The sequence below is a fragment of the Ammospiza caudacuta genome, chromosome 30 (genome assembly GCF_027887145.1).
Source record: "Ammospiza caudacuta isolate bAmmCau1 chromosome 30, bAmmCau1.pri, whole genome shotgun sequence".
Classification (NCBI taxonomy): Eukaryota; Metazoa; Chordata; class Aves; order Passeriformes; family Passerellidae; genus Ammospiza; species Ammospiza caudacuta.
Genome location: NC_080622.1, coordinates 3,106,400 through 3,228,295, shown reverse-complemented (window position 1 = coordinate 3,228,295; position 121,896 = coordinate 3,106,400). Strand labels below are relative to the sequence as shown.

Sequence of the window (121,896 nt, the reverse complement as noted above, 5' to 3'; positions counted from 1 at the left end):
CTTCAAGGAGAGAAGGGCGGAGCTAGACACAAGGGGCGTGGTCACTGTCTGGTAGCCCCGCCCATCACAGGCAGCAGGACGACGAGGGGGCGTGGCTTAGTGAGACGGTGGGCGGATACGGGGCGGGGCTCCTGGAGGCGAGGGGCGGGATTATCACTATAGGCCACGCCCATATCTTGACCCCGCCCCTCGGCAGGGCCCCGCCGCCGTCAGGAGGGAGAGGCGTGGCTTCGGGGAGGAGGTGGGCGGGGCAATCTACCCCGGCCCCGCCCCTCGGCCTCGCCCAGCCCGCGCCGCCGGGTCCGAAAAGGGGGCGTGGCTTAAAGAGCGATCCGTGCGGAACCGGCCCCGCCCCTCGCCTCTAACCCCACCTGCTGTGACGCAGCTCCGCGCGCCTACGTGCGTGCGTACGTGATCGCGTCCGTGCGTGCGCGGCCCCGCGGGCTGGCAGGACCCGGATCGGCGGCGGCGGCAGGAGCTGGAGCGGGGCCCGGGGCCCACGGCCGCCATCACGGATTTCCTGTGGGACAAGCGCACCGGGCTGGCTGCGAGGACGGTACGTGGCGGCGCGGCGCGGTGCGGGGCCCCACGGGCCGGGGCGGGGTGGGTAGGCCGCGGCCGGTGAGGGCGGCGCGGGGCGGGCCCGGTTTGTCGTTCCCGGCGGGGCCGCGGTGGGAATCGGCGGCCTGGGTGTCCCCGTGAGGGCGGCGTGGCCGGATGGCCCGGAGGGACCGGCTCGGGGCCTCCCCGCCGAGGCCGCCCCGCCCTCCGCCCATCTCTCCCGGTGTCCCGGTGCTTCCGGGCCTGCACGGCGGAGGCCCCGCCCGGCGCGGCCGCCATCACCGTCCCCAAAGCGGTTCCAGCCCCGCTGCGGAACGCAGCCCCGGTGCTCGTTCCATGGAACCGGGGCTTGGCGGGCCGCCAGCGCCGCCTTCGCGCTCCCTTCAGTCCGCGGCTGGAAACCGGGGGGAGCCCCGGGCAAAGCCCCCCGTGCAGGCGGTACCGAGCCCGTACCCCCGATCACCCCGCGCCGCCGGGGCCGGTTCGGCCTGTGCGAGCCCTGGCGGTGATGTCAGCGCTGGGCGGGGACGGGGACGCAGCCGGGGGCATTTTGGATGGGGGAATTTGGCACAGATTGCCCAGAGGAGCTGTGGCTGCCCCATCCCTGCGGTGTCTAATGCCGGCTTGGAGCAGCCTGGGCCGGTGGAAGGTGGCCCTGCACATGGCAGGGGGGTGGGACTGAGTGAGCTTGAAGGTCCCACCCGGTTAACGTTCCATGATTCCACGAATTGTGCTTGGAACCGAAATGCGTGCGGGGAATGGTTGAGAGCTGTGGGGCACGGTCTGGCAGGGTCTGAGGGGCTGCACCCACTGTGCCGTCTCACCTCGGGATCCCCTTGGCTTCCACCTCTCCAGAGGGGCAGAGCTGAGACCCCCTGAGGGTCTTCAGGGCTCTGTTGATGTCCTTTGGATGCCCTTGGCTCCAGCCTCTCCAGAAGGGCAGAACTGAGGGTCTGCAGGGCTCTCTTGGTGTCCTTTGGTTCCCCTTGGTTCCAGCCCCTCCAGAGGGGCAGAGCAAAGGGTTTTCAGGGCTCTCTTGGTGTAGCTGAGACCCCCTGAGGGTTTTCAGGGCTCTCTTGGTGTCCTTTGGTTCCCCTTGGTTCCAGCCTCTCCAGAGGGGCAGAACTGAGGGTTTTCAGGGCTCTCTTGGTGCCCTTTGGTTCCCCTTGGTTCCAGCCTGTCCAGAAGGGCAGAACTGAGGGTTTTCAGGGCTCTCTTGGTGCCCTTTTGATCCCCTTGGCTCCAGCCTCTCATGTTCCCCCAGAGGGACAGAACTGAGCGTCTGCAGGGCTCTGTGGGTGTCCTTTGGTTCCAGCCCCTCCAGAAGGGCAGAGCTGGGGGTTTTCAGGGCTCTCTTGGTGTAGCTGAGACCCCCTGAGGGTTTTCAGGGCTCTCTCGGTGCCCTTTGGGAAGGGAGGGTTTGCTCCTGGTGGTTCTCCATGGACAGAGGGATGTGTGTCACCAATCTCCTGAGCTGGGAGGGATCCACAGGCATCAGCACGTCCTGATGTCCTTCCCCAGGACACCCCAACAATCCCAGTCTGTGCATCCCTGGGAGCATTGTCCAAGCTCTCCTGGAGCTCTGGCAGCCCTGGGGAGCCTGAGCAGTGCCCAGGGGGAACAACCTTTTCCTGTATTCATCCTAAACCTTGCTGACAGAGCCCCAGCCATTCCCTGGGGTGCTGTCACTGTCACACAGAGCACAGACCAGAGCTGTCCCTCCTGGGGAAGCTGCAGCCCCCTGAGATCTCCCTTCAGTCCCAGCTGAACAGCCCCAACACCCCCAGACCCTTCCCCACCCTTGTCCCAGTGCAGGTGTCACTTGGCAGGAAACCTGAGCATCTCTTGAGGAGCTGCTCTCTGGGCATCCATTGCTGGATTTTGCCTTTTTCTGACCCAGAGATGGGGCAGCCGAGAGGCATTTTAACAACTTTTATTCTATTCCGAGCTTCATGTGAAGGATGACACAATACAGATGTTATAATTCGTGCCATCACAATCAGAAATGAACTATTTCTTAATTACAATACAGTAGAATATTTTTTGGGCTTATTTAGCCACACCATGCTGTAAATACAATAAAACAAATAATTTTAAATTGCCCCTCATGGGTCCCACTCCAAGGCATCTTTCATAGTTCTGTTTCTCCAAAGCATCCAGTCTTGTTTGCAAGGCCACCTTTTGAAACTTTTGTCAGGCTTTGAGGATTTTCTGTAAATCCATTTCTCACATTGCTCAGGGGCTCTGGTGACATCCAGAGCTTCATTTCACCTTCCTTGGTGCTGCTTCCCTCCTTCCTGAGCAGCTTAAAGAGAAATGGTCCAAAAGCTGTTCCTGGAGCTGTGGGCAGTAGAGGTGGGTGTGAGGAAGGGATACAAACCTGGGAAGGAGAACCAGGGTTCTTTTTTTGGGAAAGAAAACGGGGCAAGATGACCATGGGTGGTCTCACCCTGTCCTGTGGGGCTCTGGGGTCTCTCAGAGTTTGCTCTCCTCTCTCAGATCCCCTGGCACACTCACACACGTTGGATTCCTGTCCCATGCAGCTGTTAATGCTGCCCTGCTGTCCCCATGGGTGTCACAGGGTCCCTGCTGTCCCTGCAGATCCCTGCAGTCCCCATGGGGGCCTCACAGCAGAGAGGGGGTCCCCACTGTCCCCACGAGTGCCTCACGGGGTCCCTGCTGTCCCCACAGGTGTCACAGGGTCCCTGCTGTCCCCAGAGATTCCTGCTGTCCCCACGGGGGCCTCACAGCAGAGAGGGGGTCCCCACTGTCCCCACGAGTGCCTCACGGGGTCCCTGCTGTCCCCACGGGTGTCACAGGGTCCCTGCTGTCCCCACAGATCCCTGCTGTCCCCACGGGAGTCTCACAGGGTCCTTGCTGTCCCCATGGGTTCCTCACTGTCTCTGCTGTCCCCATGGGGGCCTCACAGTGTCCCTGCCGTCCTCACAGGGTCCCTGCTGTCCCCACGGGTGCCTCACAGGGTGCCCCACTGTCCCTGCTGTCCCCATGGTGTCCCTGCTGTCCCCACAGATGCCTCACAGGGTCTCTGCTGACCTCACAGGGTCCCTGCTGTCCTCACAGTGTCTGTGCCATGCCCACACGTCCCTGCTGTCCCCATGGGGGCCTCACTGTCCCTGCTGTCCCCACAGGTGCCTCATGGGGTCCCTGCCATCTTTGTGGGGTCATTGCTGTCCCCACAGGTGCCTCACTGTCCCTGCTGTCCCCATGAGTGTCTCACAGGGTCCCTGCTGTCCCCATGTGTGCCTCGCAGTCCTTACTGTCCCCACGGGTGCTTGACAGTCCCCGCAGTCCCCACGGGGTCCCTGCTGTCCCCACGGGTCCTGAGTGTCCCCACTGTCCCCACAGATGCCGCACTCCCGAAGGTACCGCTCGTCGGAGCGCAGCAGCCGCAGTTACCACGGGGTCCCTGCTGTCCCCATGGGGTGCCTGCTGTCCCCCCACTGTCCCCACGGGTCCCTGAGTGTCCCTGCTGTCCCCCCACTGTCCCCACGGGTCCCTGAGTGTCCCTGCTGTCCCCACAGATGCCGCACTCCCGAAGGTACCGCTGATTGGAGCGCAGCAGCCGTGGCAGTTACCACAGGGTCCCTGCTGTCCCCTCGCTGTCCCCACGGGTCCCTCATTGTCCCCACTGTCCCCACAGATGCCACACTCCCGAAGGTACTGCTCGTCGGAGCGCAGCAGCCGCGGCAGTTACCACAGGGTCCCTGCTGTCCCCACGGGTCCCTGACTGTACCTGCTGTCCCCACGGGTCCCTGACTGTACCTGCTGCGCCCCTGCTGTCCCCATGGGGTCCCTGAGTGTCCCCACTGTCCTCTCAGATGCCGCACTCCCGAAGGTACCGCTCGTCGGAGCGCAGCAGCCGCGGCAGTTACCACGGGGTCCCTGCTGTCCCCAGGGTGTCTCTGCTGTCCCCCCACTGTCCCCACGGGTCCCTGAGTGTCCCTGCTGTCCCCACAGATGCCGCACTCCCGGAGGTACCGCTCGTCGGAGCGCAGCAGCCGCGGCAGTTACCACGAGCGCTACCGGAGCCGCAAGCACAAGCGGCGGCGGACGCGGTCCCGGTCCAGCAGCAGCGAGCGGGACCGGCGGCACCGGCGGGAGGACAGCTACCACGTCCGATCCCGGAGGTGAGAGGGGCTCTCAGCTGCCCTCCTGCACGGGGTGCCACGGGGGCTGGCCTGGGAGGGACCTCTGGGGTCACCCAGGGCTCAGGGACGCGGCCAGGTGGGTTTGGGATGGCTCCAGAGAGGGAGGTGCCGTGCTCGGCCTGGGCTGCTGTGCCAACAACTTCCTGTCACTGGGCACCACTGGAAAAATGTCTGGCATCTGCCTTGGAGATATTGATGTGGGATGTCCTTAAAGAGGGAGGTGCCGTGCTCGGCCTGGGCAGCTGTGCCAGTGCTCTGCAACCCTCTGTGCCAACAAATTCCCATCACTGGGCACCACTGAAAAGTGTCTGGCACCGTCCTGGCACCTGCATTGGAGATCCTGATGTGGGATTCTTCAGAAAGGGAGGTGCCATGCTCACCCTGGGCAGCAGTGCCAGTGCTCTGCCACTCTCCATGGGAAGAAATTCTTCCTTGTATTGAGGTAGAATGTGGTGTGTTTTAGTTTATGGTTTTGCTGCCCATCCTGTCACTGGGCACCACTGAAAAGTGTCTGGCACCTGCCTTGGAGTTACTGATGTGGCATGTCCTCAGAGAGAGAAATCCCATGCTCACCCTGGGCAGCTGTGCCAGTGCTCTGCCACCCTCCATGGGAAGAAATTCTTCCTTGTGTTGAAGTAGAACGTGGTGTGTTTTAGTTTATGGCCATTGCTGCCCATCCTGTCACTGGGCACTAAAAAAGTGTCTGGCACCATCCTGGTATCTGCCTTGGGGATGCTGATGTGGGATTCTTCAGAGAAGGAGACCCCATGCTCAGCCTGGGCAGCGGTGCCAGTGCTCTGCCACCCTCTGTGGGACTAAATTCTTCCTTTTGTTGAAGTAGAACGTGCTTTAGTTTATGGTTTTGCTCCCCATCCTGTCACTGGGCACCACTGAAAAGTGTCTGGCACCGTCCTGGCCCCTGCCTTGGAGATACTGATGTGGGATGTCCTTAAAGAGGGAGGTGCCATGCTTGGCCTGGGCAGCTGTGCCAGTGCTCTGCAGCCCTGTATGGGAACAACTTCCTGTCACTGGGCACCACTGAAAAGTGGCACCGTCCTGGCACCTGCCTTTGATATATTGATGTGAGGTGTCCTCTGAGAGGGAAATCCCATGTTTGCCCTGGGCAGCAGTGCCAGTGCTCTGCCACCCTCTGGGAACAACTTCCTTGTGTTGAGGTAGAGCATGGTGTGTTTTAGTTCGTGGTTTTGCTGCCCATCCTGTCCCTGGGCACCGCTGCAAAGAGTCTGGCACCATCCTGGCACCTGCCTTGGAGATACTGATGTGCAATAATGAGATTTCCTCTCGGTGATCTCCAGACTAACGAGGCCCATCTCCCTCAGTCTCTGCTCATTAAGGGAGATGCTGCAGTCCCTTAATCATGGCCGAGTCATCCGTTCTCAGCCGGGTTCCACGTGACCTGGGCTGCTCTGAGCTGTCACAGCCTGGGCAGTGCTTGTCACCAAAGCCCCTCACTCCCCTCTTATGGGAACTTCCCTGTCTGGCACCCAGAGCCCCTCTGGCAGTGCCACTGCACCCCCTGGGCTGGGACTGAGCCCCTTCACAGCAGAGCCTTCAGTAACCCAATGTTTGCCCTGTTTGACTCCCTACACACCCCACACTCCCAGTCAGACCAGTTTCCTTACTGGCTCAGCCCTGGTTTCTCACAGCAGGTTCTCAGACATGTCAATCCTTAAAAATCTTGGTGCAATAACAAAGAAACAGCTCTAGCTGGTGCCTTCAAGGAGGGGTCCTGAACAAAGGACCCTCTGAGCTTTTATCCCTTCACAGTTTCAGTACAGGAAGATCTGGGGTCCCTCAGTGTCCCTCACCTGGCTGGGACACAGATCTCTGTCCCCTTTGTTATGCCAAGGGTTGGCAGCTCGTGGCTTCTTGCCTTGGGCTCCCTCAAAGCACTGCAAAAGTTTTGGTGTTCCAAACATAACAAGGATGTGGAACTGTTGGAACAGGTCCAGAGGAGGCTGGGAAGTTGTTAAGAGGATTGGAACACCTTCCTCATGGAGAAGGGCTGGGATAGTTTTCCAGGCTGCAGAAGAGAAGGTTTTGGGAGAATTGGGACTGGAAGAGTTTCTAGCCTGGGGAGAAGAAGGTTGTGAGAGAATTTGGGCTGGGAGAGTTTTCCAGCCTGGAGGAGAGAAGGCTGTGAGAGAATTGGGGCTGGGAGAATTTTCCAGCCTGGAGAAGAGAAGGCTGTGAGAGAATTGGGACTGGAAGAGTTTCTAGCCTGGGGAGAAGAAGGTTGTGAGAGAATTTGGGCTGGGAGAATTTTCCAGCTTGGAGGAGAGAAAGTTGTGGAGAATTTGGGCTGGGAGAGTTTCTAGCCTGCAGAAGAGAAGGTTGTGAGAGAATTGGGACTGGGAGAGTTTTCCAGCCTGGAGAAGAGAAGGTTGTGGAGAATTTGGGCTGGAAGAGTGTTCCAGGCTGGAGAAGAGAAGGTTGTGAGAGAATTTGGGCTGGGAGAGTTTCTAGCCTGCAGAAGAGAAGGCTGTGGAGAATTTGGGCTGGGAGAGTTTTCCAGCTGGAGAAGAGAAGTTTGTGAGAGAATAGGGGCTGGAGAAGAGAAGTTTGTGAGAAAATTTGGGCTGGGAGAGTTTCTAGCCTGAAGAAGAGAAGGTTTTGTGAAGACCTCTCAGCACCTTCCAGTGTTAAAAGGGGCCTACAAGGAAGGTGGAGAGGGACCCTCCATGAGGAACTGTAGTGACAGGATGAGGAGTAATGGGTACAAATTGAAAGAGAGAGAATTTAGGCTAGACAATGAGGAAGATCTTCCCTGTGAGGGTGGTGAGACACTGGCACACAGGTTGGATGGGGCTGCCCCAACCCTGTCAGTGTTCTAGGCCAGACTTGGACAAGGCAATGATGGTCTTCAAGTCCACTCCAGCCCCTCAACATTCCCCAGTGTAGGAATGTGCTCCATGCTGATGGAATGACCAAATTATTCTTTGTCTGCTTAAAAAAGCAAAAAGCCCAGAAGTTCCTCTCCCAATTTGGTACAAAGACACCTCACAGGACCTTTGGGACTTCACCTCAGACCTGGGGCTGCCCAATTGGACAGAGGCCAAGAGGTCCAGCCTAGGTAATTTGTTGGACAGTAATTCACTAGAAAAAGAAGAGAACAAAGGAGATAATCCCTTTTGTGGGACGTTTCAGCAGGAGCAAGGACCTCTTTCCCCCAGCTCAGTTCTTCTCTGTAAGAGCTTTGTTATTTTGCCTTTTATTAAACCTTTTTCCAACACTACCTCAGAAGCCATCCTGTTAGTTTTTTGCCATTTGGGGTAGTTGGGCTATCTCAGGTGGGATGGGTTCCTCTGAGAGGAAAAATCGAGTCAGGGACAGTTTTTCTCTCGGAGAGCTTTGTTATTTTGCCTTTTATTAACCCTTTTTCCATTTCCAACATTACCTCAGAACCCATCCTGTTCGTTTTTTGCCATTTGGGGTAGTTGGGCTATCTCAGGTGCGCTGGGTTCCTCTGAGAGCAAGAACCTCATTCCCCTGGCTCAGTTTTTCTCTGTAAGAGGTTTTTTACTTTGCTTTTTATTAAACCTTTTTCCAACATTACCACATCCTGCTACTTTTATACCATTTGGGATAGCTGGGCTGTTTCAGGTGTGCTTGGTTCCTCTGAGAGCAAAAATCGAGCCAGGGACAAGCGTTTTTTCTCTCTAAGAGCTTCTTTATTCGCCTTTCATTAAACCTTTTTCCAACACTACCACAGAACCCATCCTGCTAATTTTCTACCATTTGGGGTAGCTGGGCTATCTCAGGTGTGTGGGTTCCTCTGAGAGCAAAAACAGAACCAGGGACAAGAGGTTTTTCTCAGTAAGAGCTTCTTCATTTTGCCTTTCATTAAACCCTTTCCCAACACTACCTTGGAAGCCATCCTGCTACTTTTTTGCCATTTGGGGTAGCTGGACTATCTCAGGTGGGATGGGTTCCTCTGAGAGCAAAAATGGAGCCAGGGACAGTTTTTCTCTGTGAGAGCTTTGTTATTTTGCCTTTTATTAACCCTTTTTCCATTTCCAACACTACCTCATAAACCATCCTGCTACTTTTATATCATTTGGGGTGGCTGGTCTATCTCAGGTGGGATGGGTTCCTCTGAGAGCAAAAATCGAGCCAGGGGCAAGCATTTTTTCTCTCTAAGAGCTTCTTTATTTCGCCTTTCATTAAACCTTTTTCCAGCACTCCCACAGAACCCATCCTGCTACTTTTCTACCATTTGGGGTAGCTGGACTATCTCAGGTGTGCTGGGTTCCTCTGAGAGCAAAAATCAAGCCAGGGGCACGAGATTTTTCTCTGTAAGAGTTTTGTAATTTCGCCTTTCATTAAACCTTTTCCACCACTCCCACAGAACCCACCCTGCTACTTTTATACCATTTGGGCTATCTCAGAGCTATCTCAGCTGTTCTGGATCCCTCTTAGAAGGACTAACCCCTCCCCTGTCCCCATCCCCGTGCCCAGCTACGACGACCACTCGGCAGACCGCAGGGCCTACGACCGCCGTTACTGTGACAGCTACCGGCGCAACGACTACAGCCGCGAGCGGGGCGACGCCTACTACGAGCCCGAGTACCGGCAGCATTCCTACGAGTACCGGCGCTCCCGGGACCGCGAGGGCAGCTACCGCAGCTGCAAAAGCAGCCGGCGTAAGCACAGGCGGAGGCGGCGCCGCAGCCGGTCCTTTAGCCGCTCCTCATCGGTGAGTATCCTGCTGTGCCGTGCCTGCCCTGTAACCTTGCTCTCTCTCTCCCAGGTGCTGAGCTGGGTAAGTAGAAAAATTCACTTTCTAAATGCTCTGTCGGAGTCGGATTGAGCTCGGTGTGTGCGTGTGTGTTATTTGGAGGAGTTTTGGCGCAGAGCGTTGTTGTTGCTCGCGTCCCTGCGCGCCGTGGTTGGCGCTGCCCGGTGCCAGCTGGGCACGGGTGGCTCAGGTCCTCTCTCAGTGGGAGGACAGGAGTGCCCAGCGAGGCTGGCGGGTCCCCAGGGTGGTGCTGCATCTCCTCCCATTCCGTGATGCTCATGGAGGAGCCCCAGCCAGGCAGGGTTTGTGCAAGGCTCGAAGAGCCAGCGCTCAGCTGGTCCCAGCCCCAGAGAGCCTGGGACAGGTGACTGCCCCTGTGGTCCCTGTTTCGGGCCCTGGCTCTGAGCAGGATCCTCCTGGCTGGGCCCAGCTGATGTGGGCTTTGTGGAGGAGCAGAGCTTTTGGAGCACTCAGCTCAGGTGGAGGCAGAACCATCCCAGGCTCTTCCCGGAAGCATCCCTGGCTTTCTCTTCTTGTCTGTTCTGCTGTTCACCTTCCACTTCTGTTAGACCCCAGACACATTCTCTGCTCTGTGTGTGGAGCTCTCGGTGTTGTCTGGTCTGTTCTGGCTCTGTGTCCAGGGAGGGGATTGGGGGCTGGATTTGGGTCCCAAGTCTGCTGGCTGGTTGCTCCCAAGTATGGGGATGCTTAGCTGAGGAACCGAAGGCAGGAATTTTCTCTTCTCCAGCATAAACCTCTTATCTGCCTCATCCCAGGGCTGTCCCAGTTCCCTGTTGGGTTCTGCTTCTCTTCTGGAAGTTAGTCCTTCCAGGATCAGCTTCTTTGGGGGAGGGTCTAGGAAGAAGTGTCCATCTTTCCCCAGGCAGTCACTGGGAACTTTCCATTTTGGATGGATCATTGTATCTAAAGCTGCTTTTCTGAAATCTCGGAGTTCATCTTCCCCTGAGTGTCGGGGCTGGGGGAAGCTGTGTGGGAGGTTATTGGAGTGGGATAGGGGTGCCTGTGGGGGCAGCCTGGGCTTGTGCAGGACCTGCCAGCCAGCACGTGCCTCCTGCTGCCCCTGCTCTGCAGCGTGCTCAGGCAGTCCCCAGGACCCGAAGGCCGGTGCTGTTCCTCTCTGAGCCCCTGTGGGAGCAAGAACAGCCAGCCCTTTCCATGCCCCTCAGCTCCCTCACTCTGACAGCTCTGCTGTCACACTGGTTTGGGTTGGGGCTGTTTGTAGGTTCTTTTTTTTCTTATTTTTTTTCTTTTTTTTTTTTCCTTTTTCTTTTTTTTTTTCCTTTTTTTTTTTTTTTTTTTGCTACAACGAAAAGCAAACTGTTTTTTTCTTTTCTGAGCTAGTGTGTTGTATCTTGACATGTTCCCTTGCAATATCCCTATCGTTATATATTCCTCTGTGCCGTATGAATTGGCTGGGAATCTCCTCCTGCAACCCCTCCTCAAACAACCATGTGAATTTCCAAACCAACCAATGCGTGACGCTGGCTGCTGCTGCGCTGGTTTGAAAATCTGATTGGTGAATGATGAATTCCCTGTCTGCCTGGGCCAGCAGCGGAGTCGACAGAGCAGCAGAAGGGCCAAGAGTGTGGAGGACGACGACGAGGGGCATCTGATCTATCGCGTCGGCGACTGGCTACAAGAAAGATGTACAGCCAAATCGTAACATAATTTAGCTCTCTAGTTAAGCTCCCATCGCAGTCGCAGATCTGTCTTATCTTTCTGTTTCATTTTATTTTCATTGTTTATTAAAGAGAAACCCTCTCCTTTTCCTTCCCCTTTTGTTAAAGCTACGTTTATATTGTGTATTGTTACTGAAGTGCCAGGGAAATTAGGGCAGCTGCCTTGTGCAGCCGGTGTCAGCCTTCCGCTGCTCCGGTCTCTCCAGCTGTGTGCAGGTTAGGTGTTGCAATGCATTCTCCTCTGCCCTGTGTATCGCTGCAGCCAGGTCCTGCTCCCTCTCTCAGCTCCTTCCCTCTCCTTCTCTCCCTCCCAGATGAGATTATCAGCACCCTGGGGGAAGGGACCTTCGGCAGAGTGGTGCAGTGCATGGATCACCGGAGGTATGTGGGGAAAGGGGAGACCACAGCTGGGGGTGAAAATCACTCTCTTGGTTTTCAATATTCTCTGCTGCTCCAGGCTCTCACCCTCCTTGTGTTGCCCATGTGCTGGGGGAAGCTTCAGGGCTGTTTTGTAGGGAGGGAAAGGGACACCTTTGGTGGACACACCTGCTTGGGCAAGGGAGGCTGGTCAGAAGGTCCCTTCCACAGGGCACAGCCTCTTTTACCTGCTCAGGGCTCACCTGGTGCTTTCTTCCTGTTTCTCCCACAGGGTTGTTTTGTAGGGAGGGAAAGGGACACCTTTGGTGGACACCCCTTAATATTAACCTGCTTGAGCAAGGGAGGCTGGTCAGAAGGTCCCTTCCACAGGGCACAGTCCCTCTTACCTGCTCAGGGCTCACCTGGTGCTTTCTTCCTGTTTCTCCCACAGGGGTGGTGCGCGCGTTGCTCTGAAAATCATTAAAAACGTGGAGAAATACAAAGAGGCTGCTCGACTGGAAATCAACGTGCTGGAGAAAATCAACGAGAAGGATCCTGAGAACACAAAGTGAGTGTGCTCTTGGTGTTCAGCAGGAAGGACTGGTTTCAGGGCTGGGGTGGAACGGGTGCTGGGTGTTGTGTGGTTGAAGGTGATCCTGGATAGTTTTGGAAGCATCTTGGCTTGCTGTGAGGTACAGACTGAGCAGGGAAAGGAGGAGCCTGCAGAGCTGTTCCCAACTGGAATGTTTCTGTCAGTCTCTGTGTCAGGATGTTTGACTGGTTTGACTACCACGGCCACATGTGCATCTCCTTCGAGCTGCTGGGGCTCAGCACCTTTGATTTCCTGAAGGATAACAACTACCTGCCTTACCCCATCCACCAAGTACGGCACATGGCCTTCCAGGTGTGCCAGGCTGTGAAGTGTAAGTGTTCCTGCTGCTCTCCTGTGCTTTGGGCTCACCTGGGGAGCTGAGTAGGTTGCACTTCTGCAACTGGTGGCCCAGAGCAACAAGTTTTTGCTGTGGTTCTGAGCCTGAGCCTTCCTGCCCCTCTGGGAATGAATCCTCTTCATTTTCTGGTGCTTGTGGGCTGGCAGTAGCTCAGAGCACTCCAGCATCCACCCCCCTGCACCTTCTGGCGATCAATACAATAAATCTTTGTGCTTCTGGTAAAGCATCATGGCCTGGGCTTTGCCTGGCTGTTCACTCCCAGGTTGAAATGTGGCTTAAACTGGTGCCAGTGATGGCTTTTGGGGGGGTGCAGCCTTGTTCTGCTTCTCTCCCCTCACCCAAACTCTCTTTTCTCCCTCAGTTCTGCATGACAATAAACTCACCCACACTGACCTCAAGCCAGAGAACATCCTCTTTGTGAACTCTGACTACGAGCTCTCCTACAACCTGGAAAAGGTAACACATAACACACTGCCTCACTTGGCTCTCCTCTTGGTGTCCCTGAGGGGTCAGACACAGCCCCAGGGGATGTGGGCTCCCTGCAGTCCTTGAGGGCTTTGCATGACCTGCCAGGCAGTGCTGAGTGAGCCATGGCTGTGCTGGGAGCTGCTTTGGGGCTGCCAAAGCTTTCCCCTCCCGTGGTGCCCTCAGCTGGGTAAAGCAGGGTTTGGAGGGGCTGCCAGGTGATGGATCCCATTGTCCCCCCTGCAGAAACGGGATGAGAGGAGCGTGAAGAGCACGGCCATCAGGGTGGTGGACTTTGGCAGTGCCACCTTTGACCACGAGCATCACAGCACCATCGTGTCCACCAGGCACTACAGAGCCCCTGAAGTCATCCTGGGTAAGGTGCCCCTGGGTCTCTGCCCCTTGTACCCCGCTGGGATGGGGAGTGTTGGGCATCCACATCATTCAGGAACATTCTGGGTTTGCCCTGGGAGATGGGACATTGATTTAACAGCTCTGCAGTGCTGTTTCCTGGAACCTCCATGGTTACAGCCCTGTCATTGTTCTGGGTTTGTTCCCCCTGGAGAAAAGGAGGTTCGGGGGGGGGATCCTCTCACTCTCCACAGCTTCCTCATGAGGGTTTGGGCTCTGCTCCCAGGAAGCAAGGAGAAATGGCCTCAAGTTGTGCCAGGGTTGGACATCAGGAGGAATTTCTTCCTGGAAAGGATTGTCAGGCATTGGAAGGGGCTGCCCAAGGAGGTTTGGAGTCCCCATTCCTGGAGTGTCCAAGGAGTGGCTCGATGTGGCACTGAGTGTCCTGGACTGGGATTGGTCACAGGTTGGAGTTGGTGATTCCATGATCCACCATCAGCTGGGCAGTGTATTGAAAGCAGAGCACCAGCAGCCTGGCTGGAATAGGATGTTATTTATTTTTTTATTAGTTACTTATTTTTAAAAGAAAGAGGGATTTGGACTCTTGGGTTGTAACTGGATCATTTATTTAAACAACATTGTTTTTCAGAGCTTGGCTGGAGCCAGCCCTGTGATGTGTGGAGTATTGGCTGCATCATCTTTGAGTATTATGTGGGTTTCACCCTTTTCCAGGTGAGAACTGTGTGGTGTGGGTACTTCCCACCTGGTGAGAGGATGCTGGCTGCTTCCCTGAGACTGATGGGGGTCCCTCCATCCCTGCAGTCCTGTGGAGACACCCAAGGTGTTGGCCAGGATGGGGGTTCTGGGTGGGGGAACACCCAGGGCTGGAGGCAGAACCACTGGAATCTATTCCATGCCTTCCCTTTCCATTTCTCCCTCCCAGACACACGACAACCGGGAGCACCTGGCCATGATGGAGAGGATTTTGGGGCCAATTCCTTCTCGAATGGTCCGCAAGACAAGGTGAGCAAAGCCAGGCCTCCTGCTCCGCGGGCAGTGCTTCACCCTGGGGGAAATGCCACTTTGGAGCCACCCAGCTGTGTCCCACTGGGGCTGGCACCTTGCTGCTGTGTAACCTGCTGTCCCTTTATTCTGACAGGAAACAGAAATATTTCTACCACGGCCGCCTGGACTGGGACGAGAACACCTCAGCTGGACGCTACGTTCGGGAGAACTGCAAACCACTGCGGGTGAGGCAGCTTGGCCCCTCCTCAGCTTCTCCCTCTGGGCAAGCCTGGAGTTTGACATTGCTTTTTGACTGTTTGGGTTAATCTATCTAAAAAAGAACTGTAGAATTTTCACCTTGTCTGATAGTAGTATAAGCATTTATATGGGTGTACTAGCTGGCTCAATGAAAACAAAGTTTTTCTAGCAGCATCTTTAATATCTGTTAATACAGGCTGAGGCAATTTTGCTGCTTGATTTTCTGGTCTCGCTAATTGGGTAACATCTATATCCTCATAAGCAGTATTTGCATATCTTTCAACCAATTTATTAAGAAGCTTTTTTCATTTTAACTCCCATAAAAGATATTGTGAATTGGTTAAAATCAGGGAAGCCACATTTCGACAATCAGCAGGGATTAAGTCATAAGAATTAAAAATACTTTTCAACACATTATTAAGATAAGGAGAACTCAGTCTGGCCAGCAGAAGAGTGGTTGAGGGGAGCCTTGGCTGTCCCAGCAATAGGAAACTGCAGCTGTGTGAGTTTAATGTCAAGTGGAGGACAAGGAGAGCATGGAAAGTTCAGGAAGTTCCCAGGGAAGGGAGGGTGTGTGACAACCTGTCAGTTGTGGATAGAGAGGAGTTCAGAGCTCAGCTCCAGGCTGAGAGATGGTGTGAACAAACCAGAGAACATCAGGATGGGGTGTAGCCTTCCTGAGCCTCACCTTCCCCTCCACCTGCAGCGATACCTGACCTCGGAGGCTGAGGACCATCACCGCCTGTTCGACCTCATCGAGAGCATGCTGGAGTACGAGCCCTCCAAGCGTGTCACCCTGGCTGAGGCCCTCAAGCACCCCTTCTTTGACATGCTGGGCATGGAGCCCAGCACAAAAATGTGGGACTCGAGCCGGGACATCAGCCGGTGACGCCACAAGTGCCAGCCAGCCCTCGGATTCTAGCCCCCGTGGAGGCCTGTGTGATTTCTATTGACACTTGGTGCTTTTTTTTTTATATATATATATATATATATATATATAAACATGAGATGAACTTCCTGGACACGTTTGTAAAGCTGTTAATATGTGAGATACTGTAAATAGCCCAGATTCTCTGTCGGCCTAGGAGCACCACGGGCCTGACCTGCTGTTGCTGCTGCTGTTCTTGTGAGGTGAGGGGGGTCTGTGTGTCCGTGCTGTAAATACCTCTTGTCTTGTGTTGCTTTGTCTCCTGTTCCTGCCCCTCCTCGGTGTAAATACTCCAGGACTCGCAGCTCTCTGTAGCTTATCTGTTTCCTTGTAAGTTATGGAACTGGTGGGACTGCATGGGAATTATTTTTTGGATCAATGTCATAGCCCATCCCCACACCAGAGTTTTATAAGAATTTTGTACAGTCTTTGTGAAAAATAAATATGAAGTGAATAAAGCACCTGGTCTGGGTTTGGCCTGACAGCTGCTGATCCTGGGGTTGTTCTGCTGTGCCCTGTGGGGGGAAGGAGAGGGGTGAAAGGAACTTTGTGGTCCAGCTGTATCCACCTACACTGAGTAGGAGCTGCTTTTGGCCCTCAGGGCTGCAGCTGGACCTGAGTAGATGCTGTTTTGTGGGGTAGAAAACCAGGGATTGGCTTTTTCTTCATGCTCAGGGTCCAGTGTTGGGGTGGGAGGCAGTGAAGGGACAGGGGGGGTTCTCTTACCTGAAGGAACCTCTCAGCCTTAGCTGGGGTTGTCAGGAGCCCACATCCAGCTGTCTTACACCCACCCCAGGGCTGGCTGTGTCTTTTGGACTCTTCCCAGCTCTGCAGGGAGGCTGGGCCTTGGTTTGGGCTGTTCCCTGGGTGTTTTTTGGGCTGTGTCACAGCTGATGGCAGGGCCAGAGCCTCGCTGGGGTGTGGGTGACAGATGTGCTCTGCTGTGGCACCATCAGGCTGTGCCCATGCAGAGGGGAAAGGAAATGTCTGGTTTCACTTGGAGTGAGTGTGGGGAGCCTCAGGGTGGCACTGAGCCATCTGCATGGGCCTCAGGAAGGTGACAGCCATCTCCATGGGCCTGTGAGAGCCTCAGGGAAGGTGACACTGAGCCATCTCCATGGACCTCAGGAAGGGTGACACTGAGCCATCTCCATGGGCCTGTGAGAGCCTCAGGGAAGGTGACACTGAGCCATCTCCATGGACCTCAGGAAGGGTGACACTGAGCCATCTCCATGGGCTTGTGACCCTCCCTGCCTCCTGTCCCACTGCCCCTGCGCCCAGCCCCCACACTGAGGCTGGAGGAGAATTAAATTATCTGATTCATACCTTAACTTCAAGAAAAGAACAAACTCATGCTGGTGTCCAAACCCCAAATCCACAGCTTCCACGTCTGCCAGGAGCCCCTCCAGCTTTGGGAGAGGTGGGAGCTCACCTGTGGCGTTCAGATGTCACTCTCAGTCTGTGCAGAGTGTTTTTAGCAGTTCGCTGAGCACGGGGAGGGGACAGGGCGGGGACAGTGCGTGTCCTGCTCCCGGGATGCTGACAGGACCTGGGATGGGCTCAGTGTGCAGTCCATGGGCAGCTGGAGGGGAAGGATTGGGAGATTCCTATAAATAACAGCTCCAGGAGACGCAGGAGGAATTCCCCGAGTGCTCGTCGTGCCTGAGTCCCTGGCTGGGCTCGGGGTGGGTCCGGCTCGGTGACAGCTGCTGGAGCGACCCCTGGGGGGACGGGGGGGCCGTGTGGGCAGCAGGTGAACGGTACCGGTACCGGGGCTGCCCGGTAAGAGCAGGGAGCAGGACCGGGGGTGGGGACACGCAGGAGGAGCCGCTGTCCCGGCAGGTCCGGCTGGGTGGGGACCCGGAACCGTGAGGGAACCGGGGGGTGATGGGTACTGGATACCGGGACACCGGGGGGTGATGGGTAATGGATACAGAGACACCGGGGGGTGATGGGCACCGGGACACCGAGAGGTGATGGGTAATGGATACAGGGACACCGGGGGGTGATGGGCACCGGGACACCGGGAGGTGATGGGTAATGGATACAGGGACACCGGGGGGTGATGGGTAATGGATATCGGGACATTGGGGGCTGATGGGCGATGGATACCGGGACACCGGAGGGTGATGGGCGGTGGATACCGGGACAACGGGGGCGATGGGCACCGGGACACCGGGGAGTGATGGGCAGTGGATACCGGGACACCGGTGGGGTGATGGGTGATGGATACCGGGATACTGGGACACCGGGAGGCGATGGAGGACGGATAATGGGACACCACGGGGTGATGGGTACTGGATACCGGGACACTGAGGGGTGGTGGGCCGTGGATACCGGGACACCGGTGGGGCGATGGGTAATGGATACCGGGACACGGGGAGGTGATGGGTAATGGACACCGGGACACGGAGGGGTGATGGATGCCGGGACACCGGGGTGCGATGGGTAATGGACACCGGGACACCGGGGTGCGATGGGTACTGGATGCCGGGACACCGGGGTGCGATGGGTACTGGATGCGGGGACACCGGGGTGCGATGGGTACTGGATGCCGGGACACCGGGGTGCGATGGGTACTGGATGCCGGGACACCGGGGTGCGATGGGTACTGGATGCGGGGACACTGGGGGGTGACGCGGTCCCGGGCCCGGGGCTGGGGTGGGGACGGGCGCGCCGCACGTGACCCCGGGACACGTGGCCGCCTCACGCGCGCGCCCCGCCCGGCGCGGCTCCGGCGCGTGCGCAGCGGCCCCCTGCGGCGGGGGTCTCCCCGATGACGTCACGGCTTAGCGGGACCAATCAGCGGCGGGCAGGGGCGGGGCCTGGCGGCGGCGGCGGCGCCGGTCCCGCGGGTCCAGCGCGCTCCCGGTCCCGGTCCGGCCATGGCCCAGCGCGGCGGCCCCGCGGTGCTCCCGGACAACCCCTTCCAGGACCCCGCGGCGCTGCAGGCCCGGCCCGGCGCTGTGCTGGATGGCTACAACCCCTTCGAGAGCGACGCGGTGAGCGCCGGGGCCTGCCCGGGCACCGGGGCCTGCCTCGGTACCGGATCTTCTTCCCGGCACCGGAGCCCTCCCCGCTACCGGCGCGGTCTCACCCCTCTCCTCTTCCCCTGCAGCCACCGCCGCCCTTCCAGACCCCTTCGGTAGCGCCGCCGCCCCCGGTACCGGCGGCCGCGCAGCCCCCGCGGAAGGCGAGTCCCACCGAGCCCCGCAACTACGGCTCCTACGGCTCGCAGGTACGGGGGGAGGCGCCGCCGGGCCGGGACGCGGGCACCGGCCGGAGCCCAAGGTTCGTGTCCCCCCTCTCCGCAGGCCTCGGCCGCCGCCGCCACGGCGGAGCTGCTGAAGCGGCAGGAGGAGCTCAACCGGAAAGCGGAGGAGCTGGACCGGCGGGAGCGGGAGCTGCAGAACGCGGCCCTCGGCGGTGCCCAGAGTGAGTGGCGGGGCTGGGCAGGGCTGGGACCCCCCCGGAGCCCTCCTGGCTCCTCCTCATCCTCTTCCCTCCGCAGCGAGGCTCAACAACTGGCCCCCGCTGCCGTCCTTCTGCCCGGTGAAGCCGTGCTTCTACCAGGACATCCCCGTGGAGATCCCGGCTGACTTCCAGAAGACAGTGACAACCATGTACTACCTCTGGATGGGTGAGTCTCCAGCAGAGCCTGGCAGCAGCTGGAAGGATGAATTTGGGTGCTGCTGCTCTGGGAAATTGGGATGAACAGGTGGTTGTGGAGTTGGGGGAGCCTGGATGGGCTCCTGAGCTCTGTCCTGTCCCTCAGCCAGCACCATTGCTCTGTTCCTGAACTTCCTGTCCTCGCTCGCCTGGTTCTGCGTGGATCCCACGTCCGGCTCTGGGTTTGGCCTCTCCATCCTCTGGGCTCTGCTCTACACGCCCTGTTCCTTTGTCTGCTGGTACCGGCCCATGTACAAAGCCTTCAGGTGTGTCCCGAGCCCCGGGCACCTGCAGGATGGGCTCTTCCACCCCCAGCTCCCCGTTCTCCTGCTTTAAGGAAGGTTTGGGAGCTTCCTAACCTTACTCATTTCTTCCTCCCAGGAGCGACAGTTCCTTCAACTTCTTTGTCTTCTTCTTCGTCTTCTTTGCCCAGAACGTGATGTATGTGCTGCAGGCCATCGGCATCCCAAACTGGGGATTCAGGTGGGCCGTGTGCTGACCCTGCAAGGGTGAGAGGTGGGTGGGGAAGAGGGAACCTGGGGGCCACAGCCTCTTGTTTTGCAGTGGCTGGATCCTGAGCCTGATAGCACTGCGGACTAACAAGGCCGTGGCAGTGATGATGATCCTGGTGTCTTTGTCCTTCACGGCCGTGGCTGTGCTGGGCATCATCATGCTGAAAAAGGTGGGTTGGGATCGAAGCCTGCAGCCTGAGCCATCCCTCATCCCTTTTTGGGGGATGTTTGGACCATCACAGCTCTGTGTAGTTAGGAGCTGCAGCCTGAGCCATCCCTTTGGGGAGGTTTGGTCCATCACAGCTTTGTTTACTGGGAGCCTGCAGTTCGAGGCATCCTTTTGGGGAGCTTTGGGCCATTTCAAGTCTGTTTACCAGAGGCGTGCAGCCTGAGGCATCCCTCATCCCTTTTGGGGAGGTTTGGGCCATCACAGCTCTGTTTAACTGGGGCCTGTAGCGAGCCATCCCTTTTGAGGGAGGTTTGGGTCATCACCACTCTATTTACCAGGACCTGCAGCCAGAGCCATCCCTCATCCATTTTTGGGGGAAGTTTGGGCCATCACAACTCTGTGTACTTAGAACCTGCAGCCAGAGCCATCCCTCATCCCTTTTTGGGGGAAGTTTGGGCCATCACAACTCTGTGTACTTAGGACCTGCAGCCTGAGCCATCCCTTTGGGGAGCTTTGGGCCATCACAGCTCTGTTAAACTGGTGCCTGCAGCCAGAGCCATCCCTCATCCCTTTTGGGGAGCTTTGGGCCATCACACCTCTGTTTTCTGGGGGTCTGCAGCCAGCGGCATCCCTCATCCCTTTTTGGAGAGGTTTGGGTCTTCACAACTCTGTTTACTCAGGACCTGCAGCCAGAGCCATCCCTCATCCCTTTTGGGCGAGGTTTGGGCTGTCACCACTCTATTTAACTGGGGCCTGCAGCCAGAGCCATCCCTTTGGGGAGCTTTGGGCCATCACAGCTCTGTTTTCTGGGGACCTGCAGCTAGAGGCATCCCTCATTCCTTTTTGGAGAAGTTCGGGCCATCGCAGCTCTGTTTACCCAGGACTTGCGGCCAGAGACATCCCTTTTGGGGGAGGTTTAGGCCATCAAAGCTCTGTTTCCTGTGGGACCTGCAGCCTGAGCCATCCCTCATCCTTTTTGGGGGAAGTTTAGGCCATCACAGCTCTGTTTACCTGGAGCCTGCAGCCTGAGCCATCCCTTTGGGGGAGGTTTGGGCCGTCACAGCTCTGTTAAACTGGGACCTGCAGCCTGAGCCATCTTTTTGGGGAGGTTTGGGCCATCACAGCTCTGTCTCCCTGGGCCTCCAGCCCTGACCCCGTTCCCTGCTGCCCCCAGATCCACTCCCTGTACCGCCGCACGGGTGCCAGCTTCCAGAAGGCGCAGGAGGAGTTTGCCGCCGGCGTTTTCTCCAACCAGGCCGTGCGCACGGCCGCGGCCAATGCCGCCGCGGGCGCGGCCACCAACGCCTTCCGTGCCCCGTAGCCTGCGGGCCCTGCCCCTCCCGGTGCCCCGGGGCTCCTCCCGAGGAAGAGGAAGGCCGAGGAAGAGGAAACCCGAGTCGCACTTTCACTGGATCCCCATCGGCTCTCAGAGGCTGCCTCATCCCAGCTTGGAAGTGCTGGTGCCTGAATCGTCTGCTGCTCTTAACCCCCTTTTTCCTCACGGACAGAGGCTGTTGTGGTTTGTGCTGGTCCCCTCCTCTCAGCAGATTGGGGGGAGCAGGGTGGGGAGCCCTGAGCCGTCGTCCTCCCTCCCAGCACCAGCTGCTGGGGGCAGGAGCCTCCCCAGATGGCTGCGATGCTGCTTCCAGGGACTGGAACGGTCACTTGCCTTCCTTGTGCTCTCCTGTTTCCCCACCTGGTGATGACGCTTGTGCTCCTTTAGGGTGTGGGAGGGTCCCCTGCCCCCCCCCCCGTGTGCCCAGGGGACCCCCATGCTCTGCCAAGAACGTCATCCCCCTCTTCCTCCTGGGGCTTGCTCCAGTGGGATGAGGATGGGGCTGGTGCTTTCCCCAGGCTGTCTCGTCCTTTTGTCCTGTCCCTTTCCCCATCCTCTCCCTCTCTTCAGGCCCAGGGATGAGGAGAGCAGGGCAGGGACAGGCAGAGCTCGGGCAGCTGCTGCTTGTGGGGATCCTGCCTTTCGCCCGTGTGGAGCCCAAAGCCAGGCTGGGTGCCGAGGAGCAGCCCTGGCGTTTACATGGCACCCCTTTGCCTCCAGGGAGGGCTGAACAGCTCCTGCAGCCCCCTCCCCACCCGCTTCGAGGACTGTGACCCCCTTGCTGCCCCCAGCACCCTCCAGCCAAGGCCTTCGGGGGCTGAGCCAGCCCCGGTGTGCAGCCCCTCGCCCCCCTTACCTGCCCTCTGTCCCCTGCCCTGGTGTCCCTGGGGGTCCCCAGGACAGGTCTCACGCATTCTGCTTCAGTCCATCTCCTCTCGGATGCTCCGGGGCTGGCGAGAGGCTTTGTGCCTTCAGCCGTGGGGGCCGGTGCCCTCCCGGTCCCGCTGGAACCGGGGCTCCTCCGGGCGTCCCCGCCTCCTCCGCTGCTCCCCGTGTGCTGTTCCCGCCCGCTCCCGGTTTATTTAAGGAATAAATGAAGGTTCACTCTCTTCCTTCGCCATCTCCGTGCGCCTCCCGGGGGGCTGGAGGGGAGCAGCGGGGCCGCTGCCGGTGGCCGCTGTGGGCGGACTACAGCTCCCGTCGTGCCGCGCGGCCGCTGTGGGCGGACTACAGCTCCCGTCGTGCCTCACGGGGGCTTCCCCGGCGCGGGCGCGGCCCAGCCCCGCCGGCCTGTGTGGGACCGGCCCCGGCGCTCCCGGCGCTCCAGCTGCGGCCCCGGGCGCTCCCCGGCCATGCTCGGCCGCAGCCTCCCGCCGCTCCGGCGTCCCCGCCCGCCGCTCCGTGCGGCGCCACGGCTGCGGGGCGCGGGGCGGACGGACCGCCGGTAGCCGCCCGCCGCCCTTAGCGGTACCGGGACTCGGCTCTGCGCCCGCCGCTGCCAGCGGAGGATGCTCCGGTCCGGAGCGCGGCTCCCGCCTGCAGGCGCTGCCCCGGGGGCCGCGTCCCGGGCGGCGGCTCTCGGTCCCCGCGGGGCGGGATGATCTCCCGGCGGGGGCCCGGCGCTGCACCGACGGCCAGGGAGGCGGCGGCGGTCCCGGGGCCGCGCTCCGTGCCCGGCCGGCGGTTCTAGGCCGGTTCCGTTCCTCGTGGCCGTGGGCGCTGCCCGAGCCCCCCCGCCCGGGGCAGGGAAGAGCCGCCGTCAGCATCCTCCGGCAAGGCCGAAAGGTGGAGCCCGGCCCGTTCCCGCAGAGCGGCTGCTCCCGCTGCCCGCGGTCCTGGCGCGGTGCCGCCGGCTGCCCCGGGGCTCCGGGGCCGGCCCCGAGCCGCCGCCCGCCGCGGCCATGCCCTCCCCCAGCGACTCGAGCCGCTCGCTGACCGGCCGCAGCTCCCGCAACCTCACCCACCTCCGCCTCCAGCGCGCCTGGCTGCAGGTCCTGCTCGTCCTGGGGCTCGTGCAAGCCGTGCTGGGCGTCCTCATCGTCACCTTCAGCCTGGTGGCGGCCACCATCACTCCCTCCACCAAAATCCGGCACTCCTGCCCGTCCTGGGCCGGCTTCTCGGTGAGTACGGGGCCGAGGGGCTGCGCTGCTCCCCGGGGGCCGAACCGGCCGCCGGTCCCAGGGGAGGGCAGCCCCGGTGCTCCCCCAGCCTCTGCCCGTGCCTGCCGCGGTGCATTGTGGGAGAATCCCAAGGGCTCTCCCAGGGTGACTCTGAGGGATGGGGACCCCCGAGGGGTGTGGGGGAATGTCTGGGGTCCGCAGGGAGGGGTGTGGGGGCACCACAGTGACCACAGGGCAGGGACAGGGTGGCGATGGGGGCTCTGCTCTGGCTGCCGGGTATTGGGGTGGGGGCAGCACCCGGGGTCCCCCGAGGTGACCCTGCAGCACGGATGCTGGCCTGGGTTTGCTTGCTGCCCAGCCAGAGCAGCCCGCAGTCCCCAGGCCCTGAATCAGCAGTTTCTCCCATCTCGTGGCGCCAGGGCTGTTCCTACAGCCCCACTGCTCCCGGGCTGGCTCCAGGCCTGCGGGGACCAGGGGGCTCTGCCCGTGGGCAGGGGCTGCTCTGGCCCCTGTGCTTGACAGAGCCTTCTCCCTGTGCTCACCCCGGGCCTTGTGCACCTGCAGCTGGCACTCTCCGGGCTGGTCGGCATCGTCTCCTGGAAGCGGCCGCTCACCCTGGTGGTAGGTGTTGGGGGGACACCCTTCCGCAGGCGGGGCAGCCCAGGGTGGGGAGACCGAGCATCCCCCGGGTGCTCCGCCGGCAGCCCCTCTCCTCCCGCTGCAGATCGCCTTCTTCACGCTGCTCTCGGTGCTGGGCGTCATGCTGAGCCTCGCCGGCTCCATCCTGTCGTGCCAGAACGCGCAGCTGGTGAAGACCCTGGAGGCCTGCGAGAGGGTGAGGCTGAGCAGGGACCCCCGGGCTCATGCCTGGCTTGTGGGGGGCTCTGCGGAGCTGGTGGGGATGTACTGGTGGCTCTCAGGGGGATTGCACGGCATCCGGAGCTTCCTCGCAGTGTTTCTTGTCGCCAGGAGAGGGACACGTGTGTCTGCTGCCAGGCCCGCTCGGAGCCCCCGCCCGCCCCCTGCAGCCAGCAGAGCGAGCAGCTCACCATGTTCCCCAACGCCAACTGCCGGAGCATCCGTGTGGCGCTCAAGGTGGAGGAGCTGGGGAATGCAAGGGCTCCCTGGGAAGCGGCCGCAGCCCCGGCCATGGCTCTGCGGGCTCTGCAGCTCACCCCACTGCTCCCCAGGATCTCCTCTTCAGTGTCTGTGGCTTGACCATCTTCTCCACCATCATCTGCATGCTCTCTGCTGTCGTGTGCTGCATCCAGATCTTCTCCCTTGACATCGTCCATGTGGTGAGTCCCAGGCTGGGGTGGTCCCTGGGGTGTCAGGGCAGGACCTGGCCCCAGCCAGGTACAGATTAAAGCCCAGGATGCCCATCCCTTGCTGGATCTCAGCTCAGGAGGTCCCAGCTCTCCCCTGTTCCCTCTCCCTGCAGCTGGTCCCACAGCGCTCGAGCTCTGTGACATTGGAATGCACGTCCCCACCTGACACCTTCCTGCAGAGCATGATGGACTTCGAGGAGTTTGTGCCCCCAGTGCCACCACCCCCCTACTACCCACCTGAGTACACCTGCAGCTCCGAGACGGATGCACAGAGGTACCACTGGGAGCAAGGCTGCTAGGACAGGGGGGTCTGTGCGTCCCCAGGCTGGGCTTGTCCCACCCAGAGTGGCTTTTCTGCTTTGTTTCCACAGCATCACCTACAACGGCTCCATGGACAGCCCCGTGCCCCTCTACCCAACCGATTTCCCCCCATCCTATGAGACAGTGATGGGGCTGCGGGGAGACAGCCAGGTGGGGGCTGTGGGGCTGTGAGCAGAGCAGGCTGGGCACGATGGGCTCCAGCTCAGCTGAGCCCTGTGCCTGCTGCCCCACAGGCCACCCTGTTCGACTCGCAGCTGACAGAGGGCTCCCACGCCTGCACCTGTGACCGCGTCCCCTCCATCGTGCTCAGCGGGGAAGGTGAGTGCCGCCCCCAGGATGACGGCAGGGCCGGCTCTGGCAGCTCCTCAGCCGTGCCCATCCTCTCCCCTCGCAGTCTCCATGGACAGCGGCTCCCTGATCATGTCGGAGATCATGGACATCCCCGGGGACAGCAGCCCCTCGGAGGACTCGTGCCTGCTGGAGCTGCAGGGCTCCATGCGCTCCGTGGATTACGTCCTGTTCCGCTCCATCCAGCGCAGCCGCGCCGATTACTGCCTGAGCGTGGACTGCGTGCAGTGCAGCCACCACGCCCGCAGCCCCACGCTGGCCCTGCAGGGCCCCTTCGAGGAGATGCCCCAGCCCCGAGTGCGGGGCGAGCGCTCCTATTCGTGCTCCACCGCCGAGCCCGGCCCCGACGGCGGCGGCGTCCTGGTGGGGGGAGCCGTGACCCACAGCTGCAACCGGCTGGTGGGCCCCGTGCGCTGTGCCGGGCCCTGCTTCCCCGAGGTGCGCCTCAAGGACAAGGGCTCCTCGCTGCAGGGACGCGGGGGTGGCCGCCACACGGACACCGCCACCGCCCGCCGCCCCCGGCGCAACAGCGAGACCTCGTGCCCTTCGTCCCCGGCCCCGGGGATGGCCCCGCGCCCGCTGCTGAGGTCGCACAGTGACCCCGGTGTCCCCATGGCCGGCCGTGCTGGTAGGTGACGATGACCTCCGGGATGGGATGGGAGCGTGGCAGCGTCTGTGCGGTGCGGCCGGGATGTGCCGCAGGGTTTGGCTGCGGTTTTGTGTGGCCGGGTGGGATTAGAGCCAGTCTGGGATGGAACGGGGGGAGCAGGGGAGGTCTGCTGGGCTGGGACCAGGGGTGCTGGAGGGTTCTGCTGCTTGGGCTGTGCACACCTGCCCAGGCCTGAGGGCTCTCTCTGCTCCCAGCAGATTTCAGGGAAGTACTTTATACCAAAGCACTGGAGGACACCGTGTCTGACTCCTCCGCTGATACAGGTCAGAGCACTGGGGTGTACTGGGAGAGAAATGGGGCACAGAGGGGTGTCTGAAGCCCTCTGGGGATTGAACTCAGCCTGTTGGGGCTGGGACAGTGGGGACCAGAGGTGGGACTGCTCCTGTTGACTGGGGATGGGACACAGCAGGACCCCAGGGCTCTGAGGATAGGTCTGCTGGGAGCAGCATCCTGGGGTATGACAGTGGGGACGGGTCCATCAGAGCAGTGTCCTGTGCCTGTCAGAGCAATGTCCTGAGTCTGACAAAGGGGACAGGTCCATCAGAGCAGTGTCCCAGGTCTGATGATGAGGACAGGACTGTCAGAGGAGTGCCCCAGGTCTGATGGTGGGGATGGATCCATCAGGGCAGTGTCCTGGGTCTGATGATGAGGACAGGACTGCCAGAGCAGTGTCCCTGGTCCAATGACAAGGACAGGACTGCCAGAGCAGTGTTCTGGGGACACCAATGGGGACAGGTTCATCAGGGCAGTGTCCCTGGTCCGATGACAAGGACAGGACTACCACAGCAGTGTCCTGGGTCTGACAGTGAGGACAGGACTGTCAGAGCAGTGTCCCTGGTCTGATGACAAGGACAGGACTGCCAGAGCAGTGTCCTGGGGACACCAATGGGGACAGGTTCATCAGGGCAGTGTCCCTGGTCCGATGACAAGGACAGGACTGCCAGAGCAGTGTCCTGAGTGTGACAGCACCCTCCCCACAGGGCTGTGCTCCGAGGCCTGCCTGCTCCACCGTTCCCACTGTGATTCCCCGCCGCTGCTCCGGGCTGGCTCCGTGGGGAAGAACAAGCTGCCACCCTCCAAGAAGGTGCCACAGCAGCTGTCCAAGACGGCCACCCGCTCCCTGGGGGACCTCAAGGGCTACCGGGGCACCCGTGGGCTGGTGGCCAGGTTCCTGCAGAGACCCAAGCGCAGCGTGGAGGTGTCTGGGCACAGCTTCCACGGGCACAAACAGGTGGGTTCTAGAAGCCACAAGGGATGGGCAACTCCCCCTTCCCATCCACGCTCTCCCTCCCTTCTCTTCCCATCAACACCTCCACCCTGGCCCTTCCATTGTTTCATTCCCCTGCTGCACCCCCGTTGTGTGGGCACCCTGGCTGCAGGCAGAGCGTTCTTCCTGCAGCACCATCCTTGCCCAGCCCTTCCTGGGGGGCAGCTCCTTTTCCTTGATCCCCACTGGAGCCACAGGTGGGAAAATCATCCCTGTTGCAATGGCTTTGGCTTTGCCCCTGAGTCACTGCACCCGGAGGCAGCTGCTGGGACATCCCCACAGCTCAGCTTTACGGGAGTCCTTGCGCAGCCCAGGAGGCCTCGACGGGAACCAACCTGTCCCAAATGCCAGCGTGGGCGCGTGATGCACGCCTCTGCCATCCCTGTCACCTCTGTCCTCCTGCCCCGTGTGCTGCCTAGCCGTGCTGGGGTGGGGGGGATTGAGCACAGGGGGGTGGCACAGGCACTGGTGCCATGGGCAGGGGTTCATGGGCAGGGGTACCATGGGCAGAGGTGTCACGTGCAGGGGTACCATCGGCAGGGGTGTCAGGGCTAGGGGTGCCACGGGCAGGGGTGCCACGGGCAGGAGTTCACAGGCAGGGTGTCATTGACAGGAGTGTCATGGACAGGAGTGCCACGGGCAGGGGTACCCCAGGCAGGGGTGTCACAGGCAGGGATGCCACCAGCAGGGGTCCACGGGCAGCGGTGTCATGGACAGGGGTACCATGGGCAGGGGTGTCAGGGCTAGGGGTGTCATGGGCAGGACTGCCACGGGCAGGGGTGTCAGGGCTAGGGGTGTCATGGGCAGGACTGCCACGGGCAGGGGGGCCATGGGCACTGGTGTCATGGGCAGGGGGGCCATGGGCACTGGTGTCGCAGGCAGGGGTGCCATGGGCGGGGTGTTATGGGCAGGGGTGTCAGGGCTAGGGGTGCCATGGGCAAGGGTGGCACAGGCAGAGCTGCCACGGGCAGGGGTGCCACAGGCACACATCACAGGCAGGGGTACCATGAGCAGGGGTCCACGGACAAGGGTGCCATGGGAAAGGGTACCACGGGCCGGGGTACCACGGGCAGGGGTTGACAGGCAGGGGTGCCATGCGCAGCAGTGTTACGGGCAGGGTACCATGGGCAGGGGTGACACAGCCAGGGCTGCCATCCCTGTGGCTGCAGCCCATCCCCATGCCCTGCAGGTTCCCTGGAGTGCCTGGCCGGGTGCAGAGCGGCCCCACGAAGGGATCCACCTGCAGAGCTGCGGGGACCTGAGCTCCACGTCGTCCCTGCGGCGGCTCCTGTCCTCGCGCCGCCTGGAGCGCGGCCGCCCGCGGAGCCTCAGCGGGGCCTGCAAGGAGAGCGCGCTCTGAGGGCACGGCCTGGCACGGACCCTCTGCTCTGGGGAGGGAATCCTGCTCTGGGCTCAGCCCTGGACATTGCTCGGACATTGCTGCTGCTGCCCTGGTGGGGCTGGGCCCTGCCCTGCTGCCCCGGGGGTTCGGCTGAGCCCCTTCCCCGAGCAGGGCTGGGGTTCGGGGCTGGTCCCCTGGGGTGTCTGTGGGGAGCCAGGACAGCTGTGCCTGTCCCCATCTGCCTGTCTGGGATGGTTATGCCTGTTCCTTGTCCTGTTCCTTCTTCTGGGCATGCCTGTCCCTTGCCCTGTCCCTTGTGCCAGCTGTGCCTATTCCCTGGGATGGCCACGCCTGTCCCCTGCCCTGTCCCATGTTGTGGCTGTGCCTGACGCACGCACTGGCCATCCCCTGTCCCCTGTGCCAGCCGTGCCTGTAGCCTGGCATGGCCGTGCCTGTCCCCTGCCCTGGCCATGCTGTCCTTTTGGCTGGCTATGCTGGCTTGATCCCCGGTCCCTTGTGCCAGCCATGCCTGTCCCCTGTCCCCTCCACTGGCCGTGCCTGTCTTCTGCCTTGTTCTTTTGGCTGGCCATATCCTCAGTCCCCTGTGCCAGCCGTGCCTGTCCTCCAGGACGACCTTTCCTGTCCCCTGCCCTGTCCCCAGTGCTGGCCCGGTCCCTGGCCTCCTGTGCCAGCGTACCCCGGAACTGCCACGCCCGTCCCTTGCTCTGTCCCCTGTCTCCAGGCCCTCCGCCCCGTTCGGTGCCGGTGCCGGCCGTGCCCGTTCCTCCCCGCCCGGCTGCGCCCGGGCCGCGCTCCGGGGCCGCTCCCGCGGCCGCTGCCCCTCGCTAGAGACCGAATAAAGGTGGTCGCCGCCGCCCACGGCGCCGGTGTCACGGGGCGGGCGGGGCCCAACGGGGCGGGGCGGGCGGTCAGCTGACCGGTCACGGGGTGCCGGCTCCCGGTTTCCCGGTAGCGGCTCCGCGGGACGGGGCGACCGGTGCCGTCGGGGCCTGGGGAGGCAGCGGGGACTGAAACCGGGACCGCAACCGGCACCGGGACCGGGACCGCAACCGGCACCAGGACCGGGACTGGCTGCTCTTCTCGGGGAGGCACCGGGGGGAAGCGACCCCGTTCCCACGCGGTTCTCCCGGTTGGCGGGGGAAGGGCCGGGGCCAGGCCCGCCCAGAGTCGGTGCCGCTCCTGCACCGGGTGTGGGCGGGACGAGCTGCCCGGGCGCCCTTAAAGGCAAGGCCGGCGGCGGAGCCGGTGCAGCCGGGCCGGCTCCGAGCGCACCGGGAGCGGCGGGGCCATGGGGGCGGTCGGTGCCCTGTGCTGGCGGCTGCTGGCGGTGCTGCTGGCCGTGCACCGGGCCGCAGGTGAGCGAGGGGAACCCGCGGGTACGCGGTGGGTCCGGGGATGGGGGTGCCGCGGCGGCCCGGAATGGGACGGGAGGAGCTGGGAATACCTTTGGAGTCCGTGGCCGGGGATGCCCGGGAGGTGTCCGGGGGTCCTTGGGCAGCTCGGTGCTCGGGAGGTGCCGGGATGTGGAGCACAGGGGCAGTGGTGTCGCCCCTGGGGCAGGGACACGTCCCTGAGGCTGCCCCCACCACCCTCCGTGCCCCCCAGGCGCCCGGCCCTGCAGCCCCAAGTACTTCGGCCGTGATGCCATGGTCTGCGTTTGCAATGCCACCTACTGTGACACGCTGGACCCCCTGGTCCTGCCAGCCCACGGTTACTACGTCAAATACGAGAGCAGCAAGGCTGGCAAGCGGCTGGAGCGGAGCGAGGGGAAATTCCTGCACAAACTCTGCGCCCCAGGTACTGCCGCGGACGGCAGGGATGGGATGGACCCTGCAGCAACCCGCCGTCATGCTGGGCTCCCCTCCCTGCAGATGTCGTCCTCAGGCTGGACATGACGCAGCGCTTCCAGAGGGTGAAGGGTTTTGGTGGCTCCATCACCGACGCGGCCGCCATCAACATCTTATCCCTGCCGGAGAGAGCCCAGGATCACCTGCTGCGCTCCTACTTCTCTGAGGAGGGTAGGACGTGGGGGACACAGGTGGGATGGTGGCAGGGAGCGTGGACATCATGGACACCTCGTGTCCCGCTGTGCTGGCAGGGCTGGAGTACAACCTCATCCGGCTCCCCATGGCCAGCTGTGACTTCTCCCTCCATGCCTACACCTACGATGACGTCCCCTACGACTACGAGCTCACCCATTTTGCCCTGCGGGACGAGGACACCAAGCTGAAGGCGAGCGGTGGGAGGGAGCAGGGAGGGGATGGAGGGTCACAGGGGCTGGGCTGAGCTGGCCCCTCCACCTCCTCCTGCAGATCCCCCTCCTTCACCGAGCCTCGGCCATGAGCAAGCGGCCGCTGTCGCTGTACGCCAGCCCCTGGACCTCCCCCACATGGCTGAAGACCAGCGAGTCCTACGTGGGGAAGGGGACACTGAAGGGGCAGGCAGGGGACAAGTACCACAAGACCTGGGCCAACTACTTTGTACGGTGAGGAGCTGCTGGGAGATACCTGGGGTCTCTCAGTGGTGGTGCTGAGCACTCCTCATGGCTCACCCCTTCCTCCATGCCAGGTTCCTGGATGAATATGCCAAGCACAATGTGACATTCTGGGCAGTGACAGCAGAGAACGAGCCCACGGCCGGGCTGATCAACAACTACCCCTTCCAGTGCCTGGGTTTCACAGCTGAGCAGCAGAGGGACTTCATTGCCCGGGACCTGGGCCCAGCACTGGCCAACAGCTCCCACCGCCACGTCCAGCTCATCATCCTGGACGACAACCGGCTCCACCTCCCGCACTGGGCCAGAGTGGTGAGTGTGGTGACCCTGGGAAGAGCCCCTGTCCTTGTGGGGGACTTGAGTGCTCTGTCTGTGGAGCCTCTGTGCCCCATGGGATTGACTCTTCTCCCTGCCAGGTCCTGGAGGATGAGCAGGCAGCTCGCTATGTCCACGGCATCGGCATCCACTGGTACCTGGACTTCATTGGCCCCATACAGGACACAGTGCTGCCCACTCATGAGCTCTTCCCTGACTACTTTATCCTGGCCACGGAGGCGTGCATCGGGGCCCATTTCTGGGAGCGGGATGTGATTCTGGGCTGCTGGGAGCGGGGGAACCAGTACAGCCACAGCATCCTGACGGTGAGGCCCCTGCGTGCTGTGCCCTGGGAGGGTTGGTGGTGCTGAGCAGGCATCTGAGCTGTGCTGTTGCAGAATCTGAACCACTTTGTGGCTGGCTGGACTGACTGGAATCTGGCCCTGGATCTGGAGGGGGGCCCTAACTGGGTCAAGAACTATGTGGACAGCCCCATCATCGTGGACAGCAGTGAAGGCATCTTCTACAAACAGCCCATGTTCTACCACATGGGGCACTTCAGGTGGGTTGGAGCCCACAACATGTGCTAAGCTGCCTTGTCCTGGGAGAAGCAAGGCGAATTTGGCTCCAGAGGAGCTCTCCTGGGGTCTCCCTGAGGTTGTTTCTCGTTTGTCTGTTCAGTAAATTCATCCCCGAGGGCTCCCAGCGCGTGGGGCTCGTCGCCTCCAGAGAGTCCAAGAAGACAGCGCTGGAGTACACGGCTTTCCTGCGCCCCGACGGGGCTGTGGTTGTGGTGGTTCTGAACCGGTGGGTGATGCAGCCTGGCCCCCCTGTGTGGGACCCTTGTCCTGCCAGCCCTGTGTGGGACTCCTGTCTTGCTACCCCTGTGTGTGACTCCTGTCCCATCAGCCCTGTGGGGGACCCCAGTCCTGCCAGCCCCTGTCCTGTTAGCTGTATGTGGGACCCCTGTCCTGCCAGCCCTGTGTGGGACCCCTGTCCCGTTAGCCCTGTGTGGGACCCCCATTCTGCCTGCTTTATGTGGGACCCCCATCCTGCCACCCCTATGTGAGACCCCCATCCTGGAACCCGTGTGTGGGAGCCCTGTCCTGCCAGCCCTGTGTGTGTGACCCTCATTCTGCCACCCCTATGTGAGACCCCCGTCCTGCCAGCCCCGTGTGTGACCCCTGTCCTGCCACCCCTGTGTGGGAGCCCTGTCCCATCAGCCTTATCTGGGACAGGGGTCCTGCTTCCCCTGTGTGTGACCCCTGTCCTGCCACCCCTGTATGGGACCCCTGTCCTGCCAGCCCCATGTGGGACCCCCGTCCCATCAGCCCTGTGTGGGACCCCCATCTTGCCACCCCTGTATGGGACCCCAGTCCTCCCACCCCTGTGTGTGACCCTTGTCGTGCCACCCCTATGTTGGACCCCTGTCATGCCACCCCTGTGTGTGACTCCTGTCCCATCAGCCTTGTGTGGAACCCTCATCCTGCCAGCCCCATATGTGACCCCTGTCGTGCAACCCCTGTGTGGGACCCCCGTCCTGCCAGCCCTGTGTGTGACCCCTATCCTGCCAGCCCTGTGTGTGACCCCCATCCTGCCACCCCTGTGTGTGACCCCCCATCCTGCCAGCCCTGTGTGTGACCCCCATCCTGCCACCCCTGTGTGTGACCCCCCATCCTGCCACCCCTGTGTGTGACCCCCATCCTGCCACCCCTGTGTGTGACCCCCATCCTGCCACCCCTGTGTGAGACCCCCATCCTGCCAGCCCTGTGTGTGACCCCCCATCCTGCCAGCCCTGTGTGTGACCCCCATCCTGCCACCCCTGTATGGGACCCCAGCCCTCTGGGCCCTGTGCAGGTGCTGCAGGTGTGACCGCCCTGCTGTCACCCCGCAGGTCCCCGCAGGACATCACCTTTGGGCTGGCGGACACCGTGGGCCTCCTGGCGGCCGTGGCTCCGGCCAACTCCATCCAGACCTACGTGTGGCAGCGGCAGTGACGGGGCCGAGGCGCCGGGGGCCGGACGTGCAGCCCCAGCTGCCCGCGGGCTCGGGCCGGGGCAGCGTCCCCAGGGCTGTGACAGAGCCAGAATGGGCCAGGCCGGCGACGCTGAGCGTGTGCAGGAGGGCCGGGGGCACGGTGCCCCCCAGGATGGAGACCCCACAGGCTGTGAGCGCTGTGTTCTGCTGTTCCGACATTAAACACGGATGCTGCCTTGATGTACGCGGCTGGAAGGGAAAGCTCCGGGTCCCTCCCCCGCTCCTGGGCACTGTGGCTGGGTGCCGCCCCGGCGTGGAGCCTGCTGGAGCCTGGCGAGCAGCACAGAGCAGCTGGAGCGTCGTGGGCACCCCCTATCCCTGCCCAGCCCCTCTCCCTGCCCAGCCCCTGCCCTTCTGCCCACCTCAGACCCTGCTGAGATGCTCCAGGCATGCCTCTGTCCCAGCTCTGAGCATGCGCTGCCTGGCTGGGGCTGAGCAAAGCCCAGCTGTGCTCCTGCTGCTGTTGGGGACAGGTTTGAGGAGCTAGCAGGTGGCTCAGGAGTCACCCTGAATGCTCTGGGTGCTGCATCAGGAGCAGGCACAAAGCACTTGGACACCCACCCTCCATGGAAAGGCTGAGCAGGGATTGCAGGCAAGCCTCAGCTTTCTGTGCTTTCCCTGCCACTCTGGAGCCACCTGCAGCCTGAGGTCAGGCCAGGGGCTCTGTGGGTCACATCTCCCCCAGACCAAGGTCCTGAGGCCGGGGCTGGAGGCAGGGCCAGCTCCAGGAACATGGCAGCATGGGGGGCTCAGGGTCCCAGGCAGCTCTGGCTGAGCCCCAGCTGCTCCTGGGGCTTTTCTGGGATAGAGAGGCTGTCCAGGCTGCAGCAGCCCTGCCTGGAGCCTCCCTGTTCCCCATGGGGACTGATCCGAGGGGTCCCCACCATGGTGAGGAAACTGGGGGTGCACCCAGGCCTCAGGGTCCCAGGCAGCTCTGGCTGAGGTCAGGGCAGTCCCAGCTGCCCCTGGTGCTTTTCTGGGATAGAGAGGCTGTCCAGCCCTGCCTGGAGCCTGCTGTTCCCCATGGGGGCTGATACGAGGGGTCCCCACCATGGTGAGGAAACTGGGGGTGCACCCGGGGCTCAGCACCCACCACAGATCTGGGGTGCCTGGAGCAAGCGGGGGCAGGAGCGGGAGTGGGTGCAGAGTGTGGGCGCACCCAGGAAGGAGGGTGGGAGCTGGCAGGGTGTGAGAGCAGGAGATTAGGGCAGGGAGGTCATAATTTCAGGGCGGCGGGGTTCCGTGCAGGTGGGATGTGCCCAGGGGTGCTGTCAGGACTGACAGCCGCGATACTGCGTGGGCTGAGCGCAGCCCAGGCGTGGCCGCTGAGTGACAGTGTCACCCTGGGACACTGGCACGCCACGGAGCCACAGCGATGCTGCTCGTGGGACCTCCGGGAGCTGTCGCCAGAGTCCTGTGAGAGCAGCGTGCTCCTGCCCCGAGGCTGTTTGTGTTCGTCCACAAGAGGGAAATGTTTCTCCAGGATCGCGCAGCGAGCCCCATCCCCATCGCCCCGCTGCCAGCATCCCTCTCCCGGTGCAGGGCCGCTCCCCCACCTGTTCCTCGCTTACCTGCCCCGCTGCTCACGGCTGTGGCCGGATGCTGAATCACCCCGGTCCACGTGTCCCGGTCCCTGCGCTCGGCTCGGTGCTCAAGGACCGACTGGCTCCGGGATAAACGCAGCGGGGGCGAATCCTCCGACGTCGCTGGGCCTGGCTCTGCTCATTAATTCTTGTGCAAAGCCTTGGCTCATGTGGGGTTGGCGGTGGTTGGGGGATGCTGGGGTCTCACAGACCAGTGGTTACCCTGGGGATTGTCCCCACGTGCTCTGGGCTGGGGTCTCGCTGTTGGGAAGGACTTGCTGTGATGCCATACTGAGGCTCTTTGGCATAAATATCAACAAAGTCGTGATCCCCTGAAAGGTGACTCAGCCCAGCTCCGGGTCCCTGTGTCCCCATCCACACTGGCCTGGCTTAGGGACAAAATTCACCCTCTGGCTCTTCTGAGGACAAAATTCACCCTCTGGCTCCTCTGGTGGCTCCTTTGGTCCCACCTCCTTGAACAAGCCCATCTGAGCACTGCAAAGGGTGCTCACACCATGTCACAAGGCCCCTGCGACCCCCAGGAGCTCCCCCTATTTGGAGATGGGCCACAAGAAGCAGCTTTGGGGGCTTGGTGGGGCTGCCTGGCATCTGCTGTGCCAGCAGCTCCATGCGAGGCGTTGCCCGGCCCCTGGGTCTCACTTTTCCTGCTCAGCAGGGCGCTCTTATCAGCTGCTGTTGATAAGGATGAGCCTCAGCAGCCTCCGCAGTGTTTTGCTTCCAGGAGCTGTGGGACCTGAGCCAGCTGGGGGGCTGTGGGTGATGGGGGACAGGAAGAACTGGAGCTTGGAATGGGAAGGGGTGAGCAGGGGCATCCTGGATGGCTGGAAGTGAGCTCCAAGGTGGCTGATTGCCTCAGGAGCTATTAATCCCTCCCCAAAATTGGGGCTCATTAGCCTGGGTGTAGCAGTCTGGTCACACCTTAATCACACTTGGGAGGTGGGAGAGCCACAGTGCAGCGGGACAGGGACAGGAGCTCCCTCCTGGGGTACCTGTTTGCCCCGTGAGATGTCACCAGGGGCTGCCTGGCCCCATCTGCCCCTGTCCCAGAGCCTCCAGGTGTCTCATGGCTCAGCTCCCAGCAGAGGGGTGGAACTGTGGCCCATGGCAGGGCAGTGCTGGTGCTAGGAGGAAATTTGATGAATTGATTTGCCCCAAAGCTGTATCTGATATGCCAGAAATGGAGAAAATTACTCACAAAGTGCTGCTCCACCCATGGAGGGAAAGCTAACGGAGCAGTTTAACCCTGTGCAGGGCAGCCCTGAGCTGATTGATGCTCCAGGCTGGGAGCTGTGCCTGGGAGCTGTGGCCACTCTCCATTCCCACACCAAGCCTGTGTGGGGATGCTGAGGATGTCCCCACAGTGAGGGGGAACATTCTGGGTGGTGGCACCAGGCAGGATCTGTGTGCCCAGGTGAGGTGGCCCAGTTCAGCCTTGGCTTGCTGGGCTGGAGGGTGACTCCTGGAGGAGCAGGGAGTGCTACAGGAGCACCAGAGCTGGGCTCTGCTCCTGGTGTTGGGACAGCAGGGTCCCCTTTGAGGGTCTAACTGCTGTTGACAGCTGGAGTGCAGCCCTGCTTGCCCAGGGGCTGGGGTATTGCCTGCTTGCTGTCACTGTGCCACTGCTGTCAGTGCTGTCACTGCTGTCACCTTCCCCAGCACATGCTGAGTTGGGGAGAGTGATGCCAAGGGCTTGGGCAGGGAATGACAACAGCCCCAGCTCCCATGTGGCCACCCCTGCTGTGCCCTGTGCTGCCCTGAGCTGTGCAGCCACCTTCACTGACCTTACCTGCGTGTCCTGGACCCTCCTGCACGGCCCTGTGGCTCCTGGGGGACGGTGGGGACAGCAGGGTGGCAGGCAGGGATACGTGGATGTCCTGTTGGAGGTGCCCAGCAGGACAGACAGCTGTGTCATCAACCTGCCCTTGGCTCTGCTGGGCTCTCAGGGTGATGATCCAGACCTGCCTGACAAAATAATCAATTCTTCCTTCAGTGGGGTCTCTGTGACCCTTCCCTGTGCTGGCTGGACCTTTCACTGAGGCCCAGCTGCCAGCACCACGTCCCTGTCCCTCCTTGCCGTGGCAGCGGAGGGCGAAGGGGACCCGGCGAGCCGGTGATCGGCGGTCCTCGCCCGAGGGCAGGTACGGGCCGGGAGCGGAGCAAGGAGGAGCTGTGGGGGTGGGAGAGGGTGTGCTGCGGAGGGAGGTCTCCGAGCAGCTCCCTGTAAAGGCCAGGTGGGGAGGCTGCAGCTGCTGAGGAGGAGGAGGAGGGCTGGCGGCAGCGCAGGTCGGGAGCAGCCGGGGTGAAGGCGGGCGGGCTCCGGGCAGGGATGGACGCTCCCCGAGCGACATCAGGGGGTTTGGGGGGAATGCAAGGTGTGACAGGAGCTCCGTGGGGTTGGGGAGATGGGGCTGATCCCTCCATCCCCCTGCCGTGCCTGAGGGTGTCCCCGCCGCAGGTGCTGCTCCCCGGGACCTTCCAGAGCTCGGGGAACGCGGAGGGGCCATGCGGGCTCTCGGCATCCTGGGCTGGCTGTTCCTGCTGCTGCTGCCGGTGTCTCAGGTGGCAGGTGAGAGCGGGGACATCGCGGGGGTGGCAGCGGGGCTTGGGCACCCTGGGGCAGCGCGGGGCTGGGTGCCCAGGAGGTGCCCGGGATGCCAAGCGCGGGGACAGTGACATCTCCCCGGAGCAGACGGGGACACGTCCCTGAGCTGGCAGCCACCCGCACCCTCCCGTGCCTCGCAGGTGCCCGACCCTGCATGCCCAAGGATTTTGGGCACGGCTCGCCGGTCTGTGTCTGCGATGCCACCTACTGCGACACGCTGGACCCCCTGGTCGTGCCAGCCCCCGGCTCCTACGTCAAATACGAGAGCAGCAAGGCCGGGAAGCGGCTGGAGCGGAGCGAGGGGAAATTCCAGAGCAGAATGAGCACCCGAGGTAGCACCGCTGGTGGGTGTTGGTGCCACCGCGGGTCCCCGGGCAGCAGGGACCGAGCCGGGCTCTTCCCGCAGGGCTGCTGCTGACGCTCAACATCTCCACGCTGTACCAGCACGTGAAGGGCTTCGGAGGGTCCCTCTCGGATGCTGCTGCCATGAACATCCTGAAGTTGTCCCAGCCGGCCCAGGACAACCTGCTGCGCTCCTACTTCTCCGAGAGCGGTGAGCAGTGAGGGCACGGCGGTGGGAGCAGATCCTGGGGTCACCAGAGGTGGCTGTGCCTGTCCCCGCTGCAGGGACATCGTCACCCGCTCCGGTGCCTCTTGACGCTTTTCCTGCTCCTCAGGGATCGAGTACAACCTCATCCGGGTGCCCATGGCGTGCAGCGACTTCTCCGTGCGCCCCTACAGCTACGATGATGTCCCCAAGGACTACGAGCTGAAGCACTTCAGGCTGGCGGACGAGGACGTGGAGATGAAGGTGGGAGGCTGAAGCCGCTGCCATCAGCACCTTGTCCCCTCTCGCGCTGGAGCTCCTGCGTGTGCTGGGACCCCCAGGACCAGGTGCTGCTGTCCCTGCACACCGTGGCAGGGTGCATGGGGACAGCCTGTGGGAGCTGGCACCTCCTCCGGGGCACGTCCTGGCTCATCCCAGCTGGCACTGGCAGGGTGAGGAGCCAGGGCGCTGTGCCGGGGGCGTGGTGCTTGCCAGCTGCCAGTCCCTGCTGAGGTCCCTTGAGTTCTCCCATGCTTTGGGCTCTGTGGTTTTGGGGAGCTGCAGCTGGAGCTGACTCCGTCCCTCTGCCCCATCTCACAGATTCCCCTCCTGCGCCGAGCTTTGGCCATGAGCAAGCGGCCGCTGCTGCTGTTTGCCAGCCCCTGGACCGCCCCAGCCTGGATGAAGAGCAACGGGGACGTCCGTGGGAAGGGGACTCTGAAGGGGAAGGCCGGGGACAAGTACCACAAGACCTGGGCCAACTACTTCATCAAGTACCGTCTGTGGAACCAGGCTGGGACGGACAGCGGGAGGATCGGGGAGTGGGGTGCGGTGAGGGGGCAGCACATCTCATTCTGCCCCTTCCTTCTCCAGGTTCCTGGATGAATATGCAAAACGCAACGTGACTTTCTGGGCGGTGACGGCCCAGAACGAGCCGCTGGCGGGGCTCTTCACGCCCCCCCAGGCCCCCACCATCGCCTTCACGGCCGCTCAGCAGCGGGATTTCATCGCGCAGGACCTGGGCCCCGCGCTGGCCCGCAGTTCCCATCGCACACGGCTCCTGATGCTCGACGACCAGCGCATCCACCTGCCGCATTGGGCCAAAGTGGTGAAGAGCAGCTCCCCTTCCTTCCCCCACACCTCGCTGCCCAGCCCCAGGCTCTTTGGGAGATGGAGCCGTGGCCTCTCCCAGCCCTAGAGAGAGTGGGAGCAAACCGGGTCTGCCGGAGCGGCCGCCTCCACCTGTGCCTGGCGGGAGTGAGGACAGGAGGTGGCACCCACACCCTGGATCCCCGGATCTTGCCGGTGCTGCTGGGCACCAGCACCTTTTCTGGGCAGAGTTTTGGCTGGTTTGGTTTCCACCCATGATGCTGTTTGGGGATATTGCTTTAAACAAGGAGGAAAGAAAGTAAAATGTGCTCCTGTCCCAGCCTCAAGCCAGGCAGTGTGTTCCTCCTTTCCCTCCATGGCTGCAGGGCTGGACCACCCCAGGGGGCTGTGGAGGGAGGACAAGGCAGAAGTGGGGGCAAGGGGCCCACTGAGGGGCAAACCTGTGCCCACCCCCTTAGCACTGCACCCAGCAAGGTGCCAAAGCCATGCTGGGGCACCAAATCCATGCTAGGGTGCAGTGCTGCAGGGTGTGGCACCCACAGGAGGGGACAAGAGGTGGCCCTGAGAGACCACATGGAGTCCATGAGTCCATCCCTGTAGGCTTCAGGCATGGGTAGCTTGGGTGTGAGGCATCTCCTTTGCTCCCCAGGTGCTGGGAAATGCCACAGCTGCCCGTTACGTGGCTGGCCTGGCCGTCCACTGGTACCTGGATGCCATCGTCCCACCTGCCTGGAGCCTGGAGGCCACCCACAAGCTCTTCCCTGACCATTTCCTCCTCTACACTGAGGCCTGCACTGGCTTCTTCATGTTCCGCTTCGCTGTGTCCCTGGGCTGCTGGGAGAGAGGAGACCACTACAGCTACAGCATCCTGACGGTACTGCCCTCACAGAGCCCTCACACCGCCCTCACACCGCCCTCACACAGGCCTCACACTGCCCTCACACAGGCCTCACACGGCCCTCACTCTGCCCTCACAGTGCCCTCACTCTGCTCTCACACGGCCCTCACTTAGCCCTCACAATGCCCTCACTCTGCTCTTACACAGCCCTCACAGTGCCCTCACACAGCCCTTACAGAGCCCTCACACAGGCCTCTCTCGGCCCTCACTCTGCCCTCACAGGGCCCTCACAGTGCCCTCACACCACTCTCACAGTGCCCTCACTCTGCCGTCACACAGCCCTCACACAGCCCTTACAGTGCCCTCACACAGCCCTTACAGCGCCCTCACTCTGCCCTTACAGTGCCCTCACACAGCCCTTACGCAGCCCTCACAGTGACCTCACACAGCCCTCACAGTGCCCTCACTCTGCTCTCACACAGCCTTTACAGGGCACTCACAGTGCCCTCACACAGCCCTTACAGGGCCCTCACAGTGCCCTCACTCTGCTCTTACACAGCCCTCACAGTGCCCTCACTCTGCCCTCACAGTGCCCTCACTCTGCTCTCACACGGCCCTCACACTGCCCTCACAGGGCCCTCACAGGGCCCTCACACTGCCCTCACACCACTCTCACAGCCCTCACTTTGCTCTCACACAGGCCTCACACAGCCCTTAAAGTGCCCTCACTCTGCCCTTACAGTGCCCTCACACTGCCTTGACACTGCCCTCTCACAGCCCTCACTCTGCCCTCACACCCCCAGCCCAGGTCTGGGGGGACCCCCACTCAGCCCCTTCCCTGCCCCCCCAGGTCATGAACCACTTTGTGTCCGGTTGGACCGACTGGAACCTGGCCCTGGACCTGGACGGAGGCCCCAACTGGGTCAAGAACTTTGTGGACAGCCCCGTCATTGTGGATGGCAGCAAGGATGTTTTCTACAAGCAGCCTATGTTCTACCACATGGGGCACTTCAGGTGGGTCGGGGGGGCTCAGGTGCGGCCACCAGCCCCAGAGCAGGGGCAGAACCCCTCTGCTGGTTCTCTCCCCACAGCAAGTTCATCCCCGAGGGCTCCCGGCGTGTGGGGCTGCACAGCAGCCGCCGCTGCCTCCTGTGCCAGCTGGAGCACGTGGCCGTCCTGCGCCCTGACGGTGCCCTAGTCCTGGTGGTCCTCAACAGGTCAGCCCAGGCAGGGATGAGGGTGGTGCTCAGCCCCAGCCGTGCCTGCTCAGCCTTTCTCTTTCTCCTCAGGTTTGGCCGGGATGTGCCCTTTGGAATCCGGGATCCTGCCATGGGCTTCATTGAGACTGTGGCTCCAGCTCACTCCATCCAGACCTACCTGTGGCGCCAGCAGTGACAGCCAGAGGACTGCTGGGGGACTCTGGGGGTCAACTCTTCATCCACCCTTTCCAGCATCCCTCAAGGGTGGAAGAAGAAGATGGGAGTGCACGAGGGGTTCTGTGCGCTCCTGGCACCGGGACCTGCTTCTCCCCATCTTCCCGGCACTTCCCATCCCCCTGGAAGTTCCCTCAGTGCCGTCTCCTGGAGCACACTTCCACACGTGGCCCCCTTGAAACCTTCGCGTGTGCGGCGGGCGCCAAGTAAAGCCATGACGCGCTCCCTCCGGAATGCGCCGTTGTTCCCGTCAGTGTTTCCTCTGCGCGCTCGGAAATCGCTCGGTTTTCCTCGCCGGGGCCAGGGCTGCCCCGGGGGCTCCTGCCCCCGTGGCCTGCGGGTGGCTCCTTGTTTATCCCTGCAGCTGGAGCCTCTGCTGCTGCCAGCCCTTGATTTGTTCCATATGTGCTGTTGGTTTTCCCCAGCCTACTTTTTTTTTTTGGGGGGGGGGGGGGGGGATTAAAAAAAAAAAAATCCAAATGTCAGACGCTGTCGGAAAGGCAGAGTAAATGATATCAGTGTGCCCATCCACCAAACCTTATGGACAAATTAGGCTGGTGCCACCTCTCCAGGGTGGCCTGTGGACAGAGTCCCCTCTATTCTGGCTGTGGCCAACCCAGGCCACAGCCCGCAGTGACCTCCCCGTCCTGTTTGCTTTCCCTAAATACCAGTTACAGTATTCCCTGTGCCTTTGGCAACGTTACCAGCACCTTTGAAGTGCAGGAATGAGAAAGCCAGAGCTCTCCTTGGCCAATGCCCCTGTGTGAGAGCCACGGAACTGCTGAGGTTGGGGAAAATGAAAAACCCAGAGGCTTTACAGCTGGTTTATTGGAGTGTGGTGTGAAGGTGGCACTGGGCTCCGTCCCAGCCCTGTTCCTGGAGCACACCAGCCTGTCCTGTGCTTTTATCCATGTTCCTGGGGAGTGCTGGCCCCAACGGCAGCTGGGTCTGGCTGCCTGTGCTTAGAATCATAGAATGGAGTCATGGAATCCTTGAGGTTGGAAAAGACCTCGAAGATCATCAATTCCAACCCAAGTTCCCCCAGCGCTGCCAAGGCCAGCCCTAAATCACGTCCCCAAGTTGCTCCTTACACATTTGTTAAATCCCTCCAGGGATGGCAACTCCACCACTGCCCCAGGTAGCTGATGGCAGGGCTGCACAGTCCTGTCCATGAAGAAATTTTCTTTAATATTCAACCTAAACCTCTCCTGGGAAATGCCACAGCTCTCCTGATGCAACTTGAGGCCTTTTCCTCTTGTCCTCTCCCTGTTCCCTGGCAGCAAAGCCTGACCCCCACCTGGCTGTCCCCCCTGTCAGGGAATTGTGCAGAGCCAGAAGGTCCTACCTGAGCTCCTTTTCTCCAGAATGAACCCCCCCCAGCTCCTCTTGGAGCTCCAGACCCCTCCTCAGCTCCATCTTCTTCCCTGGACATGCTCCAGACCCCTCCTCAGCTCCTTCCCCTTCTCAGGTCATGCTCCAGACCCCTCCTCAGCTCCATCCCCTTCCCTGGACATGCTCATGAGGGGCACAGAACTGACCCCAAGGATTTGAGGTGTGACCTCATCAGTGCCCAGGTCCTGCTGCCACACCATTCCTGACACTTTGGGAATGTCCCCTTTCCAAGATGATGGCCCATACAGGACCCTCACCCCTTGGTGTTCAGCAGTGCCCAGGGGTCAAACCTGCAGGGAAAGGCTTTAGCCTAGCCCCTCTGGGCTGGCTCGCTGCTCCTGCCTGTTTGGAACCACAGCAAGATGGTTGAGAGGGGTGGGGTGAGGCTGAAGAACCACCCCCATCATCCTCACTGCCTGCAGCGTGGGCTGGGGGATCCCTTCTACGGGGGCAGCAGGAGGAGCAGGGTCTTGGGTGGGAGGTGTGTTTTCTTCATGGGATAGGACTACTGGGGTACATTCCTCGAGCTTTATTTGCAGCATCACCCTCATGACATGGTTGAGAAAATAGGAAGGTAAAGCTCATGTACAGCCCGTAGCAGCTGAAGATTTCTTTGTTACAGAGCGCTTGAAAAACTTTCTAGCCAAGAGCACATTGCTAAAGACAATTGTTTTAGCCAATAACTAAAAGTACTAAAAATACTAAAAGTACTAAGAGTACTCGTTAACATTTTCTACTTTCAGACTTTGCAGCTGCTCTGTTCTTTCTGTTTCTAAGGCCTGCATTTCAAGCTTTCAAATCATCTCACCTTTGCTATTTCCCACAGGGGGCTGTGACTCTGGCTGTGACCCTGGTTCCTGGCTGGTGATGTGACACTGAGTGAGGGATGGTGGTCCCTGGGTGGGGGTCTCTTCCTGGCCACCCCCACCAGCTGCCCAAGGGGACCACGAGGAGCTGCCACTCCTCCTCCCCGTGCCTCTGCCCGCCTCCTGTTTCTCCTGCGGAGCAGATGCCTGTAATTAGGAAGGATCCCAAATTAGACGGTGTGGAGCCCAGACTTGTTTTGCCGATGATAAACCGCTGCTGCCGGCTCCACCCAGCCCGCTGCGGCGTGGGGCTCCGGCCTGTGGGGCACGGCGGGGGCGAGGGGACTTGGGGGGCAGACCCCGCTCTGTGCCCACACCAGGAGGGGTCGGGAATCCCTGCCATGAGCGGCTGCTGCCTCTGCCCATGCCAGGAAAGGTCCTGGAGCAGCCACAAATGGGACACAGGTCGTGGTGGTGGGACTGGTGGCACAAAGCCCAAGTGCTGCCAAGAGCAGGGACGCAGGGTGGGCACAGCCTGCCCTGTCTGAGGTGTTCCAAGGACACAGAGCTGCTCTTCCCAAGGACAGCAGGGCAAGCCTGGCTGTGAGGGGTGATGGAGGCACCTGGGGGGCTGGTGAGCATCCTCGCCTCCCCAGCTTCCCTCTGGCCACTGGAACAGGTTTCAGGAGAGCTTTGCAAATGCTGCGGTGTGTGGAAAGCTCATTGGAGCCAGGTTGCAAAATCATCCCCGGGCTCCTCTTCAAACACCGAGTCCCATGAGCTGTCCCATTCCAAACTCACCTTTCCTGCTCCTCCAGAAGCGTCCCCTCCCACCAGGCTCAGCTAGGACACGGGACCTGCCACCGCTGCCACAGAGACGCAGCAGCAAGAGGTGGTTTGGAGGCAGGTGAGTCCCCTGGGCCCGAGGTGGGAATGGGGACAGAGATGGGCATCAGGATGGGCATGGGACAGCCCTGGGCAGCAGGACAGTGCTGAGGCTGTGCCCTGGCCAAGCTGGGCATCACTCCCAGGCAGGAGTGGGAGGCAATGGAGGTGGGACAGCTGCCTGGCCCCGCTCCACATCCCACAGGAGCTACAAGAGGGCACCATCCCACCCTGGCAGAGGTCCCCAGGTGTCCTCAGTCTGGCACCAGGGTCCCAAGGCTTGGAGGTGGCTCCTCCTGTGCTCTCATTGACAGGCTCCTTGCCCAGCACCACGAGAAGGACAGGACAGGGTGTGAGCACCTGAAAGAACAGGGGAATGTGGGACTCTCCATGCCAGGAGCTGGAGCCCCAAACACTCTGGCTGGACAAGGTCCAGCTTCCAGACCTGTGGGATTGGGAGTGTGGAGCTGTTTGCTCCTGGGCATGGCTTGGGGGGCACTGGGGATACATGGGGTGATGCAGCATGGCATGACATGGCATGGCATGGCACAGCTGTGGAACGGGTGAGGAGGAGAAGGAGTGGGAGGGAGTTGACGGGAGTGAACAAAGTTGCTGGGTACAGCCAGCATGGGCAGCTAGGAGCAGCAGGCTCACACCTGGGGGCTGCCCACACCTGGGGGGCGGCACCCCCACCTGGGACATGGCCAGAACTGTTGGTGGGCTCTGGAGGGGTGGGAGGGAAGGTGGGTGCTAGGCTGGAGCAGTGAGCAGAGGGCAGGACAGGCTTAGCCCTGGCAGGGGGTGGTTCTAGGAGTCCCCTGGGCAGGGGAATGATGCTGGGGCTCTTGCTGTGTCCCTGTGTGTGGCTGGGCCAGGCTGAGCAGCTCTGGGTGCTGACACCTTGCCCTGCTCCCAGCGTGTCCATCGGCATTGTCGGAGCCGCTGCAGCAGAGGTGCCATGGGGCCAGGCTGTGCCAGTGTCCTGGGCTGGCTCCTGCTGGCACAGGCAGCCCTGCAGGTCACAGGTATGTGCTGGCACCTGTCCCTGGGCTTTGGAGGGTGGCGGATTTGGAGCCTGTCATGGGTCAAAGGGATGAGCTGGACTTCTGCCACAGCCCTCAGTGCCCACCTGGTCTTTCCTCTGCTGCAGGTGGCCGTCCCTGTGATGCCAAGGATTTTGGGCATGGCTCGCTGGTCTGTGCCTGCAGTGCCACGTACTGTGACACTCTGGACCCCCTGGTCCTGCCAGCCCCTGGCTCCTACATCAAATATGAGAGCAGCAAGGCTGGCAAGAGGCTGGAGCGGAGCGAGGGCAGCTTCCAGCACAACGCCAAGAGCCCAGGTACCACCCTGGCCTGTGGGAGGGTCTGTCCTCTCACAGGTGGCAGGGCTGGTGACACTGTGTGTCCCCACAGATTTCCACCTCACCCTGGACACCACACAGAGGTACCAGAAGGTGAAGGGCTTTGGTGGCTCCATCACTGACGCAGCTGCCATCAACATCCAGTCCCTGTCCAAGGCTGCCCAGAACCACCTGATCCGCTCCTACTTCTCCGAGGAAGGTGAGCCCAGGGCAGCAAAGCTGTTGGGGTCTGGCAGCTGAGATTTGTTCTGGGGAGCCCCCAAATGCAACTCGAGGATACCCATCACCACCTGCCCTGTCCTCAGGCATTGAGTACAACCTGGTGCGTGTGCCCATGGCCAGCACTGACTTCTCCGTCCGCCTGTACACCTACGCCGACGCCGAGGGCGACTTCGAGCTGAGGCACTTCAACCTGACCGAGGAGGACACGCACATGAAGGTGAGTCCTGCAGGAAGGGTCCGAGGGACTGGGGCTGCTGCCTGGGTGGGATGGGATGGGATCCATGGAATGGGATGGGATCCAATCCATGGGATGGGATGGGCTGGGATGGGATGAGATATGGGATGGGATCAGTGGAGGGGATGGGATCAGTGGAAGGGATGGGATGGGATCAGTGGGATGGGATGGGATCAATGGGAGGGGATGGGATGGGACAGAAAGGACAGGGGATGAAAGGCACATCCTGCTGATTAGGAGAGAGAGCACTCATCCTTCCAGCTGTGGGGAAGAAGGGATGGGATGGGATGGGATGGGATGGGATGGGATGGGATGGGATGGGATGGGATGGGATGAAATAGGAAGGGGAAGGGGATCACTTCCAATGGGGAGGGAGAGGACTCATCTGTGCTCTGGGATGGGATGGGATGGGATGGGGAAAGGGAACACCTTCCCATGTCTGGGGAGGGAGGTGACTCCTCCTGCTGTCCAGCACTGGGACAGACCCAGAGATCTCTGTGCCATCCCACTTCTCCCTAGATCCCCATCCTCCAAGCAGCGCAGGCAGTGGCCAAGCGGCCGCTGTCTCTGTACGCCAGCCCTTGGACCTCCCCGGTGTGGATGAAGACAAATGGAGCAATGACAGGGAGAGGAACACTGAAGGGCAGCCCTGGGGACAAGTACCACCGGGCCTGGGCCAAGTACTTTATCCGGTGAGGGGCCACGGGAGTGTGGTGGGTGCCAGGGATGCCATACCTGGAGCTGGCACAGGCGTGACGGGGCCGTTCACCTTCTACCCCACGCCAGGTTCCTGGATGAATACGCCAAGCACAACCTGACCTTCTGGGCAGTGACAGCAGGGAACGAGCCCACGGCTGGTGAGATTGTCTTCTACCCCTTCCAGTGCCTGGGCTTCTCCCCTGAGCACCAGAGGGATTTCATTGCCCAGGACCTGGGCCCGGCGCTGGCCAACAGCTCCCACCACCACGTCCAGCTCATCATCCTGGATGACCAGAGGGTGATGCTGCCCTACTGGGCCGAGGTGGTGAGTGCCCACAGCAGCTGTTCTGGCCCCACAGCAGATTTCCCAGCCCTGGGCACTGGTGTGACCCATTTCTCCTGCCAGGTTCTCAAAGACCCCGTGGCTGCCAGCTACATCAGCGGCATCGGCATCCACTGGTACCTGGATTTTCTGGCACCCATCGACCTGACGCTCTCCATCACCCATCACCTCTTCCCAGACTATTTCCTCCTCTCCACGGAGGCCTCCACAGGCTCCTACTTCTGGGAGCCCAGGGTGGTCCTGGGTGGCTGGGAGCGTGGGAGCAAGTACAGCCACAGCATCCTGTCGGTAGGGCCTGGTGACAGCTGGGGACACATTGGCCACCCTGGCCAGCCCCTGGGCCTGCCCGTGGCTCAGTACCACCCTCTGCCCTGCAGAACCTCAACAACTACGTGACAGGGTGGACCGACTGGAACCTGGCCCTGGACATGGAGGGAGGCCCCAACTGGAGCAAGAACTACGTGGACAGCCCCGTCATCGTGGACAGCAGCAAGGATGTCTTCTACAAGCAGCCCATGTTCTACCACCTGGGCCACTTCAGGTGGGTCGGGGGGGCCACAGGCTGCTGGCTCCAGGTACCACATCCTAAGTACCACACTCTGATCCAGCTTGTCCCCACAGCAAGTTCATCCCCGAGGGCTCCCAGCGGGTGGGACTGGCTGTCTCCAAGAAGTGCCACCGGTGTGACCTGGAGCACTCTGCCTTTCTGCGCCCCGACGGCGCTGTTGTGCTGGTGGTCCTGAACCGGTGAGTGGCTCGGTTCTGATCCCTGCTAAAAGGCCCCACTGAGCCCACTGAGCCCCCATCCCCTCTTGCTTTCCCCACAGCTCCCCCACGGACGTGTCCTTTGGGATCTCTGACCCACACGTTGGCTTCATTGAGGCCGTGGCTCCCAGCGACTCCATCCAGACGTTCCTCTGGAAGCAGCCAGCCTAGCCTGGCATGGGAGGGAGGTGCCAGAGCCAGGAACACGCTGCTGGTGGCAGCTTGGAGAGAAGACTCCAATGGGGTTGGTGGTGCAGCACACTCCCTGCAGCCCCCTGTGCCCCAGAGGACCTGTATGACCCTAGGGCTGCAACGCCTGTGCTTTTCTAGATGTTTCATAAAATCAACAGGTTTTCTACAAACTTGCATGAACCCCTGATCTCCCCTTGGTGCCAGCTCTGTGGGTAGGACTATGCCAGGGGCCAGAGGAGGCAGATTTGAGGTTCCTGGGCCATCCCACAGGTTTGGTGCTGCAGGGGACTGTCCCCATAACGGGTGGCATCTCTCTCCTGTCTTCCACTGCAGCACCCCCCAGGCAGGGAAGGGCCCAAAGCTGCAGTCAGGACACGCAGCCGGGATTTAGAGCAGAGCTCTGGCGTCGGCAGCCCCAGCTTCTCCCCAGCCAGAGCTGTGCTTTCTCCTCCTGCTGGAGCAGCCATCAGCCCCTGCAGCTAATGGGAACCGGGAGCACGGGGCACATAGTTCCTGAGTGACGTTAGAGGGGTTTGCACTGACTCACCCCCTCCCAGTGGGGCCCCTCGAACTGGGCCAGTATGGGGGAGGCTCCGCAGCTGGCCCAGCACCGTGGCTCTGCTCCAGCCCAGCGTGGGGGCCCCTGGCTACTGCACCCGGGTTGGGGGGGCACAGGAGCGCAGCCTGGGGACACTCAGCCGCCGCAGCAGCAGGGCTGGGGTGCCGCTGGTGGTGCCTGGGTGGGGGGCACAGCAGCGCAGTCTGGGGACATTCAGCCGCCGCAGCAGCAGCAGGGCTGGGATGCCGCTGGCGACTGCCAAACAAGCGAGAGCTCTGTGCCGGCCTGGCCCCGCGCCGCCTTTCCATCCGTGCATCGTAAACCGGAGCCGCAGAGCAGCCAACAGCGGCACCAGCCCCACGCCCGGTGGGACCGCGGGGGCAGACGGAGCCCAGGTGGCCGCCCCCGACCCCGCTCCCAGCCCGAGCGATGCGCTCCCAGCTGTGCCAGCTGCGGGAGCTCCCCGGCGCTGGCAGGCGTGCTGGAATGCAAACAGATGTCAGCGCTGGAGGGATCCCGGCTGCTGGAGCGGGGCTCCGGGTGTCCCGCTGGCAGCGGGGAGTGCTCCTGGGCTGGGGACGTGTCCTGACGAGCAGCCTCGGCTGCCCTTGGCTCTGGTTTTGTGTCTCGGCTGTGCTGCCGGGCTGGCAGCAGTGTGGAGGGGAGGTATCAGTGCTGCAGAGCTGCTGTCTGCACTGCCCTGAGCGCTGCCACAGGGGAATGATGCAGGGGAAATGTGGGGCTAAGCCCCAGAGCTGTTGGAGATGGGACAGGGACACTGCTCAGATGCCACAGATGCTTTTAGATCCCCCCTCTGGGACCCCTGCAAGACCCAAAGCTGGAGCAAGGGGCAGAACTACAGCCAGAACACATTGGTGCCTGCTGCAAAACGCCAACCTGGGCAACTGGGGAAACTGGGAAGGGCCTTGGGGGTGCTGGGAATACGAAAGGGTGCAGGTGGAGAGAGGGAGGTTTATTGGTGAGGCTGGGACGCTCCCACGGAGAGGGCTGTGGTTCCTGGTGGCGGCACACAGAGCAGAGGAGCAGCGATGCTGCCAGGCTTCCACAGAGTAAAAACAGTCAGTTCCAGGGGCTGGGAAGGAACAGTCACACAGCTCTTCCTCCTCACTCCTCCTCCTCCTCTTCCTCCTCCTCCATGGCGATGGGCTGCCGGCCGGCTGGCCCCACGCTGCCGCGCTGGATGGAGACGATGCCACTGAGGAAGGCGTAGCCCAGCATGGCCGCCAGCCCCACCAGCACTGACAGCAGCTGCTTGCGCCGTTTGTGGGGGTCCTCCTCTGCCTCAGTGCTGTCCGTGCCTGCAGCCCGAGGGGCAGCGCTCAGGGGGTCACCTGGAGGGGGGCAGAGCAGGGGTGTGGGTGGGAAGGGTCACCCTGGGAGGGTGGGGATGCACCTTGCGGGGACAGGTCACCCCACAGCCGCAGGGTGAGGTGGGGGATGGCTCTCACCTCCGTCCCAGGGGAAGTAAAGGCTGAGGATGGAGGTGCAGTAGTTGCACAGGTTCTGCAGGGACTTCAGGTGCTGCTGCAGTTTCCCGTTGGGCAGCTTCGCCTTCAGGAGCGGCGCCAGGCGGCTGAAGACCAAGGCGTCGAGGGAGGCCGGCCTGGGGCACAGAGAGCAGTGTCTGGGCCACTGTCCCCACCCAAAGCCACCCAGAGCCACCAGGCACCGCCAGCCCCAGCACCCCCAGGGGACAGCACAGTGGCTCTCCCTCCTTGGGACAGTGCCCTGTCCCCTGTTCTGCCCTCAAAGTGGCTGCAGCTCCCCTGCAGACCATGGGGCCTCAGCCCTGCTGGGGTGTGGGGGCTCTCAGGCCCCTTCCCCTCCCCCCTTTGGCCACCTACGAGTCTCCAAAGAAAAACTTCTGGGAGCCGAGGCGCTGGGAGAGGAGTGTCAGGCATTCCCGAGCTTCCCGGTAGAGCTGCAGGAGGAGGAGGACAGAGAGTTGTCACCTGCCCACGTACCACCACAGTGCTCAGGGGAGCAGGAGGGGGGAACCCACACCCCAGTTTGGATTTTTTCAGAGCCAATCTTAAAGGTGCAAAGCTTATTTCTGGGCTAAACATACAAATGGGGATACGAGCATCATGAAGCCACCCCAGGACAGCCTCACAGGGATTTCCCTGTGAGGACCCACTGTGCCCAGACCCCATCCCTCACCTCCTTCTCCAGCTTCTCCTCATCCTCCATGTAGTCATCCCCCCAGATGAGCTGCAGCCGCTGCAGGTGCCGCTTGTGCATGGCGTTGGGCAGGAAGAAGTTGAGGGGGAAGGGGATGGTTTCCGCGTACCACTTCCGCGTGTGCTCCACGTAGTTCTTGGCGTCCACCCAGAAGGTGTGGATCTGTGGTGGAGAACAATCCACAGCCTGGCCACGGCAGAGCTGCTGGCACACCAGAGCCCCTGCCTGGCACAGCCACCCTGGAGAGCACGAGGGGCTGCAGGAGCATTGGGGTTAAGGGCAGACCCCAGCCTGGGATGCACAATCCACGGCTGCCACCCCCAAACTCCTACCCCAGGATGCTGCTGCTGGCAGCTGGGCACACCCAAGCCTGCTTTCACAGCTCCAGGGAGCAAAGCCCATCCCCAGCAAGCCTCCCTTCCCTGCAGCCTCACCAGTACTGGCAGCAGCTTCTCCTCCAGCAGGGACACGAAGGCCAGCGTGTCCGCGCTCTGCATGGCTGACAGGTCGTAGTCAGCGTTGTATTTCTGCAGAGAAAACGCCAATTTAATCCCATGGGATACCCCAAATCCCATCCATGGGGGACACAACCTCCTCCCTGAGGGGCTCCAGCATCCAGCAGCCCAGGGCAGGGCAGCCCCAAGCCCCTCTGTACCTGTTTCCTGAGGTGGGTTATGATCTGCTGAGGTTTGGAGATGGTGCCCTCGTCCCGTGTCCTCAGCGCGGGCAGGTGCCCTGTGGGCAGGGGGAGTGAGCAGGGGCTGCAGTCACCGTGCCCTGGGCAGGGGAGGGGTGCAGAGGGCTGCAATGGGGGGATGGACCCCCATGCCTGAATGAGGGGCACGAGGCAGTGCAGGGGTGTGAGGTGAGGTTGGGACAGAGCAGCACAGGGGAGGGGGTAGAAGCTGTGTGATGGGAAATGGGGAATGTTCCAGGACAAGGGGGTGTGGTGGGGATGGACAGGGGTTGCAATGGGGTGTAAGAGTGCAGTGATGCATGGGGGAACAGAAAAAAGGGGGTGCAATGAAGGTGTTCAATGGGACAGGAGTCACAATGGATGGGGGTTGCAATGGGACAGGGGATGTGGTGGGGCATGAGGGTGCAATAGGGCAAGAGGGGGTGTGATGGGACAGGGATGGGGATGAGAAGATGGGTGTGTGAGGGGACAGAGGGGAGTGCAGTGGTGGGGGGACACACAACGGGGTACAGTAAGATGAGAGGGTGCAGTCAGGGGCATGGGACATGAGGGATGCTGTGGGGTGGGAGGAGGTGATGGGGTAAGGGGTGTGATGAGATGGTAACGGTGGTAACGGGACAGGGGGTGTGATGAGGTACAGGGAATGTAATAGGGTAGGATGGTGCCACGTGGGGAAGGAGAGGCCATAAGGCAAGAGAGATGCAGTGGGATGAGGGGTGCAATAGGGCAGGGGGTCAGTGGTGTGGGGCCACAGGACATGAGGGATGCTATGGGGTGGGAGGGTGTGATAGGACAAGGGGTGCAATGAGATTATAATGGTGGTAATAGGACGGGGTGTGATGAGCTACAGGGGGTGCAATAGGGTAGGATGGTGCCACGTGGGGAGGAGAGGCCATGGGGCAGGAGAGGTGCAGTGGGATAAAGGGTGCAGTAGGGCAGGGGGTCAGCGGTGTGGGGCCACAGGAGGGATAAGACGGACTGGGAGGGTGTAATGGGGTGGGGAGCGTAACACGTGCAGGGTGCAGGGGTGAGGAGTGGGGGATCGGGATCACGGGGCTGCCATGGGGTGGGGGTCCCGGTGGTGGTGCCGGTATCCTCGGCAGGGCCCTTACCGGAGGGGCTCCTCCAGGGGCTGGTGACCCGGTGCACCTTCAGCGGCGCCCCCGTGAACCGCGCGTAGGTCTGCGGGAGGGACGGACGGAGCGATAGAGCGGGGCTCGGCCCGCGGCACCCCGGCCCACCCCCGCGCCGGCCCCGGCGCTCACCAGCACAGCCAGGCAGTCGGGATCCACCGAGGGCAGCCCCCAGCCCCCGGCCCAGCAGAACAGCTCCATGGGCGCCGCCATCTTCCGCCGACCCGGAACCGGACGGGCGGCCCCGCCCGCCCCCGCCGCGGGGCGGCACCGACCGGGGGTCCCGTGATGGAGCGGAGTCGAGCGGGGCCGGGGGTGGGAATGGTGGGGTGGGGTCTGCAGGGTCCTTGGGGAAGAACCCGCGTCCCGTCCCGCACCGCACGGCTCAGCTCAGCTCCGCGCTGCTCGGCCCCGCACCGTGTCACAGCCCCGCACCGTGTCCCGCACCGTGCGCACAGTCCTGCTGCGTCCCGCACTGTGCTCACAGCCCCGCTGGATCCCGCATCTCTCTGCACCGCACCGCTCAGCTCCACACTGCTCCGTCCTGCTCAGCCCCGCATCTCCCCGCATGGCCCCACATTGCCTCGCACGGCTCAGCCCAGCTCCGCACCGCTCACCCTGCTCGCCCCGCACGCTCCCGCAGCTCTCCACGGGCAGCAGCCGGGCCCGGAGCCCGCTGGCAGCGGCGGAGGGAAAACGCCCCGTGTGCGGCTCGGGAGCCCCCCCCTCCATGGCCCGCACCCCCTCGTTACGCGGGGTCGCTGGCGCGGAGCCGGCCCGGGGGCGCGGGGCTGGGGCAGCCCCGGGGCCGGGCTCGGCCGGTTGTTATGGTACCGGGGGAAACAGCTGTAAACACGGCCGGGACGCCGCGGGCCGCCCGCCCGCCTTGGCCGGAGCTCCGCGGGAGCGGCTCCGCGGCCCGAGCATCCCCCGGCGGTACCGAGCGGCCCCGGCGCTCTGCCGGTCCGCGGCGTGGGGCACCCCGGTACAAGCGGCCCCGCGGCCGGTCCCGCTCTCCCGGGCCGGGATGCTCCGGCGCTGCTGGGGCGGCCCCAGCCCCCCCGCCTGACCTCCCGGTGAACCGGCGCTGTCAACGGGGGGACCGGCAGTGCCGGGGGGGTCCCCGAAGCCCCGCGCTCAGTGCGCCGCGCCGGCACGGTGCCCCCCTCCGGGGCCGGAGCCGCGGCCGGTGGCCCGCCGGTGTCCCCGGGATGCGCCCGGTGATTGACGGCTCTTTGTTTCCTCCTCGCCGGCCCCGCCGGCCCCTCCCCCGTGCGCCACCCCGCCCCGCCGCGCTCCGCTCCGCACCGGCGGCACCGGCGGCACCATGGGGGCACCGGGGAGCCCCGCGCTCCTGGCGCTGCTCCTGCTGGGCGCCGCCGCCGCGGCGCGGCAGGAGCTGCAAGGTACCGGAGGGGCTCGGGGCGGCGGCGGGGCGGCCCCGAAGGGGCGGCGGGACGGGCGGCACTCGGGGGTCGGCGGCGGCAGACCCCGTCCCACCGCCGCTGACAGCGGCTCTGCTCGCCCCGGGGGAGCTGCGGGCACCGGGGACGCTGGAACGTTCGCCCCGGGGCGCTGGGTGGCCGCCGGCTCCGCTGCTGGCTCGGGGCCGCGGGGCAGTGCGAGGCGGGGGCTGACCCCGGCGCCGTAGCCCCTCTCGGTCTGCCCGGTGCGACTGCACGGAGCAGGAGGGCACCCGTGCGGCAGCGGCACCGAGCTGCCCGCTCTCCCCCCTCAGCGCCCCGAGCCGGTACCGGAGCCCGGAGCGTCCCTCCAGTGTCTCCCTTACCGGGGCTGGCCCGCGGGGAGCTCCGCGGAGCGGGATGCAGGGAAGCCCCAAGAGCGGGGCGGGCTCCGGGCCGGGACTCAGCCGGTCCCGCCGGTGCGGGGGCTCCGCGGGTCCCGTTAGGAGGCGCGGCCGGTCCTGGAGCGCCACCGCGCGGGGGCGACCCCGGAGCCCCCCGGGCTTCCCTGGTCCCCCCAGAGCCCGGCGGTCCAGGGACACCCCCGCCCACCCCCGCTGTGACCGCAGCGGGCACCGGAGCTGCGGCTGCCGGCGCAGTGGCCACCCCGGTGCTCGTGTCCCGCAGTCATCGACCTGCTGCTGGTGAGCGAGGCTCGGCAGATGGCCAGCGTGGCCCACAAGATCCGCATGGAGCTCCTGACTGTCAACGACGTGTACCTCCTGTCCACTTTCCGCCTGCCCCCCAAGCAGGGCGGGACCCTCTTCGGCCTCTACTCCAAGAAGGACAACACGCGATGGCTGGAGGTGTCCGTGGTGGGGAAGATTAACAAAGGTGGGTGGGGATGGACTGGGACGGATGGGGCTGAGCTCCTGCAGGGAAGAACGACGGGCACACGCCACTGCCAGGGTGCTGCCGGTGCTGGGGGGGTGCTGACGGCCCCTTCCCGCTGCCCTGCAGTCCTGGTGAGGTACCTGCGGGAGGACAACAAGGTGCACTCGGTCAACCTGCAGCACGCGCACGTGGCGGACGGGCAGAGCCACTCTGTCATCGTGCGCCTGAGCGGGCTGCGCAGGGACGCGCTCGGCGTGGAGCTCTACGTGGACTGCAAGCAGATGGACTCCAGCGTGGGGCTGCCCGAGCTCTCCGAGATCCCCCTGGCCGAGGTGGAGTCCATCGAGGTGCGCACAGGGGTCAAGGCTTACCAGAGGATGCAGGTGAGTGCCAGGGGGATTGAGAGCCTGGCTAATGCATGTTTGGGGATGGGCAGAGCTCTCCATGCTGATTGCATCTCCCCACACGCATCAGGGGTTTGTAGAGTCCATGAAGCTGATCCTGGGAGGGTCCATGAGCCGTGTAGGGGCCCTGAGTGAGTGCCCTTTCCAAGGAGATGAGTCCATCCACAGTGCAGGTAATGGCCTGGGGGGCTTTTGGGGTCATGTGTGTGGGTTGTGGCACAAGGAGGTTGGGGGTGACAGCACAGAGGAGTGTTCCTGCCCCTCCTGGCCCAGTGTCCCCACACAGGTGGGAGCTGCAGGGCTGCACATGTGCTGACCGGGAGTGAGGTGACGCTGCTGGGGTGTCACAGCAGCATTTGGTAATGCCTCTTCTCTCTCCTTGCAGTGACGAGTGTGCTGGCCTCCATCCTGGGTAAGTCCCTGCTCTGCTTCCCTCATTGACTGGTGAGGCGTTTGGGGCTTCACAGAGGCAGAAATCCCTGCACAGCCTGTGCCAGTGCCCCATGTGGGATCAGAGGGTGTGGGGTGTGCTACAGGGAAACGTGCCCTGTGTGAGCACAGGCTGTCAGGTGCCTCATTCTCCTAGCTCAGTGCCAATGGGCAGAGCAGTCCTGGCCCACAGCCCTGGGAGATTTTGTGCTGGGATTGACCTTTCCTTTCTGCTGCTGGCAGGTGAGCAGACCAAGGCACTGGTCACGCAGCTGACCCTCTTCAACCGGCTCCTGACCGAGCTGCGGGAAGACATCAGGGACCAGGTGGGACTGAGGGGGTGCTGACACTCCCTGGGCTGGGTTTTCCCAGCACCCTCCTGATGCTCTTTGCTCTGCTGCCTTGCAGGTGAAGGAGATGTCTCTGATCCGCAACACCATCATGGAGTGCCAGGTCTGCGGTGAGTGTTGCCGAGGCCCTGCTGCCACCTCGGGGGGCAAAAGAGCCACTTTGTGTCACCCTTCACCTGCCTCTCCTCTCCTCAGGCTTCCACGAGCACCGCTCCCGCTGCAACCCCAACCCCTGTTTCAGCGGCGTGGACTGCATGGAGACGTACGAGTACCCCGGGTACCGCTGTGGGCCCTGCCCGCCGGGGCTGGAGGGCAACGGCACCCACTGCGCTGACATCGAGGAGGTGGGCATGGGCTGGGGGGCACCAGCAGCCCTGGCACTGCCAGGCTGAGGATGCTTCCTCTGGGAATGCCCTGGGATGCCCTGGGGCAGCAGCCACCCTGCAGGATGCTGTGCCAAGGATGAAGCCTGTCTCTCTGCTGTTGCAGTGTGCCCATGCCAACCCCTGCTTCCCCGGCTCCAAGTGCATCAACACAGCCCCGGGGTTCCGCTGCGAGCCCTGCCCCCGGGGCTATCGGGGCAACACCGTGTCTGGCGTGGGGGTGGACTATGCCAGGGCCAGCAAGCAGGTGAGTGGGATCCTTGTGGGATCCCCTGAGTGCAGGACAGCATGGATGATGTTGGAGCAGGACATCTTCCCGTGGGCAGGAATGGGCAGAGCCACCCACAGGGAAAAGCCCCAGGTGAGCATTTCTCCCACATTACTCACAGGTTTGCACAGATATCGATGAATGCAACGATGGCAACAATGGGGGCTGCGACCCCAACTCCATCTGCACCAACACTCAGGTGAGCAGCGCTGTCCCGCTCCCTCCCTTGCTCCTGGGGCCGCTCAGCTCCCTCATCCCAGCCCTGCCTTCTCTCCCCCAGGGCTCCTACAAGTGTGGGCCCTGCAAATCGGGCTTTGTGGGCAACCAAACATCTGGCTGCGTGCCCCAGAGGTCCTGCAGCACTCCCACCTCCAACCCCTGCGACATCAATGGCTTCTGCCTGTTTGAGAGGAACGGGGAGATCTCCTGTGCTGTGAGCAGGGGATGGGGCAGGAGGAGGGTGTTGGGGGTACAGAATGGCAGCATTGGTCCTGCCAGGGCATTTCCTAGCCCCTGATCTCTTTTTTATTCAGTGCAACGTGGGCTGGGCTGGCAATGGCAACGTGTGTGGGCCAGACACAGACCTGGATGGGTACCCAGATGAGCCCCTGCCCTGCATCGACAACAACAAGCACTGCAAGCAGGTGGGCTCCTGCAGGCGAGGCCCAGGGGGTGCAGGATCCACAGCAGGGCTGTGCTCCACACCTCATCTCCTCCCTGTCCCTAATGCTGGCTGTGCCTGCAGGACAACTGCCGCCTGACGCCCAATTCTGGCCAGGAGGATGCTGACAACGACGGCATTGGGGACCAGTGTGATGACGATGCTGATGGTGATGGTGTCAAGAACGTGGAGGTGGCTGTGCTGGATGGGTGGCCATGCCAGTGGCTCGAGGAGGGCTTCTTGTTTTGGCTCAGTTCTGAGTCCCTCAAGATGCTTCTCCCGGGGAGCAGCAGGCTGGTGGTTTGGGGATGGTCTCAGGGTGCTGGAGATGTCTGTCTGTCCTGACCACTGTTGGACTGTGGCCTCCTCTCTGCCCATTACCACAGTGCCAACATCCCCATCTTCTTCTCCACAGGACAACTGCCGGCTCTTCCCCAACAAGGACCAGCAGAACTCAGACACTGACTCCTTTGGGGATGCCTGTGACAACTGCCCCAACGTGCCCAACAACGACCAGCGGGACACGGACAGCAACGGCGAGGGGGATGCTTGTGACAATGACATTGATGGGGACGGTGAGCTGCTCTTGGCTTGGCCTGGCTGTGCCAGGGGGGCAGGGTATCCTGTAGGGGAGGGTATCCACTCAGCACCATCCTTGCAGGGATACCCAACATGCTGGATAACTGCCCCAAGGTGCCCAACCCTCTGCAGACCGATCGGGACGAGGACGGCGTTGGGGATGCCTGTGACAGTTGCCCTGAAATGAGCAACCCCACTCAGGTATGGCTGGGGCCAGGCTGGGCTTGGGATGATTGGGGCCTGGCTCAGTGGGGCCTCCTCTTCCTCGCCCCAGGATGTGCACTGAACTAGGGCTCCGCTCTCCTCCAGACAGATATGGACAGTGACCTGGTAGGAGACATCTGTGACACCAACGAGGACAGGTGGGGATGGCACTGCTGTGGGGTGACCTCCCAGTTGTGTCCTGGGGGGCAGAACTGGGCTCCTGGTTCAGGGACCTGTCAGGAGGGACAATGGGGTCTTTGGGGAGATCCCCACTTTTGTCATTGCTCTGACCTCGTTCTTGCTCCCAGTGATGGAGATGGACATCAGGACACCAAGGACAACTGCGCTGAGATCCCCAACAGCTCCCAGCTGGACTCGGACAACGATGGGCTGGGGGATGACTGTGACAACGACGATGACAACGATGGCATCCCGGACTATGTGGCACCTGGCCCAGACAACTGCCGCCTCATTCCCAACCCCAACCAGAAGGACTCAGACGGTGAGCATGGGGTGGGCAGGAGGAGATGGACCTGCCTGCGCTCAGCCCAGCCGTGACTGAGCACTGTCCCCAGGGAATGGCGTGGGTGACGTCTGCGAGGAGGACTTTGACAATGACACGGTGGCGGACCAGCTGGACGCGTGCCCCGAGAGCGCCGAGGTGACGCTGACCGACTTCCGCGCCTACCAGACCGTCATCCTCGACCCCGAGGGGGACGCCCAGATCGACCCCAACTGGGTTGTGCTCAACCAGGTGTGGGTGCTGCGCCCCGTGTTTCTGGGGGTTGCGCTGCAGGGTGGGGGCTCAGGGCACTGGGAGGTCACCAGGGGTGTCCCTCACCCAGCTGTCCCCTCACAGGGCATGGAGATCGTGCAGACCATGAACAGCGACCCGGGTTTGGCTGTGGGTAAGATATATTCACTCACCCACAGGTTCTTGGGGCAGCCCTCCATTACTCCCACCATGCAGGGTGAGGGTGGGTTGGGAGTCCCGTGGGGAGAGAGGGCTCCCCACAGCGTTTCCTGCCTGTAGGTTACACAGCCTTCAACGGGGTGGACTTCGAGGGCACCTTCCACGTCAACACCATCACCGACGATGACTACGCCGGCTTCATCTTCAGCTACCAGGACAGCGCCAGCTTCTACGTGGTGATGTGGAAGCAGACGGAGCAGACTTACTGGCAGGCCACCCCCTTCCGGGCTGTGGCCGAGCCGGGGCTGCAGCTCAAGGTGGGTGGTGGTCCCACCCACGGGATGGGTCAGGCCCCCTTTTGAGCCCCCCCTGAAGCCCCCATGCGCCTGCAGGCGGTGAAATCCTCGACGGGCCCCGGGGAGCACCTGCGCAATGCTCTGTGGCACACGGGCCACACGCCCGACCACGTCCGCCTGCTCTGGAAGGACCCGCGGAACGTGGGCTGGAGGGACAAGACGTCCTACCGCTGGCAGCTGGCACACAGGCCCCAGGTGGGCTACATCAGGTAAGCGGGGGGGGCGTGGGGACCGCTGGGGAGGGGGCTGTGACACCACGGTGCACCCCCAGTGCGGGGGGAAGTCACTGGGGAGAAACCAGCCCTAGAGTGAACCAGCCCTGATGATACCCACGAGTAAGGGTCTTGCGGATCCCCCTCAGGGGTAGGAGGATGTCCTCGAGGAGGCATTGTGCTTTCTGGGACCACCCTAGTGAGGAGATGCCGGACATGGGGGGATCCAGCCCTGTGGGACCAACGCAGTGAGGGGATGCCGGACATGGGGGGATCCAGCCCTGTGGGACCACCCTAGTGAGGGGATTTTGGCCATGGGGAGGGATCCAGCTCTGTGGGACCACTGCAGTGAGGGGATGCCAGCCATGGGGGCATCCATCCCTGAGACCACCGCACTGGGGGGATTTTGGCCATGGGGAGGGTTCCTGCCCGGTGGGGCCGCAGCCGCGTTTCTCCTTTAAGGCTCCCGCCGGGGCGGCCGCGGCGGGGGGGCTCCGCCGCCGGGCCCTCCGCCCCCCGGGCCCCCGGGGCCATTGTCCCGTCGCCATGGCGACCCCGCCGGCGCCTTTCACATGCAAAGCGCCCGACAAAGGCGGCGGGGCCGGGCCGGGGGCGGCGCGGGGGGCTTCAGCCCGGCCACGGCGGGGGGCCCCGGCCCGACCCGAGCATCCCGCCGCTCCGGTGCCCCCGGCCCAGTCTCCCGCAGGATGCCCCGGCTCCAGCCCGGTGCCACCGTCCCCGGGTCGGGATGCCCTGGGTCCGGTGCTGCTCGTGGAGGGATCCCAGTGGGATCCGGGTGCTGGCCCCGATGGCGTCCCAGTGGAATCCCGGTGTTTGCCGGTCGGGTACCGGCGGGGTCCCGGTGGAATCCCGGAGCTGGCCCCGGCGGGGTCCCGGTGAGGGCCCGCTGAGCGTTCGGACCCCGTTCCCCGGCAGGGTCCGTCTGTACGAGGGCCCGCAGCTGGTGGCCGACTCCGGTGTGATCATCGACACCACGATGCGCGGGGGCCGGCTGGGGGTCTTCTGCTTCTCCCAGGAGAACATCATCTGGTCCAACCTGCAGTACCGCTGCAACGGTGAGCAGGGCCCCCCGGGACCCCCGCCCCGGCCCGGCGGCCGGCCGAGCATCCCCTCCCGTGCCCCTGCGGCGGGCTCGGCCCTGGCCCGGGGGCTTTACCGGGGCTCGCTGCTCTCGGCGGCTCCTGACGCCCCCCGCGCTGCTCCCACAGACACGATCCCCGCCGACTTCGAGCCCTTCCGCCGGTTCCTGCTGGAGGGACGCGAGTGACCGCGCCCGGCACGGGCCTCCCCCGCCAGCGGCACCGGTGGCGCTCCGGGCTCCCGCCACCGGCGGCACCCGGGCGCGCACCGGGCCCCGCCGCTCCTCCCGGCCGGGCCCCGTTCCCGGCCCCCCGCGGACTTTGCACTGCCAGTACCGGGGCCCCGCAGTGCCGGGGCTCCCGCCACGCCTGCCCCGGGCGCTCCGGTCCTTGCCCCACGCCTGGCCATAAAGTTTTGAGTGTTTTCTACCCTGCGCGCCCGCTCCTTTGGGGGTTCCCACGGGTCCCCCCCGCCCCGTGCTCTCGGTTCCGTCCCGCGCCGTCCTCCCGGTGGTCGCGGGGTTGCGTCAGCGCCCGGCCGGTCCCACCGGCGCAGCCCGCGGCGGCGGGAGGCCGGGACGAGTGCAATATTGGTGGGCGAGAGCACAACACTGCACCGCATCCCGGCCCTCCCGCCGCCCCGGAGGGAGCGGAGCCGCCGCCGCCGCCGCCCGGGCCGCTCCGTGGGAACTGCGCGGCGCGCACCGCGGCTCGGCGGCAGGGACCGGTCGCCACGGCGACGGCTGTCCCGGCAACGCGGCGGAATGTGCCCCCACCCCCCCCATCCCGCCCGCCCCGGCACCGGCCCGGCCCCCCCGCCCCGCGGCGGCGGCGGCGGCGACAATGGGCGCGGCGGCACCGGGCCCCTCTTAAAAGGGCAACGCGGGGTTGCCCTCCGGTGTTGGGGATGGGACCGGGGCCGCGGCGGGAGCGCAGCTGGCTCTCCCCGGGAGTACCGGGACAGGTGAAATCACCGCTGGCTGCTGAGCGCCTCCTCCCGCGCCCCCGAGCTGCGAGGGGCGCCGCGGTTCCCGTTCCTGTTCCGGTCCTTCTTCTGCTCCCTCTCCGATCCCGGTCCGGTACCGTTCCCGGTTCCATTCCCGGTGCGGTAACTCTCCGCTCCTGCTCTATCTCCTGCTCCCTTTCCTAGTTCCGCTCCCGTTTCGCTCCAGTATCGGTCTCACTCCCGTTCTGCATTACTGCACTCGACTCCCGATGCCGCTCCCGGTCTGTTCCCAGCAGCGGTTCCGCTCTCGCTCCAGTCCCAGTCCCTGTCTCGCTCCCGGTTTCACTCTAGTAGAGTAACCTTTCCCCTCCCGGTCCCGGTCCCGGTTCTGGTCCCGGTGCGCGGCGGGAGCGTCATGCGGGGCTGTGTCCGCCAGGGGGCGCCGCAGGTTCGGGGCCACCGGCCCGGGGTGGGGACGGGGAGAGTCGGGACCACCGGACACGGACACACGGACACACCGGGCATGGACACACGGACACACGGACACACCGGGCACGGACACACGGATACACCGGGTACGGACACACGGACACACCGGGCATGGACACACGGACACACGGACATACCGGGCATGGACACACGGACACACCGGGTACGGACACACGGACACACGGACACACCGGGCACGGACACACGGACACACCAGACACGGACACACGGACACACCGGGCACGGACACACGGACACACTGGGTACGGACACACGGACACACCGGGTATGGACACACGGACACACGGACACACCAGACCCAGACACACGGACACACCGGGTATGGACACACGGACACACGGACACACCAGACCCAGACACACGGACACACCGGGCATGGACACACCGGGCATGGACACACGGACACACCGGACCCGGACACACGGGATCCACCGGGCATGGACACACCGGGCACGGACACACGGACACACCGGGTACGGACACACGGACACACGGACACACCAGACCCAGACACACGGACACACCAGGCATGGACACACAGACACACTGGACCCGGACACACGGGATCCACCGGGCACGGACAGGCTGGACACAGGGAATACAGGGCATGGACAGGGTGGATACATAGGGCCCACCAGACTGGGTGGGCGTGGGCACCTGTGACCCACTGGACATGGTGAGGTTGGGCACGCAGAATCCATTGGGCAGGGTGGGGTTGGGCAGATAGAACCCCTAAGACACAGACAGGGTGAACACATGGAGCCCGTGGGGTTGTGGGCACACAGGACCCACCAGACATGGGCAGGGTGGGCGCATGGAACCCACTGGGCATGGATTGGGTGGACACGTGGGACTGACTGGGCAGACAGGGTGGACACATGGAACCCACTGGTCATTGGCAGGGTGGACATACAGACCCACTAGACAAGGTGGACACACAGACCCACTGGGCATGGACAAGGTGGGCACATGGAACCCACTGGGCATGGACAAGGTGGGCACATGAAACCCACTGGGCATGGTCAGGGTGGGCTAATGGCCCCTGCTCCCAGGGCTGGTGGGTGAGAGCAGTTGCTGGGACCCCTTCTTGCCCCTCAGCCCCACACACAGTGTGTCCTCTGTGGGGTCTGCAGGAGGAAAACTGCGCCCCTCACTCTGGGGGGATGGCTGGCTCAGGGGAAAACCCCCAGAGCTGCGTGGGGAGGGGGATTAGGGCTGGAGCAGAGGGCAGCAGGGTCAGCATCACTGCACGGGGAGAGCCTTTCCCGTGGTGAGGCCTTTTGGGAAGGAAATGTTTGCCCAGAGGTGCTGCCTGCATCCTGCCTGCAGCTGCCTGCACGTGGCCTGGCTTGCCCAGGCTGTGGCTGCTGTGGGGGGAGCAGAGTGCTGTGGGGAGAGCAGAGTGGTGCTGTGGGGAGAGCAGAGTGCTGTGGGGGAACAGAGTGTGGGGGGAGCAGAGTGGTGCTGTGGGGGGAGCAGAGTGCTGTGGAGGGAGCAGAGTGGTGCTGTGGGGGGAGCAGAGTGCTGTGGGGGAACAGAGTGTGGGGGGAGCAGAGTGGTGCTGTGGGGGGAGCAGAGTGGTGCTGTGGGGGGAGCAGAGTGGTGTGGGGGGAGCAGAGTGCTGTGGGGAGAGCAGAGTGGTGCTGTGTCCCACTCAACCTGCACATCCATCCCTTGCCCTCAATCACTGCAGCATGCAGGGTCCCCCCTCCCTGCTCCCCTTCTCAGCACCACCTCAGAACCCTTTGGCATGGCTGGGGTGGCACTTTGGCCGCACACGAGGCTGGCCAGGAGCCAAATGTGGGGATCCCAACCACGACCTCCCCAGGAACTGGGACCCTCACAGGAATCAGCACCTTGCTGAGACACTGGGGCTCTCCCAGGGATCAGGAATTTCTGCACAGTGGGACCAGTAGCTTTTGATGCCCATCCGTGCCAGGAGCACATGTCACCTGCGCCCAGGCACGGGCGGTGCCCGTTACCTCTGGGGTGGGGCACTGGCACCTGGCATCCCCCGTGTCCTGGCTGGGGATGGGGGTTTGTGCCTGCTGGGGGGGCCCTGGCACTTGGAGGGAGCTTACAGGGAGGCGCTGGGATGTGGTGGGGCCCTGGGCTGTACCTGCGTAATCGTTTCGGGGGGGTCACCGCTGCTTATTTGAGTGTAGGGCGAGGCGATGACCAGCCGCTAATGATTAACCCTGGGCTGAGCCGGAGGATGAGGCCCCTCCCTGCGCCAGGGGCTGGGGGGCTCCCTGTGCCCCCCGTGCCCCCCACCGGGTCGGTAGCTCAGCGTGGGCAGCCTGGCAGATGCTGCTCCACCCCTGCACCAGGATGCCCGGCTGCTGTCCCGTCCTGTGCCCACCGGGGCTGTGCCCACCCGAGGCACGGGGACGCTGCCAGTGGCGTCTCCAGAGCCAGGGAAGCGTGAAGGACCCAACCTGGGGGGCTGATGCTGTGGGTACCCCCTGGGCGCCGTGGCACCCCTGTGCCAAGCGGGGCAGAACGACCCCCCCTGCCTGGAGCCGGCGGCGGGGCGGGGCCTCCCCACCTGCTCCAGGTGCTCTATAAAGCTCAGGCCGCTGCCGAGCCGCCAGTTCCGGATCCCTGGAGTGAGGAGTGTGCCACCGGCTAACGGGAGAGCAGCCGCTGCCGAGCCCCGAGAGGCGCCGGCACCCCCTGGACGAGCCCCATGGCGTTCCCTGTCCTTCTGCTGCTGCTGCTGCTGGGCACAGGTGAGGGGCTGGGCACACGTGAGGGGCAGGGGGAGCAGAGCGGGATCCCTGTCAAAGTGGGGACTGGGGGATGCTGGAACCAGTGGCATCCTGGCACCCTGTTCTGGCTCTGGGGTGCAGCACCCCGGGGCTGGTTGTGCCCAGGTGTGTTGGTACCTGGGGGCTCAGGGCACGGCCCCTCTGCCGTGTCCACAGCTGGGCCAAGGGCTGGGCTGTGCCGGGACCAGCTGGAGCAGGCTGTGCCCGGGGCTGGCGGGCTGGAATGCAGGTGTGTCCCGCTGAGCACCCAGACCCCGCTGGGAACCTGCCTGAGAGCTGCCTGTGCTGGCCCCCAGCCAGGCCAGGCAGGTCTGGAGGGCACGAGGGCACCCAGCCTGTCACCCACAGCAAGGGGGGCTTTGTTGGGTGGCATGCCAGGGTTTGCAGGGCTGGGCATGGCGCTGGTGTCAGTGCCCAGCCAGCTGCACCTGGACCCTTGGTGGTGCCACAAGTGCCCGATCTTGGGGTGTTGCTGAAGGTCTTGTTTGCCTTGTGGGTGCTGGGGGTTGTGGTGCTGCCCACAGTGCCCAGCTGACGAGGTGTTTTGGGTGAAACCTTCCCTGACTGAGCTGCAGGCGTTGACTCCAGGGGTTTCCTCCAGGTACCCGTGCCATGACCACCGAGACAACCATGGAGATGGAAACCACCGAAACGACCACCGTGGAGATGACCACGGAAAGCACCGCCAGCACCTGGCTGCCAAATATATTCCCCAAAAGCACACGGGCCAGCCGGCCCCAAACCCCTGTCTTCCCCTACGCCACTGCGTCTCCTGGCAAAAACACCACGAACTTCCAGTTTGGCAACCACTCCACCAGCAATGCCACATCCAATGGCACTGTGGTGCCTGTCCCCAGCAGCCCAGCCATCCCCCGTGCCAATGCCACCTCAAACAGCAGCAGCTGGGCACCCCACCTTGGCACCAACGGCAGCTCTGTCGCTCCCACCACCACGCACGGCAGCACCAAAGGCAACGGGAGCACCAGTGCTCAGGTCTTCCCCACCCAGATAACGTCTGAGAGCAGCACAGCTCCCACCCAGGGTGGTCCCAACCCCAGCAAAACCTCAGCCCAGCTGCCTGGTCCTGCCCAGCTGCTCGTCCGTGTCCCACTGTCCTTCCGTATCATCAACAGGAGCTTCAACGAGAGCCTGCGTGACCCAGCATCAGAGGATTACAGGAGCCTGAGCCGCACTGTCCTGACCATGGTGAGTCCCAGCCCCATCAGCAGAGGCTCTGGGCTGTGCTGGGAAGGACTCCCCTCAATTTGGGGCAGAGGCTGTGCTGGGAAGGACCCCCCTCAATTTGGGGCAGAGGTTGTGCTGGGAAGGACCCCCCTCAATTTGGGGCTTTCCATGGAAGCATCCATTCTGCCAGTTCTGCATGGAGACAGGAAAGTGGGGTGTCTGTGTCTGTGTCTTGGGGAGGTGGCCATGACCTCAATGCTTCCTTCCAGTTCCAACACGTCTTTGGCTGCCTGGGCTGCATGGGCACGCAGACCTACACCGGGTGCAGTGAGCTGCAGTACAGGTGAGCAGCAGCGGCGCCACTGAGGTGTCCTGCAGTGTATCCCCCTGGTTTGTACCCCCTCAGGGGGCAGTCCGGGTGCTGATGTCTCCTGCCATGCAGCCAAGGCTCCGTGCAGGTCCAGTCCACCCTCGTGTTTGGAAATGGAAGCGATGCCGTCACTGCCGACGCTGCTGAGCAGCGCCTGAGGAAGAGCCTGGATCAGAATGGCTTCATCATGGGCCTGCAGCTGGACAGCATCCAGAGTGAGAACCTGGGGAGGGACGGGGATGGAGCCTGGGGGAAGCTTGGGGGGCTCCAGAAGCATTGCCCTGTCCTGGTTGAGGCGGGGGCTTGCTTGGTGCTGTGATGGGCTTGGGGCTTGCAGAGGGTGGGGCACATTCCCAGTGCCTGTGTCAGGCAGGATCCCTCTCAGCAGGGCTCAGACCCTGTGTCCTGTCCCAGGGACCTCTCAGGGCTCTATCCCAGCTCTGCCTGTGGTGCACACACAGCTCTGCTCCTTTCAGGTTCTGCAGCAGTGATATCCCCAGCTCCAGCGCCCATGATCCCGGACTGGGCCATCGCTCTGTTGGTCCTGGTCAGCATCCTGCTGCTCTTCACCATCTTTACCTGCCTCCTCCTGATGGTGAGGCCCCATCCTCACCCCTCACCTGCACGCTGTCCCTGTCCCCACACCAGCCAAGCTCTGACCCCTCTCTCTCCCCAAGTCCACCTGCACCTGCCGCCGCAAGAGCCGAGGGAAGCTGGACCTGCTCAGCCAGAAGGATTCCTACCACCCCATGGCTGAGTACCTGCAGTACCAGAGCCACGGGCGCTACGTGTCCCCCAACAGCAAACCCAACCCCTACAGCCAGGTGAGAGCCAGGGGCCCACACCTGGGGGCTCCCAGGGAGCAGGGGTGAATCCCTGGGTGCATGGCTGGGATCCCTGGGTTAGTGGGAGGTGATGGCAGGGCAGGGACGGAGATGGCAGGGATGGGGATGGCAGGGATGGAGATGGTGGGGCAGGGATGGAGATAGTGGGGCAGGGACAGAGATGGCAGGGCAGGGACAGAGATGGCAGGAATGGGGATGGCAGGGCAGGGACGGGAATGGCAGGGACAGAGATGGCAGGAACGGGGATGGCAGGGCAGGGATGAAGATGTCAGGGATGAGGAAGGCAGGGCAGGGGCAGAGATGGCAGGGATGGAGATGGCAGGGATGGAGATGGCAGAGCAGGGACGGAGATGGCAGGGGCAGAGATGGCAGGGGCAGACATGGCAGGGCAAGGACGGGGATGGCAGGGCAGGGATGTAGATGGCAGGGATGGGGATGGCAGGGCAGGGACAGAGATGGCAGGGGCAGAGATGGCAGGGCAGGGACAGGGATGGCAGGGCAGGGAAAGGGATGGCAGGGCAGGGAAAGGGATGGCAGGGCAGGGGCAGAGATGGCAGGGGCAGAGATGGCAGGGCAGGGACAGGGATGGCAGGGACGGGGATGGCAGGGGAGGGACAGAGATGGCAGGGCAGGGGCAGAGATGGCAGGGCAGGGATGGGGATGGCAGGGCAGGGACGGGGATGGCAGGGCAGGGACAGGGATGGCAGGGCAGGGATGGGGATGGCAGGGCAGGGACGGGGATGGCAGGGCAGGGACGGAGATGGCAGGGACGGGGATGGTGGGGCAGGGACGCTGCGCAGGGAGCTCGTCCCTCACCAGCCCTGCCGGGAGGTGAGTGTAACATTCACGCCTGGCTGGAGCAGCAACCAGCGCGGGCAGACCCGGCCCGGCTCCGGGGAGCTCCCCCGACCTTGGGCAGCCTCTCCCCGTGCCCGGCATCGGGGGTCTTGCTGCCTGCCCACCCTGGCCCTTCTCCTGCCCTGCTGCGTCCCTCAGCTCTGCCGTGGGTGGGAGCAGCGCTGGGGCACTGCAGAGCTGATGGAGGCGTTGCTGAGGAGGTGATTCCCGCAGCCAGCATCCCTCATCCCGCACCGGCAGCTCCCAAACTGCAGCCGGAGCTGGTGCTGTGCCTCCGGGAGCCACAGAGGGCTCTGCCAGGCGATGCTGGGCACGGGGGGCCGCCCTGTGTTCCCCCCAGGCGGGGCCGTGTCCAGCTGCTCCGGCTCGCTGAGAGCAGCTCACCCTGAGCAAATACCAGGGGCCTGGGTAAATATTTACCCTCGCACTCGCCGGGCCGGCTTATCGTGCGGGAACACGGCCGGGGCCGCCGCGGCTCCTCCTGCGCACGGGGAGCAGCGGCCCGGGATGTCCCTGGGGGCCCGGGGTGCCCACAGTGCCCATGGTTGGGGGCCCGGGGTGCCCACAGCGCCCATGGATGGGGGCCCGGGGTGCCCACAGTGCCCATGGTTGGGGGCCCAGGGTGCCCGCAGTGCCCATGGATGGGGGCCCAGGGTGCCCGCAGTGCCCATGGATGGGGGCCCGGGGTGCCCACAGTGCCCATGGATGGGGGCCCGGGGTGTCCCTGGGGGCCAGAGTGCCCACAGTGCCCATGGATGGGGGCCCAGAGTGCCCACAGTGCTCATGGATGGGGGCTCAGGGTGCCCACAGTGCTCATGGATAGGGGCAGCAGTCCACCATGGTGGGAGGATGCGATTTTTGCTTGCCCATAGTGGGCATGAAGAGGCTGCAGGTCTTCCTGTGCCCACCACAAAGGGAGGATGTAAATTTTGCTTGTCCATAATGGGCATGGAGAGGGTGCAGATCTTCCTGTGCCCACCATGGTGGAGAATGAGATTTTTAGTGTTCCATAGTGGCCGTGAAGAGGGTGCAGGTCTTCCTGTGCCCACCACAATGGAAGGAAGTGATTTTTGGTTGCCCATAGTGGGCATGGAGAGGGTGCAGATCTTCCTGTGCCCACTTCGATGGGAGGATGTGATTTTTAGTTGCCCACTGGCTGTGGAGAGGGTGCAGATCTTTCTGTGCCCACCACAGTGGGAGGATGCAATTCTTAGTTGCCCATAGTGGGCATGGAGAGGGTGCAGATCTTCCTGTGCCCACCACAATGGGAGGATGCAATTTTTGCTTGTCCATAGTGGCCGTGGAGAGGGTGCAGATGTTCCTGTGCCCACCACAGTGGGAGAATGCGATTTTTGCTTGCCCACAGTTGGCATGGAGAGGGTGCAGATCTTCCTGTGCCCACCACAATGGGAGAATGCGATTTTTGCTTGCCCACAGTTGGCATGGAGAGGGTGCAGGTCTTTCTGTGCTGCCCTAGGATGGGGGCTCCGCCCGGCCCTGACATTCCTCTCACCTTTCCTGCCCCGAAGGTGGCCGGCGGCAGCACCACGAGGTCCGGCACCTTCACCTACACCAACCCCGCCGCCGGCTCCGACAACCTGTGAAGGGCTGGCTGGAAGGAGCGCGGCTGCCGAGGGGAGGGGGCAGCCCCAGAGAGCCGCCCCCCGCTCCCGGGAGGGCAGCACCGGCCCCGGGCGCATCCCCCGGTGCTGCTCGGCCGTGGGCAGCGGGAGCCGGACGGTTCTGGAGCAGCCGGATTCGCGCACATGACAGAACTGCACGAGCGGAGATGGGAGAGGGAGGGAAGATCCCGCACACAGCCCACGGTCCCCGCACTCGCTTGGCTTTGCAACCCTGCTCCGTGCCAGGAGGACGGGGCTCGGGCTCCCGCTGCGATTCAACGGCTCTTTTTGTGGTGTTATTTTATATAAATATCTCTGTTTGCGGGGTGTTGGTGCCGGGCTTGGCTCGGCGGGGTGGCAGCTCCTGGGCTGGGGTGTATTTATCACGGTTCAAATAAAAGGATGGGGGGCAGCCGTGTGCCAGGGGGGCTTCTCTGGGACAGGGCTGGCGCCCGCCGAGGTGTGGCCTGGGCTTGGGTGGTGGCTCTTGTTTGCCGTTCCAGGCAATGCTGGGCTTGCTGCTGGGGATGTCACCGTGTCACCCCCTCTGGATGTCACCCATCCTGCCAGACCCCGTCCCTCTCACCCCTCCTGGCAGTTTCTGCTCACGGTTTACCGTGTCTGGTTTGACATGCCCGCTTTCCCCGTGGCTGCACAGGCGGAATGTTCAGCTGCACGTGTGTCCCTGGCTGCCTGCAGCGTGTCCTGCTCCCCTCCCCTGTGAGCCAGGCTCTTCCAAACCCTCACTGAGCCCCGAAAAGGCTCTGGGGATGCTGCAAGAAGAGACTGCGTGGCAGCAGCAGGGCACAAACCTTGGGAGCAGCCATCCCTGGCGGCCCCCTGGCAGCTCCAGTTTGAGCTGGGCCCCGTTCCTGGGCACTGGGAGTGTTTTGGCAACGGCTGAAAAGGCAGAAAAACAAGGAAAGCAACCCTTGCCCAAAGAAAAGCCCGTGTGGTGGCAGGCACGGGGCCAGAGCTTGGCTGGCTGGGAGCAGCCCCAGGAGCAGCACTGGGCAGCTGATGGAGCCCTCGGCCACAGAATGTGGGCTCTGGGTGGGGCCCGTGGCTGTGCCAGGTGCCCAGGAAGCCTGGCACGTGCTGGCAGCTATCAGAGCTGGGCTGGGGTGCAGCCAAGGGGTCTCTGGAGCACAGGGGGCTCCCCGAGACTGCTGGGGGGTGCATTGATGGGTGTCTGGCACAGTGGAGCACCCCCCACCCCCAGATCCATTCTGCCAGCTGGATATGGGGCTGTGTGCTTAGCACAGAGCCCCAAAGGGGATGGGGTGTGCCTGGCACTGCTGCTTCCCCCCTCAGCCCCCCCAGGCCTGGGCAGGGCCCCAGGGATCAGAACAGGGCCCTGATTTGAAGGGCTGGGCCCTACAAAGAGTTGCCTGTTCACAGAGAGCTCAGCCCTTTGGCCCCGTCCCCTTCGAGCTCCAGGGACAGGCACCCACCCACCCGTGGCCCCTCCACCTGCCATGCAGAGCACCCAGGTGAGGGGGTCCAGCTCCAATACCCATCTGAGAAGGTGCCTCAGCACCCAGCAGCCCCCCAGGCTGTTCTGGCTGCCCATGGGACTCCCCAGCAGTGCTGAAGTTTATTCTGGGCCCAGTGGAGAGCTGTCCTCTCCAGGAGCCCCCTGTGATGGGGTGGCAGTGACCACGTGGCCAGGCAGAGCACGGGCAGGACCTGACACGTCAGCACTGCCCGGGCTGGGCACGGTTGGCACCTGCTGGCCACGGCCCAAAGGACAGCCCGGCCCCATGGCCCTGGTGCCGTGCACGCCTCTGGACACGTGCTGCTGGACAGCCTGCTCTCACGGGCCCAAGGCCAGCCCAGCACCACAGCCCTGCTACCCCATAGCTCTGTGATCCCATAGCCCTCAGACCCCACAGCCCTGCTACCCCATAGCCCTGCAAATACACAGCCCTGAGACCCCATAGCCCTGAGACCCCACAGCCCTGAGATCCCACAGCCCTGAGACCCCACTGCCTGCTTCCCCCACAGCCCTGCCGCCCCACAGCCCTGCTATCCCATAGCTCTGAGACCCCACAGCCCTGAAAACCCACAGCCCTGCCACCCCACAGCCCTGCTACCCTACAACCCTGCAGCACCACAGCCCCATGACCCCACAGCCCTGAGACCCCACAACCCAATGACCCCACAGCCCTAAGACCCCACAGATCTGCAGTCTCACAGCCCCATGACCCCACAGCGCTGAGACCCCACAACTCTGTGGCCTCACAGCCCTGTGACCCCACAGCCCTGCAATCCCAAAGCCCCGTGACCCCATAGCCCTGTGACCCCACAGCCAACCCAGCTCCCCATGTCCCTTGTCACCCTGCCCCCATGCACACTCCAGCCCCACAGATAGCTCAGTCCCATGCTCCCCCTGTGCCAGGGAGGCTCTGGACGAGTCTGGCATTGCAGTTTATTGTAGGAAACCATGAAAATACAGCGTTTGTTGTAACAGAACCCAGGAGAAATGACAGCAGCTCGGACAGAGCCCGGCGTGGGACTGCTGGCACAGCCCCCACGGCTGTGCTGCGGCTCCCTGGCGGGTCAGATCCAGACCCTGCAGGCCCAGCCCACCCCGGCCATGGGTTGGGCACCCAGAGGTGTAACGGGAGCCAAGTGTGGCCCTGAGGCCACGTGCAGGGCTGGCCAGGCACGTTGCTCCCCAAGGACAGGGCAGAGCAGGCGGCAGGCACCGGGGTGCCCGGCAGCCCACGGGAGGGACCCCACGCTGGCTGTGCGCAGGGGCTGTGCCTGGCTGCAGCCAGATGATCCACGTTGAAAATGAGCCATTTTACAAAACATCTTCACACTTTGTTCCAGCCCAGCCTCCCCCTACCTCCCTCTCCCCCACCCCAGCTGCCTCCCCCACCCCAACCAGCACCCGGCCTCTCCCCTGCACTGTCACCCCACTGTCACCTTCCACCCCCCTCCCTGCGCAGCCCCGTCCCCCTCCCTGACCCCTCTCTAGGGCTGACCCTCTGCCAGCCCTGCCCACAGCCCCAGCCCAGAGCAGCCTGGGGCTGAGTTGGAGCCAGGGGCAGGCAGACAGGGTGAGGAGGGGACGGCAAAGCTGTCCCCATCCCCCCCCATCCCACAAAACAAACACCTGGCCTGTCCCCGGTGGCGGCAGGGCCGGGGCCACCCCTGCTCTGCTCTGCTCTGCTCCCTGGCCACTTGTGTCCCCCTGGTGCTCGCAGGGTGCCCGGGGGGCGTGTGGGGACCGCGGGCGTGGCTCAGTCCAGCTTGGCAAAGTTCCCAATGGTCACTTTCCTCTCCTGCTTGTTGGCCACCAGCTCCTGCAGGTGCAGGGCCCCGCCTCCGATGAAGCAGAAGGCGGGGCAGACGGGCCCCGAGCAGTCCACGCCGCACTCCCAGAGCTCGCGGAAGGACACGGCGTCGTAGAAGCTCACCTTGCCCTGCTCGTAGTCCAGGCAGATGCCAATGCGCGGGGGCAGGGGCACGGTGCAGCCGTTGGGGTCGCGGGACGTGAGGGCCGAGCCGTGGGACAGCAGGATCTTGCCCATGCCGATGGTGAGGAAGGCGTAGGGAGGAGGCGCCTCCACCGTTGTGTCCTCTGCCCCGCTGTCGTGGCCACTGTCAGGGTCATACCTGTGGAGGGGGGACAGGTGAGTCCTCCCACGGGAAAGGCAGGAGATCCCTCCACACCTCCAGGGATGGGCACCCACCCAGGAGGGCCCTGCCCTGCCTGTGGCCTCTCCACCTGCCATGCAGAGTACCCAGGTGGGGGGATCCAACTCCAATACCCATCTGAGAAGGTGCCTTAGCACCCAGCAGCACCCCTGGGTGGATTGGCCATTCATGGGACTCCCCAGCAATGCTGAAGGTGTTTATTCTGAGCCCAGTGGAAAGCTGTCCCCTCTCGGAGCCCCCTGACACCCAGCTGGGGAGGTAGGAACAAAACTGCACCCTCCAATCTCACCTGGGGCTCACCACGTCCTGCGGTACCTGGAACCACTCCTGCAGCTTGCTCTCCAGCCCCACGCCCACCTTGACCAGGTAGGAGCTGGGGTCCACGCAGCAGGCCCAGTAGCTCTTGCCCTGGGTGATGGCCACGTCGCCAATGACCAGGTCGATGGACAGGTGGCAGCTGGTCATGAGGCGCTCGGCGGCAAAGAGCATGGGGATGCCGGGCACGCTGCGCACCGCGCGCTGGTCCTTGCTGATGGCCAGCCGGTCCCGGTTGAAGCCCCAGCGGTTGTCCAGGAAGAAGTTGAGGACTGTGGGGAGCAGAGAGGAAAAAGGTGAGCAGCACAGCACAGCGGGGCGCCCTGCGTTGATCCAAGCACCCATGTGTGGTAATCACATATCCTCTGAACAGGGAGAGAAGTAGTTCTCCCAGGATTTTCCTGGGAAGCTGTGAGAAAGCTCAGAGAAAGAATTAAAACAATTATGATCTCAATCTCTGCACCTAGCAGCCAATCTGTTTGTCAAAGATGTTTACAAGAAGCGGCTGTCCCTTCTTGACCAACAGGTGAGAGAAGATTCCTAAAGGCCAACCAGGTCTTAGGTCTACCTTTGTTTCTATAAGAACTGTAGATTTCTAATAATAAAGTGCCTTTCATGTCTTCTGATGATGGAGTCTCACCTTTGTCTGACCCCAAGACCCCCCCCGAGACAAGGTGACCCTGACATGATCCCGTCCCCTCTCACCTGGGGTGGGTGGGTGACACCCCTTTGGTGACAATTGGTGACCCCGACGTGATCCCATCCCCTCTCACCTGGGGTGGGTGGGTGACACCCCTTTGGTGACAATTGGTGACCCCGACGTGACCCCATCCCCTCTCACCTGGGGTGGGCAGGCAATACCCCTTTGGTGACAATTGGTGACCCGGATGTGATCCCATCCCCTCTCACCTGTGGCAGGCAGGTGAACACCCCTTTAGTGACAATTGGTGACCCCAACATGATCCCATCCCCTCTCACCTGGGGTGGGCGGGCGGGCGATATCCCTTTGGTGACAATTGGTGGCCCCAACGTGATCCCATCCCCTCTCACCTGGGGCGGGCGAGCAATACCCCTGAGGTGACAATTGGTGACTCTGACATGATCCCATCCCCTCTCAACTGGGGTGGATGGGCGATACCCCTTTGGTGACAATAGGTGACCCCGACGTGATCCCACCCCCCTCTCACCTGGAGCGGTGACAATTGGTGACCCCGACGTGATCCTCTCCCCTCTGGGCAGGCAATACCCCTTTGGTAACTATTGGTGACCCCGACGTGATCCCATCCCCTCTCACCTGGGGCGGGCGGCGTGTGCAGGTAGATGTCCTCGCTGTAGTCCCCAAAACCTGCCTTGTTGTAGCCCTTCACCCGGAGCACGTAGACGCTGTCGGTGTCCAGGTACTCGACGAGGGCGCAGGTGCCCCTGACCTCCTCCCGCCGCTGCCACAGCTTCAGCCCCTTGGCCTTGGCGTCGGTCTTGCGGAACTCCACGGTGTAGTGCCAGGCGGGCGGCGAGTGCTGCGGCAGCCGCCAGCACAGGAAGATCTGGTCGTAGGTGTAGGTGCGCTGCGTGTCGATGACGGGGGCCTCGGGCGCTGCGGGGAGAGGCGGCAGCGGGCGTCAGGCAGCATCCCCCACCCCGCGGGCAGGGAGGCGGCCGGACGCAGGGAGGGGGCATTCCGGGATTCCGGACGGACGGACGGACGGACGGACGCACAACCAGCGGAGTCTAAAGGGGTCTGACTGCGGAGGACCGTGTGTCGGCACCGGAGGAGAGCGAGAGTCGGGGAGACAGAGGAGCTGCTGCTGTGGGGCTCCAGGGACCAGACAGGCCGAGTGCAAGTCAGGAGGGAGGAGAGAGAGAGAGAAAGAGAGAGAGTGGAGGCAGCAGGAGAGGAAGAGGAAGAGGAGGAGGAGGAGATGGGGATGGAGGGTGGTAGAAGGTACTGGCAGGAACAGAGGCAGGGAGGGGAGGGGAGATGAAGGGTGGCAGGTGGGAGAGGGGTAAGGAAAGGGTGGGAATGGGGCAAGGAAGAGAAAGGAAACAGGATGAGGAGGGAGGTAGAAATGGGGCAAGGAGAGGGATGGAAATGGGAGAGGAAGAGGACAGAAATGGGGTGAGAGTAAGATGGAAATAAAGAGAGAAGGAGAATTGAAATGGGGGTAACAATGGGGCAAGGACAAGGTGGGAATGGGATGCAGAAAGGGAAAGAAATGGGGTGAGCAGGATGGAATTGGGGTGAAGAGGCAGATGGGAATGGGGCGAGGGGGGAAAGAAATGGGATAAGGAGAGGGGTGGAAATAGAACGAGGAAGAGAAGGGAAATGGGGTGAAAGTGGGAGAGAAATAGGGGGCAGATGGGAAAATAAATGGTAGAGGAATCTGGACATAAATGGGGTGAAGGGGAGACAAATATGAGGCAAGAAAGGGAATGGAAATGGGACAAGAGGGGGAAGAAAATTGAAGAAGGAGAGGGGTGGAAATGGGGCAAGGAGAGGATGAAAATGGAGTGTGGAAGAGGATGGAAATGGGGTGAGACTGGGATGGAAATTGAGAGTGGGGGAATGGAAACAGGATGAGAAGAAAGTGGAAACGGCAAGGATGGGGTTGAAATGGGGCAAGGGAGAGTGGAAATGGGATGAGGAGGGAGCAGAAAATTGGATTATGAATGGGACAGAAGTGAGGTGAGCATGTGGACAGAAGTGGGGTGACAGTTGAACAGAAATGGAGCGAGGAAGGGGATGGAAACAGGGCGAGAGGAGACAGAAATGGGGCGAGGAAGAAAATGGAAACAGGACAAAAGGGGATGGAAATGGGGAGAGAGAGTGCAGAAATGGGAAAAGGAATGGAATGGAATGGAAATGGAGCAAGGATTGGGACAGAAATGGGGTGAGAAAGGATGGAAATGGGGTGAGAGAGGGCAGAAATGGGGCAAGGAAGGGGATGGAAATGGGGTGAGAGAGGGCAGAAATGGGGCAAGGAAGGGGATGGAAATGGAGCAAGAAGCGGGACAGAAATGGGGCACGAGGGGGATGGAAATGGGGTGAGGATGGGGATGGAAATGTGGCGAGAGGGGGCGGGAGGGCAGGAGGAGGGCGGCAGATGGAGGAGGCAGAGCCACCGGCTGCCAGCGCCGGCGGGCAGGACGGGGATGGAGGGGATGGAGGATGGCGGCGGAGCGGGGCCAGGGACGGGAGCAGGATGGAGGGATGGAGGGATGGGAAGAGAGAGCGGGGCGGCTCTGGGGCAGGGGTGTGACTTGCCTCAGTTACTTCGGTGACGCCTCGGCAGCGGCCGCAGCCTATAAACAAAGAGAGGTAGAAGCAGGTCTGAAACGTGTCGCCAGCGGGTCTGGCAGGGCCACGCGGCTCCTGCCCTGCGGGAAGCGCCTGCCCGGCAGCGGGGGCAGCTCCGTACTCACCCCGCGGCACTGCTGCTGCCCTCACCTGGCACCACGGCCCTGCCTGCCTGCCCCTGGCCCCGGCGCCCTGGCACAGGGCAGGGCAGGGGTATCTCTGGGGGCTGCTGGGGCGGGGGCTGTCCCTGACGGGGAGGGGGCACCGGCAGATCCGCGAGCAGCCGTGGCTGAGCTGCAGCTCCGAGGCGGGCAGGGACCCGCTCTGCCCGCAGGGGCTGTGCCTGGGCACGGGGCACAGCCGGTGCCCGGGTCCCGGTGCCTTTACCTCGGATGAAGGCCAGGTCAGTGAGCAGCTTCAGCTCCCTGCTGACATCCAGCTGGAAGTGGCTGAAGGAGGCGTTGGCTGCAGGACGGAAGCTCTGCAGCGAATCGGTGGCCCTGAGGATCCTGCAGCACAGGAGAGCGGCGATGTCAGGGTGGCACCGCGGGCACCAGAGAGTCCCAATGCTCCCTGGCAGCTCCATGCCCACAGCCCAGTACCTGTTGTGCAGCTGCTTGGCAGCCTGGACAAAGCAGGGGTGGTCAGTCTCCTTCAGCACCTCCTGGGCATAGCCCACCATGCCCGAGTTCTCCAGCATGGCCTGGTGCTCCCGGATCTGGCCGTGCAGGCTGGCCAGCCGCTCCTGCTGGCACTCCTCGATGGCCTGCAGCAGCGTGGCCCGCTTCTCCTCCAGCATGGCACAGAGCCCCTGGATCAGCTGGGACACCTCTTCCTTGGCCTGTGAGCCGTTCACCTGCCGGGCACAGGCATGGCAGGGTCAGCGTGCGGCACCTCCTGGGATCAGAGGGGACTGGGCTGGCTATGCCACCCCTGCCTAGGGACAACTCAGGGACAGACGGGCACCCTCTGCCCTTACCTCTGTGTGTTTCACTGTCTCCTCCAGCTCAGCAATCTGGGTCTGCACCGTGTCCTGGCTGCTCAGGATGTAGGCGAGGCTCTTTGTCAGCTTCTCCTGCAGGAAGGTGATGAGATGTGGTGCCAGCAGCCCCCGCCCCACACCCCCCCTCTGCACTGGGGCTCTGTGGTGCCCCCAATTCCCCACAGAGCCCCAGCCTGGCCCCAGGAGCCCTTACCCTGAGGGCCTGGTAGGCGCTGAGCACCGGGGTGATCTTGTGGCTGGTGTGGGTGCGGCGCACGCGGCAGAGCTGGCACACCAGCCGCTGGCAGGTCTTGCAGTAGTGAGTCACCTCCTCCTTGTGCTCCGGGCACATCAGGCCCTGCACGAGCACAGCAGGGCTCAGCGGGGCTCTGCACCTCCCTCCACCCCCGAGAGTCCCACCCCTGCACCCCAGATCTCAGCATCACAGAATGGTCGGGGTTGGAAGGGCACCTGGAAGATCATCTTGTTCTAACCTGCCTGACATGAGCAGGGACATCCTCAACCAGACCCCATTGCTCAGAGCCCCACCTTGGCCTTGAACACTTCCAGGGCACCGTGTCCCAGAACCACACCACCCTCACTACAAGAATTTTTTTCTAATTTCTAACCTAAACTTACTCCCTTTCAATCTGAACCCATTGCTCTTTATCCTGTCACTCCAGGCTTTTGTAAACAGTCTTGCTCCATCCTTTCAAAAGCTCCCTTCAAACACCAGAAGGCCACAATTTGGTAACCCCAAACCTTCTCCTCTCCAGGCTGAACAATCCCAACCCCCTCAGCCTTAATCAGGAGGATTAAGGCGGGCAGGATGACCCACCTTGGGGCGGAAGGTGAGGGTGGGGGGCGTGGGCTCGTGCTGGGCTTTCTGCGTGCCCCAGGGGTGGTAGAGCTTGAAGCACTCATTGCAGAAGCTGGACTTGCACTCCGTGCAGCCCTTGGTGGCCTCCAGCTGCGGGGGCTTGCAGAACTGGCACATGATGGCGGCGCTGATGTTGATGGTCTGCCGGTAGCGCTCCACCACGCGCTCCAGGGTCAGGTTGCGGAAGAGGCTGCCCAGGCCCCGCTCGCCCAGGTCCACGTCCCGCTGGCAGGCGGGGCACGGGAAGCTGACGGTCTGCGGGTGCACGGCGCCCCGCTTGCGCCCCGGGTAGGTGCCAAAGCCTGTGGGAGGGAGGCGGGGATGGAGTTAGCAGGGCAAAGAGACCCATCCTCACCTCTGTCCCTTCCTGTTGTCCCTGCTCCCAACCCCTCCAGCCATCCCTGTCCCCGTCCTTTCCAGCCATGCTCACCCCCTCTGCTGTTCCTATTCCTTCTGCCATCCCCTCCAGCCATTCCCTTCCCCTCCATCCATCCCTGTTCCCTCCAGCCATCCCTGTCTCTCCAGCCATCCCTGCCCTCATCCTCTCCAGTCATCCCTGTCCCTTCCAGCCATCCCCTTCTCCTCCAGCCATCCCCCTCTCCTCTAGCTGTCCCAAACCCCTCCAGCCATCCCTGTCCCCATCCCCTCAACCATCCCTGTCCTCTCCAGCCATTTCTGTCTCCTCTGCTGTCCCCATCTCCTCCAACCATCCATCCCTGTCCCCTCCAGCCATCTCTGTCCCCTCCAGATGTCCCCATCACCTCTGGCTATCCCAAACCCCTCCAGCCATCCCTGTCCCTATCCTCTCCAGCCATCTCTGTCCCCTCCAGCCATCCCCCTCTCCTCCAGCCATCCCTGTCCTCAACCTCTCCAGCCACCCCTGTCCTCTCCAACCATCTCTGTCCACTCCAGCTGTCCCCATCCCCTCCAGCTGTCCCAAACCCCTCCAGCCATCCCTGTTCCCATCCTCTCCAGCCTGTCCCCATCCTGTCCCCATCCTCTCCATCCTGTCCCTATCCTCTCCAGCCATCCCTGTCCCCATCCCCTCCAGCTGTCTCAAACCTCTCCAGCCATTCCTGTCCCCATCCCCTCAGCCACCCCCACCGTCTATAGCCATCCCTGTCCCCTCCAGCCATCCCCCTCTCCTCCAGCCATCTCTGTCCCCATTCTCTCTGGCTATCCCAAACCTCTCCAGCCACCCCTTTCCTCTCCAGCCATCCCTGTCCCCTCCAGCTGTCCCCATCCCCTCTTGCTATCCCAAACCTCTCCAGCCACCCCTGTCCTGACCCCTCTGGCCATCCCAAATCCCTCCAGCCATCCCTGTCCTCATGCTCTCCAGCCACCCCTGTCCTCTCCAGCCATCTCTGTTCCCATCCTCTCCAGCCTGTCCCCATCCTGTCCCCATCCTCTCCATCCTGTCCCTATCCTCTCCAGCCATCCCTGTCCCCATCCCCTCTGGCTGTCCCAAACCTCTCCAGCCACCCCTGTCCCCTCCAGCTGCCCCCATCCCCTCAGGCTGTCCCAAACCCCTCCCTGTCCCCATCCCCTCAGCCACCCTTGCTGTCTCCAGCCATCCCCGTCCCCTCGTTGTCCCTCCAGCCCCACCTGACTTGAGCAGGCGGTCCAGCCGGTCGGGTTTGGGGACAGCCCTGCGGCCCAGGCGGGGGCTGCGGGTGGAGGGGGTGGCGGCGGGCGAGGTGGGCTCGGAGGTGGGGTCGCAGTACAGGTGCCCGTGCTGCAGCAGCACCTCGCTGGCACACACGTGGCACACGTTGTGGGTACAGGGCAGGGCCAGCGGCTGCTTGTACATCTCCTTGCACACCGGGCACACCAGCTCCCGCTCCATGTTCTTCATGCTGGTCTGCGGAGAGAGCGGGAGCGTCACCCGCTGGGGACACAGCGGGGCTGGACCAGATGGGACCGGCACCAGGGCCAGGATCTGGGCCAGGACCAGCACCAGGGCCAGGAGCAGGGCCAGCATCAGGTCTGAAATCAGCACCAGGGTCAGGATCTGGGCTAGGACCAGAACCAGGACCAGAATCAGGGCTGAGATCAGTATCAGCACTGGGGCTGAGATCAGCACCAGGGCCAGGACTAGGACCAGGGCTAGGATCAGGGCCAGGACCAGGATCAGGGCCAGGACCAGCACCAAGGCCAGGGTCAGGGTCAGCATCAGGGCTGAGATCATCAAGAGGGCCAGGACCAGCACCAGGACCAGGATCAGCACCAGGACTGAGATTAGCACCATGACTGGGATCAGGACCTGGGAACAGCTCTAGGGCCAGGACCAGCACCAGGGCCAGGATCTGGGCCAGGGCTGAGACCAGCACCAGGGCCAGGAGCAGGGCCAGCATCAAGGCCAGAACCAGGACCAGAATCAGGGCTGAGATCAGCATCAGGGCCAGGATCAGGGCCAGGACCAAGACCAGGATGAGCAGCAGGCCTGAGACCAGCACCAGGACCAGGATCAGCATCAGGACCAGGATCAGCACCAGAACTGAGATTAGCACCATGACTGGGATCAGGACCTGGGAACAGCTCTAAGGCCAGGACCAGAACCAGGGCCAGGATCAGGGTCAGGACCACAGGGACATCAAGGCCATCAGGACATCAGGGCTGATATCAGAATCAGGGCCTGGGACCAGCACTAGGGCCAGGGCCAGGACCAGCACCTGGGCCAGGATCAGCATCAGGAGCAGGATCAGGAGCAGTACTGGGACCCAGGATGGGATGGAGACAAGGACAGGGACCACCATCAGGCCAATGATGGGGCCTGGGACCAGCACCAGGGACGGGATGAGGACAAACACCAGGAGCAGCAGCAGGATGAGGATCAGGGCTGCCACTGAGATGAGGAATGGAGCTGGGATCAGCATCAGGGCCAAGATCAGGGCCAGCACTGGAACCACAGCCAGGAGCAGGGCCAGTGTCAGGAGCAGCACTGGGATAGGAGCAAAGGCTGGGACCAGCATCATGGCCAGGATCAGGCCTGGAAGTCAGGGCCAGCAGCAGGATGAAGCCAAGGGCTGGACTGGGGATGGGAACTGGGGCCACAGCAGGACCAGGACTGGGGCCAGCACTGCCACCAGGAGCAGCATCATGGCCAGGATCAGGCCTGGGGGCAGCAGCATGGCAGAATCAGCACCAGCACTGCGATCAGAGCCTGGATGGGGCCCAGGCCTGGTGTGAGGATGGGACTGGGACTGGGCCCAGGATCAGACCAGTATCAGGACTGGCAGTGCAATGGGGAGGGGGGCCACCACTGTGATCAGCACCAGGATGGGCCCGGGGCTGGAATGGGGATGATGGCTGGGATGGGGATGAGGACCAGCACTGGGATCAGCACCAGGATGGGCCCGGGGCTGGGATGGGGATGGGGACTGGGATGGGTGTGGGATTGGAACTGGGATGGAGAGGGAGATGGGGGCCAGGATGGCGATGGGGGCTGGGATGGGGACTGGAGCTGGACCCACAGCAGAGCCCTGGGACCAGCGCCAGGACCGGGCTGGGCACCAAGATCGGGGCCGCCCTCTCGGCACCCGGTGCCACCGGCTCGACCGCGGCTCGGTGTGGGGGGGTCCCGATGCCGGGGGATACCCGGGGGTCGCTGCGGTGAGTCGGGGTGCGGGTCCGCTGCCCGCCCACCCCTCAAGGGCATCGCCCTCCCCCCCCGGTCCCCGCCGCGTTGCCACGGCGACCCGGTCCCGGAGGACCCCTGTCCGCCCCCCCGCCGCCACCGCGGCCGCTCACGCTGATGCGGACGAGCGCGTCCATGATGGAGGTGAAGGTCTGCAGGTCCTCGCCCTCGGCCATGGCTCCGCTACCCGCGCCCGTGCCTGCGGCGGCGGCGGCAGCAGCGGCGGCCGCGATGGCCCCGGTGTGTTGCAGGGAGCGGCGGAGCCGGGGGGAGCGCGGGGGGCGGCGGCGCGCATGCTCGGCGGCGCCCGCCCCGCCGGCACCGGAGGGCGGTGGAGACACCGGAGGGGCGGCACCGGTGTGGGGCGGGGGCGAGCCGCGCGGGGATGCTCTCGCCGCACCCCCGGGCATCCCTCGAGGAGCGACACTCGGGCAGCGGCGCAGGGGACGGGCTACGGGCAGGATGAGCATGGCACCGGTACCAGCAGTGCTCCAGGGGATGTTCCCGGGGGTGCTCCCGGTGCCGGTACCGGGGCCGGTGCTCGGTGCGGGGGTCCCGTCCCCGCGCTGTTCCCGTCCCCTCCGCCAGAGGGCGCTCCGGGACGGCGCGGACTTGCAGCGCCACTCCCGGCCGCGAGGGAGCGCGCTAGGAGGGGCGGGGCCTCCCGCGCATGCGCAGTGGCGCGGCCCGGCGGTGCTGCCGTGTCCCCGCTGCGCGCGGGCGGAGTGCGCGTGCGCAGAACGGCGGTACCGGGAGCGGCACCGGGACGGGCTGGGGGCACCATGGGTAACGGGGGGGGCACGGGGGGTAACGGGGGGGGGCACGGAGACTGGGGTGATGATGGGAATGCTGGGGGCACGGGGATAACGGGGGTAACGAGGCAAGGGGAAATGGGGACAGGGAATGGAGGTGTGGCAGGGCAGGAGGGTGTTGGGGGCACGGGTATAATGGGGTTAACGGGAACGGGGGGTACCGGGGACAGGGAACGAAGGGGTGATGGCATAGTAGGATGTTGGGGGCATGGGGATAATGGGGTTAACGGGAGCTGGGGTTAATGGGGCAGGGGGCAATGGGGAGAGGGAATGGAGATGTGGTGGGTCAGGAGGGTATTGGGAGCACAGGGATAACGGGGTTAACGGGAACGGGGGGTACCGAGGCAGGGGGAAACGGGAAGAGGGGGATGGAGGTGCGATGACACGGGGGTAACGGGGTGGGGGGGTAATAGGGACAGGAGATGGAGGTGTGGCAGGGCAGGGGGATATTGGGGGCACGGGTATAATGGGGTTAATGGGGCAGGGGGCAATGGGGAGAGGGAATGGAGGTGTGGCAGGGCAGGAGGGTGTTGGGGGCACGGGTATAATGGGGTTAACGGGAACGGGGGGTACCGGGGACAGGGAATGGAGATGTGATGGCACAGGAGGGTATTGGGGGCACAGGGATAACGGGGTTAACAGGATCTGCGGGGCAGCTGTGCTGAGGGAAGGGGGGCACAGCGTGGCCCCGGTGCCGGTGCCAGTCCCGGTGCTGAGGCGGCCCCGGGGCGCAGCCGTAGGCACGGGCACGTCGCTGGCGCTGTCGTCGCTGCTGTCGCTGCTGCTGTTCGCAGGGATGCAGATGTACAGCCGGCAGCTGGCCTCCACCGAGTGGCTCACCATCCAGGGCGGGCTGCTGGGCTCGGCGCTCTTCGTCTGCTCCCTCACGGCATCCCGGGGACACCGGAGGGGCTGCAGGGGGCGGGGGGCTGGCAACGGGAGCACAGGGGTGGTGGGAGGCAGCCCCCATAGCACCCCCCTACTGCCCTCCCCATTGCACCCCCAAACTGGCCTTGGGGCCCTCCCCATTGCAACCCATCCCATCCACCCATTGCACCCCCAAACTGCACCTGGTGCCCTCCCCATTGCACCCCATGGCCCTCTCTGCACCCCCAAACTGGGCCTGACACTCTCCCCTCGTTGCACCTCTTTGGCCCCCCATTGCACCCCATAACTGGCACTGGTGCCCTCCCCATTACACCCCCAAACTGGCCCTCACTGCACCCCCAAACTGGGCCCAGTGCCCCCTATTGCACCCCTATGGCCCTCACTGCACCCCCAAACGGCCTGATGCCCTCCCCATTACACCCCCAAACTGGGCCTGGTTGCACCCCCAAACTGGTGCCTGTGTCCTCCCCATTGCACCCCCTTTAGGCCTCACTGCACCCCCACACTGGCCTTGGTGTTATCTCCCCATTGCACCCCCAAACTGGTCTTGGTCCCCTCCCTACTGCACCCCCAAAGTGGCCTTGATGCCCTCCCCACTGCACCCCTATGGCCCTCACTGCACCCCCAAACTGGTATTGGTACCCTCCCCACTGCACCCCCAAACTGGCCTTGGTCCCCTCCCCATTTCACCCCTTTGGCCCTCACTGCACCCCCACACTGGGCCTGATGCCCTCCCCACTGCACCCCTATGGGCTCCACTGCACCCCAAACTGGCCTTGATGCCCTCCCCACTGCACCCCTATGGCCCTCACTGCACCCCCAAACTGGCCTTGATGCCCTCCCCCCCATTGCACCCCCTTTGGCACCCATTGCACCCCCAAACTGGCCCTGGTGCCCTCCCTATTGCACCTCCCCACTGCACCCCCAAACTGGCCTTGATGCCCTCCCCATTACACCCCCTATGGCCCTCACTGCACCCCCAAACTGAGCCTGATGCCCTCCCCCCATTGCATCCTTTATGGCCCCCACTGCACCCCCAAACTGGCCTTGATGCTCTCCCCATTGCAGCCCCAAACTGGGCCTGTTGTCCTCCCCATTTCACCCCTATGGCCCTCACTGCATCCCACCCCCAAACTGTCCCTGGTGCCCCATTACACCACCCCATGGCCCCCATGGCACCCCCAAACTGTCCCTGGTGCCCCATTATACCACCCCATGGCCCCCATGGCACCCCCAAACTGTCCCTGGTGCCCCATTATACCACCCCATGGCCCCCATGGCACCCCCAAACTGTCCCTGGTGCCCCATTACACCACCCCATGGCCCCCATGGCACCCCCAAACTGTCCCTGACACCCTCCAGAGCTCCCTTCCCTGCAGAGGGCCGGCAGGATGGGAAATGGGGGGCAGCAGGATCCCGTTGTTTGCCTTAACTCCACACCCAGGCCTTCAACAACCTGGAGAACCTCATCTTCGGGAAGGGCTTCCAGGCCAAGATATTCCCTGAGAGTGCGTGTTGGGGGAGCCCAGGGGGGAAGTGGGGGTGACCGAAGGGCTGGGGGTGCTCCAGCAGTGGCACTGGACGGTCCCAGCCCTGCCCTGGAGCTTCTCCTGGGTCTGGGGGAAATTCTGCTGTTCCCCCATCACTGGGGGCAGCCCTGCAGCACCGTGGGTCTCCTGCTTCTCCACAGTCCTCACCTGCCTCCTGCTGGCCCTGTTCGCCTCTGGCCTCATCCACAGGGTCTGTGTGACCACCTGGTACGTCCTGAGGTGTCCTCGGCGGGGTGGGAGGGACCGAGGGGACACAGAGGGCGCACGGGGGACACTGGGAGCGGGGCAGGAGGCTGGGCAGGGAGCATCAGAGAGCTGGTGGGAAGGGCAGGAGAGTGGGATGCAAGGGGAAATTGTTGTTTCAGGAAGGGCAAGGGAGTAGGATCCAATGGAATTTAAGAAAGGCAGGAGAGTGGGATCCAATGGAATTTGTTGGTTTTGGAGGAGCGGGAGTGGGATCCAAGTGGAAAGTGTTGGTTTAGGAAAGGCAGGAGAATGGGATCCAGGGGGAAATTGCTGTTTTAGGAAAGGCAGGAGAATGGGATCCAGGGGGAAATTGCTGTTTTAGGAAAGGCAGGAGAATGGGATCCAGGGGGAAGTAGCTGTTTTAGGAAAGGCAGGAGAATGGGATTCGAGGGAGGGTGTTTGGGAAGGACAGGAGAGTGGGATCCAACAGAAATTGTTGGTTTAGGAAGGGCAGGAGAATGGGAACCAAGGAGAAATTGGTTCAGGAAGGGCAGGAGAGTGGGATCCAGGGGGAAGTTGTTGGTTTGTTGGTTTAGGAAGGGCAAGAGAGTAGGATCCAATGGAAATTTATGGTTTAGAAAGGGCAGGAGAGAGGGATCCAAGGGGAAATTGGTTCAGGAAGGGCAGGGGGAAATTACTGGTTTATGAAGGGCAGGAGAGTGGGATCCAAGCGAAGGTGTTTGGTTTAAGAAGGGCAGGAGAGTGGGATCCAGGGGGAGATTGGTTCAGGAAGGGCAGGGGAGTGGGATCCAAGGGGAAAATGTTGGTTTAGAAAGGGCAGGAGAATGGGATCCGAGCGGAAAGTGTTTGGGAAAGGCAGAAGAGTGGGATCCAGGGGAAAATGGTTTAGGAAGGGCAGGGGGATGGGACCCAGGAGAAAGGTGTTGGCATGTTGCTGCCCCCAGCAGCTGAGCAGCCTCTTCCCTTGTGCCCCTGTAGCCTCATCTTCTCCATGGTGGGTCTCTACTACATCAACAAGATCTCCTCCACTCTCTACCAGTCCACAGCGCCCGTCGCTCCTCCTGCCAAGGCTGTTGGCAAGGGCAGGAAGAGAAATTGATGTCCTGCTGCCCCTTCCTGGGGCAGCCCCCTCCCTGTGGCCGATCCAGGACCCCTCCCTGCCCAATAAAGCCATTTCTTTGTAGCTGCTTGTCCCCTGTGCCAGCTGCCAGCCCTGCTGTGTGCCAGCGTGGCTGGAAGTGGCCCTGGAGCCTGGGGTAGGTTCTGGGGTGCCCAGGGGTGGCCAAGGGTGGCAGATTTGCTGCTGGCACCTTGTGTGCCCAGATCTGCAAGGAGTGGAGCCGGGATTGGAGCAGACTGGAGTGGGCAGGGGGCTGTGGGGGTCCAGCCCCAGCTGTGCTGGCACAGGCTGGTGCCCTTGGCAGGGCATCACAGACCCGTCTGTGCCCTCCGCACGACCCCGGGGGGGGCACCGGGGTTGGGGAGGGAGGGGGGTGGGAACGGCGCGGTTCCCGCAGCCGTGGGAGGGCGGGCGGGACTCGCTCCCACGCCGGCTCCCTGGCACCCCTCCGGCCGGACGTGCAGGAAACCAGATGCTTCCTGCGGCCGCGGCGGCGGCCCACAAAGCCCGGCGCTTCCTGCGGCACCGGGAGCGGGGCCGGAGCGGGGCTCCCGGAGGGTTCCCGGAGGGTTCCCGGTGCTGCCGCGCCCCGCCAGCAGGGGGCGCGCTCTGGAGCCGCTCCGCCGAACTACAACTCCCGGCAGCCTTCGCGTGCGGGGCGCTGCCGTGACGTCATCGCTGCGCCGGGCGGGGAGAGGGACCGGCACCGGGAGCGGGACCGAGCCAGGTGGGGGTGGGGCAGGGCCCGGGTCCCGGTTCGGGTTCTGGGTCTGGTTCTTTGGGGAGGGCTCGGTCCGGCGCGTGGAGGCCCAAGGGGAATTGGGGCCGCGCTCCGGTCAGGAGGCCCCGGGTGAGACTGGGGCCGGTGCGGGGCGCTCCGTCTCTCCCGGTTCTTCTTCTCTGCCGCTCTCCCGTTTTCTCCCCTGTTCCTCTCACGCCTCTCCCACTCTCCTCTCCCCTCAGGCCGCCATGACCAAGCTGGCCCAGTGGCTCTGCGGACTGGCCCTGCTGGGCTCGGCCTGGGCCGCGCTGGCTCTGGCCCCGCCGGGGCTGCAGCCGCCGGGCCCGCTCCGCCAGGCGCTGCTGCCGCTGCCCGTCTACCTGCTCGTGGCCTTCGGCTGCTACTCGCTGGCCACCGTGGGCTACCGCCTGGCCACCTTCAATGACTGCGAGGAGGCGGCGGCCGAGCTGCAGGAGCACATCAGGGCGGCCAGGGCGGACCTGCGGCGGCGGGGGCTGCGCCTGGGAGCCGAATAAAGGCCCGAGACGGTGCTGGCCGTGCTGTGTGTGACACCGGGACGGTGCTGGCTGTGCTGTGTGTGACACCGGGACGGTGCTGGCCGTGCTGTGTGTGACACCGGGACGGTGCTGGCTGTGCTGTGTGTGACCGGGGACGGTGCTGGCCGTGCTGTGTGTGACACCGGGACGGTGCTGGCTGTGCTGTGTGTGACACCGGGACAGTGCTGTGTGTGACACCGGGACGGTGCTGGCTGTGCTGTGTGTGACACCGGGACGGTGCTGGCTGTGCTGTGTGACCGGGGACAGTGCTGGCTGTGCTCTGTGTGACCGGGGACAGTGCTCTGTGTGACCAGAATGGTGCTGTGTGTGACCCCAGGATGGTGCTGGATGTGCTGTGTGACCGGGGACAGTGCTGGCTGTGCTGTGTGACCCGGGACGGTGCTGGCTGTGCTTTGTGTGACCGGGGACGGTGCTGGCTGTGCTGTGTGACCGGGGACAGTGCTGACTGTGCTTTATGTGACCGGGGACAGTGCTGTGTGTGACCCCGGACGGTGCTGGCCGTGCTCTGTGTGACCGGGGACAGTGCTGTGTGTGACCAGAATGGTGCTGTGTGTGACCCCAGGATGGTGCTGGCCGTGTTGTGTGTGACCTGGGACAGTGCTGGCCGTGCTCTGCGTGACACTGGGATGGTGCTGTGTGTGACACTGGGACAGTGTTGTGTGTGACCCGGAATGGTGCTGTGTGTGACACCAGGACAGTGCTGGTCATGCTGGGTGTGACCTGGGACATGGCAGGGGTCTCCAGGCTGCGAGCACTGAGAGCCTTGGAGGCTGCTGGAAGGCACCCAGAGGGATGATTTTGGTTCTCCCAGGGAATCACTGAGCTCTCGGGGTGTGCAGGGAGGGTTTGGAGCTTCTGTGAAGGGCATGGTCTCCATGTGGGTCCACTGAGAGCTTTGGGTGCTTCTGGAAGCCACCCAGAGGAGTCACTGGGTTCTCTTGCGGGGATTGCTCGGCTCTTGGGGTGTGCAGGGAGGGATTGGGGGTTCTGAGAAGGGCATGGTCTCCGTGTGGATGGCTGCTGCTGGAAGGCACCCAGAGGAATGATTATTTTGGTTCTCCTGGGGGAGTCGCTCGGATCTTGGGGTGTGCAGGAAGGTTTTGGGGGTTCTGTGAAGGGCAGGGTCGCCATGGGGGTCCACTGAAAGCCTAGGGGGCTGCTGGAAGACACCTGGAGGAGTCACTTGGTTCTCCAGGGGGAATCACTCAGCTCTCACCAGTGGGGGTTTGGGGGTTCTGTGAAGGGAAGGGTCTCCATGAGTGTCCACTGAGAGCCTTGGGTGCTTCTGGAAGCCACCCAGAGGAGTCACTTGGCTCTCCCGGGGGAATCACTCAAATCTCGAGGTGTGCAGGGAGGGTTTGGGGGTTCTGTGAAGGGCACAGTCTCCATGCATGTCCCCACTGTCCCTCGCTGAGCTCTCTGGATTTTGGCTCTGAAGTGGGATCCAGACACATTCCTGGCTCAGATGTGGTTCACCCCTGCAGGTGGGAGCTGGAGGAGCCTCGTCCTGTCCCCTGGATGAGCAAGGAGGAGAGGGACTGGTAGGGTGGGGTGAGCCACACAGCCTTTAAATTGTCCCCCAAGAGCTCCCCTAACTCCCCTGCCCATCCACAGCACCACACTGAGCATCACTGGGGAGAGGGAGGCTGGGGGGCTCTGTCTGGGGACCCCCATTCCTGCTCTCTGACCCCGTGTGCATGAACCTGCTGCCCTGGCAGCCACCAGCTCCTCCAGCCAAAGGACTCTGGGATTTTAATTAGCAGCTGTGAATGCTCTGCAGAAAGGAGCAGTTGGGAGGACTCGGGTTAATTAGCAGGAGCGGCTAATTAGCCGTTTCCTGAGCAGCAGAGGCTGGTGGGAGCAGAGTGGGGAGCTCTGAGCCCTCGCTGGCACACGGGTGGTTGGTTGGAGGGGTGACATTGCCCTGGATTTGGCCACGTGGAGCCTTGCTGGGGTCAGGACCACAGCAGTGCTCTGGGGGGCTACTGACAGCCTTGTGTGGGCTACTCAGGGTCACCAGGGGCTGCTCACAACCAGCCAAGGGCCCCTCATGATCATTCAAAGGGGCTGCATCTATCCAGTGGCTACTTGTGATCACGCAGGGGCTACTTGTGACTGTGCAGGCTGCTCATGGCAATCCAGCTGCATCCAAGGGCTCCTTGTGGCCATCAGGGGCTACTGACAGCCATCCTGGGGCTCCTTGTGCCCATCCTGGGGCTACACATGGCCATCAGGGGCTACTGACAGCCAGCCAGGAGCTCCTTGTGGTCATCCTTGGGCTCTTTGTGGCCATCCTGGAGCTACTTACAGCCATCAGGGCTACTGACAGACTACTCAGGACTGTCAGGGGCTCCTTGTGGCCATCCTGGGGCTCCTTGTGGCCATCCAGGGCTACTTACAGCCATCAGGGGCTACACATGGCCATAAGGGGCTACTGACAGTCAGCCAGGGGGCTCCTTGTGGCCATCCAAGGGCTACTTACAGCCATCAGGGGCTACTGACAAACTACTCAGGACTGTCAGGGGCTCCTTGTGGCCATCCAAGGGCTACTTACAGCCATGCTGGGGCTACTGACAGCCAGCCAGGGGCTCCTTGTGGTCTTCCAGGGACTACTTGTGGCCATCAGAGGCTACTGACAGCAGGCCAGGGGGATCTTTTTGGCCATCTAGGGGCTACTTAGAGCCATCAGGGGCTACTCACAGCCAGCTAGGGGGCTCCTTATGGCCATCAGGAGCTACTGACAGCCAGCCAGGAGCTCCTTGTGGCCATCCTGGGACTACTTGTGGCCATCAGGGGCTACTGACAGCCAGCCAGGAGCTCCTTGTGGCCATCCTGGGACTACTTGTGGCCATCAGGGGCTACTGACAGCCAGCCAGGAGCTCCTTGTGGCCATCCTGGGACTACTTGTGGCCATCAGGGGCTACTGACAGCCAGCCAGGGGCTCCTTGTGGCCATCCAGGGGCTATTGACAGGCTACTCAGGACTGTCAGGGGCTCCTTGTGGTCGTCCAGGTGCTACTCACAGCCATCTCTGAGCTACCCGTGACCCTGTGCAGGCTACTCACGGCAATCCAGAGCCTCTACTCATGGCCTTCAAGGAGCTACTTATGGTCATGCAGGGGCTACTCAGGGCGATCCAGAGCCTCTAGTCATGGCCACGAGGAGCTCCTCCCAGCCCGTGTGGCAGCAGCTCCTCCCTGCACGGAGGCATCCGGGAGCTGGCACCAGGGGCCACGTCAGAGCCGCTCCCGGCACGGGGCAGCCGGAGCGACCGGTTGGCAGCCAAGGTGTGGCACTGGAGAAAGCTGCCCTTTCCCCAGGCTGTGGGGTCAAGCTGGGAGCCCTTTCCCGAGGCTGTGGGGGCCAAGCTGGGAGCCCTTTCCCGAGTTTGGGGGTTCTTCCCTGCTGGGCCAAGTCCCCAGAGCAGGTATGGGGAGCCCTGGTTCCACAGGGCAAGACAGAGCATGCCAGGAGCTCGTCCTCCTTCCCTTGGCACCATGCTCAGCTCTGTCCCTTTATATGGATTTTTGCAGGCTGTGTGTGAGGCGTGCACAAGCAGCAGAAGCACAGCACAGCTCCTGCCAGCATCCTTCATCCTAAGGCTGGAGTGTGGGATGAGGCTCCTCAGTCCTGGAGGGTCCTGCATGGGGTGGGGGTCTCTTTGTGCTCTGTGATTTGGCCCCTCCACTGAAACACCAGCCCGATATCTTCATTCCACATCTCTGTTAATTGGTTAATTGACAGAGCATCGATGCTTGATCCAGGCCTGCTCGATCCACGGGGGTTTAGCAAGGATTCCCATCGATTCCCAGTTGCTGTCATGGTGGCTGCTTGTGTCAGTGGTATCAATTCCACACTTTTACCCCCACACTGTGGTGGAAGGCTCCTGTACCTTGGGGGGCTCAGAGCAGCACTGGCTTCCCCTGGGGTCCCCTCGTGGGGGAATGTGGGATGAGCTCCTCGGTCCTGGGGGCTCCTGCATGGGGTGGGGGTCTCTTTCTGTAAGGCTCCAGTGTCTGCTGTGTGATTTGGCCCCTTCACTGAAGCACCAGCCTGCTATCTTCATTCCAGATCTCTGTTAATTGATTAATTGACAGAGCATCGATGCTTGATCCAGGCCAGCTCGGGTCCACAGGGGTTTAGCAAGGATTCCTGTTGCTCTCTGTGACCAGAGAGCTGCTGCCACAGTTTCCTGGTTCCTGCCATGGTGGCTGCTTGTCACTTCCACAGACTTTGACCCCCACACTGTGATGGAAGGCTCCTGTAGCTCAGGAGGACAGAGGAGGCCCCTGGCAGCACTGGCTTTCCTGGGGTCCCCTCGTGGGGGAATGTGGGATGAGCTCCTCGGTCCTGGGGGCTCCTGCATGGGGTGGGGGTCTCCTTCTGCAAGGCTCCAGTGTCTGCAATGTGATTTGGCCCCTCCACTGAAGCACCAGCCTGCTATCTTCATTCCAGATCTCTGTTAATTGGTTAATTGACAGAGCATCAGCATCGATGCTTGATCCACAGGGGTTTAGCAAGGATTCTCATCAATTCCTGTTGCTCTCTGTGACCAGAGAGCTGCTGCCACAGTTTCCTAGTTGCTATTTGTCACTTCCACAGACTTTCACCCCCACACTGTGATGGGTGCCTCCCTCAGGGTGCTCAGAGCAGCATCCCTGGGGCCCCCTTATGGTCCCAACACAAGGGCTGATGCCTACTGAGGGTTTGCCAGAGCCCAGGGTGTGTCAGAATGAGCCCCCCTCCCCCCAAAAAGCAGCCCCTGTATGGCCATCAGCAGCCCCCCTGGTTGGAGCTCCCAAAGCAGCTGTAGGGCCAAGAGCTGCACCATCCTCTGCAGCAGGTACAAGAAGCAGGCACTGGGAAGTCTCTGATTTATTAAAAGGCACTTGAATCCATACAAAAGTGACACTTGGACCCCTGGAAGCCACTCAAAAGCCCTGCCCCTCGAAATCCTGCTGCCAGGCAGGGCCATAGGCATGGAAAACTGTCCTCCCACCCTGGGGTTTGAGGGGCTTGTGGTGCCCCAAAGGTTTCTCTGAGAGCTCCAGGGCCTTTGCTGAAGGATGCAGGGCTGGAGGCAGGACGTCCTTGCTGGTGTCCCACTAGGAGTGGCCAAGGGGACAGCGCTGGGGCCAGCCCAGGGCAGAGTTGGGGTGCTCCTGAGGGCACCTCTCAGGCAGGCAGGGGGCTGTAGGGCTTGTCCTGCTCTGGTCGGTACCGCTGGAAGAGCCAGAACCGCACGAGGCTGGTGACGATCCCTGGCACGTTGGGGACCTGCAGGAGGACATGGGGGGACAGTGGGTGTACCCCTCCCCCCTGTGGTGCTGGGGGAGGTTTACTGGCCCCATCCCAGCTAATTAATTAAAATCAATGGATATCATGCTTGGCTGGGTGACACAGGCAGTGCTGAATGGGGCCAGTGCCAAGCCAAGTGCTCAGCTGAGCCATGAGAGGGGAATGGGGTGGGGTGGGATGGGATAGGAAGGAGTGGGAAGGGGTGGGATGGGAATGGGGTGGTAATGGGGATGGGATGGGATCCATGGGGTGGGATGGCAGTGGGGGTGGGGATGGGGAAGGATAGGATAGGCTGGGATGGGATGGAGTGGAATGGGATGGCAGTAGGATGGGGATGGGAAAGGGATGGCAATGGGGTGGGGATGGGGAAGAACAGGTTAGACTGGGATAGGATAGGATAGGATAGGATAGGATAGGATAGGATAGGATAGGATAGGATAGGATAGGATAGGATAGGATGGGATGGGATGGGATGGGATGAGATGGGATGGGATGAGATGGGATGGGGATGAAGGTGGAGAAGGATAGGATAGGGTGGGATAGGATGGAGTGGGGTGAGATGGTGCAGGAGAGGGACAGAACAAAATGGGATGGGATGGACAAGAGTGGAATGAAGCAGATGAAGCAGGCCAGGGTGGGATAGGATGGGGATGGGACTGTGTGGGATGCAGTGGAGTAGGATAGTTTGGGATACAATGACATGGGATAGGATGGGATGGCACCCCTCAGCATCCCACCAGCCCAACCCACTGTGATGTAGGGATCGTGGAGCTGCAGGCCATAGAGTGTCCAGCTGCTGGAGGCCACGAGGGTGGTGACAGTCAGGGGAAAGGACAGGCACCGCGTCGACTTGCTCCGGATAACCTTGGCCTGCAGGAGCAAACGTCAGGCAGGGCCCGGGCTGGCAAGCCCCAGCTCTGCCAAGCCCCACACACCAGGTCAGCCAGTGGTGAGAGGTACATGCTGATGGTGAAGACGCTGCAGAAGAGCCCCAGGTGTGCCAGGCGTGTCCCTGCGTCAACCAGGATGGTGAAGTAGCCACAGCCGGTCACCACCACAGCCAGGAGCAGCAGGACTTGAAGCAGCACGGGGCGCTGGGAGGGACAGCAGGGGGATGTCAGGGTGAGGGTCCCTCATCCTCCCCATCACCCCAGGCCCCTGTCCCACCTTGGCAGGGCTGTAGTAGAGATACACCAGGATGTAGAGGGTCTGCAGAGCTGCCCCGATGGCGTTGACGGTGATCACTGTGCTGTCCCCCTTCAGGCAGCCATAGCCCAGCCAGCTCAAGTTGCTGCAGGGATGGGGCACAGGCACTGAGGGATCCCCCCTGCCCCTCAAATCCGTATGACCCCCCCCTCCCCAGGACCCAACCCTGCTGTACTTGGCATCGGTGGTGAGGAAGGGCAGGAACTGGATGTTCTCCACACTTTTGGTCGCCAACATCTGGCGCAGGTCAGACCTGGGGAGGGCGGAGGGCAGCGTCCTCCTGGGTGCCTGGCAGTGCTGGGGTGGGGGGGTTCCAGTCTCTGCAGCCAGCAGGCACTGCACCCCCCCACTTCTCCCTCTGCAGCCCCAAAACTCAGCACCACCCCCAATCCCTCTGCACCAGTCATCCATGGCCCACTGCACCCCCAAACTGGGCCTGATGCCCTCCCCACTGCACCCCTATGGCCCCCACTGCACCCCTAAACTGGCCCCCATTACACCCCCCTACTGCCCTCCCCACTGCACCCCAAAACCAGTCCTGCGGTCCTCATTGCACCCTCATTCCCAATGGCCCCACTGTACCCCAAAACCAGCCCTGCTGTCTTTATTGCACCCTCATCCCCCATGGGCCTCTCTGCACCCACAAATCCCCCTCCCCAAGGCCCACACTGCACCCCAAAACCAGCCCTGGGGTCCTCACTGCACCCTCATCCCCAATGCCCCCACTGCACCCCAAAACCAGCCTGGGCCCCCCCCCCCGCACCCCCGGCCCTCAGCGAGCCCCGAGCCGGCCCCGGTGCGTTCCCCACCGCCCCCGCCCGCCCGAGGCCGCCGCCGCCGATCGCTCACAGGCCGGTGGCGAACATGGCGAGCGTGGCGGCCAGGCAGAGGCCGGCGAGCACCGACAGCACCATGCCGGAGCCCGGGGAGCGCGGCGGGGCCGGTGCTGCCCGGAGCGGGGCCGGTGCTGCCCGCGGCCGAGCGGAGCGGGGAGGAGCAGGACGCACTACCGGGGAGGGGCGGCGGGGATCCGGCTGCGAGCGGGGGGAGCAGCAGCGGCTGCACCGGCGTGACCGCCCCGCGGGCACCGTGAGGGCACCGGGGCTGGTATGGAGGGCGAGGAGCACCCCCACGGTGTCGTGTGTTCAGGTTTGGGGTCCCTGGGCATCTCCAGGGTGAACGCCGCGGTGCAGGTTGCACAGCCCGGGGGTGTCACAGCCCTGTGAGCCCAGCTGCCCACCCCCGCCTCCTGCAGGAGTCACAAATCCCTGTGACAGCGATTCCCCAGGATCCTGCATCCCTGGGATCCACAATTCCCCAGGATCCACATTTCCCTGTGACCCCACTGTCCCACGGTGCCCCTACACATCCTGGGAGTCACACATCCCTGTGACAGTTCTCCCCTGGATCCTGCATCCCTGGGATCCACATTTCCCTGTGACCCCACTGTCCCACGGTGCCCCTACACATCCTGGGAGTCACACATCCCTGTGACAGTTCTCCCCAGGATCCTGCATCCCTGGGATCCACACTTCCCCGTGACCCCACACATCCTGGGGGTCACACATCCCTGTGACAGTTCTCCCCAGGATCCTGCATCCCTGGGATCCACACTTCCCTGTGACCCCAGAGTGCCCCTGCACATCCTGAGGGTCATACATCCCTGTGACAATTCCCCTGGATCCTGCATCCCTGGGATCCACACTTCCCTGTGACCCCACACATCCTGGGGGGTCACACATCCCTGTGACAATTCTCCCTGGGATCCACAATTCCCCAGGATCCACATTTCCCTGTGACCCCACTGTCCCAGGGTGTCCCCACACATCCTGGGCATCACTGGGACAATTCCCATGGGACAATGTCCCCTGGGACAATTCCTGCATCCCTGGGATCCACATTTCCCTGTGACCCCACTGTCCCAGGGTTCCCCCCACACATCCTGGGGGTCACTCATCCCTGTGTCCCCTCTCCATGACTCTCCATCTCTAGGGTCCCCCACATTTGGGTGTCATGCATTTGGGTGCCCCCAAATCTCACCTCTCCAGGACCCTTGCTCTCTGCAGTTCCCAATTCCAGGGCCCCCAAATCCCTGTGATCCCAGCTCTCTGCAGTTCCCAATTCCAGGGCCCCCAAATCTCTGTGATCCCAGCTCCCTGCACCCACACTGTCTCACCCTCAGGGACCCCCAAATCCCTGGTGTCACCCCGTGGGGGTCCCTGGGGTGCAGCCAGGCTTTGTCCCCCTGCCCAGCCCCCTCCTCACCAGCAGTGGGATTTATCCCATCCCCTGGGGTCTGTCACATTCCAATGGGGTTTGTCCCGGGACAAATCCCTGCCCCCCACCTGGAATCGCACTGCAGTGCAGGGGGAGGGGTCCCTACCCTCAGGGGAGGCCTTTGTGTCACCAGATAAAGCCGGGGACAGTGCCAGCCACTGTGGCACTTGGCCACTTAACAGCCCCGTGCAAACACCAGCCAATTAATTAATTAACCAGCCCAACCCCCCACAGGGGGCCAGGAGAGCCTTGGCCCAGCAGGGTGGGGGAGGTCTCGGGAGCTCGGCGTGGTTTTGGTTATTTATTCCCGACAATGGTATAAAAAATCCCGCGTTAGAAAGCTGTACAAAGGGGGTGCTGTACAAAGGGGGTTCTGGGGGGCCCCTCCGGCACCCAGCGGAGGGGAGGGATGGCGAAGGGCCAGGGGATGAAGGAAGGGGTAGGGGTGCAGCACAGGGAGGAGCGGGGCGTTTCTCATCACCCCTCTCCCCTGGCTGCAGGGCATCTCCAGCCTGTCTGTGCTCCCTGGCCACTGACACTGGGGTCACCTGGCCACCCCCACGTCCCCGCCTGCAGGACACATTCCAGTTCCAGCCCACCACAGGGGAAAGCCCCTAGGGTGGTGGGCGAGCTCAGCTGCGGGGCAGGGGTGCCAGCCCCCTGCCCCTCTCCAGTCCGGGGCACCTCAGCCCCTCCAGCTCCAGGCTCCCGCTCGGCCTCTGGCTGCCAGGAGCATCCTGGAAGGGCCAGGGAAGCCTGAAGGCTCCAGCTGCTCCGATGGCTTTGGGGCCTCCAGCCCCATAATACTGACAAATCCTTGCCTTGCCCAGATGTGCGCAGGGCAGGGCACCCGGGGCAGATGTGCGGGGACCACGGGGGTCCCCAATGGCCACAGCCTCGGTGGGTCCGGGCACGAGGGGCACCTCAGAGCCCCTGCGGCACCAGGAGGGGCAGGAGGAGGCTGATGAAGGTGAAGGGGCGGCTGCTGCTGCGCATGGCCGAGTTCTGCCCCACGCTCCTCAGCACGTGTGCAGCTGCATCGTCTGTGGGGGGAAAACAGAGGAGCCATCAGCAACCAGCAGCCCCAAAAGACAAACTGTACCCCAAAAGGCAAGCTGTACCCCAAACCAGCAGCACATCACCCCTGCAGAGGGTTGCCACCAGCCTTGCTGTGGCACTCAGCTAGTTCCAGAAGCCCCCAGGAGGGGCAGATGAACCCCAGTTACCCCAGCAAACCCCTGGGTGGCTGTGTTCAGGCCAGTGCCCCCCCAGGCTCAGCCTGGTGCCCCCAAGAACACCCTGCCACCCCAGAAGGGAGCCCCAAGCCCTCAGCCCCCAACACACCTGCCTGGATCCTCCCCTTCTGCGTCGAGGCTGGTGCAGGCGGTGCCGGAGCTGCAGGGCAAACAGGGGGTCAAGGAGGGAAAGGCAGCACCCCAACCTCCCCAAAATCCCAAAATCTCGCTTCTCTGTGGGCTGTCCCCCCCCTCCCTGCCCCCACCAACACCTTCCTGGCCAAGCTGCGCGTGCCCACACCCCGGGCTGGCCAGGGGCCACGGCCAGGCCGTGACTCAGCGCAGCCAAGGCCACGCTGGGAAGGAGGGGACGCGTGGGGGGGCCCCGAGGGGGTGCTGATGCGTGATACTCACTGCCTTTGCCTGTCACCGTCACCTTCAGCTTCAGGCAGGCTTCGCCGTGGTGGTGGATGGGTTTGGCTGTGAAGGGAGAGGCGGGTCAGGAAGGGATGGGGGGAGCCCGATGGGGAATCCCTGGAGCCCCCCCGCAGCCCCCCAGCACTCACAGATGTAATAGTAGCTGTGTCCCTCCCTGAACTCCTTGCCCAGCGTGAAGGGAGTGAAGCGCTGGAACTTCTCAGAGAACTTCTCGGGGCCGTGCAGGGCGCTGGGCTTGTCGCACTCCCAGCGGATCTGCTCCTTGGAGCGGGGCTTGCAGGCCTGGTACTCCTCCAGCTCCACCAGGTAGAGCGTGTAGCGCTCCATGGCCCGCGGGTCCACGCTGCCCTCCTCGTAGTGAGGGCAGATAATGTCCAGGTAATCATTGAGACGAACCTCCACCGTGTAGTCACTCCACAGAAACCTGCGGCGGGAGGGGCGGCACGGGGGTCAGGGCTGGGGTAGGGGCTTTACTGCACCCCCAAATCCCCCACACCCATGGAGGGACAGCACCCTGGCCACGGCAGCGCTGCCTGGGGGCACCTTTGGGTCCTCCCTTCCCTGCGCCGAGCCTTGCAGCGCCTGGAATAGCTTCCAAAGGGCAGCGCCCCCTTCACTCTCCCCTCGGGCTCGGCTCCCCGGCGGCGAGAGGTGAGCGCACCCCAATTCCCAGCGCTCGCCAAGGGCCGGGAGCAGGGAGGGACCCGCTGGGACGCGCAGCCTGCCCGCACCCTGCCCGGCCCGGCGCTGCCGGAGCAGGAGGCGTCGCGGCTCTCGCCGTGGGGCAGCCAGCGAGGCTCCAGCTGCGCCCCACACCCCAGCCCGGGGGGGGCACGCCGGGGTCCGCACCTCGCCGGCTGTGGTGGCCCCGAGAGGGCACAGCCACCCAAAAAATTGTGGGGGGGGCACAGAGGATACAGCCCTACAATCTAGGGGGGTCCTACACCCCTGGGGGGCACGGCCTGGGCAGGGGGGAGAAGCCCCATAACCTGGGGAGGGGAGTGACTCAGGCCAGAGAAGGAGGGGAAGCCCCACATCTCCCCACGGGTGCCTGAATGTGGGGAACCCCCACAGCCTGGGGCTCTGGAGAGCGAGGGGGGCTCCCCGAAAGCCAAGGGGGCACTCCTAGAACCTGAGAGCGCTCATGCCCTGGGGGAGCACCTCCACAACCAGGGGGAGTCACGGCTGCGGCCGGGGGGGGGGGGGGGGGGGGGCACCCCTAGAACCTGTAGGGCCGGAGCTTGAGCTGGGGTCACCCCGCAGCCCCGGTGAGCGGAGGGGGGGCCCCGATCCAGGTCTAACCCCCCCGCACATCCTGCGCCGTGTTTGTCAACACGGTCCCCGGGGCCGGCGCCGGGGCTGGCGCCGCGCCCCCCCCGCGGGAAGGAAGCGGCCCCTTCGCACGGCCCTGGGAACGGAAAGGCCCCCCCGGGCACACCTGGAGCGGCCCCGCCGCCCCCCGCACCGGCCCCGCCGCCTCGTCCCGCACAAAGGCCGCCGGTGGAGCGGAGCGGCGCCGCCCGCGCCCTCGGGGCGGCCGGTACCGGGCTCGGTGCGCGTTTGCTGTGTTGGGGGTTGGGGGGGGGGGGGGAGGTCCCGGTGGGAAGCGGGGGTCACTCACCGGGGGTTGGAGCTGTTCCAGAACACCGTGTGCCGCTCGGCCGCCGCTGCCCAGCACAGCCCCAGCCCCAGCAGGGCCAGGGGCACCCCCGGCTGCCCCATCGCTCCGCGGGTGCTGCGCTCCACGGGCGGCCCCGCGCCCGCCCCCGCTCTTATGTACGGCCCCGCCGCCGCCCCGCCTCCGCCGACACCGCCCCGCTCTCGATCAACAACACACGGGACGAGGCGGGGGGGGGACACACACACGACACACCCCCCGCCGGTATCGATCAGGGGGAGAGAAACCATTAAAACATCCCCACACCGAGAGCAGCACCGGCGGGGGGACACACGCACTCCCGGACACCGGGACCGGCAGCGGGCAGGGGGATGCAAAGCCTCCCTACCGAGACCGGCGCTAACCGGGACACAAACACGCCCCCCCAGCACCAGGACCGGGCCGGGGGACGCAAATCCCCGCCCTCCCCATCGCGAAGGGGACACAGTGCCCTGATAGTGACCAGCGCCCTCCCCATACACAACAGCGCGCTCCAGGTCCACCCCACCTCCACACACCCCCCATCCCCCACACGGGACTGGCACGGAGCAGGGCCACCCCCCTAAAGGTGACCCACACAAGCATGGAGCAGGGTCACCCCCCAAAAAGTGACCCACACCGGGCAGGGGCTCCACACACACACACAGGGGGCTGTGGGTGCAGAAATGGGGGTGTGGGTGCAGAAATGGGGGTGTGGGTGCAGGATGGGGCTGTGGGTGCAGGATGGGGGACTGTGGGTGCAGGATGGGGGACTGTGGGTGCAGGATGGGGGACTGTGGGTGCAGAAATGGAGGTGTGGGTGCAGACATGGGGCTGTGGGTGCAGAAATGGGGCTGTGGGTGCAGGATGGGGCTGTGGGTGCAGGATGGGGGGCTGTGGGTGCAGGATGAGCCTGTGGATGCAGGACAGGGGGCGGTGGGTGTAGGATGGAGGGCTGTGGGTGCAGGATATGGAGCTGTGGGTGCAGGATGGGGCTGTGGGTGCAGGACAGGGGGCTGTGGGTGCAGGATGGGGGACTGTGGGTGCAGGATGGGGGACTGTGGGTGTAAGCATGGGGCTGTGGGTGCAGAAATGGGGCTGTGGGTTCAGGATAGGGGGCGGTGGGTGCAGGATGGGGCTGTGGGTGCAGGATATGGAGCTGTGGGTGCAGGATGAGCCTATGGGTGCAGGACAGGGGGCTGTGGGTGCAGGATGGGGGACTGTGGGTGCAGGATGGGGCTGTGGGTGCAAGATGGGGGACTGTGGGTGCAGAAATGGAGGTGTGGGTGCAGGATGGGTCTGTGGGTGCAGAAATGGGGGTGTGGGTGCAGGATGGGGCTGTGGGTGCAGGATGGGGGACTGTGGGTGCAGAAATGGGGTGTGGGTGCAGGATGGGGGACTGTGGGTGCAGGATGGGGCTGTGGGTGCAGGATGGGGGACTGTGGGTGCAGACATGAGGCCGGGGCTGCAGGATGGGGGCTGTGGGTGTAGGATGGGGTTCTTTAGGTGCAGCACAGGGGTCTGTAGGTGCAGAGTTGGGGTCTATAGATGCAGGACAGGGGTCTCTAGGTGCACGATGGGGGTCTGTAGGTGCAGCACAGGGGTCTGTAGGTGCAGGATGGGGTTCTGTAGGTGCAGGACAGGAGTCTGCAGGTACACAATGGGGGTCTGTACATGCAGCACAGGGGTCTGTAGGTGCAGGATGGGGGTCTGTATGTCCAAGACAGGGGTCTGCAGGTGCAGCACAGGGGTCTGTAGGTACACGATGGGGGTCTATAGGTGCAGAATCGGGGCCTGCAGGTGAAGCACAGGGGTCTGTTGGTACACAATGGGGGTCTGTATGTGCAGAGCTGGGGTCTATAGGTGCAGGATGGAGGTCTGTAGGTACACAGTGGGGGTCTATAGGTGCGGCACAGGGGTCTGTAGGCACAGAACGAGGGTCTGTAGGTGCAGCACCGGGGTCTGTAGGTGCAGGAGGGGGGTCTGTATGTACAAGGCAAGGGTCTGTAGGTGCAGAGCCAGGCTCTGTAGGTGCAGGACAGGAGTCTGTAGGTACACAGTGGGGGTCTGTACATGCAGCACAGGGGTCTATAGGTGCAGCACAGGGGTCTGTAGGCGCAGAGCTGGGGTCTGTATGTGCAGAATTGGGGTCTATGGGTGCAGGATGGGGTCTGTAGGTGCAGAGCCAGGCTCTGTAGGTGTAGCACAGGAGTCTGTAGGTACACAATGGGGGTCTGTACATGCAGCACAGGGGTCTATAGGTGCAGGATGGAGGTCTGTAGGTGCACAGTTGGGGTCTGTATATGCAGAGCTGGGGTCTATAGGTGCAGCACAGGGGTCTGTAGGTGCAGGATGGGGGTCTGTATGTACAAGGCAAGGGTCTGTAGGTGCAGAGCCAGGCTGTGTAGGTGCAGCACAGGGGTCTGTAGGCGCAGAGCTGGGGTCTGTATGTGCAGAATTGGGGTCTATGGGTGCAGGATGGGGTCTGTAGGTGCACAGCTGGGGTCTATAGGTGCAGCACAGGGGTCTGTAGGCGCAGAGCCGGGGTGGGCACCGCGGGCACGCTGCCACAGGCTGGCAGGAGCGCGGTGCCGTGCCGTCGGCTCCCATTTGCTCTGACACGGATCCATCCGTGTCGCGGCCGGCGCGCGACGCTCCGCCGCGTGTTGTGAAGCGATAACTCAGCCGCATTTGCAAAACAACTTTCCTCTTGTTTATTCCATAATGATCCATTGATTGTGGGTAATGTTGCGTGCCCTGTGCCGCAGCGGGCGCGCCGCGCTCCCCTGGCACGCGCGGGGGGCTCCGGCAGGCGCCGGCACGGCAACCTGAGAGCGCCCGTGCCTCCAAATCCTCCTGGCCAGGCTGTAGGGCTGGGTGCCCCATATCCCCCCTACACCCCAGCCTGTCTCTCCCCACCCCCTCGCTCCCAGGGAGGCTGCTTTGCTCTCATCCTCCCTGCTTGTGGCCAGGCCTGACATCATCCGTAATGACAGTGCCAGGCCTCTGCTCCCGGGACGCCGGCGCTGCCGTGGCTTGCACAGGGGAGCACTCCTGGGAACACGGCTGGGAGCCCACGTGCAGGCCACGGGGATGGGTGCAGCACCAATCCCGTGGTCGTGGCATCACCCTGGTACTGCCCCTTCCACGTCAGGGACAGACTGTGCCTGGGGAAACCAAGGCAGGGAGCACCGACAGAGGAGGGCTGGGCAGCCCCTGGTGGTTGAGCCTTGTGCTGGGCCTGCCAGGGTATAATGAGCCTCCTGGGGCACCATGCTGGATCCATTCGGTGGCACTGGGATGTGGCACCCAACCATGCTGGCCAAGGGGCTCCCCTGTCCCATCTGCCACAGCCCCAGCCCTGGAGCGGGGCCACCAGATCACAGGGAAGGGGTTGGGACTGAGGCCACGTGGACGCAGCAAGACCCAGTGTCACCACCAGAGCACTGGTGGAGGAGCAGGAGTGGAAAGACAAGCCCATGTCCCCTGCTGGGGACAGTCTGAGACAAAAACTGGGGCTAGAGGTGCCCCATTAGCTCCATTGGGACCCAACAGTAGGGCACAGGGTGGGTGCCCACCTGCAGCAGCACTGGGGGTGCCAGCAGTAGTGTGCACATGGTGCACACGGTCACGGCCACGCACCTGGGAGCAGGTGACAATGAGCTGGGATGGGTGCCCGTGATGGAGGGACAAAGGTGAAGCCGTTTCAGGCTGTAAACATCGCTGCTGCTCCATGTGGGGCAGGTACGGTCGGCCAGAGGCCGCCAAACTCGTGACAGTGTTTGTGGTTTCTTGGCTGGGGACACCGAGGAGTGCCCCGGCCCCTGGCTGGGCTGACGTCACCCTGCCAGGCTGGGGGAGGAAGAGGAGCCGTCCAGTTTGTGGCCGGGAGCGAAGGCCGCGGTGACGCAGTGCCAGCTGCGTGCAGCCTGGCAGGTAGGCATGGCAGCTAGGCATGGCCTGGTGCCAGCCTGGAGGGGGCAGAGGCACAGCCCCAGGGCTGTCCAGCCGTGCCAGGACCTGGTGCCTTCGGCCACAGAGCCCTGACTGGGCAGGGGAGCTGCCCCGAGGTGAGGCAGAGCCTGGTGCCACACGTGGCACACATCCCCCTGTGCCTGGATCTGCTGCCCAGGCTGTGAAAGCCCAAAGTACCCAAGGGGCACCCAAACATCAGCACTGGGGTCCCAACAATGGCCCCCCCACTTAACTTGGGGCAGCTGGGCTTGGGAATCCCCTCTGCCAGCACCCCAGAAGACTCCTGGTGGGTCTGGGCTGTCCCCCTGTGCTCATCCCTAGGGCATGGGGCACACCTGAGCCAGGTGCCCACAGAGCCATGGGTGATGCCATGCATGCCCAAGAAGTGGTGCCAGGGTCAAGGCAAGTGGCAGGAGGGATCTGTGCCAGGGCAGTGACTCCAGCTCTCACACCCCCGCAGGGCACTGGCCACCCAAGCTGTGCCAGTCTCGCTGTGCCACGTGCCACCAGCATGGCACCACACTGGCACGGGTGCTTTGGCCAGCCCTGGCAATCAGCACCTGGCCGGACACGGCCCTTGGCAGCGGCATCGATGCTGCCTCACCCACCCCGTGCCCACCCTGTCCTGGGTGGGTAACGATGCCACGCTGGTGGCACCTGGGGACCTCGGGATGGGATCCGTAGCAGGGAGCTCAGCCCCATCCGGGCCAGGCCTGCCGGAGCGCGGCGGGGACGTGGCGAACCCGGCGCCTCTGGGAGAGCTCCCGGGACCCGTCTGACGGGTTCGGCCGCTCTTCCCGCACCCGGACAAGCCCGGGCCGGCGGGACACCCAGCCACAGCCACCGCCCAGCAGCGCCTGCTGGGTGGGGGAGAGTGGCTGCGCTCTCTCTGGAGCTGGGAGGACTCCCCTTCCCCAGGAATCCAAAGGGGAGTGGGGCCCTCGCAGCCCCCCATCCCTGCGGGGAGAGTTGCTGCCCCTTTCTGGGGGCATTGAACGCACAAAACCCTGCAGAGCGCAGGGTGAGGAGCCCACGCGTGCCCCACTGTGTCTGTGGGGGTCTGGGCACCCCATCAACACCCCCTTTACATGCGATCCCACCCCAGGCACAATCCAGCTCCCACATCCCCTTGGCTGGAGGTGCTGGGGGGGAGCTGAGGGCGCCCCCCCAGCCCGCAGGAGCCGCCAGTTTGTGCCAGATCCCCCCGGAACAGGCAGGAGCCGGCATGCCCGGCACAGCCAGACGCGCCGCAGGGGCGATGCCGCAGCTCCCATGGCGCTGCCAGCGCCCCGCGTGTGCTCGCTCCGTGCACGGAAGGATCTCCTGCTCCCAAAGGCCACCCCAGCACCCCCAGGGCTGCGTGCCACGGGTCCCCCGCGCTGCCCTTACCTTCCAGCGCTCCTGCTGTCCGCGCCACAGTGGAAGCACCGCGTCCCTGCCGGCGCTGGGGGGTCGGTGGGGAGCAGAGGCAGCGGTGGGAAGTGCCCTGCGTCCCCCTGCCAGCGGTACCGAGCCTGGTGTGCCTGGCAAGGCGGGTGGCACGGTGGAGATCAGCCCTCTCCTGAGCGCCTGTCCGAGCCGGAGCCCCCCTGGGACCCCTCCGAGGGGCTGGAAGTGCTGCACGCCACCGTGACAGGGATCCCTTTTTTTATCCTTTTATTAATTTTTTTTAATAGACTAAGAGCAGAATATGAAAATCACCAGCCAAAGCACTTGAAAAAAAGATCGAGAATGGTTTTTTTTCTGTTTTGTTTTGTTCTGTTTTTCCCCAAAAAGTGTCTGTGCGTTTGCATAGGTCGGGTCTTCACGGAAGACGAGGAAAATCCAACACGTTCGACTATGTACAAGCCAGCCCGGGGCCGGCGCCGCTGCCTATGGTACAGTATAGATATAATATCTCTGTAGTCGCTCTCTGTACAGTATGTATAGATCTATATGGGTATGTACAGACTGCCCGGCCCCGGGGGTCCCTGCTCGCATCGGGGCTCGGCGCTGCCCCCCCAGGCACGGAGCAGCCCCGGGGGGAGGCTGCGGGCAGGACGCCGGGAGGAGCCGCATCCCTGCGGAGCTGCCAGTCCGGTGCTTGCCGTGATCCTGCCGCTCTCCGGGCAGGGCTGGTGCTCTCGCCGTGCTTCCGAGGCTCTCACGAGGGGCAGCAGATGGAGGGGGGCACGGCGGCGCTGGCCGGGCCCCCGCGGGCACCGGGAGCTACGAGGCCAAGAGCGTCATGAGGAAGAGCGCGGCGGCCACGGCCAGGGGCAAATGTTCCCGCTTGGGGCTGGTGCCGCTGATGCTCTTCTCCAGCTTGGGCATCTCCGGGTTGAAGTTTTCTGTGGGGGCGAGGGGAAGGAGAGGATGAGGAGGGCAGCAGGGCGGCTCTGAACCCCCACCCCGCGGCTGGGGCTGCCCCAGGGGCGGCGGCAGGAGAGGGGGGGGACACGGCTTTGGGGGTCGGGGGGCTGTGCCTGACTCACCCAGGTCCTCGATCTTCACCTCGGGCCGCAGGGTGAACTGGGGCAGGGTGGGCGCCAGCTTCTCCCCGGAGTGCGACGCTGTGGAGGGAGAGAGGGGACGGGGGTCACTGCCCTGCACTGCAGCCCCCCACATGCGGCCACCCCTCAGGAGGGACGGGGGCACCCACGGGCCAGCCTCGCCGCCCCCGGGACGGGCACGGGGGTACTTACTGGAGGCGCAGCAGACAAACACCTTCATCTTCAGGCAGGCCCGGCGGTGGTTGTGTGTCGGCGTGGCTGCAAGGAGAGAACGTGCTGAGAGGGGCTCCGTGGCAGGGACCCCAACCCCGGCACCCCGGGGCTGGGTGGGTGTGGACAGAGAGGGGGCTGGAACTGCCCAGGGGTGGGATCTGGGCTGGGGGAATGCAGCAGCACCCCAAATCCTGCACCAGCACCCCAAATCCTGCACCAATGGCACACAAAATCCTGCACTGATGCCCTGCACCAGCACCCCAAATCCCGCACCAATGCCCTGCACCAGCATCCCAAATCCCGCACCAGCATCCCAAATCCTGCACCAGCATCCCAAATCCTGCACCAATGCCCTGTACCAGCACCCCAAATCCCGCACCAGCATCCCAAATCCTGCACCAATGCCCTGCACCAGCACCCCAAATCCTGCACCAGCATCCCAAATCCTGCACCAGCACCCCAAATCCTGCACCAGCATCCCAAATCCTGCACCAATGCCTTGCACCAGCACCCCAAATCCTGCACCAGCACCCCAAATCCTGCACCAATGCCCTGCACCAGCACCCCAAATCCTGCACCGATGCCCTGCACCAGCACCCCAATCCTGCACCAGCACCCCAAATCCTGCACCAATGCCCTGCACCAGCACCCCAAATCCTGCACCAATGCCCGGCAGCAGCACCCCAGGCCTGAACAATCAGCTCTAGCATCCCAACCCAGCACCAGCATCAGGCACCAACACTGCAATCCTGCAGCAGCAGCCCCTGAACCCCGATCCTGCAGTAGCATCCTGCATCCTCCATCATCATCCTCCAGCACCTCATCATGCCCTGGCACCCCCATCCACACCCCCACACCCCTATCTGTTCCCTGCATCATGGAAACACCCCCTCGCCCTGTCCCTTTGCTCCTTCAACCCCTCCCAGAGCTCCAGGTTCCAACTCTTAGCAGGGAAAGAGCTGCCCAGTTTTGGGGGTGCAGGGGAATCAGCCAAGGGGGACGCAGAGGGGACCCAGCCGGGGTGGGACTGAGGGGACCCAGCCGGGGTGGGACCTGGGGTTTGGGGGCTGTGTGGGGGTCCTGCCCTGGTGCCCAACGTACACATGTAGTAGCACTCACACATGTGGTAGTAACTCACATGTGTAGCAGCGCTCACACACGTAGTAGCACTCACATATGTAGTAACTCACACGTGTAGTAGTGCTCACACATGTAGCAGCACTCACATGTGTAGTAGCACTCACATGGGTAGCAGCACTCACACGGGTAGTAACTCACACATGTAGTAGCGCTCACATATGTAGCAGCACTCACACATGTAGTAGCACTCACACACATGCAGTAGCACTCACAAGTAGTAAATCACACGTAGTACTGCTCACACACGTAGTAGTACTCACACGTGTAGCAGCACTCACACGTGTGGCAGCACTCATGCACATAGTAGCACTCGCACATGTAGCAACTCACACATATAGTAGCACTCACACCTGTAGTAACGCTCACACTTGTAGTAGCACTCACACATGCAGTAGTACTCACACATGTAGCAGCACTCACACACGTGTAGCAGCACTCACAAATGTAGTAACTCACATGTAGGAGCGCTCACACATGTAGTACTCCTCACACATGCAGCAGCACTCACACGTGTAGTAACACACACCTGTATAAGCACTCACACACATCGCAGCACTCACATATGTAGTAACACACACGTAGTAGCACTCACACATGTACTCACACATGTAGCAGCACTCACACATGCAGCAGCACTCACACAGGTAGTAACTCACATACGTAGTAGCACTCACGTATGTAGTAATACTCATACATGTAGTAGCACTCACACATGTAGTAGAAGTCACATATATAGTACTCCTCACACATGTAGCAGCACACACACATAGTAACACTCACACATGTAATAACTCACACATGTAGTAACACTCACACACGTAGCAGTACTCACACATGTAGTAACTCATGCAGTAACTCACACATGTAGCAGCACTCACACATGGTAAATCACACGTAGTACTCCTCACACACGTAGTAGTACTTATACATGTAGTAGCACTCACACACATAGCAGCACTCACATGTAGCAGCACTCACACATGTAGTAACACACATGTGGCAGCACTCACACACATAGTAACACTCACACATGTAGTAACTCACACACATACTAACACTCACACATGTAGTAGCACTCACACATAGCAGCACTCACACATGCAGTAGAAGTCATATATGTAGTACTCCTCACACATGTAGCAGCACACACACATAGTAACACTCACACATGTAGTAACTCACACGTGTAGTAACACTCACACATGTAGCAGCACTCACACATGTAGTAACACACACGTAGCAGCACTCACACATGCAGTAACACTCACACACGTAGCAGCACTCACACACGTAGCAGCACTCACACACGTAGCAGCACTCACACACGTAGCAGCACTCACACCTGTAGTAACTCACATATGTAGCAGCACTCACACACATAGTAACACTCACACACGTAGCAGCACTCACACACATAGCAGCAGTCACATGTAGCAGCACTCACACATGTAGTAACACACACGTAGCAGCACTCACACACATAGTAACACTCTCACACGTAGCAGCACTCACACCTGTAGTAACTCACATATGTAGTAGTACTCCTGGCCCGCACGGAACTCGTAGCCCAGCGAGAAGGCGCTGTAGCGCTGGAACTTCTCCGAGAACTTGATGGGGCTGTGCGGCGCGTGGGGCCGGTTGCACTCCCAGCGCTTGAAGCCCTGGCTGGTGTTGCAGGTGCGGTAGCCCTCCGCGTTCACCATGTAGAGCACGTACTGCTCCAGCCGGTGCTCGGGCACCGAGGCGTTGTAGTGAGGGCAGTAGATGTCCAGGTAGTCGTTGACGTTCACCTGCACCGTGTAGCCCTCCCGCCGCAGGCTGCAAGGGAGAGAAGGGCGGGAGGTCAGCGCTGGGGAGGCCCTGCACACCCCCAAGCAGGGTTCTCTCTCTGATGAGGTTGCAGCGAACTCTGGGAGCAGTGGTGGCCCCTGTTCAAGCTCTGTGTGAAGCCCATGACGCAGCCTGAGCCTCACAATGGAGCAGAATCCCCATCCTGGAGGGCGCGGGACAGGCGTCAAGCCACACGTACAGGTGGGATGGGCATACAAGAACAGCCTCAAAGAGGAGACAACGCACAGACGCACCCAGAAGGGCATCAGGGTCCCTCAGGCATCACGTTCTCCACGGGACAGCCCGTGGGCGTGCGGGAGACCCCGGAATTCCTCGGAATTCCTCGGCATTCCCCATTTCCAGCAGCCTGGAGCCGACCCACCGCTGCCGCCCACCAGGGCCCTGGCACGCGCCGCCGCTCGGAGCCGGGATTTCTCACCCCGCTCCGGCTAATCCCGTTAGTTCCTTAATGCCGTAAAGGGTGGCCCTGGGGGAGCCTCATTTACATTGATTAGGAGCAAGCAATCCCCTCAGATCCACTCAGGAGAGGCTCCGCTGGCTCCTAATCCGCGCCCGGCGGAAATCCCGGCCGCGGTAATCCTCGCCGCCGCGCTGACCCGCTGCTCCTGCCAATTAATTACCACCGGAGCTGGCTCGGCACCGGAGCCTGACCGGACCCGCATCCCGCAGGACACGGACAGCAGCATCCCCGCACGCGTGGCCGTGGAGATCCCCAGTGGAGCTCCACTCCCGGCCCTTTCCCCATTTCTCAGGGCAAACCCCACACCGTGCGCCCCCAAAGCATCACTCGGGGTTCGCTCGGCCGGGGCTGGGGGGTTCGCAGCCCCTCCCCGAGCCCAGCGGTTCCCCGGGTCTCTCTCCCCGGCAGGGCTGGGCAGGCAGCGGGCAGGGCTACGCGTGCAGACGCCCCACCCTGCACCATCGCCCCCGGCGCTGTTGGAGGAGCCCCGGCGCTCCGCCAGCGCCCGCGGCACCGGAGCCGAGCTCCGAGACCGAGACAGAACCGGTGTCAGGAGGCAAAACTCGGGGGTACAAGAAGCGCTGCCTCCGGTACCGGGGGGCAACAGGAGCGGGGGGAAAAGCTGATGGCAGAGCTCATCACTCGTGGGACCGGGAGCGCAGCCCCACGCCGCCCCTCCCTCGCTGCGCAGCCGCTATTCCGCAGCCCATCCCGGCAGCCGCCGGCAAGTGCTCCGCCGGGAAGGTGCTGAGGCAGCCACCCTTGCTGAGCGGGAGCCGGGACCTTTCATCTTCCCCCTTTGATGTGGTGGGAAGGGGGGGGGGGGCGCGGGGGGGGAGAAAAAGGCTTGTTATTAAAGAAATGGCCCCAAGGAGAAAATCGCAATTAACTCCACGCGGGACGCAGAGCTGGGACGCTGGCGTACCCCAAGAGCAGCTGCTCCACACCGGGGTGAGCATCCGCAGCTGGGGCTCCCCACGGCTGTGCTATGGGACAGAGGGACTAGGAGAAGTGTCACGAGTGACGCAGTGTCACGGGGTGCTGGGGAGAGGTAACCTCCCGTTCTCCCGGGGCACCCAGTGCTGAGGAGCAGCCCTCTGGGAGCCCAGGACGGGGCTCGTTAAGGCACAGCTCATTAAGAAGTGTGGCTGCTGATAAACAGCCCCACTAACGAGGCACCGAAGTGTCCCCTGGGCTGGGGGACAGCAGCACCCATGGCAGGGTGCAGGAGCCACAGCTGGCGTGGCAAGGCACCCACGGGAGTGACTCCCACGGGCATCACCAAAAGCTGAGGAATGGCCCCATACGGGGAGAGCCACAGGGCCAGCACAGCCTGAGGCACATCCAGGTGACCCCAGCAGCGGCTTTGGTCACAACACCGTGTCCCTGCCACGCTTGGCTCCTCCCGCACAGTCACTGCAGAGCAGCAACTCTAGATACCCCCAAATCCCTCAGTGCAACGGCCCAAGTGCTCCGAGATCTGCTGGCAGCACCATCCATGGAGCTCGTGGGCCTTGGTTTGGGGTGGAAGGGCAGGAACAGACACTCAGAGAGGGACCCTGCCTCTTTTCTCACCAGCAGTTTCTTTTCTCAGTCCATCCCAGACCAGGCACGGGCTGCCTGGTCCCTGCCAGTTCCATGGTGGGAAGCGCCATGCCCTGCTCTGGGATGGACCCTCCAAATCTCAAACTCTGGCAGCCATGGCATGGCCGGTGGGGATGGTGGGCTCTGGCAGTGCCCGAAGGGTTAAGTGCGGGAGGAGAACGGGCAGCATCACTTCTGCACGACTGCGTTTGTAGAGCAGGGCTTGGCGAGGCGGTGGTACCTTCCAGCAGCCTGTCATGCTGGGCAGATGGATGTCCCCTGGCAGCACCGGCCCCGGGCTCGGTGCCCACCAGCCTCGCACCGGAGGGACGCTGGTGGCACCCTTGATGGCACCCTGGTGGCACCTTGGCTACCTGGCACGCCGCAGGCACCGGTGAGCCGGGCGGGCGCTGCGCTCCGCTCCCATCTGCTGCCATAAATCCGGGCTGCGTGCCGCACGCTGGCTCCCACACCGCCGGGGAGCGCCTGGTGCACTGCAGCACGCCCTGGCAGCGGTGGCACGGCGGGACCGGACCCCCATGGGGACCCTCACCCTACAGAGACTCATCCCCATGGTGCTGGAGAGGCCTGGAGGGCAGCAGGGCCAGAGCCGGGCTCAGCACCCCGCAGTGGTGGTGCCAGCGGTGAGGAGCAGGGCAGCGTGGTGTGTCCTCCATGTGGTGCCCCCCAGCACTGGACAGCCCCCAGCACAGCCAAGCTCTTTGTTCGGCTCCAGTAGCTTCGTCCTTTTGGCGCATCCGGGGCCCATCCATCACCCGGGGAACAAAAAAGTGCCATTGATTTAAGAGTCCCCTTCCCGTCACCCCGCAGCACAGCGAGAGGCAAAGGCGCATCGACCGCTGCGGCCGGACAGAGGGACAGACAGACAGACAGACCACCCGCCCGTCCATCCTCCCGCACGCAGCGCGGGGGAGCCGGGGGGCTCAGCGCAGCCCTCCCCACGCAGGCAGCGCTGCACAGTCACGGCGCCCAGACGGCCGCGCACACGCGCGCTGGCTCGGCAGACAGCGCCTGCGACGCTGCCCACGCACACGGGTGGCACCGAGCCACAGCACAGCCCCCCCGGCCTCGCCTGGCGCAGCCGCAAGGCGCGGGCGCTACCGGCACACGGTGTCCCCGGTGGGCACCTCCCTGCGAGGGATGATCCGCACGTGGAGGGAGCGGGGAGCGCCCGGCGGGACAGGGAGAGCCGGGCCCGAGCTCGCCGGGACTCCAGGAGCACCCTACAGGTGCCCCCCGTCGCTATTGACGGCCGTACAATCCCTGTAAATCCCGGCTAAAGCCGGCACCTTCCCGTGTTGCTAACAAGATCAATGAGGTTTCTAATTGGGTTTTAATTAAACCATCAATCTGCAACCGGTGACTCAATTACCAGCCCGGGCAGGAGCAGGTGGCCCCGGCCCTGTTGCACCCCGACACCGCGGCCGCTTCTCCCACGGGAACGCCGCCGGTGCTGCCGGGGCTCGGTGCCGCCCCGGCGCCGTGACTCACGGGGCACGGCACGCTCTGCCCATGGGCACCGCTCCTGCCGAGGGTGGCTGCGTGCTTGGGCTTTCTGTGTGCCCAGCCTGCAGGGCAGAGGATGGGGTGGGGGCTAGCCGAGCCCCCCAGCCAGCCTAGGAGGGTGTTTTTGGCACTGTCCCTACATTCAGCTCCACACGCGGGCACGGAACTGCCCCTGCTTGGGCACAGAACTGCCCCTGGCTTGGCACAGCTGCCCAGCACCTCCTGCTGGATGCCCCCAGCCCCGCGGGTCCCTCCTGCTGTGGGTGACTCCTCCTCAGCCCTGCTGGTGCCCATGGATGGGGTGGGGGGACCTGGCCAGGCCCTGCCCTGCTGTGGGGGTTTGGCTGCTGCAGAGGAGCCTGGGCCCCTCCAGACGTGCTCTGCAGGGACGTGGCTCCTCTCCTGTGTGAGATCCTCCCCAGCTCAGCACTGAGGCTTTCCAGAGCTCACTCCAGCCCTCTCCAGGGCCCACTCCAAGCCTCTCCAGAGCCCACTCCAGCCCTGCTGCCTGCAACACAGCCTGGGCCAGATAAAAGCCACCCTGAAGAGGTGAGCGTGGCGGCAGAGTCAGTGCTGGGGGGAGCTGCACGAGCTGTGTGCCTGCACAAAGTGCCACAACCTCCCTGCACACAGGTGGGCCCTGACCCCCACACCACAGCCAGGCACCCTGTGCACCCCTGTGTCACCACACGCCCCGCTCTGCCCCCTCCATGGCACCCAGTGCCCTCAGTACGAGCACCAAAATCAGTCAGTGGCACAGTGTGGTACACCCCAACCTGCTCTGGGGTGATTGTTGGGGTGCAGCAGCGTCAGGTGCACTGGCCATGTGCGTCCATGAATTGCTGTCCCCACCTTGGCATCTGGGACACGCAGCAGGGACAGAGCCTCCAGCATGCCAGGGCCCAGCTTGTCTGGGGACACTTCAGGAACCCCTGGCCCTGCTCAATGGGTCACCCCAGGGTCACAGGCCCCACAAAAGCTGCTGCTGGGTGGACATGGCTGTCCTGCACCTTTGTCCCATGCCACCAGGCCTGTTCCTGGCGGGACTGGGGAGTGGAGGGCAGGGATGAGTCAAAGGTCATCCCACACCCCCAGGGCCTGCTGGCTGCCATCAGGGATGGAATGCACAGCTGGACCAACAACCAGGCCGAGCAGGAGCAGGATTTGAGGATCCCACCTCCACACCAGCCCTGGGCTCTGCCAGCACACCCCAAACCCATGGCATGAGGGGTGCTCTGCCTGCTTGGGGACCCTTCCTGGCCTCCTGGCACCCCCAACCATTCCTTGCATGGCCAAAGGGGCCGAGATGCCACCAACCCCCTGCTTCCAAGGCACCATAGGGCTGCTCCCTGTGCTGCCCCTCATCCTGTCATCCCGCTGAGGGCACCAACAGGGGTACCCAGGGTAGCATGGCAGGAGCCACAATAAATTTGTGCCCAAGGAGTGCCCACAGCCAGCAACCCCCTCCTCCCCGGAGAGCCCCGCAGGGCCGCGCTGGGCTTGTTTATGGCTCCACTTGCAGCAGGGTTGCTGGGATTTGCAGGCTGCGGCCCAGGGAGCCTAATTCCCCCCATAATTTATCTAATCCAGACACTTTGCCGTGCGGCTATAATTGCGTCCGAGCTGCCGCACTGCCTAACAATAAATATCAGCTCGGGAGTCCCTGGGACACGGCTCTGCCGCAGCCGCCCCCACCGCGCCGCCCATGCCCTGAGCCGGACGCCGGCGGCCGCGCCAGACACGCCTGCGCAGGGGGTGCGGGCATCTGGCTGCGACACCCCCGCCTTGGCACGGCCCGGGCACTGCCAGCCCCTCCGCCCTGTCCCCCGAGAGGTGCCAGGGCAGCGGCAGGTCATGGTGGTGATGGGCATGGGGGAGTCACGGAGAGATAAGGGTGAGGGTGGCACGGCTACCAGTGTTGAGGGGGTGTCATGGTGTGGGGATGAGGTTGGGGGTGTAGGGGGTCTGGAGAGAGCAGGGGGGTGCGGGGGGATGGACGCCGAGCGTGGAGGCACCTCGGCGTTGTGCTGCGCCTCGGCACGTCGCACACACGCACGATTTATGGGGCCCGAGCTTCCGCCTGGCGACACAATCTCAATGGCAGGGGAGGGGGCTGCCGGGGCTGCTCCCACCCTGCACAAAGGGCTGTGGCGTGGGGGGAGAGCCCGGGAGAGCCCCTGCACCGACGGGAGCCAGAGGATGCTCTGGCTGGATGCGTGTCCCCGCCACACCCCTGGGCACTCGCACCAGCGAGGGACCGAGAGGTGGGCGATGGCAGCAGGCGCAGATCCCCGTGGAGGGGTCCACGGACGCGCCACAGGCGCGCAGCCCCCATTTCCCGAGAGGATCCAGCCCACACCGTCCCCATCCACATCGGCTGCCGGCTGCGGGCGCGCCGGCGAGGGCAGGGCAGCCCCGGCGCAGGGTGTGAGGGAGGGGCTGGGCGGCCAAGGCCAGCGACCCCCGACCGCTCCTCGCTCCCGGTGGCCGCTCCCACCCTCCGCTCTCGCCCCGCGCTGTCCCCGCAGCCCCGGAGCCACCCTGGGGATGCCAGTGCTGCCGGGCAAAGGCGGTGGGGGGCGGCAGGCACCTGTCGGGCCCCCCCGCCTCCGCCGCGCCGCCGGTGCCGCTCCCGCACCCAGACACGCGGGGGGCGCGACCGGCGGGGGGAGCGGGACCCCTGCCCTGCCCTGCCCCGGCGCACCGGGACACGGATGCCGGGGCAGCAACGCTCTCCCCGCTGCCCCCGGTGGCTCAGCGCTGGCGGGGGGGGCTCCTCCCCCGGTGCTCACCACCGGGAGCCGCCGAGCCCCGCCCGGCAGCGCGGCCGCGGGGACACGAACCGGCCGGGCGGCTGCACCCCCCCGCCGCCGCAGCCATCCCCGACTCCACGGGCAGGGCGAGGGGCACCGGGAGCACCGGCAGCCGGGGAGGGCGCCGCGAGGAGAGCGGCACCGGGGGTCCCGCAGTCCCGGCGCCGCCCGCCGCCCCCAGCGCATCCTTCAGCGCGATCCCCGCCGCGTCCTTCCCGGCGGCGCCCCCCACCCCGCGCGGCCCCGGGGACACCCCCCACCCTCTCCAGCCCCCTCACCCCGCCTCCCGGTGCGGGTCCCGGCGCCCCCGCCCGCACTCACTGCGGGTTGGAGCTGTTCCAGTGCACGGCGTGCCGGTTGCCCAGGGCCCCCGGCGGCCCCCGGCCCGGTAGCAGCAGCAGCAGCGGGAGCAGGGGCAGGAGCCCAGCCGCCATCCTGCCGCCGCCCGAGCCCGCCGCGATGCCGGGGAATGGAGGGAGGCAGAACCGAGCCCGAGCCGCCCGCGCCCCGCGGCCCCGGCGCCCAGCTCCGCCCCGCGCGCGCCCGCCGCCGCCGCGCCCCCGCGCGCGCTCCCGCCGCCTCCCCGGGCCCGCCCCGGCACCGGCTCGGCACCGGCTCGGCACCGGCACCAGGCTCGGAGCTACGGCTCCCCGCGGGTGGAAACACCGGGGCCGGGTCCCGGGAGGACCAGGTGGCACCGGGGTCGCGCCAGGACCCCCATGAGCGGGGGGCGTCACCTTTGTGGGGTCCTGCTGCCATCGGGGTCTCACTGGGACCCCCGTGGGTGCTCCCACACCTCGGTGCACCCCTGCCTGTCCCTGCGGGGTCCGGTGCCACTGGGATCTCCCGGGCACACCCACACTGGGGGCAGCAGGGCCAGGTGCCCGCGGGATTGGGGTCGCTGTGGTTGGGAGCTCCGGGCCGTGGGGCAGCTGCCCCTGTGGGTCTGTGGGGGTTGTGGGTGCGGGCTCAGCGCCCCAGAGGGTCCTCTCAGTGATGCTGCCAGTGCCATGGGGGTCACATGTGCTCACAGAGGGGTTTGGGCACCCTGGAGGCACAGGACGGGGAGGGAGGGAGTGTGCCAATGTGCCAGGACAGCCTGGCCACCGAGGAACACGGACACAGTGCCAGGCTCTGCCGCCTGGCCTGACCTCCCTCGGATGCCAGCACTTGGCCAAGTGCCCACCCACATGGGCAGGCCCTCGTTCTTCCCACACCCCAAGGGTTTGTGGGGTGGAGGTTCCTGGGGGGAGCCCAGGGGAATGTGGGGGCTCCCCTGGGTGTGGGGATTGAGCTGAGTGCCAGCTCCCACTGCCCGTCCTCGGTGGGATCTCTTAGCAACTGCCGAGCAGCGCCGCCCGGCAGAGCCCAGTGCCAGGTGATCGGCGCCCTGGCACATGTGGGCACGCACGGGCACGCTCACACCGGCGCGGGCACGCGGAGCTCAGCGGGGACGTGCAGCTCAGCGGGCACACTCAGCTCAGCGGGCACACACAGCTCAGCGGGCACACTCAGCTCAGTGGGCACACTCAGCTCAGCGGGCACGCGCAAGTCTGTGGGCACAGAGAGCTCAGTGGGCACTTGGAGCTCAGCGGGCACGGGCAACTCAGTGGGCACCCTCAGCTCACTGGGCACACACACAGCTCAGTGGACACAGGGGACACACACAACTCAGTGGGCACACAGCTCAGTGGGCACACACAGTTCACTGGGCACACTCAGCTCAGCGGGCACACTCAGCTCAGCAGGCACACACAGCTCAGCGGGCACATGGAGCTCAGTGGGCACGCGCAACTCAGCGGGCACACTCAGCTCAGTGGGCACACTCAGCTCAGGGGACACACACAGCTCAGTGGGCACACACAGCTCAGGGGACACACACAGCTCAGTGGGCACACACAGCTCAGGGGACACACACAGCTCAGCAGGCAAATGCAACTCACAGGGCACACACAGCTCAGCGGGCACACTCCGCTCAGCGGGCACACTCAGCTCACTGGGCACACACAGCTCAGCGGGCACACTCAGCTCAGCGGGCACACTCAGCTCACTGGGCACACGCAGCTCACAGGGCACACACAGCTCAGCAGGCACACACAGCTCGATGGGCACACACAGCTCAGCGGGCACACTCAGCTCAGTGGGCACACTCAGCGGGCACACCCAGCGGGCACACTCAGTGGGCACACACAGCTCACTGGGCACACACAGTGCCCCTCCAGCTCCCACGTGGCCCCACCATCCCCAGCCCAGCAGCCTGTGCCCTGGCAGCGCGGGCATCGTGCATCACCTGCAGCTTTGGCAGCCTTGAGGAGCTCGTGAATGAAACCAGGAGGTTCCCAAACCGTGGCTGGGCTTGCTGAGCCGGCCCGAGCTGCTCCTGCCAGCAGCTATCTCACTGTGTGGTGAGCGTGGCCAGCGTGGTGCTGTGCCAAATGTCATGTTCCCATGTCCCCAGTGGGCCTGGTGGCTCTCAGGTGCCCTGTGCTGAGTCTTGGGGGCTCTCCTGGCTCCCCAGAGTTTTATGAGGAGCTCTGTGTGCAACGAGAGCCACCCCATTTCTCCCCAGCGTCCCTTTGGCCATGTGGATGCTGCCCCAAGCCATGAGGGAGACAAGGAGGATGATGATGATGGGCAGGGCCCCTGGTCCCACTCATCACCGTGGGAGACCCATGGCATGCCCATTCCCCATCCATACTGGTGGCACTGGGAGCCCAAACCCCTGCCAGAGCCCCGCCAGGAAGGGGGAAGGGGGAAACGGAAAGGCCCGGAGGACCAAAAAAGCCTCTATTAATTATTCATCCGAAGAAGTGAAGTGAAGAAAACACAACACGTGGAAAAGGGCTCTGGCTGCCTGGGGGTGGGAGCGGGGGAGAGCTGGGGACGGGAGGGCACAGGGGCCGGGCTGAGGTGGCAGCAGCAGCGGTGGCATCTCCCAGGGTGCCGCACACCTCTGGGAGGACCCGGAGCACCGCGCTGCCACCATGGAAACGCCTGGGCTCGGCAAACCCATGGCAACACCCACCTCCACATGGAAACCCCCCCGCTCGTGGCAACGCACGCTCTGCCGTCAGCACCCGCACCACGGGGGTCCCCCCGCCACGGAGGGACACGGAGGGACACGGAGGGACACGGAGGGACACACCCGGGGGGCAGAACACAGCCCTGAGCATCGCGGGGTGTGCAGGTGTCAGCACCCAGCAGGAATTACACGCAGAGGGGGCTTGGCGGGGTTTTGGCACAACGGGACGGCTGGGGACACACCCTGGTGGCTTCGCTCTTGGAGGGATGTGAGGCCTTGAGCCGTCCAGAGCAAGGGCATGGAGCATCCCTGGTTCTCCCTCTGTCTCCTCTACGCTGTGCCCATCATTTTTTGGCGTCAAAGCGGCGGGGAAAGCCTCGCACCTGCCGTCCATGAGCCCCGAGGGGCTGGAGCGTGTCGCCGGCGGGGCAGGGGACCTGCCTTGGCCCGCCTGGGTTGATGTTTAACCGCGGCTTCCTGTGACAGAATGTCGCAACCGCAGAGCAGAGCCGGCATTCAATAAATCATCGCGCAGGGCTGGGGGGGGGGGGTGGGGAGGGGGCAGCGCCCAGCCGAGCGAGAGGGGGAGCCGATAAATAATTCATTAAATAAATAAACATGGTGAGAGTGCGGGGAGGAGGCAGGAGTGTAACCAAGAAAGGGCTCGGCGAACGCGGGCATGAAATATTCACCAGCCACACCTAGCAGGGCCCAACACGCTGAGCTCAGGGCTCCCGGCCCGCCCGAGGGAGCCAGGTGCCGGCACGTGTCCAGCCAGACACGGCGAGAACAAGGCAAAGGCAAGCAGGGAGCATGGCCTGGCTCGGGGAGCAGGCAGCTGGCAGGGCTGGCATGGCCATGTCCTGGCTCCTGGCGGCGTTTGGGGCAGCTCCTCGCAGCCCCATGATGCTGTTTGGGCACGGTCTGTCCTGCCAGGCTGGCACGGCTGGGGCACGCTCAGCACACACCGTGTGCCCAGCAGCCCTGCTCGTCCCTGCCCCTTCCCTTTTCTGTCCCGTGTCAGGCGTTAAATTTGAATGAAGCCTCACGGATGGTTGAGCCGCGCCAGCGCCTTGATGAGCGCGCAGCGGGCATCGCCTCGGGGAGGGCATGGGGGCTGAGCCTTCACATTTCCCAGGGACAGGGGGAAAACCCAGCCCTGGGGGACATCCTGGGGCTGGGCCTGGGCATGCTGACAGCATGGATGGAGGGAGGTGAAGATGGGTGGCCAAATCCCTGGTGAGGAGACAGACCAAGGTCTAACCAGAGGGACCAGAGCGAGCCCTACTGCACAGAGTGACACGGGAGAAGTTCATTAATTAGCGGCCTGGCTTAATTTATGTGGAGCTGGATTCTGTGGCCTTGCAGAGGAGGGTTAGCTGCCACCAGTGAGCGAGCAGCGGTGCCAGGCGGCGGTGCCAGGCCCGTCAGAGGAAATCAGCTTCCTGCTGGAGCCGCTGCATGAAGCCGTGCGTGGCTCCAGCCCTGCTGCTCCCGCTGCCCAGCCGGAGGAAGCTGCAGGGTTCCTGCCCTGGGCGCCAGGCGCCTGTTGGCCGGAACCCTGGCTCCAGCAGCTGTGCCAAATCTCACCCGCCCTGCGTGTGTGGGCACCCAGAGGTGGCGGCTGGGAGGTGAGAGCCACCAGCTCCTCGTGGCTCCCACGGCTGGCAGCCACGGTGCCAGGGAGAGCCCAGGTGAAAAGGGGTCAGCACTTGGTGCAGCACAGCCGTGCAC

The 121,896-nt window shown here is 63.4% G+C and overlaps 15 protein-coding genes across 18 annotated transcripts; 10 read left to right on the top strand and 5 right to left on the bottom strand.

The window, feature by feature from the left end:
- Positions 1-459: 459 nt before the first annotated feature.
- On the top strand, positions 460-15,961 carry CLK2 (CDC like kinase 2). 3 transcript variants are annotated; one of them, XM_058821781.1, is made up of 13 exons: positions 460-556; positions 4,540-4,709; positions 9,210-9,447; positions 11,063-11,156; positions 11,504-11,570; positions 11,998-12,114; positions 12,303-12,469; positions 12,858-12,952; positions 13,208-13,337; positions 13,962-14,044; positions 14,256-14,335; positions 14,472-14,562; positions 15,282-15,961. In XM_058821781.1, exons 2-13 carry the CDS (start codon positions 4,540-4,542, stop codon positions 15,462-15,464), a joined length of 1,515 nt encoding a protein of 504 aa, XP_058677764.1. In that variant the 5' UTR covers positions 460-556; the 3' UTR covers positions 15,465-15,961. The 3 variants fall into 3 exon arrangements, with proteins under 3 accessions (XP_058677764.1, XP_058677763.1, XP_058677765.1); XM_058821780.1 differs by having other exon boundaries at positions 11,060-11,156; XM_058821782.1 differs by lacking the exons at positions 460-556; positions 4,540-4,709; positions 11,063-11,156 and having other exon boundaries at positions 9,300-9,447.
- Positions 15,962-18,354: 2,393 nt separating this feature from the next.
- SCAMP3 (secretory carrier membrane protein 3) lies at positions 18,355-22,298 on the top strand. The gene is made up of 8 exons (XM_058821786.1): positions 18,355-18,505; positions 18,622-18,741; positions 18,818-18,938; positions 19,015-19,143; positions 19,279-19,438; positions 19,554-19,655; positions 19,737-19,854; positions 21,028-22,298. Exons 1-8 carry the CDS (start codon positions 18,389-18,391, stop codon positions 21,172-21,174), a joined length of 1,014 nt encoding a protein of 337 aa, XP_058677769.1. The 5' UTR covers positions 18,355-18,388; the 3' UTR covers positions 21,175-22,298.
- Positions 22,299-23,090: 792 nt separating this feature from the next.
- On the top strand, positions 23,091-29,332 carry ENTREP3 (endosomal transmembrane epsin interactor 3). The gene is made up of 12 exons (XM_058821774.1): positions 23,091-23,309; positions 23,874-23,930; positions 24,034-24,144; positions 24,279-24,404; positions 24,500-24,607; positions 24,751-24,911; positions 25,009-25,108; positions 25,192-25,276; positions 25,353-25,934; positions 26,171-26,239; positions 26,957-27,207; positions 28,433-29,332. Exons 1-12 carry the CDS (start codon positions 23,091-23,093, stop codon positions 28,601-28,603), a joined length of 2,040 nt encoding a protein of 679 aa, XP_058677757.1. The 3' UTR covers positions 28,604-29,332.
- A 379-nt stretch (positions 29,333-29,711) lies between these two features.
- On the top strand, positions 29,712-33,569 carry LOC131569555 (lysosomal acid glucosylceramidase-like). The gene is made up of 10 exons (XM_058821776.1): positions 29,712-29,961; positions 30,212-30,403; positions 30,478-30,624; positions 30,705-30,838; positions 30,919-31,091; positions 31,175-31,412; positions 31,517-31,741; positions 31,814-31,977; positions 32,097-32,222; positions 33,310-33,569. The coding sequence occupies exons 1-10, from the start codon at positions 29,895-29,897 to the stop codon at positions 33,410-33,412; spliced, it is 1,569 nt and encodes a 522-aa protein (XP_058677759.1). The 5' UTR covers positions 29,712-29,894; the 3' UTR covers positions 33,413-33,569.
- Positions 33,570-37,170: 3,601 nt separating this feature from the next.
- Positions 37,171-41,548, top strand: LOC131569556 (lysosomal acid glucosylceramidase-like). Its single transcript, XM_058821779.1, has 11 exons — positions 37,171-37,194; positions 37,512-37,622; positions 37,799-37,990; positions 38,065-38,211; positions 38,336-38,469; positions 38,806-38,978; positions 39,079-39,313; positions 39,965-40,189; positions 41,004-41,167; positions 41,245-41,370; positions 41,443-41,548. Exons 2-11 carry the CDS (start codon positions 37,559-37,561, stop codon positions 41,546-41,548), a joined length of 1,566 nt encoding a protein of 521 aa, XP_058677762.1. The 5' UTR covers positions 37,171-37,194; positions 37,512-37,558.
- Positions 41,549-45,627: 4,079 nt separating this feature from the next.
- On the top strand, positions 45,628-48,589 carry LOC131569554 (lysosomal acid glucosylceramidase-like). Its single transcript, XM_058821775.1, has 10 exons — positions 45,628-45,694; positions 45,820-46,011; positions 46,085-46,231; positions 46,338-46,471; positions 47,009-47,181; positions 47,276-47,513; positions 47,595-47,819; positions 47,909-48,072; positions 48,153-48,278; positions 48,359-48,589. Exons 1-10 carry the CDS (start codon positions 45,628-45,630, stop codon positions 48,465-48,467), a joined length of 1,575 nt encoding a protein of 524 aa, XP_058677758.1. The 3' UTR covers positions 48,468-48,589.
- Positions 48,590-50,024: 1,435 nt separating this feature from the next.
- On the bottom strand, positions 50,025-53,312 carry MTX1 (metaxin 1). The gene is made up of 8 exons (XM_058821787.1): positions 53,212-53,312; positions 53,059-53,128; positions 51,905-51,984; positions 51,684-51,776; positions 51,229-51,411; positions 50,913-50,989; positions 50,517-50,671; positions 50,025-50,399 (listed from the first exon to the last, which is right to left on the bottom strand). Exons 1-8 carry the CDS (start codon positions 53,290-53,292, stop codon positions 50,173-50,175), a joined length of 966 nt encoding a protein of 321 aa, XP_058677770.1. The 5' UTR covers positions 53,293-53,312; the 3' UTR covers positions 50,025-50,172.
- A 1,825-nt stretch (positions 53,313-55,137) lies between these two features.
- THBS3 (thrombospondin 3) lies at positions 55,138-61,631 on the top strand. Its single transcript, XM_058821769.1, has 22 exons — positions 55,138-55,376; positions 55,503-55,759; positions 55,851-55,953; positions 56,166-56,192; positions 56,453-56,535; positions 56,618-56,669; positions 56,755-56,903; positions 57,049-57,189; positions 57,332-57,409; positions 57,491-57,643; positions 57,744-57,854; positions 57,956-58,063; positions 58,287-58,446; positions 58,533-58,651; positions 58,760-58,812; positions 58,963-59,156; positions 59,230-59,408; positions 59,514-59,562; positions 59,688-59,884; positions 59,960-60,132; positions 61,072-61,211; positions 61,365-61,631. Exons 1-22 carry the CDS (start codon positions 55,205-55,207, stop codon positions 61,421-61,423), a joined length of 2,757 nt encoding a protein of 918 aa, XP_058677752.1. The 5' UTR covers positions 55,138-55,204; the 3' UTR covers positions 61,424-61,631.
- A 3,663-nt stretch (positions 61,632-65,294) lies between these two features.
- MUC1 (mucin 1, cell surface associated) lies at positions 65,295-70,743 on the top strand. Its single transcript, XM_058821783.1, has 7 exons — positions 65,295-65,423; positions 66,064-66,668; positions 66,917-66,990; positions 67,090-67,232; positions 67,494-67,612; positions 67,695-67,841; positions 70,250-70,743. Exons 1-7 carry the CDS (start codon positions 65,381-65,383, stop codon positions 70,322-70,324), a joined length of 1,206 nt encoding a protein of 401 aa, XP_058677766.1. The 5' UTR covers positions 65,295-65,380; the 3' UTR covers positions 70,325-70,743.
- Positions 70,744-73,593: 2,850 nt separating this feature from the next.
- On the bottom strand, positions 73,594-83,296 carry TRIM46 (tripartite motif containing 46). Of its 2 annotated transcripts, none has more exons than XM_058821772.1 (10): positions 83,176-83,296; positions 81,089-81,388; positions 79,442-79,785; positions 78,818-78,961; positions 78,601-78,696; positions 78,224-78,477; positions 78,009-78,130; positions 75,621-75,920; positions 74,301-74,598; positions 73,594-73,969 (listed from the first exon to the last, which is right to left on the bottom strand). In XM_058821772.1, exons 1-10 carry the CDS (start codon positions 83,294-83,296, stop codon positions 73,594-73,596), a joined length of 2,355 nt encoding a protein of 784 aa, XP_058677755.1. The 2 variants fall into 2 exon arrangements, with proteins under 2 accessions (XP_058677755.1, XP_058677756.1); XM_058821773.1 differs by having other exon boundaries at positions 81,089-81,344; positions 83,234-83,296.
- A 553-nt stretch (positions 83,297-83,849) lies between these two features.
- On the top strand, positions 83,850-87,750 carry KRTCAP2 (keratinocyte associated protein 2). Its single transcript, XM_058821792.1, has 5 exons — positions 83,850-83,906; positions 84,667-84,821; positions 86,265-86,328; positions 86,511-86,577; positions 87,556-87,750. The coding sequence occupies exons 1-5, from the start codon at positions 83,903-83,905 to the stop codon at positions 87,674-87,676; spliced, it is 411 nt and encodes a 136-aa protein (XP_058677775.1). The 5' UTR covers positions 83,850-83,902; the 3' UTR covers positions 87,677-87,750.
- Positions 87,751-88,197: 447 nt separating this feature from the next.
- On the top strand, positions 88,198-88,962 carry DPM3 (dolichyl-phosphate mannosyltransferase subunit 3, regulatory). The gene is made up of 2 exons (XM_058821793.1): positions 88,198-88,424; positions 88,661-88,962. The coding sequence occupies exon 2, from the start codon at positions 88,667-88,669 to the stop codon at positions 88,952-88,954; it is 288 nt and encodes a 95-aa protein (XP_058677776.1). The 5' UTR covers positions 88,198-88,424; positions 88,661-88,666; the 3' UTR covers positions 88,955-88,962.
- Positions 88,963-93,977: 5,015 nt separating this feature from the next.
- SLC50A1 (solute carrier family 50 member 1) lies at positions 93,978-96,450 on the bottom strand. Its single transcript, XM_058821789.1, has 6 exons — positions 96,349-96,450; positions 95,675-95,752; positions 95,461-95,584; positions 95,229-95,387; positions 95,044-95,163; positions 93,978-94,272 (listed from the first exon to the last, which is right to left on the bottom strand). Exons 1-6 carry the CDS (start codon positions 96,411-96,413, stop codon positions 94,171-94,173), a joined length of 648 nt encoding a protein of 215 aa, XP_058677772.1. The 5' UTR covers positions 96,414-96,450; the 3' UTR covers positions 93,978-94,170.
- A 1,613-nt stretch (positions 96,451-98,063) lies between these two features.
- EFNA1 (ephrin A1) lies at positions 98,064-101,182 on the bottom strand. The gene is made up of 5 exons (XM_058821791.1): positions 101,071-101,182; positions 99,578-99,873; positions 99,426-99,491; positions 99,121-99,171; positions 98,064-98,819 (listed from the first exon to the last, which is right to left on the bottom strand). Exons 1-5 carry the CDS (start codon positions 101,169-101,171, stop codon positions 98,701-98,703), a joined length of 633 nt encoding a protein of 210 aa, XP_058677774.1. The 5' UTR covers positions 101,172-101,182; the 3' UTR covers positions 98,064-98,700.
- A 5,819-nt stretch (positions 101,183-107,001) lies between these two features.
- On the bottom strand, positions 107,002-117,574 carry EFNA3 (ephrin A3). Its single transcript, XM_058821788.1, has 5 exons — positions 117,462-117,574; positions 110,434-110,723; positions 107,745-107,810; positions 107,535-107,612; positions 107,002-107,390 (listed from the first exon to the last, which is right to left on the bottom strand). The coding sequence occupies exons 1-5, from the start codon at positions 117,572-117,574 to the stop codon at positions 107,269-107,271; spliced, it is 669 nt and encodes a 222-aa protein (XP_058677771.1). The 3' UTR covers positions 107,002-107,268.
- Positions 117,575-121,896: the final 4,322 nt, after the last annotated feature.

Coding starts and splice junctions, on each gene's coding strand:
- EFNA1 (XM_058821791.1), bottom strand. CDS start 101,171: ATGGGGCAGCCGGGGGTGCCCCTGGCCCTGCTGGGGCTGGGGCTGTGC. Junction 99,492..99,577: donor ACACAGCTACTATTACATCT/GTGAGTGCTGGG, acceptor CTCCCTTCACAG/CCAAACCCATCCACCACCAC. Junction 98,820..99,120: donor GAAGGGGAGGATCCAGGCAG/GTGTGTTGGGGG, acceptor TTCCCCCCACAG/ACGATGCAGCTGCACACGTG.
- SLC50A1 (XM_058821789.1), bottom strand. CDS start 96,413: ATGGTGCTGTCGGTGCTCGCCGGCCTCTGCCTGGCCGCCACGCTCGCC. Junction 95,388..95,460: donor TCTACTACAGCCCTGCCAAG/GTGGGACAGGGG, acceptor TGTCCCTCCCAG/CGCCCCGTGCTGCTTCAAGT. Junction 95,164..95,228: donor TCTCACCACTGGCTGACCTG/GTGTGTGGGGCT, acceptor TTGCTCCTGCAG/GCCAAGGTTATCCGGAGCAA.
- DPM3 (XM_058821793.1), top strand. CDS start 88,667: ATGACCAAGCTGGCCCAGTGGCTCTGCGGACTGGCCCTGCTGGGCTCG.
- THBS3 (XM_058821769.1), top strand. CDS start 55,205: ATGGCCAGCGTGGCCCACAAGATCCGCATGGAGCTCCTGACTGTCAAC. Junction 55,377..55,502: donor GGTGGGGAAGATTAACAAAG/GTGGGTGGGGAT, acceptor GCTGCCCTGCAG/TCCTGGTGAGGTACCTGCGG. Junction 57,644..57,743: donor ACGGGGAGATCTCCTGTGCT/GTGAGCAGGGGA, acceptor TTTTTTATTCAG/TGCAACGTGGGCTGGGCTGG.
- TRIM46 (XM_058821772.1), bottom strand. CDS start 83,296: ATGGCCGAGGGCGAGGACCTGCAGACCTTCACCTCCATCATGGACGCG. Junction 78,478..78,600: donor AGACAGTGAAACACACAGAG/GTAAGGGCAGAG, acceptor TGTGCCCGGCAG/GTGAACGGCTCACAGGCCAA. Junction 75,921..78,008: donor TGACCTGGCCTTCATCCGAG/GTAAAGGCACCG, acceptor CTCTCCCCGCAG/CGCCCGAGGCCCCCGTCATC.
- LOC131569554 (XM_058821775.1), top strand. CDS start 45,628: ATGGGGCCAGGCTGTGCCAGTGTCCTGGGCTGGCTCCTGCTGGCACAG. Junction 46,012..46,084: donor GCACAACGCCAAGAGCCCAG/GTACCACCCTGG, acceptor GTGTCCCCACAG/ATTTCCACCTCACCCTGGAC. Junction 47,182..47,275: donor TGGGCCAAGTACTTTATCCG/GTGAGGGGCCAC, acceptor ACCCCACGCCAG/GTTCCTGGATGAATACGCCA.
- ENTREP3 (XM_058821774.1), top strand. CDS start 23,091: ATGCCCTCCCCCAGCGACTCGAGCCGCTCGCTGACCGGCCGCAGCTCC. Junction 23,310..23,873: donor CGTCCTGGGCCGGCTTCTCG/GTGAGTACGGGG, acceptor GTGCACCTGCAG/CTGGCACTCTCCGGGCTGGT. Junction 25,935..26,170: donor CCCCATGGCCGGCCGTGCTG/GTAGGTGACGAT, acceptor CTCTGCTCCCAG/CAGATTTCAGGGAAGTACTT.
- MUC1 (XM_058821783.1), top strand. CDS start 65,381: ATGGCGTTCCCTGTCCTTCTGCTGCTGCTGCTGCTGGGCACAG. Junction 67,613..67,694: donor TTACCTGCCTCCTCCTGATG/GTGAGGCCCCAT, acceptor TCTCTCCCCAAG/TCCACCTGCACCTGCCGCCG. Junction 67,842..70,249: donor AACCCAACCCCTACAGCCAG/GTGAGAGCCAGG, acceptor CCTGCCCCGAAG/GTGGCCGGCGGCAGCACCAC.
- MTX1 (XM_058821787.1), bottom strand. CDS start 53,292: ATGGCGGCGCCCATGGAGCTGTTCTGCTGGGCCGGGGGCTGGGGGCTG. Junction 51,985..53,058: donor CCCCTGGAGGAGCCCCTCCG/GTAAGGGCCCTG, acceptor CCCTGCCCACAG/GGCACCTGCCCGCGCTGAGG. Junction 50,400..50,516: donor TTACTTCCCCTGGGACGGAG/GTGAGAGCCATC, acceptor GCCCCCCTCCAG/GTGACCCCCTGAGCGCTGCC.
- LOC131569556 (XM_058821779.1), top strand. CDS start 37,559: ATGCGGGCTCTCGGCATCCTGGGCTGGCTGTTCCTGCTGCTGCTGCCG. Junction 37,623..37,798: donor GCCGGTGTCTCAGGTGGCAG/GTGAGAGCGGGG, acceptor CGTGCCTCGCAG/GTGCCCGACCCTGCATGCCC. Junction 38,470..38,805: donor ACGAGGACGTGGAGATGAAG/GTGGGAGGCTGA, acceptor CCCATCTCACAG/ATTCCCCTCCTGCGCCGAGC.
- SCAMP3 (XM_058821786.1), top strand. CDS start 18,389: ATGGCCCAGCGCGGCGGCCCCGCGGTGCTCCCGGACAACCCCTTCCAG. Junction 18,939..19,014: donor GGCCCTCGGCGGTGCCCAGA/GTGAGTGGCGGG, acceptor TTCCCTCCGCAG/CGAGGCTCAACAACTGGCCC. Junction 19,144..19,278: donor CATGTACTACCTCTGGATGG/GTGAGTCTCCAG, acceptor CCTGTCCCTCAG/CCAGCACCATTGCTCTGTTC.
- CLK2 (XM_058821780.1), top strand. CDS start 4,540: ATGCCGCACTCCCGGAGGTACCGCTCGTCGGAGCGCAGCAGCCGCGGC. Junction 14,045..14,255: donor TGGGTTTCACCCTTTTCCAG/GTGAGAACTGTG, acceptor TCTCCCTCCCAG/ACACACGACAACCGGGAGCA. Junction 14,336..14,471: donor CGAATGGTCCGCAAGACAAG/GTGAGCAAAGCC, acceptor TTATTCTGACAG/GAAACAGAAATATTTCTACC.
- KRTCAP2 (XM_058821792.1), top strand. Junction 84,822..86,264: donor TCTTCGTCTGCTCCCTCACG/GCATCCCGGGGA, acceptor CTCCACACCCAG/GCCTTCAACAACCTGGAGAA. Junction 86,578..87,555: donor AGGGTCTGTGTGACCACCTG/GTACGTCCTGAG, acceptor GTGCCCCTGTAG/CCTCATCTTCTCCATGGTGG.
- EFNA3 (XM_058821788.1), bottom strand. CDS start 117,574: ATGGCGGCTGGGCTCCTGCCCCTGCTCCCGCTGCTGCTGCTGCTACCG. Junction 110,724..117,461: donor TGGAACAGCTCCAACCCGCA/GTGAGTGCGGGC, acceptor TCTCCCTTGCAG/CCTGCGGCGGGAGGGCTACA. Junction 107,613..107,744: donor GTTTGTCTGCTGCGCCTCCA/GTAAGTACCCCC, acceptor CTCCCTCCACAG/CGTCGCACTCCGGGGAGAAG.
- LOC131569555 (XM_058821776.1), top strand. CDS start 29,895: ATGGGGGCGGTCGGTGCCCTGTGCTGGCGGCTGCTGGCGGTGCTGCTG. Junction 30,404..30,477: donor GCACAAACTCTGCGCCCCAG/GTACTGCCGCGG, acceptor CCCTCCCTGCAG/ATGTCGTCCTCAGGCTGGAC. Junction 30,625..30,704: donor CTCCTACTTCTCTGAGGAGG/GTAGGACGTGGG, acceptor CTGTGCTGGCAG/GGCTGGAGTACAACCTCATC.